Source organism: Myotis myotis, unplaced genomic scaffold, assembly GCF_014108235.1.
Source record: "Myotis myotis isolate mMyoMyo1 unplaced genomic scaffold, mMyoMyo1.p scaffold_m19_p_3, whole genome shotgun sequence".
NCBI classification, from domain to species: Eukaryota; Metazoa; Chordata; class Mammalia; order Chiroptera; family Vespertilionidae; genus Myotis; species Myotis myotis.
In genome coordinates this window covers 207025570-207163751 of record NW_023416335.1, presented here as the reverse complement: position 1 = coordinate 207163751, position 138182 = coordinate 207025570, and the positions used below count along the sequence as shown (strand labels likewise).

General features: G+C 55.6%; 6 protein-coding genes across 15 annotated transcripts in view; 2 read left to right on the top strand and 4 right to left on the bottom strand.

Moving 5' to 3' along the window:
- Nucleotides 1–25376: 25376 nt before the first annotated feature.
- Nucleotides 25377–50064, bottom strand: LOC118650756. Its single transcript, XM_036299051.1, has 5 exons — nt 49910–50064; nt 48310–48394; nt 47636–47801; nt 27939–28009; nt 25377–25730 (listed from the first exon to the last, which is right to left on the bottom strand). The coding sequence occupies exons 1-5, from the start codon at nt 50062–50064 to the stop codon at nt 25377–25379; spliced, it is 831 nt and encodes a 276-aa protein (XP_036154944.1).
- On the top strand, nt 49302–60563 carry SOX10 (SRY-box transcription factor 10). The gene is made up of 4 exons (XM_036301020.1): nt 49302–49507; nt 49985–50490; nt 54814–55082; nt 57345–60563. The coding sequence occupies exons 2-4, from the start codon at nt 50063–50065 to the stop codon at nt 58046–58048; spliced, it is 1401 nt and encodes a 466-aa protein (XP_036156913.1). The 5' UTR covers nt 49302–49507; nt 49985–50062; the 3' UTR covers nt 58049–60563.
- A 2094-nt stretch (nt 60564–62657) lies between these two features.
- Nucleotides 62658–72271, bottom strand: POLR2F (RNA polymerase II, I and III subunit F). 2 transcript variants are annotated; one of them, XM_036296690.1, is made up of 5 exons: nt 72116–72271; nt 70468–70537; nt 67234–67364; nt 63331–63402; nt 62658–62908 (listed from the first exon to the last, which is right to left on the bottom strand). In XM_036296690.1, the coding sequence occupies exons 1-5, from the start codon at nt 72133–72135 to the stop codon at nt 62770–62772; spliced, it is 432 nt and encodes a 143-aa protein (XP_036152583.1). In that variant the 5' UTR covers nt 72136–72271; the 3' UTR covers nt 62658–62769. The 2 variants fall into 2 exon arrangements, with proteins under 2 accessions (XP_036152583.1, XP_036152584.1); XM_036296691.1 differs by having other exon boundaries at nt 62658–62837; nt 72116–72270.
- Nucleotides 72272–72314: 43 nt separating this feature from the next.
- CUNH22orf23 (chromosome unknown C22orf23 homolog) lies at nt 72315–79475 on the top strand. 2 transcript variants are annotated; one of them, XM_036296689.1, is made up of 7 exons: nt 72315–72466; nt 72841–72952; nt 74025–74087; nt 77375–77557; nt 78239–78370; nt 78584–78684; nt 78856–79475. In XM_036296689.1, the coding sequence occupies exons 2-7, from the start codon at nt 72850–72852 to the stop codon at nt 78925–78927; spliced, it is 654 nt and encodes a 217-aa protein (XP_036152582.1). In that variant the 5' UTR covers nt 72315–72466; nt 72841–72849; the 3' UTR covers nt 78928–79475. The 2 variants fall into 2 exon arrangements, with proteins under 2 accessions (XP_036152582.1, XP_036152580.1); XM_036296687.1 differs by having other exon boundaries at nt 72315–72525.
- Nucleotides 79476–80233: 758 nt separating this feature from the next.
- MICALL1 (MICAL like 1) lies at nt 80234–106952 on the bottom strand. Of its 7 annotated transcripts, none has more exons than XM_036296686.1 (17): nt 106525–106650; nt 103896–104041; nt 102438–102486; nt 101921–102062; nt 97475–97554; nt 96600–96742; nt 93752–94206; nt 91918–91975; nt 90721–91115; nt 89017–89432; nt 86798–86932; nt 85841–85967; nt 85642–85732; nt 85415–85488; nt 82899–83013; nt 82664–82710; nt 80234–81735 (listed from the first exon to the last, which is right to left on the bottom strand). In XM_036296686.1, the coding sequence occupies exons 4-17, from the start codon at nt 102003–102005 to the stop codon at nt 81614–81616; spliced, it is 2343 nt and encodes a 780-aa protein (XP_036152579.1). In that variant the 5' UTR covers nt 102006–102062; nt 102438–102486; nt 103896–104041; nt 106525–106650; the 3' UTR covers nt 80234–81613. The 7 variants fall into 7 exon arrangements, 4 of the variants coding, with proteins under 4 accessions (XP_036152579.1, XP_036152578.1, XP_036152577.1 ...); XM_036296685.1 differs by lacking the exon at nt 106525–106650 and adding an exon at nt 104129–104196; XM_036296684.1 differs by lacking the exon at nt 103896–104041 and having other exon boundaries at nt 89023–89432; nt 106525–106947.
- Nucleotides 106953–119681: 12729 nt separating this feature from the next.
- The window catches only part of EIF3L (eukaryotic translation initiation factor 3 subunit L), a 24045-nt gene continuing 5544 nt past the window's right edge, over nt 119682–138182 (bottom strand). For both annotated transcript variants that reach the window (XM_036298883.1, XM_036298881.1), the window contains 9 exons: nt 135762–135823; nt 132824–132893; nt 132011–132084; nt 129971–130142; nt 127740–127894; nt 126913–127083; nt 125596–126093; nt 120735–120815; nt 119682–119902 (listed from right to left, as the gene is read on the bottom strand). In XM_036298883.1, the coding sequence (XP_036154776.1) occupies nt 119864–119902; nt 120735–120815; nt 125596–126093; nt 126913–127083; nt 127740–127894; nt 129971–130142; nt 132011–132084; nt 132824–132893; nt 135762–135823 (1322 nt within the window). In that variant the 3' untranslated portion in view covers nt 119682–119863. The remainder of the gene's footprint in view (nt 119903–120734; nt 120816–125595; nt 126094–126912; nt 127084–127739; nt 127895–129970; nt 130143–132010; nt 132085–132823; nt 132894–135761; nt 135824–138182) is intronic.

Genomic DNA, 138182 nt, shown 5'->3' with positions numbered 1-138182 from the left:
CCACTCCAGCTTGGATGGAGCCATGGACCCATTGCCCTTGGGGTACAGGGCAGCTCTCCGCTCTTCTCAACCGCCTCTGGGTCGCCTCTGGCCAGAGGGGGGATGTGGGCTTCCACGGGGCCCCAGTCCCCCCAACCACCCCCAAAACAGCTCTATTCCTGGCTTTGCTTGGCATGTAATGGGCTGACCCTTAACCTCCCCTCCCCCTCACCTAGCTCTCTGCCCCTGGGTGAGGTCAGTGATGAAAGCTGGTGGGAGCCTGGGGCGGGTGGGGGTGGGGGCTGTGGGGGGCGGGGGGACGGGGAGAGACGGGGGTGGAGGAGAGGAACAGGGCCCGATTGTTCAGTCTAGCAGCGTGCTGTCTGCACAGTAACTGGCTCTCTGCTCTCTAGTTCTTTCTCTCCCTTCTCTGCTCTCACTCTCCATCATCCTCCCTCTTTCTCGCTGTCTGGTCCGGAGTTCTCCAACTCAGGTGGGACCGCAGTGACCATGCAGAGGCCAGGGCACCTGAGAGGAGGAACCAGACACGGGCTGGGAAGAGCCAGGCCCAGAGCCGGAGCCCTTGGGCCTCTCCGGCCTCTCGCCTCCCCCAGCTGTGGAATGGTCTCGGGGTGCCAGCCCCACGGGAAATTCCACGGGATGCAGATGTGACTGTCTTCTCCCTTTTTTGCCTCTGATCTGCCCCGACCCCGCCCTCAACATCCATCGTGTCAGGTTCTCTGTTTTGCCCCCCATCTGGCTGCCCCCTGGACCGGTAACCACCACACAGAGCTTTATGACTAGCTCTGCTATTGGGGGGCGATGCCCCCCCTTCTCAGGAGCTTCAACTGTTCCTAGTGCTCTTAGAATCATCTTGACAAACTTCACCAAAAGCCTATGGGGGGGGGGGGGCATTGATCAAGACCAAATGCAATCTAGACATTAATTGAGAGCTGAGTTCTTTAAGAGATTGAATCTCCCTCTGCAAGCTAAAGGCTGACCCTCCTCATTTATCGTCTCTTTTTTCGTTTATGAGGGAGCTTTTCGAATGTACAGTATTAGAGAGAAGAGGTTTCTACCCAACACCCAGCCTCGCCACTGACCGTGGCCACTCCACGGTCAGCCGTGGCCGTCTCTCCCTGCCCCTCCTCCGGCTCCAGCGCTCATCCCTTCCAAGCAAATCTTTGGGATCGTCTTTAATATCGTCCAGTAATGTTTCTTGTCTTACTTTTTGTTTTCAAATGATTATCGATTGACAGGAAGTTGCAACAATAGGCCCTCCGGTGGTGACGTCTCACATCACCAAGTGCTTTCCCCAAACCAGGAAGTTGACATTGGCACCTTCTGCAGACCTGGTGCAGACTGCGCCGTGTGACATGCATTCGTGTGTGTGTGTGTGTGTGTGTGTGTGTGTGTGTGCGCGCGCGCGCGCGCGCGCATTTCATCAGCCGTGTGGATTCCCCACGATCAAGACACAGAACTGCCCCCACCACGACCCCTGACTGTCAGTTCCTCACGGACAGCGACACCCGTCTCCTTTCCCTCTCTCCTCTGCAACTTAGTTCCTTTCGTGTTGAGGGGCTTCTGGTGGTCTGCATGTGCTAAGCTTTTTAACTAGTCATGCTTTGAAGGGCAGCTAGGCAGGTTCCGATTTTTTACTATTACAAATAAAGCCTCTATGCACAATCCTGTACATATTTCCATGCGAATGCCTAGTGTTTCTCTGTAATAAATGCCCAGTCACCTGGCACGCGGATGTTTCCTTTTCTTTCTTTTTAAATCCTCACCTGAGGCTATTTTCCCATTGCTTTTTCTAGAGAGAGTGGAAGAGGGAGGGAAAGACAGAGAAACACCAATGTGAGAGAAACACGCTGATTGGTTGCCTCCTGCACGAGCCCTGACCAGGACTGGGCCGGGGATGAGCCTGCAGCCGAGGTACGTGCCCTTGACCGGAATCGAACCCGGGACCCTTTGGTCCGTAGGCTGATGCTCTATCCACTGAGCCAAACCGGCCAGGACAGATGTTTCCTTTTCTAAGAAACTGCCAAACTATCTTCCGGAGAGTCTGTACCTCAGGAACATTGTATGTTTTTCTCTGTAACTATTTCATCAGATCTAATTTTTGTTTTGGTAAAGGAGGATTTTTTTTTTAATGTAACTTTATTGCTCTGTTTATAAATGCATTTTTTTTTAAATCCTCACCCAAAGATACGGTTTTTTGAAATTGATTTTTAGAGAGAGGAAGGGAGGGGAGGGGCGAATAAGAAACATCGATAGGTTGCCTCCCATACGCGTCCTGACCGGGGATAGAACTTGAAACCTGGGTGTGTGCCCTGACTTGGAATCAAACCCGCGCCCTTTCTGATGTACAGAACGACGTTCCAACCAGCTGAGCCACCTGGCCAGAGCCTATAGACGCAATTTTTATTGAGGTATCATTTACACACCAGAAAATTCGTCATGCTTAAGGGTGCATGCAGTTCAGTCGTTTTTAGCACATTGACAAGGCCGTACCACCATCGCCACAACCTAATTCCAAAACTTTCTCATCCCGCTGAAAAGAAACCTTCCCCATTAGCAGTCACTCCCCGTCCCCCGGGTCTGTGGCCCCTGGCCACTGTTAACTCGCTTTCTGTCTCTGCGGAGTTACCTGTTCTACGTTTTTCCTACAAATGGAGTCACGTAACATGGGGCCTTTTGTGCCTGATTTCTTTAGCATGATATTTCCACGGTTCATTCACACGTCGTAGCTGCAATTCGTTTTTTATATCGATTTGACATGTGAATACCCTACATCCCTCTCTGCTGAATTTTTTCACAGCTCCAACGATTGTACATTATTTGGGGTTTTCCATGTAGACAATCGGATCATCTGCACATAATGCCAGTTTTGCTTCTTCCATTCCAATCCTTATAGCTTGTTGCTGTTTTTCACGTCTCACTGCCCCAGCTTGGGTCCCAGGACAATATCAATGAGATGCATGGACGAGGGCAGACTCACCTGGTCCCTGATTTTAAGGAATGTGTCCGCTGCCCCTTTAAGCACCACGTTTGTGCTGGTTCTTGTAGATAATTTTGATCAGTTTAAGGAAGTTTCTTTCTATTCCAAGTTCGCTGGGACATTTTTATCATAAGAAGGTGTTGAAATGTATTGCCAGTGCCGAGATGATCATATGACTTTTCTCCTTTAACCTACAGACATGATAAATCGCGTTCACAGATTTCCAAATGCAAAAATACATTTCTAGGATAAACCCAACTCTGCCCTGATGTCTGTGTCCCTTTTGTTCATTGCTGGGCTTGTTTAGTTAATGTTGTAGTTGGGGTTCCTGCATCGAGTTTCACAAATGGGAGTGGCCCATGTGAACTTACTGCGAGAATGGACCTGAGGTGCCTCTGTGCATACCTCTCCCTGCCTCCCTCGGGCGCCCTCACCCTCCGGACACACTGCTCTGGCCGGAGGGGTGCTCCTGTGGGTGGCAGAGGCTGGAGGCACCGCAGGCCCCGAGCAGCTTCCGAGGATGGGAGCTGGGGAACAGGGACCCTGGGCTTTGGAAGGGCCCCCAGAGCTGTGGCCTCGCTGCTAGGCCCCTCACTGAAGAGGGAGACTTAACAGAAATCTTCCCCTCCCTTCTCCTTGGGGGTGGGGGTGGGGTGGGGGGAGCCCTCCAAAGGAAGTGGCTCAAAGGGGGCAGGGGCAGGGGTTAATGACCCCATTGTGCAGGGGCTGACGGATGGCCTGCCTGTCTGGCATTGCAGAGCATTCGCTGCCCCGGGCGAGCCCTGCCCCCTCCCAGCCTTTGATGACCAAGGGGGGGGGGGGGCGAGGGGGCGGGGGGGGGCCCGCCCTGCTGTGGGGACGCCAGGCCAGCCTCTTCAGTGGGGTCTGGTCTGCTGTGGCCCAGATGCAACCCCCACTTCCTCTGTACCACGTCCCCCCTGTTCCCTCCCACAGGGGCTCAGGCTGGCTTGGCTGCCCCATGGGTCCTGCCCGCCTTGTGGGCGACTAGGTCCTCAGAGATGACCCCACGAAGCCCAGCTCTCCCGCATTTCGGCCGGGAAACGGTATGACTTGGTCACGGCTCTCCTCAGGGGCAGGGGCGAGTCAGGTCCCGGGACTTCCCGCCCACGTGTCCCCACGGGGGCCAGCTCCACACTGAGGCGAATGGATGCCGCCCTCCCTCGAGGGTCTCGCAGGCTGTGAACAGAACAGTCTGACCAAGCGCCATGCATTCAATAGGCACCGAGTGCTACGGGTGTCAGAGAGGATCCCCTAGACCAGCCGGTGGGCCAGGGGGGCTTCCAGAGGGAGGTGACGCTGGGGCTCATTCTAAACAAGTGAGTAGAAGTGAGACCAAAGCAGGCGGGGCAGCAAGGAAAGGCCTTCCTGGAAGAGGGAACAGCATACGCGGAGGCACAGAGTAAAACGGGCGCCGCTTTGAGATGCGAACGTGTTTACTGTAGGAATGTGGAAATACCATAAAATACAAAGCACCAAAAAGGTTTAAAACCACTCAAAGTCCCACCACCTGAATATGTAACTAAGGTTGGCATTTTTGTATTTTCTTTGTGAATTTTTCCCCTATATTTTTTTAAGAATGTATTTTATTGAGTTTTTTACAGAGAGGAAGGGAGAGGGATAGAGAGTTAGAAACATCGATCAGCCGCCTTCTGCACACTCCCCACTGGGGATGTGCCCGCAACCAAGGTACATGCCCTTGGCCGGAATCGAACCTGGGACCCTTCAGTCCGCAGGCCGACGCTCTATCCACTGAGCCAAACCGGTCAGGGCCCCTACAGATGTTAGATGACGTGGAACTCACAGCATGTCGTTTGTATTAAAGTGGCTTGTATGCATGTATCACTTTATGTCCGGGTTTTTCTTAAGCATAAATATACCCAACACCGTTCCTATGTCATTAAAGCCTCATGACGCCATTTTCAGTGGCCGTGTCGTATTCGGCCCTGGGACCGGGCTAGGATCCGTTTGTCCGGTTCCCTACAAGGTGGCCTGTTGTTCACTGTTTGACATGTTGCCGCGATCCACGTGTCTGCGCACAGCCGTGTGTTCACACCTGGTGGGCGGTGACAGAGTCGGACGAGTGTGGCCTCCCTTTGTACCAAGTCACTGCAGCAGCAGCTGAGCCGGGAGAGCGGCATCCGGGTCCTTTGATCAGCAGCCCCCGTGGTGCCCAGGGGCTCCTGTGGTCACGTGCTGGCTGTGTCCTCCCGGGAAAGCAACATCGTCAACAAGACCCACGGAGCAACTCTGTCTGTGTCTGTCTTGTGACAAGAATACTTAACAGAAGACTGACCTCTTGCAAATGTTTAAGTTTTTTAAAAAACCTATTTGTATTGATTTCAGAGAGGAGGGGGGGGAGAGAGAGACATCAATGATGAGAGAGAACCATCAACGGCCGCCTCCTGCGCGCCCCACACTGGGGATCGAGCCCAAAACGTGGGCATGTGCCCCGACCGGGAATCGAACCATGACCTCCCGGTTCATAGGTTGACGCTCAACCACTGAGCCAGGCAACTCAGTATATTCACGGAGCTGTACAACGATCACCCCAATCATTTTAGAACATTGTTATCACCCGGAAAGAAACCTAACGCTTTAGCCATCCCCTCTAGCCTCCACCCCCACATCCCCCTAGGCCCGTGGTCAGCAAACTGCGGCTCGCGAGCCACATGCGGCTCTTTGGCCCCTTGGGTGTGGCTCTTCCTAAGCCTTAGGAGTACCCTAATTAAGTTAATAACAATGTACCTACCTATATAGTTTAAGTTTAAAAAATGTGGCTCTCAAAAGAAATTTCAGTCGTTGTGCTGTTGGTATTTGGCTCTGTTGACTAATGAGTGTGCCGACCACTGGCCTAGGCAACCACTAATCTACTTCCTGTCTCCACAGAGGGGCTATTCTGGAACTCCAGACTCAACTTCTCTCGCCTGAGTCTCCAACCTGGGGGTGCCAATGCTGCGCCTGGAGGGGTTTGCGGGGAGGGTCAGATACGTTCACGCGGGGCTTAGGCGGGTGTCGGGCACAGGCTACGCCATGTGGTGTCAGCTGTCATGATCACCGGGCCGTCTCCAGCGGCTGGGGCTCCTCACCTGCCCCCACGCCTTCCACTTGCCCTGTGAACCCATTTCTCCCTCGTCCACGCCCCCAGCCCAGACCCCTCTCCTGGACGCCAGACCCCCGGGCATCTCGGTCCCGTGTCTGTCCTCCCAGGCTGCCTGCCCGGCCCTCCTTCCTCACCCTCTCGCTGGGCAGTGAGCTCCCAGGGCCCCCTGTCTTGCAGCACATGGCTCTCTACTGACTTGTCTCTCCTCCCGGACTGTGGCTCCTCTCTTTACTGGGAGTAAATTTCCCTCTTCCCCGCCCCTCCAGCCCTCATCCCATCATCACCAAGTCCGTGGATTTTGCCTCTTCTCCCTGCAGCTCTAAGGCCCCGTCCCAGCACGTGGTCACGGTGAGCGCACCCTGTGAGCGCCACGCGGGCCCCGTGAGCAGGGGCTGTACTCCTCTCCCAAGCCCCTCCTCAGGGCTCCCTGGCTCCTGTGATGCCACAGGAGGGGCTGCAGCTGCTGTGAGCGCCCACGTCCCTGCCCAGGATGCCGGCCTGGCAAGAGGTGGTGGGCCTCAGTTTCCTGACCTGGAAAATGGCCTTATCAGCCCGTCCCTGCCTGCCTTGCAGGGCTGTTGGGAGGGGACCGGGGAGGGGACAGTGGTCAGAGACTGTCTTCCCAGAGAGCAGACCTTTTGATAGCTCACTGGCTTCCTAACACACCCAGCTCAGACACAGTCTGTTTTCAAAACCTTCCAGTAAATTGGGGTTGGGACTTTGGCTGGAGACTCGGGCCCATTTGTGCGTTCCCACGGGCCTGGGCATATTCCGAGGGCTCGTTTTTGGGAGGAGTTTGGGGGAGAAGCACAGGGCTCGGCCCAGCTGCAGCCCCGCTCACTGAGCCACGGGGACAGACACTTACCCCTGAGCCTCAGTCTCCACCTCCAGGAAATGGGCGTCACTCCCACCTCAGCTGACAGAGGGAGATGGTGGTGGGAAGGCGCCCGCCCCGTCTGGTCTCAGGGCAGGGAGGCGCCTGGTGGGGGCTGGGGGCAGGGAGGGCCCCTCGCCCAGAGGACAGGACGTCACGCTGAGCCCCAGCACCCCATGTGTCCCTCTCACAGAAGCTGGGGACTCTGGCATGGCCGCTCTCAAGATGGCCGTGGCCGCCAGGCCCATCCGCGCCCAGGGCGCCTGCGAGGTGAGGGCGCCACGGCCAGGCCACGGTCACTCCTCGCAGCCCAGGGGTGCAGCGGGCGGGAGGGAGGCCGGGAGGGGAGGGGGTGGGTGGGGGGCCGGGAAGAGCAGAGAGAGGGGCAGGGAGGGAACAAAGGCGCCTTTGTGGCGGGCAGGGGAAGAGCAGCGTTACCCAATGCCCGGGAGCCATGTTGGTAACAAGAGAGCCATTCTCTGCCGGCTCGGAAAACAACGTGGAGAGCGGAGAGAGGGAGGCTTAACCCCATGGGCGCGGGCGGGAGCCCCGGGCCACGGTGGGAGCTGGGGAAGGGGCGAGGGCGCGAGGGCCGGCCCGGAGCTGGGTGACTCCCTGTCTCCCAGGTGAATCCGCGGATGGGACCGAGTCCCAGCGTGGCCGTGGCCGTGGCCATGGTCGCGTGGCTGAGGAGCCGTGGCCTCTACCCCCCACCCTCCAGGCCTGGTCAGAGGGCGAGCCGCTGGCTTCAGGCCCTGGGGCGGCACCAGCCTCAGGCACCTCCCCGAAGCTTCCACCTCTGGCCTCAGGGCGGTGGGCCCCAGGGCCAGGCCGGGGCCACCCAGCCTCCGCGTGCCTCCTCCCGCTGACGGTGTATTTCCTCCCGAGGAATCCCTTTCTTCGTTGTAGTTTCGTTTGTTACAAAGCTTTTCCTGAAATTTAACTAAATCCCTTCCCTCCCCACCCGGCTTTTCCCCAGCCCCACCGTCTGCCAGCAGCCCTGGTCCGGGCCCCGGAGACACATCTGATAACCAGCAAACGACACGGAGGGAGTCCCTCCAGGCCTCCCTGCTGGGCCTCCGCTCCTGCTCCCGTGCCGGCTGTCCCTCCAGTCCCGCCTGTCCTCCCCTTGTCCGAAAACCACCCCCCCAGGGCCACCGGGAGCCGCTCCATGAATGAAAGGGTAGACGGCTCTCAGCAGCAGAAGACAGAGACCCTTCCCCTCCCCTCTCCTCCCTCCCTTCCTTCCTTCCTTCCTTCCTTCCTTCCTTCCTTCCTTCCTTCCCACCTTCCTCTTCCTCCCTCCCTCCCTCCCTCCTTCCCTCCCTCCTTCCCTCCCTCCCTCCTTCCCTCCCTCCCTCCTTCCCTCCCTCCCTCCTTCCCTCCCTCCCTCCTTCCCTCCCTCCCTCCTTCCCTCCCTCCCTCCTTCCCTCCCTCCTCCCTCCTTCCCTTCCTTCCTTCCTTCCCTCCCTCCTCCCTCCTCTTCCCTTCCTTCCTTCCTTCCCTCCCCCCTCCCTCCCTCCCTCCTTCCCTCCCTCCTTCCCTTCCTCCCTCCCTCCTCCCTCCAACATTCCCTCCCTCCCTCCTCCCTCCTTCCTTCTTTCCCTCCCTCCCTCCCTCCTCCCTCCCTCCCTCCCTCCTCCTCCCTCTCTCCCTCCCTCCCTCCTTCCTCCCTTCCTTCCTTGCACAAATGCGTGTTGAGCACTGGTCACTCCTGCCCTCAGGGAGCGGAGGATCTTGTCAGGGACATGGACATAAATATACTAACGAATGGCAGGGGCCACCCTGCATGGTGGCCAGCAGGCAGGGCACAGGGAGAGAGGGAGGGAGGGTGACAGTGGCCGGGAAGGCCCCGAGGGCAGGGCATTTGACAAAGATCTGGATGAAGAGAGGAAGACTGCCCGGGGCAAGAATGATCCACAACGTGGAAGCCGCTCAGGCAAAGCCCTGAGAGGGGGTGTGCCGGGAGGGGGCCAGAGTGGCTGCAGCAGAGCGAGGGAGGGAGCAAAGGGGAGGGGCTCAGGCCTCGTGGGAAAGCTGGAGGAGCCTGGGGTGAGGGGCCGTGGGAGCTGGGAGCAGGGGAGGGTGTGGTCTGAACCCCATTTCAATAAGGGCTCTGGCTGTCGTGGGGGAATGAACTGTAGGAGGTCAAAGGTGAACGCTGGAGACCTACCAGGACCTCTGAACACGGCATGCCCCACCCCTCGCAGCCACTGGCCACAGGACGCCCAGCCTCTAGCCCTACAGCCCAATCCTTCCTTGAATACAATTGACTGCACCCCCCACTGTGTGCTAAAAATGGGGCCCGTTCCCTTAGGACAGGCAGGTTCCTAAGGAGAGGAAGGTAGGGATGGTTCCAGGGAGCCTCAGATGGCCTACAGGCCTGAGGGTAGGAGCGGGAGGAGCCTCAGGTGGCCCTGGGGCCAGGGGGTAGGAGAGGGAGGAGCCTCTGATGGCCCTGGGGCCAGGGGGTAGGAGAGGGAGGAGCCTCAGGTGGCCCTGGGGCCAGGGGGTAGGAGAGGGAGGAGCCTCTGATGGCCCTGGGGCCAGGGGGTAGGAGAGGGAGGAGCCTCTGATGGCCCTGGGGCCAGGGGGTAGGAGAGGGAGGAGCCTCTGATGGCCCTGGGGCCAGGGGGTAGGAGAGGGAGGAGCCTCTGATGGCCTAAGGGCCAGGGGATAGGAGAGGGAGGAGCCTCTGATGGCCTAAGGGCCATGGGGTAGGAGAGAGAGGCCTCGAGGCTCAGAGGGACACAAGCAAGACAGGCTCAGGGCTTCCAACTGAACAGAAAGGAAACGCGCCCTCGCTGGCCCCAGACCTGGGTGGGTGAGAGAGACCCCTGTGTGCCTGTCTGCCCGCCACTGACGTGCTGTGGGCCCTCCGGCAGCCCCTGGCCTCTCTGGCCTCTGCCTGCTCCTCTGTCACAGGAGGCCCCAACCCTTCTAGCTCCTCAGGGTGGTGGTGAGCCCAGGCGAGGGGGAAGGTGTGCGGGCCCTGGGTGGGTGGGAAGCCTGCAGGAGGCTGCTCTCGGCAGTGGTCAACGTGTGGTCACTGGGCTCCTGCTGGGTTCCAGGCCTGTGATCCGTGTACAACGTGATCCTACGGAGGGATTTGGGCAGCAGACAGCAAGGCAAAGAGGAGGAAATGAGAGCAGGAGGGGAAGGGGGAGGAGGAGGGAAGTGGGGAGAGCTGGCTGTGCCCGGGCAGGGCTTTGGTGCATTAGGTGAGGGGCAGGGTGTGCAGAGGCCACAGGAGCAGGAGGCTTGTAGGCAGGACCAGCACCAGGAAAGGCACAGCGGAGGGAACCAGGGGGAGAGGAGGAAAGGTGACATCAGTCCCTGGCGGGGGAGGTGGGGAGACTAGAGTGGGAGCCTGGAAAGCCCCCAAGTCCCACCTCCACGCCCCAGCCTCAGGCGTAAATTCCTGGTTCCCACCTCCAGCCTCTGCCAGCCCTGCCCGCCCCCGCCCCCTTCCCCAGCACCTTCCCAGTGTCCGTGCTGGCTGATTCCGTCTGAGCTGTGCCCCACACCCCCTCCAGGAGCCCTCTCTGGACCCCAGACCGGTTGGGAGTCCTCCCCGGAGTAGTTAACCCTGTCCCGAGAGGAGGCCCTGTTATTATGCCCATTTTACAGAGGAGAAACCGAGGCTCAGAGAAATGTCAGGATGCACAGCTGGTGCCACAGCGGAGGCTCCCACTCGGAGAGGGGCCTGGCTTGTTGGAGCTCTTCCCTTAGCGCCCCCTGCACCCCCACCCCCACCCCCACCCACTCTGTGCCAGACGCCTCCGTCTCCTTAGACCCAGCGCTGGGAGGTCGCTGATTCCGTTACTATCACCCCCACTTCACGGAGGGGGACGCTGTGGCCCAGAGAAGGCCCGGAGTCACCTGCCTCACGCAGCCAGGAGGGGCCGGCAGATTCTGAAGCCGGGAGTGGCCGACGCACTCCTGCTGGTCTGAGAAGCACAAAGGCCAGAGGCCGGGACCTGGACGGCAGGAGAGATCACCAGTGGGGATGGGAGCCCAGCCTGGCAGGCCCGGGAGGTCAGGGATGGATGGCCTGCGGGTGGCGAGGCAGCAGCCCGAATGGTGGTGGGAGGAGGAAAGCTGGGAGGGGCAGCGGGAGAGGTGGGCAGGGAGCTGGGAGAACGGGGGTCCCTGGGTCTCAGGCCACCCGGGTGCTGCCCTGGGCCTGTGCCGGGAGTGGGGGCCAGGCGGCGGCCGCAGGCGCTGGGCCGATGGAAAGCGCCCTGGGCACAGCGCCGGTCACGCGGGACGTCACCCAGCGCGGGCCCTGTGCCCGGCCGCGTCACACACTCTGGGGAGCGAAGGACGGAAGCCTCGAGGCCTTTCCACGAGACAGTCGTCAGGCAGGGGAGTCACATGGAGGGCGGGCAGCCAGGCCGCAGCGCCTTCCGGTGGCCGCCCCGCCCCGCCCGCCCGCCCCGCCGGATCCTGCTCGGCTCTTGGAAAACAACCGAGGAAATCAAGTGGAAACACAAATCCGCCACCCAGTCCTCCCTCTACCCGCCCCCGCCCTCAGGCCAGAGCCCCCACCCAGGGCACCGGAGGGGGCTCAGCACAGAGCGCCTTGGCCAGGCCCATGGGCATGCTTGTAGGACCTGTCACCCCATCCGGCCCCACAGGGCCAGCCCCTCCCCAAGAAGACGTGGGGTGCAGAGCGGGAGCCCTCCCTCCCGCCCTCCCCCTGCAGCCTCGAGACTCCGGGTCCAGGCCAGGGAAATTCCGGGCTCCGCCAAGACCAGCCGCCCACTTTCCCCTCTGCGGGCTCAGCTTCCTCGCCTGTAAAATGGGACTCCAGGGCCTGCCCATTCCCACCTCGCAGCCGGGGGACAGGAACGGGAGGTCGGCACCAGCCGGTGGACGGTGCTGGGCCCACGGTGATCACGCTGCGTTTACAGAGGAAGCCTCCGGGCTGGGAGCCGGCTCCGTTCAGGGGACGCGAATTACAGCAGCAATAGGGGGCCCCTAAGATTGCTCACCTCTGGGGGGCCGCCCCCAGCCTTCCCAGCCCATGGCCAAGTCCACAGACAGGCTGCTTCTCCTCCCGAAAGGTGCCCAACAGAACTCCTCAGCCTTCGAGGCCCAGCTCCACGGCCTCGCTCCGATTCGGGAGGCTGAGCAGCACCCAGCACCGTGTCCGGTCCACAGCACAGATGACAGGTGTGCGCCACTACCCACCGCCCTCCCCCAGGGCGTGTGCGAGCCCCGCGCAGGCCTGTGTCTGAATCCTCCCGGGGCCCTGCCTGTCACAGGGCCAGAGCTCGGCCCGTGCGCCTGAGCAGAGGTGTATGAACTTCCATGAACTGTATGAACGTGCCAGTGTGAGCGTGAGTGTGTGAGTATGAGCGTGAGTGTGAGCGTGAGTGTGAGCATGAGTGTGAGGCTGGAGGAGCTAGCCTTGGAGGAGCTGGCCTAGGAGATGCCCACAGCAACGTGGGCAGAGTCCAAGTTTATGGTGGTGCTCCCCCATACTCCTCTCAGGATCCCTTCCTCCCCACGCCCGGGACCCCGTCTTTCCTGGGCCCACTCAGCCTGACGGGGCACCTGGCTCCTTGCTCACAGGTTCGAGGACAGCGACTGCCAGGCAGGAACATATGGTGGCATTTCAGTCGCTGCTGGGCAATGGCCGGGATGGTGGGGAGGGGACACGGCCAGTTAGAAAGGGGACAAAATCAACCAGACTCCAGACAGAGGGGACTAGAACCCCAGGGAGGGGACAGCGGAAGTGAGCAACGTTTTAAAGGACAAACTGTCGCTGCCGAGGATGAGCGGTGGGGGGATCAAGGGGCGAATGACTCAAAAATGACTCAAAAATGACTCTGAGGCCTCTCGCCTGGGCCGAGGGAGAACAGTGGAGCCATTGATGGGCAGGGAAGCCGGTGGGGCTGCTCTGCGGGCAGGAGGGCGACTCGGGTGGGGGCACAGACTCACAGCGTTTTTGGCTACCGGGGACCCCAGAGATCATCTGGGTCGCACGTGAGGAAACAGGGCGCCATCAGGAGCAGCCACATGTCAGGGCTGGGACTGGGGTCCTGGCCAGGGCCGGTCCCTCACCTAAAGCTCGCCGCGAGGCTTGGGCTGGGGCGGCTCTGGGGTCCCCACCCTCAGGGTCTCACTGGCCGGTGGGAGACAGACAGCGGCCGTAGTTACAACCGGGGGCGGGGTTCCACAAGGCGTGGCAGGACGCCGAGGGCCAGCCCGACCTTGGGGAGGCAGGAGGAGTAACCCAGGAATAACAATCCCCAAGTCACCAGAAGCGGCCCCTGTGCCAAGTGCATTTCATGGAATCCTTGCAACCACAGTCCCCATTTTACAGATGAGGCTGAGAAAGACGAAGCGGATTGTCCGGGGCCTCACAGTCCTGATGACGCCCAACATCCAGGGGGAGGTGTGCTGGAGCTGAGGCCTGACCAATGACTCCGAGTTTTCCAAGCGACAGGGCGGGTGGCACCAGGCAGAGGGACCAATATGTACCAAGGCCCAGAAATCCACCATCGGCAGGGCTTGGGCATTGGTGATGTCGCCCAGGGCCTCCCGTGTGGCATTCCCTGCCCCCTACCCTGTCCCCAGACCCCTCACTTCACAGGACCCTGCCTGCGCCACCCCCTACGGGTGACCTGATGGCTTTTCAGACAAATGAGCTGGGTGAGGTCTGTCCCATCCCCCAGGCCTTCCCACCCCATCCTGCCCCCGCCCCTGTCTTCCCCACTGTGCCATCTTCTCATGCCAGCGGTGGTCCTGTGAGCAGTGAGCCCAGAGGAGTGAGGGGTTGGCCGGCGCCCCCCAGCCCGTGAGCGGCTGAGCCAGGCTCAGACCCACAGGCCCGGGGGTCTCAGACATGGCAGAGCCCGGAGCTTGGGCCACAGAGTGGGTCGTCCTCGTGCTGCTCCATCCCTAGGCCCCGTGTCCAGGTCACCTTGGGAGGGAACCGGGAGGGAAGGAGGCTGAGCACGGGGAACGACATTCAGTTTGTAACCCACGGTCTGGAGTCAGCTCAGACCAGCTCGTGAGAGCCCATTGTTAAATTCTCTGGAATTTTCCAAGCTTGTTGATGTCACCTTGGAAGCTTGAGACTGGCCCTGATAGGAGTTTTTACACTGTGAACATTGCCCCCCACCTCCTGTCCCCTCTCGGCCCCCTGTCCCCACTCCTGGCTCCCCTGGAGGCTCTGGGTTCAGGTCTTGGGCTCTCAGGGGAGTTGCTCTTGCTCAAAATCCATTAGCATCTCTCCTGCTCGCCACAGATTAAAGCCAACCTTTCCCCTGGCCGGCCAGCCCAGCCTCAGCCAGTCCCCCAGCTGCACCTTGAACTGCTCCCTTTGTGCCCGCCCACTAGCCACAGAATAGATGATGGCTGTGGAAGAGGCCCTTGCTGTCCAGCAGTCACACCTTTGCGCATGCTGTTCCCTCCTCCTGAATGCCCTTCCCTCAGCTCCACATCTTGCAGTTCTTCCTACCCTGTAAGGCTTATTCATAATAAATGTTCTCGGACTGAATGGAAGGGCGTTGAATTGAGGCCCTGCAACCAGGACTAAGGCTGGGGCCCTGGGAAACCCTGAACCCATCCCCCTGACTCAGGACAGAAATATACGAAACCTCCCCACCAGCCCAGCCTGCCGTCTCCGGGGGAACGGGGTGTCCGTGGAGGATGGGCTGGTGGCTGCCCTCAGGGGTGGCAGCAACAGGCACCAACTCAAACCACCCAGGTTCCTTGGAAACAAAGCCCCTCCTTCCCTGTTCAGCCTTTTGAACTCCTCTTCATCCTTCAAAGCCCAATCCAGATGCTGCATCTGACAATAGGCCTTGCCCAGATAATCCCCTCCCCCCTCCGCCTGGTACGTGCTGTGGTGGCCATACCCATGGTACTGGGTAGTGGGTATCTGTCTGTGTGTGTGCCCCTTGCCGCACAAGACCACGGCCCGCAAGGCCGGCGGCCCCTTGTTTAAGGCCGAGTCCTCAGCTGCTGCTGCCCTACAGGCTAAGGAGCTGCTGGCTGAATTGACCTGAATGGATTCCGTCACTGTTGTGGACACGTCATCCCCTCTCCCTAGGCCTCAGTTTCCCCTTCTACCTCTCAAGGTCTAGGATTCTGTGAATGTGCACCCCTCCTTCTCCCCCCGCAGTCTCTAACCTTCAAGCCTCCATCCCTAATCTCCCAGCCCTCAGTGGGCCACACCCCTTCCTCATCTGCCTTTACCCCCTGCTCCCCCCCCACACACACACACACACAGCCGACCACACGGTCCAGCCCCGGATCCCCAAACTCCATTTCCCTGGGTGCACTTTCCTCCCGGACTGTCGGCTCCTCTGAAAGGGCAGAGGCCTTCCCATGCACCCCTGGCCCTGCCCACAAGCCGGGCACACAGTCACCCCCATTAATGCCCATCAGAGGCTGTGAGGGAGCCACGGGCGTGCGGCTTGCGGGGCCCTGGGGGAGGCCCTGCTCAGACAGGCCTGCGCTGCCTGCCATCACAGTGGCCCCCAGGCCCCGGGACTAACAGCCACACCCAGGTCTCTGCCTGCTCATCCCCAGGCTCCCAGGGAGTAGGGCAGACGCTGCCCCTTCCTCCCGGGACACACGGAGGACGCAGGGGCGGTGGGGCCGCGTCCTCCCTCAGCCTCTGCCTTCTCTTCCTTCTCCCAAGCACACGTGCACAGGATGCCACACGCGGCACACTCACACGGATGCATGAGTGCACACACACGTGCACCCGGAGGACCCTGAGCCCCGCCTCAGTCACCCTGCGCCGACATTGGGAGCACAGGGAGGTGTCCTGCCGTCGGGTGTGCTGAGCGCAAGGGGACCATGCGTGTGGGATTGTTAGAAGGGCCCTGACCTCCTGCAACTCAGCCTCAGCATCTCACTCGCGGGGCGGGGGGGGGGGGGGGGGGCAGAGCCAGGGCCCAGGGATGGGAGGGACCGAGCAAACTGCTGGGCGAAGAGGCCGGTGTGGGCCTGCCCGTCCCAGGAGGCTCCGGGGCGCAGGGGGCTCTGGGCGATGCAGACGTGATGGCTTCGAGCCCAGACCCTGGTGCCTCCTCCCCTGGAAGCTGGAGGATCTTTAGCAAAACCTCTCGTGACTCAGTTTCCCTCCGCAGAACAGCGGCAGGCGATACGCCCACCTGGTAAAGCTGTGCCAACTGAGTGTGATCCCAGGGCCGCCCGCGGCGTCTGGCCAGCGGCAGTGCTCAGCAACCATTAGCGATGCTGCTGTGAGGACGGAGGAGGGAGGTCCAGCCCACCTGCCTCCTTTCCTGAGCTCGGAGTCTGTGCACTCACCCCGTCCTCGGTGCTGGAAAGACACCCGAGGTCCCTGCCCTCCGTGCCCTCCATGCCCTCCGTGCCCTCCCTGCCCTCCTGAAGATGGGGAGGGTGCGAACTGGGAGAGAAGCCCGCAGCCCTCCGCGCGTGCCCACTGCCCACGTGCATCTGTCTCTGGGTTGCCAGGGGAGACAGGCGAGGGACAGTGAGGGACCAAGCCTGATGAGGGAAGAGGGGGAGCTTGGAGAGGTCCCCAAAAAGGGAGGTGTGGGCTCAGAAGAGGGAAGAGTAAGAGGAGCGCGTCCCAGGCAAAGGAGCAGCCTCAGCAATGCCACTGCTCCGGGACCCTAGCGAGGGAAGCTGCTCTCAGCCCCGTCCCCTCATCATGCTCAAGGCGCCCCCCCCCCCCCCCCCAACGCAGGGCGAGGGCTATGCCCCTGCTTCTCACTCTGCACCTTTGCTCATGCAGCCCCGCCCACAGGTGTCCGTGGGCTCACCAACTCTAAGTCCATGAACTTAGCGCGCTTTACTAAGGTCACCAGCGCCTCTGTCCCCCCAGGATACAAGTGCCCTGAGACCTGCACAGGGTGGGAACTCAGTAGAGAGGAATGAAGGAATGAGCGAGTGAATGAATGGAGCGACGGCCTCATCGCCCGCTGCCCCCGGACACTGGTGATTCACCTGATGACTGACACCATCCGTACCCGTGACCACACTGTACAACCCGCAGGAACTGTCTGACACACACCCAGCCAGGCCGTCACCACGTGGATGGCTGCTTTCGCTCCCTGCCTGCCCCCTCCCCGTCCCCCTCCCACCCACGCACACTTTCCCTCTGCCTGGGGCAGCTGGTGGGAGGGTGGGGGCTGGGGCGGGGCAAGGCCAGAGGGGGTTGGGGGAGGCTGGGAAAGTCCAGGCCGTCTCTCCTGGGGGGCGGGGGGCCGTGTGTGTGGGGGGCGATAGCAGGGATGAGAGAGGGAGGAGGGTCGTCGGCCGTACAGCTGCGGGCCCCTCCCCAGCAGCCCGCCTGGGTGCAGAAAGGCCTCTTTGTTCTCTGCCTTTAAAGGGTAAGAGAAACACTTATGCATGGCAAATTAGCCCAAAAATGTATTTCTCTAAAACACCCAATTGTCTCACCAGGCCTGCAGCTGCAGGGAAGTTCCAGGGAGCCGGGGAGGGGGCGGCTTTGGGGTGACCCTGGGGGACAGAGAGAGGCGGCGGGGAGAGAGGGGCCATCTCGCCTTCCCGCCTCTGCTCTCGGCATCTGACAGTCACAGGAGGGCACAGCTGGCGAGGGCCCTAGGGTCAGGGAGACCCATGACTTGGTGTTACGGACAGGGAAACTGAGGCCCAGAGAGGTGGACAGGATGCCCGAGGTCCCTGAGGACTGCAGCAGGATGGGTGCTGCTGGCAGCAGAGAAATGGCTGGTGTCCGTCTCCTGGACTCTCCCCGGTGCCCACTGCCTGGTCCCTGCTGGAAGGGAAGGGACCCTGGCTCCCCAAGGCCAGCCGAGCCAGCTGCCCGAGACATGGCGGTGACAGGAGGAGGTTGGGTGGCTCTGCTCATAGCGCCCACTCAGGGGGTCTGAGCCCAGGAGGAGGGACAAGGCCTCACCTGCTCCCTAACCTGGGGCAGCCGAAGGCCAGCCTGCTGGGGGGCTGGGGGAGCAGGCCGGACACACCTCCTCCAGAGTGGGGCCAAGTGCACACACGGAGGAGTCAGGGTGCCCCATGCCGCTGCCTTTCACACTGGCCAGGAGCCCGCTGTGTGGGCCCGGGAGCACCGCTGGGCCCCCGAAGGTGAGTCAGAGGCAGCCCAGTCCCCACGGAGTGCCTTGTCCCACAGGAAGACAGATGAGTAAACAAGCAATGACCAGAAGGTTCCCACGGAGAGGTGAGGTCCACACGGAGAACAGGGTCCTCCGGGGGGTCCTGACCACAGCCCCAGAGCTGGGCCCTGAGGGTGAGTCTCAGAGCAGGACGGGGCGGGGGGGCATTCCAGGCAGAGGGAACAGCACGAGGACACGGCCGGGGCTTCTGAGACCACCTCTTCAAAGACCATCGGAATTCAAAGTCGTCGGTTTACAGGGGTGGGCAAACTTTTTGACTCGAGGGCCACAATGGGTTCTTAAACTGGACCGGAGGGCCGGAACAAAAGCATGGATGGAGTGTTTGTGTGAACTAATATAAATTCAAAGTAAACATCATTACATAAAAGGGTACGGTCTTTTTTTTTTTAGTTTTATTCATTTCAAACGGGCTGGATCCGGCCCGGGGGCCGCAGTTTGCCCATGGCTGGTTTAAGAGAACCTATTGAGCATCATCAGAGTTCCGGCCCAGGAGGGAGACAGAAGGGAAGGAGCAAGCCCGGTCCTGACCTGGGGGTCGTGCCAACTTGACGAAGCGAGTGTATGACAGAAACAACACTGACCTGGCCGTACAATGTGCCAAAAGGACGGTGCAGAGTTAGGCCCTGGCACCCTGCGCTCAGGTCCTGGCCCCACCAGCTCTTGTGAGACCGTCAGCTCCCCAGGCTCAGTGTGTGCATCTGTACAATGGGCTGATAATATCAGGAGAAGACAGGGAAAGAGCCAAACCCAGTGGCTGTCACCACATAGGTTCTTGGTAAGTGTTCGTTCTGGCCTCCCAGTGAAGTCTGGAAATGAGAGACATGGGAGAAGGTGGGGCGGGGAGACTGGGTGTGAGAAAGGGAGTGAGTGTGATTGCATGCATGTGCACGTGCATGTGACAGAGGAGGTGTTGTGTGTGCAGGCATGCACGAGTGGGTTGAGTTGTGCACGTGTAAGAGTGTGTGCTGTGGTTGTGTACGTGTGTGTCTGTGTGAGTGTGGATAACTAAGTGAACGTGTGAGGACGTGAGTGTGCATGCCCGTGTGTCTGCAGTGACGGGGTCACCTGTGGCCTGCCTCCTGGGAGAGGACTGAGCTAAGCCTTGAAATGTCAAATGCACGAAGGGGCCAAGCGGCTGGAGGATGACCCCTCGAGGTGGCTGGAGGGACCAGGAAGGGGACCAGTCCCCTGGAGACACCAAGGAAGAGGGAGACACCTGCTTCGGGGGGAAGCCTCATCACCCAGCCTCCTCCGGGTCAAGGTGGCCCCAGCGGCTGAGCCAGACCCTGGGGAGGAGCAGGCCTGACGGAGGCCCCTCCCACATTATCCAAGACTCCGCATGGCTTCCTCTCTGCAGCGTGAGCCACACTCTCCACGGCCCGGTGTCTGCCCGCTCTCCCTGCTTCTCTCCCTGCCAGTCTCCTCCGCACCCCACTCGCCAGCCACATCCAACCACCTTCTCAGACACACCACCTTCCCCCACCCTCCGCCTGTGCCTTCCCGCCGGGTCTGCCCGGGCAATCCTGGGGCAGCCACGGGAGCCGGTCTCCCCCATTTGTCCCTGTCCCTGCTTTCCTGCATCCCCATGACGGCCTGTGCTCCCACATTCATCTATGACAGTCCTCATGCTGTGCTGTCATTTACAAAACTGTGGTCACTAGACCCAGGGCGATGGGAAAAGTCAAAGAATTCTCTCCACAAAAGCCACCAGGATTCAAGAGCAGGGACTCAGACAGGTGTTCACAGCAGCACGATTCACAGCAGCCCAAAGGTGGAAGCAACCCAGTGCCCGTGGACAGATGAACAGATAAACAGAATGCGGTGCATACGTGCAATGAAATATGACTCAGCCGTAAGAGGGGGGGACCCTGACATGCTACATGGGTGATCCCGGGAGACATGATGCTGAGTGAAAAAAGCCAGAACAAAAGGAAAAGCAGGGTATGGTTCCACCTCCGTGAGGTCCCTGGAGGAGTCAAATCATGGAGACAGAGAGGACAGTGGGGGCAGGGAAAGGGGGGGAGGCTGGGGAGTTAGGGGCTAATGGGGACAGAGTTTCAGTTTGGGAAGATGGAAAGTTCTGGAGATGGATGGTGGTGATGGCTGCAAAAATGTGAATGGCCTTAATGGCACTAAACTGTACATGAAAAATGGTTAGAATGGTAAATTTTATGTTATGGATAGCTTACCACTGGGGGGGCGGGGGGGCACCAAGCACAGTTTTTCAAGGAAGTTCTTGTTAGATGTGAAGGAACAGTTTTCTTTCTGTGTAACCTGTTGTGAATAATAAAAAAGGCAGACAGAGGGCCCTGCTCGCTCCCTGGGGGCGATGTCCTATCTGCTCCTCCTGGGAGCCCCAGGCCGGGCATGGCGTGGGGGGGGGGGTGAGGTGGGGGGAGGACAGATGCACAGTGAAGTACCCGGATAGCGATGGCTTCAGGACTAGGATCCCGCAGTCCTCAGGATGACCTCTGGCACCCCTTCTCCCCTCAGCACCCCCACCCCAGCCTAGGAATCTTCTGAGTGGGGCAGGGCACCCCAAGGGAAACACAAAATGACCCAGTGGGGTGCAGAAAAAAATGTTAGCTTTCTTCCCACTTTTATTTTTACTCTCATTATTTTGAAACGTCTGCGTTGTGTGTATGTAATACAGCAGTACATGTCTAGCATTTGTAAATAAATAGACATATGCCTGGAGATCTGACTTGGGAACAGGCTAAATCTGGGAATTCTTTTTTATATCTTTCACTTCGCCCAGCGCAGGCACCAGACACATTTTAAGAATGGCCTCAGTGAGCGGCCCTGGCATCTGATTCTTGCCGTGCAAACTCGAGAGCCAACCCAATTCTGAGAGTGAGGAACAGCTGCGCGCACGCCAGGACTCTGCACACGTCCTTGATCTCGGCCACAGACTGGACACTGATCCTGACTCCAAAAATGAGCGCTTTCCCGGGTCACAGCCTAAATCCCGACCCCAGACTAAGCCACCATCCTAACGTCCCGACACTGTCTATACGCTGAGCCCCACCCCCGTTTTCCTGAGCAGGGCGCCCGATCAAAAAAGTCAGAGGCAGCTGCTGACCGTTCGAGGGGGACGTTCTTCCCACTGAAGAGGCGGGAGAAGTGAGACTGTCACGTTCACATTCCCCCTGCAGACAGAATCCACTCCCCCTTTTACAGATGATGGAACCGGGGCGCAGAGCGGCTCATTCGCTTCTCCACGGTTACAGGGCTAGAAAGCCTCAGAGCCGAGACTCAACCCTCCTGGGTCTGACCCAAAAATGGACCGTTTCTACCGGACTCCCTCTTGCCAAACCACGAGGAAGCGCTTGGCAAAGGCAGCCCAGGGGCCCGGTCCCCTCTTTGTCAGCAAGTTCTGGGCCTCTCCCCCCAGCACACGTCCATACACACCGGCTGGCCAGTCCTCCTCACGCACACAACTCAGGCCCAGGTCGCCTTCCCCAGCCGGGCACCCCTGGTCTGTCCATCCCCGTTGGCCGTCTTTCCCTCCCGCAGCAGCAGGGCCCCTGAGGACCCTCCTCTGGGCCTGGGTGCCGGCGGGCCTCGCGCAGCAGCGCTCAGGGGATGGTTGGAAGTGAGGGGCAGTGACGGGCACAGAGGACCCTCACCCTCAGCCACACTTCCAGGGGTGGGACTTGGTCCCTTCTGGTGCTGACACCCTGCAATGACCCTGACCCCAAGGTCAGTGAACGTGCACCGACCCTCAGACCAGAAAGCAACCACAGGTCTGGGGGAAGGGGAGAGAACTGAGAAAGAAGAGAGGAAAACAGAGAGGACAAGGGCGTCTCCCACTCCCCGAGCCACTGGATGGCGACCACAGAAAAGAGCCAAGAAAACAGAGGCAATGGGGCAGGGAGCAGGCGGCCTTCAGGTCCCAGGCGACCCACCTGAAAGGCCACAGAAGCCAGGCCAGTGTGGCTCAGTGATTGAGTGTCCACCTATGAACCAGGAGGTCAAGGCTCGATTCCCGGCCAGGGCACATAACCAGGTTGTGGGCTCAATCCCCTGTGGGGGCATGCAGGAGGCAGCCGATAAATGATTCTCTCTCATTGATGTTTCTATCTCTCTCCCTCTCCCTTCCTCTCTGAAATCAAATATATATATATATATATATATATATATATATATATATATATATATATATATTTAAAGGCCACAGAAGACCTGGGCTGCAGTGCTGTACCCCCATATTTGAAAAGGATGGCATCTTCCTCCCGACCATGGCCTGACCTCAGCTGTGCCCCGATCTGCGCCCTCCGTCGCCCCACCTGGGACCAGGGTCTTGGCCTTGGGCCAGTGTACCTCCCTCCGTAGGCAGGTTCAGTGGATGCTGCCATTTGTAGGCTGCACCTGGGCAATCTGGGAGGAAAGGTGTGTGTGGCTTGGGGGTTGTGACCATGGCCCCTACCCTGAGAGTCTGGCGTCCCCCCTGCCTCCTGAGGGCATTCTTGGCGAGGCCACAGGCCGCTCCCCAGAGGGTGCTCCTGGGTGTCTCCTGCTGCCAGGCAGCGGGTCATGAGCTCTCAGCTGATGGGTCATCCAGGGTTCAGATGCCAGTCATGTGAGGATGGCAGGACCCCGGGGGCTGAAGGAGAGGCACCAGCTGCCTGGGGATGAAAGGATGGAGAGCGTGGAGGATGGTGTCATCTTAGCCTCATCCTGCCCCTGTCCGTGTACCCCAACCACCCCAAGAATCTGTTCTCACGCCTTAGAGAGGCAGGACTCCACCTGCCCTGGCCCTGCTGGCCCTCCAGATGCGTACCCTCCCCGGTGTCTGACTTCCAGCCTCCCGTCTCACACATCTCATACCCGGCCTCCTCCCCAGGCTGCCCTCCCGCTCCATCTCCTCCCCAGACCGCCCTCCCGCTCCATCTCCTCCTGCTTCGTCTCCTCCTGCTGCGTCTCCCCGCACACCCTCGTGCTGCTGGCTGTGGTGACCACTTCTGGGAATTGGGGTCTGCCTTGGAGAACCCTGGTGAGCTGCGCCATTAGGGGGCAAGACGCAAAAAACACACATTCATGCCCTAACCGGTTTGGCTCAGTGGATAGAGCGTCGGCCTGTGGACTGAAAGGTCCCAGGTTTGATTCCGGTCAAGGGCATGTACCTTGGTTGCGGGCACATCCCCGGTAGGGAGTGTGCAGGAGGCAGCTGATCGATGTTTCTCTCTCATTGATGTTTCTAACTCTCTATCTCTCTCCCTTCCTCTCTGTAAAACATCAATAAAATATATTAAAAATAAACAAACACACATTCAGTTCAGCCCCAACCTAGGTCTCCTAATAATCAGACACGGCCTCAAACCCAGTCCTGACCCACGTCACTCTGAGCCCTGACGGCAGCCCAGCCACAGACGGAGGCTTGACTCCAGAGAGACACTGTCCGTCAACCTGGGTGACTGTCTGACCCTGACCCCAGCCTGGACCTAAGGCCTGGCCCTGACCCTGACCCCAGCCTGGGGTTGGCCCTGAACCCAAATGAATGCTTCTAAGCCTTGATCTTGGCCACAGATTGGACACTGATCCTGACTCCAAAAATGAGCACTTTCCCGGGTCACAGCCTAAATCCTGACCCCAGACTAAGCCATCATCCTATCTCCAGAATAAACCATCTCTGACACTGTCTATACGCTGAGCCCTACCCCAAATCCTAGACAGTCTTGATCCTGACCCCAGACGGAACCCTGATCCTGGCCCAAGCTTGAGGCCTGATCTTGACCCCAGCCACGGCCCTGACCCGAAGCCAACCCTCTCAGAAAACAGTGCCTTTATTCACGAGGACTGGTCCTCACCCACGGACAGGCCCTCGCTGGCGCCTGGGAAGGGCTGGGTCCACAGGACCCACGGGATCCACAGGACAGCCTCTGCCACGCGGCAGAAGAGCAGGGACCAGCGTGCCATCTCACAGGTGAGGAAACCGATTCTCAGGGCGGCTTAACGCGTTTCCCGTGGTTGCAATAAATAGAACTGAACCAAAGAAGCAGAAGCCATAGGGAGACAGTTTTCGGGAAAACCTCCCCAAAGTCGGCAGGGCGAGGACAGAACAGGCCTGGCGCAGAGTAGGAGCTCCGCGTGGCTGGAGGCGAGCCAGCAGAGGCGGTGACTGGCCCGGTGCTGCAGAGAGGCCTCGGGAAGTGGCGGGAGGGCCCTGGCCTCAGTGGGCCCGCCGGCCCCAAGATGGCCAGGGCCTTCGTGCCTCATTCAGGTGCCCTGAGCTCTTCCCCCAGCCCAGCAGCCAGACCTGCAAGGGCCCTGAGTCCAGCCACCTGAAGCAGGAGAGGCCCAGCCCAGCCAGTGGGGCCAGAGCTCCGCCCGCCTGCTCGGGCCCCTCTCCCCCCTCCGCATTGTGGGGACCAGGCCTAGATGGGAGAGGAAGCCACCTTGCCAAACTGGCATTCGGCCGTCTCTCTGGGGCGGTGCTGGGCTCGCTGTCCCAGGGCGAGTCCTCACTCTGCCCCAGGCTCGGATGCACAGACCCCGGCCTGGGGAGGACTCGCCACCATTGCCCAAATGCCTTCCTCCCCCAGCACCCCCTTTTTCAGACCTGGGACACCAAGACCCAGAGAGGCTGAGAGGCCTGCCTTGGGTGGCACAGCCAGGCTGGGGCCCATCAGGATGCAGACCCCAGACCCCGGCACCTGCCCCGCTCTGGCACAGCCCCACATCTGCCCCAGGAGGGCTGGAGGGTGGCGGGGGGACCTGGTGCCAGGCGGCAGAGGCTGGGGTGGGAGACTGGAGGGCCCCTTGCACCACCAACCCCCCAGGCTCCCCAGCCTGGCTCCATCCACCCGGCTGCCCAGCTGCCGGCACATCCGCCCAGGCCCAGACATCAATCCACACCAGGGCCCTGGCTCCCTCTTTCTTTGCTGCCCTCCTCTTCCCTCCCCAGCTCGAGCCTTTTTTTCCTTCTTCTTCTCCTCTCTCTCTTCCAACATGTCATTACAGTAGAAACAAAAAGCGCGGGGACAATGCGGGCATTGATGGCAGCCCCCTCCCGGCCCCCTCCCCCCGCGGTGCGTGCCAGCACTCTTTCCACCCGCCCAGGGCTGGAACCGCTGCCAAAGGAGCCGTGCTAATAAACAAGAGGAACCAGATAAACCAGGAACACAATAGAGGGATTTGTTGCACTTAGAATGGTGGGAACAATGTCAACGTCGCGCGCAGCTGCTTCTGAGCCCCCACCCCCCCAAGCCCTGCCAAGCAGCCCCTCGCCCCCAGCCCCTCTGATTTATGAAAGGTCAGAGGGCATCATGGCTAAAGGGCCCCTTCCTTGCATCCCTCCTTAACCCTTCGGACACAATGGTGCCTTCTCCGGCGAGTGGGGGCGGGTGTGAGCGCAGCACTTCCTGGAGCATCCTGGGGTCGCTGATGGGGGCGCAGAGGGAGGAGTGGGCTCCCAGATGCCTCGGGCCAGCGGCTGCCTCTGGATCCAGGGCCTCCTTGCAGGTGGCACCTCCTTAAAGGCTCCCACGGGTGCGGCCGGAGCCCATGCTGGGTGGACGCAGGCTGCTGCCCAAGCTTTGCGTTCGGGCCAGACAGTCGCTGGTGCCCTGGGGGGTGCTGAGTCCCTTGTGGGTGCTGGGGTGCGAGGATGAGCCAGACGCGGTCCTGAATTCGGGGGAGCACAGGCAACGGGTGTGTGGGAGCCCCGGGCAGGGGGCCTGACACTGCTGGTCTGGGCAGGTACAGGGAACTGCCCAGGGCGGGTTCTGGGAGGAGGTGATACTTGGGCTGAAGCAGCAGCAGCAAAAGCAGGAAAGTTCCCAGCAGAGGTCAGAGGGCAGATGTCCCCTTTCCTGCCGCTTCTCCTTCAGTAAAATGAGGAAATAACAGTACCTGTCTCGCCTGCCCCGTTCGGCCTGCGGACTGAAGGGTCCCAGGTTCGACTCGCTCAGGCACATGCCCGGGTGCTGGGCTCGATCCCCAATAGGGGCGGGCAGGAGGCAGCCAATCAGTGATTCTCTCTCATCTATCGATGTTTCTATCTCTCTCTCCCTCTCCCTTCCTCACTGAAATCAATAAAAATATTTTTAAAAATGAATAATAATAAAATAAAAGTTCCTGTCTCACGGGGGACTTGGGGAGATTAAATGATACAAATAGGTACTCAGTGCAGAGCCTGGCGCATGGCGAGGTTCACAGGTGTGCCCGTTGCTATTGTTGTTGTGATGCTCACAACCACCCTGGGGGGCTGGGCTGGGTCTCCCCCGGGGTCACACAGCCAGGATGCCCACCCAGGCTCCATACCCCAAATCCAGGAATATTTCCTGCCTCCTCCATTGCTTTGGGATGGACACCCAAAATAAGCAATCTGGGGTTGAGGGTCAGAGGAGTGCTAAATGACCTAATCCAAAAATAAATCAATCAATAAATCGCACGTCTTTAGTCCTTTCACGGTTACGCCCAAAGTAGCAGAAGAAAAATGCTAGTAAGTCTCCAGTTCACCTAGCTCTCACCTCTGCTGAGCAGGGACCTCTTGACAACACCCTGACCACTCCCGCCAACCCCACTGGGGTGAGGTCCCTTCTGTGGGCACCAACTCTTTCTCCAACAGAGAGAAATAATAATAATCGCTAAACTCCAATCCTTTAGGAATTCCTATTAGCTTTATCTTCCAAAGAGATCCAGAATGTGCAATCTCACTTCTATTCAACATTGTAATAAGGCAAGAAAATAAAAGGTATACAAATTGTAAAGGAAGAAAATAAAACTATCTTTATTCACAGGCAACATAATCATCTCTACAGAAAATCCTAAATAATCTACAAAAAATCTACTAAAAAAAGAAGTGAGCTTAGAAAGGTTGTAACAAAAACAATCAGAAAATTTTACATATCATTTAAAATAAGACCATAAAATATGAAATATTTAGGGTAAATGTAAATAACAAATGTATGACATACTAGTAAAGACACTAAATCCCTGCCCAGTGTGGCTCAGTTGGTTGGCGCATTAGCCCGTACACCAAAAAGTGGCGGGTTCGATTCCCAGTAGGGCACATACCCAGGTTTTAGATTTGATCCCCAGTCGGGGTGCATGCAGGAGGCAGACGATTGATGGTTCTCTCTCTCTCTCTCTCTCTCTCTCTCTCTCTCTCTCTCTCTCTCTCTCTCTCCCTTTTTCTCCCTAAAATCAATTTTAAAAAGAAAGGTTTTAAAGGCACTAAAATGGGTGGAGAAGAAATGACCTGACCCAAATAACTTCACACATGATGTTTTTACCTGATATTATAATGCTAAAGACAAAAACAATCGCACAAATACTGTACGCTGGGTGGTAAACTGGTTTCTCATAAGGCATAGCTTAGCAATTTCAAGACTACTTTACATGTACACTCAGTTTGGACAAATAGGTAAATATACTATTGATAACAAGAGCCAGGCTTCTCACTGTCAGAGAAAGAAATGACCAATATGCAATGGGGAACGTCTAGCATAAACCCTGTGGTGCTGGAGGTGGAGCTTAATTTCCCTCTCCTCTGCGAGCTAGGCTCAGTGATTCACTTCTGACAGAGAAGAAAAAAGGAAAATGGAATCTTGACAGTGGAGGATGTGGCCAACACCGCCTTAACCCAGTGACCAAGGTTGACATCACCACTGATCACTCCTGACATCACCACTATCACAGTGACATCATCAATGTCACTATTATGTATCCCCTAACATGATGCAAAGAGTAGGAGAACCCCCCAAAGCCCATACCTTCAGTCTAATACTGAGAAAATATGAGAAAAACGCACATTGGGGGATATTCTACAAAATGCCTGACAAGTGCTCTTCAAAAATGTCAAGGTCATGAAACACAAGGAAAGATTACCTGAGGAACTGTCACAGGGGGAGGAGACGGAGACAGGACAACGAAAAGCAATGTGGTATCTGGCTTGGATCCTGGAAAAAGCAAAGGACATTAGAGGAAGCCGGGTGAAGGGTATACAGGACTCTTTGTGCTGTCTGTACAGCTCTTCTGTAGGTCCAAAGTCATTTCAAACTAAAAAGTAAAGAGAAAGCCTATCAATTAATATAGCAAATACTTTGGAATAAATTGGACAAAAGATAAAACATTACTGAGAGGAAGTAACAATACAGATAAATGGAGAGATATACCACATTCATGGATTGAAAACTCAATATTGTTAAGATATCAATTCTCTCCAAATGGTTCTATGGATTTAATCCAACCCCAATAAGAACCCTGGAAAGCTCTTTTGGAGAAACTGACAAGCTGACTCTAAAATGTATGTGGAAATGCAAAGGATCTCAAATAGCCAAAATAATTTTGAAAAGGTACAAAGCTGGAGGGATGATATTGCCTGATCTCGAGACTTACTATCAGGATACAATAACCAAGACAGCATGGTGTAGCCCTAGCCGGTTTGGCTCAGTGGATAGAGTGTTGGTCTGCAGACTGAAGGGTCCCAGGTTCAATTCCAATAAAGGCATGTACCTCGGTTGTAGGCTTGATTCCAAGCCCTGGTCGAGATGTGTTTGATGGCAACCAATCGATGCGTTAACTCACATCGATGTTTCTCTCTCTCTCTCTCTCTCTCTCTCTCTCTCTCTCATCTCCCTTCCACTCTCTGTAAAAATCAATGGATTAGCCAAAAAAAAAAAAAAAAAAGACAGTATGGTATTAGCATAAAGAAAGACATATTGATCAATGGGAAAAAGAGAGACTAAGGATAGACCCATACATATGTCAACTGATTTTCAACAAAGGTGCAAAAGACGTCAACAGGGAAAGAAATCTTTTCAACAAATAGTTCTCAAACAATTGAATAATCACATGCAAAAAGAAACAAACAAAAAAACTTGACTCTTATCTCACACAATATACAAAAAAAAAAAAAAAAAAAGGCTCCAAAGCAGATCAAAGACCTGAATGTAAAATATAAAACTTTTATTTATTTATTTATTTATGTATTTAAAATATATTTTATTGAGTTTTTACAGAGAGGAAAGGAGAGAGATAGAGAGCTAGAAACATCGATGAGAGAGAAACATCGACCAGCTGCCCCCCGCACACTCCCCACTGGGGATGTGCCCGCAACCCAGGCACATGCCCTTGACCGGAATCGAACCTGGGACCTTTCAGTGCGCAGGCCGACGCTCTATCCACCGAGCCAAACCGGTTTCGGCGTAAAATATAAAACTTTTAAAAGAAAATATAGGATAAAATCTTTGGGACCTTGGGGCAGAGATTTCCTAGCTATAACACTAAATGCACAACCTATAAAATAAAAAATTGATAAATTGGACCTCATCAAAATTTTCCAATTTTGCTCTTCGAAAAACATCATTAAAGAGCATGAAAAAAAAAAAAGCCAAAGACTGAGGGAAAAATATTTTAAAATTGCGTATCTAAGTAAAGGGCTGTAATCAGAATATATGAAGAGTCCTCAAAACTCAATAATGAGAAAACAAACAACCCAGCTTTCTAAATGGGCATAAGATTGGAAGAGGCCCTTCACCAAAGAAGGTGCACAGACGGCAAATAAGCACACGCAGAGATGCTCAGGGTGACTGTCCTCAGGGAGATGCAGACTGAAACCACTTCACCTGAGACGCTGCACCTCAGACGATAAAGTTCAAGACTGTCCAGTGGGGCCCTAATCGGTTTGGCTCAGTGGATAGAGCGTCAGCCTGCAGCCTGAAGGGTCCCAGGTTCGATTCCAGTCAAGGGCATGTACCTTGGTTGCAGGCACATCACCAGCGGGAGGTGTGCAGGAGGCAGCTGATCGATGTTTCTCTCTCATCGATGTTTCTGACTCTCTCTATCTCTCTCCCTTCCTCTCTGTAAAAAATCAATAAAATATATTTAACAACAACAAAAAAGACTGTCCAGTGGGGGAGGCGGAACCTCAGACACCGCTGGTGGGGACGCACGTGGTGCACCACTTCGGCAATCAGTTTGAGAGTTTTTTTGAAAGTTAAATACATGTCCACCTACCGTACCATCCAGCTATCCCTCTTCCAGGTACTTGCCTACTGAACCACATCTTCCAACAACGGGAATGATGGCCCTTCCGGGTCCCCCACCACCCTCCCACCCCCGCCCCGTGCGCCCTCCGCCTTGGTCTAAAGGGATGTGGGGAGTAGAAGAGCTCATCAAACGCAAATGGCTTCATTACAAAGGGGTGGGGGTGTCCGGGGGGAGCTGAGCACAGGACTCTAAGGGGACCTTAGAGGCCCCGGCAGCCCGAGAGCGCCTGTAACCCACAATGTCCTCGGGACAGAAGTCCCCGCTCTCTGTCACTCAGGCATTCATTTATTCACCGTCCATTATTCAGCGAGCACTTACGGGGCGCCTGCTGCATGCGCCCCCATGCCAGGCTGGTAGGGAACGGGCGCCTTGGACACCTTCTTGAGACCAGATGCCCCTGGCGTTGGCTCTGCCATTTGCCCTCCATTAGGCCCACCGGGAGGGATTTCCTGCCCCCCCCCGGACCTGGCTTGCAGACCTGGAAGGGGCAGGGGTCTGGGTGGCATGGGGGCTGCTCCCCTTGGGCCCCCCTCCCTTCTGTGCTCCCGAGCTGCCTGCTGCCGGGGCCCCTACGGCCCCCACCTCCTCTGAGCAGGGCCTTCCTCTCCCTGCTCATCCTCACAAGTCAGGACTCTCGTCCCTGCAGCTGGATGCCCTGTCCTGCCCACCAGCCACCCCACTGCTGCCGCCCTTCCAGCCCCTGGGGTCGGCACTGTCACCAGCCTGCTCGCCCTCTGCCTGCTGCCCTCCAGGAGCTGCCCCCCCAAGTGCATCCTGGGCGGGTGCTGTCAGGAGGCGCAGTGAGGAAGGGGCGGGGTGCAGAGAGACGTCCCTGCCGCCCAGGTGCCCGCATGCTCCCTGCAGGTGCCCGGGGCCAGTGCCCAGTGCTGTGTCCGTGCCTTAGACCTCAAGTCTGGAGTCAGGCTCACGCCCCCTCTGTGGCTCACCTCCGGTGACCTTGGGCACATCCCTGGCCCTCTTTGGGCCTCTTGGCTCTATTCACTGAGGAAATGGAGCTCTTGTAACTAGGAAATCCAATTCCTTCTGAATGTCACCAGGCTGTGGTTTCCCAGAACAACTGGAGAAGGAGCAGGGCGCGCCCCGGGAACTGGGACAGGGACCCCGAGTTGGCCCACTGCCCCCTCCAGAGCGCTTTACAATCAGGTGTCTCTTTCCACCTGGGCTCTGCCAGGGAGGACAGAGGCCCCCAGGGGCCCCCTCGTGCAGAAGAGGAAGCTGGAGGTCGGGGAGGTGCGGACCTCCCCGGGACCACAGCATGAAGAGAAGTGACAGCGCTGGGACCACAGCTACACCCGCCTGGGATCTGTCCCCTGCCTTCCTCCAGCCCTGCCTGAGCCAGGCCCTTTCTGGGGCTCTGTGTGGGGCGGGCAATGGGCCCGGCAGGATGGAGAAGCTGCTCCTCGCTCCCCTCCCGGCCCTCCCCAGAGCCTAGCTGACCCCCGACATTTGGACTGGAGTGAGAGGGTGTCTGCTCTGGGTGGACAAGGCCAGGCCGGCTTCGCTGTCGTCTGTAGTCTCGCCTGGGCCAGGGTGCCCGTCCTGACCCTGTGCTGCCTACTCTGTGCTGAGAGGACAGCAGGGGGAGGGTCACTCTGGCCCTGTGACCCCCAGGTCCCCTGGGTGGGTGCACGGCGTCCAGCCCCTGCCTTCTCTCCCAGCAGCTGTCCATCTAGACCAGCACCTCTCAGCCCACTGGTGTCAGGGCAGGAGGAACTTTTCTGAAAACCAACCCTTTGGGGACTAATACTTTTGTACAACACAATAAACACTAATGCCTAAAAACTGACCATGCTCAGGGGAATTGCAGCGATGTCGATCTGTTACACAATTTCTCAGGTCTGCACTTGACTATAGCCTGTACGTATTCCTCCAGGGAAGGTACCGGTCTGCAGGCGCCTCCCATCCCCTCTGCCTGACAACCCTCACCGGCCACCTACACAGACCAAGCGGTCACCCATTCCATCCTAGTGTCTCCTGGATGGGGCCCCTCCTCTGGGCTCCCAGGTGTCCGGCCTGGCCCTGTCATCAGCTCCGCATACGAATGGACGGACTCTCACAGCAAGTGGCTCAGAAATCCTTCCATCTGCCCTGCGGACAGTGGTTCTCGCCTCTAGAGACCTTTAATTTTTAATGCAAGACTTTCCTCCCTTCACCATGGCCACCTATGAAGCTGCTGTCAGCCTCGTTTGTCAAAAATGGAGATTTCAAATACTTGGGGACTCGCCCACGGTCACGCGGCCAGCGAGTGTCAGGTCAGGGTTCCAGCCAGTTCTGCGGCCGCTGGGGCTCTGATTACTCGTATTTGCTTGCGGATGGCGACGGCCTACCAAGCAGGCGATCATGACCTGACAAGGTTAAATCTCTAACAAAAGCAATAAAGGTGGTGAAGAAGTGGAACTGTAAAGCTAAACGCTAACCATAACGAAAGTATAAAAATATATTTATGCACCAAATAACAGCATCAACAACCATAAAGCAGACACTACAGGAGATTCAGGGAGAAAATGAGCACATTGGGAACTTCAACCTGCTTCTCTCAGTCCTGACAGATCGAGTTCGCAACAGTAAGAAAGTTTGCTGGAAGTTTGCTGATTGAGGTGTAAACCCCAATACTCATGTGTGCACGTGCTCAGATGCGCCCCAAACATCCGCCCATCCTCCATCTAGAGACGAACTGGGCTGCTGTGCACCTGGACGGCAGGGACGTCTCTCTGCACCCCGCCCCTTCCTCATTGCATCTCCTGATAGCACCCTCCCAGGGTGCATTTGGGGGGGCAGCTCCTGGAGGGCAGCAGGCAGAGGGCGAGCAGACTGGTGACGGTGCCGACCCCAGGGGCTGGAAGGGCTGCAGGTTACAGACAGACACGTTCAGATGGACAGGGAGCTGCACACAGTTAGGGGTAAAGGTGTGAAAACATTTACACCAAACTTACCGCCTCCTGGACAATGGGGTTGGGAGCTTTACTTTCTTCCGTTTGTTTCTCTATATTTTCTAACTTGTCTACAAAACTGAATGTAGCTCACGTGGGTTTTTTTGTTTTTCTGACATTGTTTTGTAGGTACAGGGCACATGGGGTTCTGGTTGGCTGAAGGTGCTAGTGTATGTAACACAGACCTCAGTGAGCCGCCTCCCGCCTCTCCACGGGGGAAGCTGGGAGGATACAGTAAGAAGATACATCACAGACAGCTCCAGGCGCACCGGGAGCCCTGGGAACGTAGGGGCTGGCATTGCCACCAGCTTCTGGCATCTCTCACTCCAGCCGCTGCCCGATGAGTTCCCAGATCTCTCCTCCTCTTCACTCCCCTCCTCGGCCCTGTCCCAGCGCAGGTCCCCATCATCTTGCCCAGGATTAACACCTCGGCCCCCTAACCGCCTCCCAGCCTGTCTCTTCCAGCGCCTCCCCATCCTCCCCGCCAAGCATGCCTCTCCCCTGATGCTTTGAGAGTGAACTTAAAAAAAAAAAGTCTGGGTGACAGAAGATGATTTGACTGTGGGTGGCGGGCACAGTGCGATACACAGATCTTGTAACAGAATCTCACCTGAAACCTATAAGGTCCTAGTAACCAATGTCGCCCCAATACATTTTAATTAAAAAAAAAAGTCTGTCCATGTCACCACCCCCCTCTCCTTCTTAAAATTTCTCCAAGGCTCCCCATTGTCCTCATGATGAAATCCCCTGCCACCCTTTCTAGTGTCACTGTGGCCCCTCCCTTGTTCTCCGGACTCTAAGTCCAAATATTGTGCATCTCCCAAATCCTCCCTATGCTGTCCTTTTTCTGTGCCTTCGCTCATGTATCTCCTTTAACTTTAATTACCATTAGGCTGCTTTTCTCTCTGTTCAAACCCTTCTTCCTCTTTAAGGTTTGGCCCAAATGTCACCTCCACTGGGAAGCCTTCCTTGATTGCCCCAGACACAGCTCCTGTTACTGAGCACCCTCGGCTGCTGTCTCGCAGAATCATTTCAGAAGACCCTGCAGGTCTCAGGCAGACCCCACTTCATACTGAGCATATGAAAATGCGCCCTCGTCACATACTAAATATACTCATTTGGCTAAAAACAAATTTTAAAGGGCTTTTGTGATTTTTCATTTGGAAATTTTGATTAATTTCTATTCTGCTTTTTTCATCACATACTTTGAAACTGGTGCTTTTTTCTTTAGTTCTCAAATTATTTTGTGGCCAATAAAAAGCCTCTAGGCCCTGAGGCTCCCCTGCCAGAGGTTAAGAAGATCCGCCTGGTGTGTGGCCACCCGACGCTGACCACGCTGGGTGCAGAGAATCAGGCGTTTATCTACCCGTCTCCTCCTCAGGACCACGAACCTCAAGGTCAAGGGGAAGCGCCTGGTCCTCTCTACGTCTCTGGTGGCAGCAGACGCCGGCATGGAGTAGGCGCTCGGCACCGACCATGGGATAAATACATTCACAAATTCCTCTAAAATCTGTCTTTCGCCTCCATGATTCAAATACATCACCACGCGGATTTATTTCGGTGTGTGTCACTGCGTCTCTAGAAAACATTTCTGTAATTTGTATCTGTTCTCTACAGAGAGCTGTGTCGTGTCTCCTGTTGGAGTGGCTGGCGTGTGTGCCGTCGAGAGCCCGCTGTGCGCCCATGCGTGACCTGCCCTGAGCCTCATGACAACTCCATGACGCAGATCCCAGTATCCCTGTGGACAGAGAAGGCAGCAGAGGCTCAGAGCAGGGAACTAGCTTGCAAATAAGAGGTTGCAAAGTAAGGGGTGAACTCAGAACTGTCCGACTCCCAGTCCTCTGGCCTCCCTCGCAGCCTCCCCGCCGCCATAGCCCCCGTCAGCCGTCGCTCCTCACTCCCCTTGTCCAGGCCTCTGCTTCCAGGCAAGACACAGACCTCACCTCCACCCACACCCTCATCCCTCAGCAGCGGGGCTGTCTCAGCACCATCACTCCGTTCAGTCCCCGACGTGTTCCAGAGCGCCTGCTATTGCGGAGCACTATGCTGGGACCGAGAGCTGAAATAATGAATGCCACGGTCGCCAGGCTATGAGCTCCTCGCGATCAGAGACCCAGCGCAGAGTAGAGAGACGGTGAGACCTCGCCCCTCACCCTTCACTTCGATCATGTTGGAGAATGTCACATTCAAACACCCACCATCGGGACACCCTGGGCTGCCCTACCTCTTACCCACAGTGAGTCTGTCCCTCTGGGCTCGGGGCACCAGCCACCCTAGACCCCTACACGGGGTGTGGAGAAGAGCACGGGACAGGCCTGGCCCACCTGCCTTCCTCCTCCCGGGGTCTCAAGGTCAGAGGGTCAACACGCTCATGGGAGGTGAGATCCCAAGGTGACCCTCCTACTAAACCCCCATATTTGTAGAGCAACTCGATGGTTTGCAAAAGGCTCCAGCTCCTTTCTTTCGATAGATCCTCCCCATCCCCGCTCAGGACAAGGAATTCTCCAGTCCACTCCGCTCCTAGAGGTGGAGTTGGGGCCAGGCCCCGGGCCAGCACCCAGGAGTCCAGACTCCAGCCACGCAGAGGGGCCTGCAGGCTCAGCCCGCCTCTCACGGCCTCAGATGAGCCCCTCTTTCGAAGCCTCCGCTCCCTGTCTGGGCCATAAGGTCCCGCCAAGGCCTCAACATGCCCAGGACGACCCTGGTGAGGAAGGCTGGCTGGGCTGCCGAGGAAACGGAGGCCGGAGCTTGCAGAGCTCCCCAGCGGCCGCCCTCTCCCCACCCTGCGCTGTCAGGGAAGACACCCCGTCCCAGCAGGGCCAGCAGGAGTCACCAGGCATGGAGATGGGCACCAGGGAGTGTCTGGGCCAGGACACTCACCCCCGCTGACACCGCGGCCCAGGAGGAGTGACAGGTTCCTCCAACGGCCCTGGAGGGCAGGCTGCCAGGCCAGACTCCATCCCACAGTCAAAGGTGCACAGGGTGCCTCCAGCCCAAGGGCCCTGGAAGCCACCCAGACCTCCCATCATATTAACAATCACAATAAAAATAACAGCAGCGCCCGGTGGTCAGCCAGTATGTCAGGGCCTCACACCTGTGACCTCACAACCAGCTGCCGGGGCTGGATGACCCCGTCTTACAGACAAGGCCCCAGGGGCTCAGAGACACTGGGAGCCCTGCCCCGGCCGCACAGGCCGCGGAGTCTCCACCCTTTGCATCCAGGGCTCTCGCCCCATGCGGTCCAGAACCTTTCATTTTGGTTCAGAGGCCAAGCCGGTGCCTGGGAGGCCTCCCGCGGGCAGCGTCCTGGCAGTGGGCTGAGAGGCACATGGCTGATGGGTAGGTGGGTCCCCTCTGGGGCCTCAGCCTGCTCGTCCTGAAAACCAGGAATTTGACCTCGAGTTTCTCCAAGGCCCTTCCTTAGGCCGGGACGTTCACCATGTCTCCAGAAGCCCGCGGGACTCGTGCCCACGCCACGGCCTGGCTGAGCTCACGGTGGCTGCGTGCCCCAGTGCCCCCCACCTGCAGGCAGCAGGCAGTGCCTGTGTCCTCTGGCAGGAATGTCTCAGCTCACCTGGAACCAGGCCACTGGACTGGGGACAGAGGGCACCCCTCGGGAACCCAGCTGGCCCTCCACAGCGCCAGCCTCAAGGCCGTTCCCACAGGGAACGCTAAGGACCCCAGGCAAAGATGGGGGCAGATGGGGGGTGCCCAGGAGAGCAGGCCAGGGGCCCGCCCTGACAGGCCCACAGCCTGGGCCGGGCTCCAGGCCTCGGGGGAGACAGGTACACGGGAGTGGCAGTTGCAGACATCCTGGGGAAGAGGGAAGACGGAGGGAGGAGACCTTGGTGAGGCAGTGACAGGAGAGGGGTCTCCGTCCTGAGTGGGGACAGGGCCACGCTGGTGATGAAAAGCAGGACTCCCGTACCGGGCCGTGGGCCCACCGGCCCGGGCAGGCTCCTGTTACCCGCAGGACCCCGTGCCCTTCCTTTGACATCTCTGCCTCAGGCCTCTCCCTGCACACTCCCCCCCCCCCCCCCCACTCTCCCTCTCGCTCCCTCTCTCGTGCATTCCTCTGGGAGCTGATCAGGGCTTGAATGACACCCCAGATGACTCTTTGCTATTAATTCCCACACACAGAATGGGGCCCTTGTTCTCCACTCCCGGAGGGATAGCCGTGGCCAAAGCCATCCCAAGAGTTCCTGACTTAACCCTTCTCCTGGCTGCTCCCTGCATGTCCCCGCGGGGTCCAGAACTATCGTAGACTACAGTACAGTACAGTGTAGCCACAGGGTAAGGGGCCCGCAGTGCGTGGGCGCAGAGAGGGGCCTGGAAGAAGCAGGCTCTTCCCGCCCCGAGCTCCCCGGATAACGTCCCCAGGTGGGCGAGCAGGGCCACCCGACCTCCCTGGACAGCAGGGCCGGCTCCTCACCTGAGGCCCTGTGGCCAGAAGAGCGGGAGGCCCAGGGCCAGCGGGACACCCCTGGACCCCAGGCAGGCTCCTTCCAAAGGGAGCCCTTGACCCTGCCCTGGCCCGAAAGGGTTAATAGGACTGGAGGCCCAACCACTGGCCCTGGCAGGTCACCCAGGAAAGACAAGAGGTGATTCTCTGAGACTGGAGGACAGAGGAGGCGCTGGTCTGTTGGTCTCCTTCGCCCCCTGTCCCCACCGCTGTCCCCACCCGACACAGAGCCATGGAACACAGCGAGAGGGGCCTCAGAAGCAGCGGCAGTTACGCTGGGGATGGGGTGGGCTGCAGGGCACAGGCTGAGACAGCAGCAGGGGGACCGGGCATGGCTGTGGCCCAGACCAGGTGGCCTGAGGAGAAGCAAGCTGCAGCCTGGGCTGGAGCCAGTGGGCGGCCCTGACGGTGGGGACAGAGGCGCAGCGCCCTCAGCCCTGGGAGCCGGCCTGCGATCCTTTGATCCTTTGCACAGACCTTGGTTTCTCCAAATTGTCCCCTCTCCCCATCCCCATGGCTCTCATTGTCCCAGGACCACCACCACCCGCAGCCGGCCCACATTTCCAGGTTGACAGGGCCAGGGCAGGGGAGGGATGGGGGGGCACAGAGACACAGCAATGCAGGGTGGGGAGGGCAGGGTCAGGGGCTAGAGAGGAAGGGAGAGCAGGAGGGAGAGAGGGCCAGAAAGGGCAGGACAAACACTGCAGGGTGAAGACTGCCAAGCCTCCCAGAGAGAGGGGGCTGCGGGCACTAGGAGAGGAAGAGGAAGCCATGGCGAAAGAGAAGGATATCAAAGCAGAGAGGAAAGCAAGGCCCAGGGCAAGAGGCAGCGACAGAAGTGGGAAAGAGAGAAAGCGGAGGCCAAAGGGAGAGGAAGAGGAGGAGGAGGAGGGAGGAGGAAGGGGCAGCCCTGGCTGCACTTTCAGGGCCCCTCTGAGTCCTCTGGGTGCTGGCAGTTCCTGCAGCCCCACACAGCTCCCTGCTCCCCACACAGCTCCCTGCTCCCCGCACAGCTCCCTGCTCCCCGCACAGCTCCCTGCTCAGGACACAGCCACAGCTCCCTGCTCCCCGCACAGCTCCCTGCTCAGGACACAGCCGTGAGGAGGGCACCCGCCCCAGAGGTGGGGAGTTTGAGTTTGGGGAGGGGGCCTAGAGACCATCTATCTATTCCAATAGTTCCTACGCCAGCTGCAGCACCATCTCAGCGGAGCTTTTAAAAACAGATTCCCACCCAAATGGAAGACGAGGAATGGGACTGGGAGCGAGTGTTTACAGCGAGCTCCCCAGTGAGCAGCAGCCACACCGGGTTGGGGTCACACTGGCATGTGAGGGGGACGCTGGTGGCCACCTAAGGTCACATGACAATCCCCTGCAGAGCTGGACTCCCAGTGAGGCCTCCCAGGAACCAGCCCAGGGCAGCGTGGGTCAGCCCAGTGCCAGGCAAACAGGAAGGGCTTCAGTGGCAGCGCCCTCTCCCTTTCTCTCCATCCCTCAGCCTCGGGCCCAGCTCTCCAGGGGCTGCCAGGGCCATCGCCATCCTGAGGCCAACAAATCACATCAGGGAGAAGAAGGCATTGAGCCAGGATGGGATTTCTGTCCCCGTTCCCGCCCCCGTCCCCCTAGTGCCAAGGCCTGGGGCTGCAAGCTCCAGCCAGAGATGGGGGTGGAGGGTGAGGCCGGAGGGAGGAGGGGAAGACCGGGATGCTTCCTGTCCCCCCCCATCCCACCCTGCCCTTTCCCTGCAGCCTCCTGGGGCTCAGGGCTGGGCCCCCTGAGGGCGGGAGGGGGGGGGGCAGTGGTATCTGAAGCTGACAGATCTGCCCGTCCTTCCTGCCTGCTGGAGGAAGAGGTGGAGCTGGCCGGGGAGCTGGCTCAGATCCCCCAACCCCTCCTCCCCCTGCCCCAGGTCCTCAGGTGCCTGGTGTCCTACTAAACCCAGCCTGTCCCTCCAGGGCCCCCAGTTCCAAAAGAAGGAAGAGCATGAGAATCAAGATGCTGCCTCCATCACATGAGACCCGGACAAGTCCCCAGCCTCTCAGGGCAGCCTCCCTGCCGGCTCTCATCACCTCTCCAGGCCCCACCGCCCTCCCCACCCAGCCCCCCACCGGCGACACTTACTCATGCATTCATTCATCCGCCAGCTCTGCTGTGCCAGGCACTCAGCTCATCACCAAGGACTCATGAACATGACATCCTTGCGGGAAGACAGACCATGAATTTCACAGTAACATATGTATATATAATACATCGTGTATATAAAATGTGTAATATGTATATAGTATCTATTCTATAATTTTATAATATAGCATACTTATGTGTAAGTGTATAAATGTAATATATAATATGTGTTTATCGTATACTTCAGTACAGTACAGTATAACGAATAACCTCACAATAAGTCTGTAATCACAAATGGCAGTGAAGCAAAGGCCGGGGTGCTTCCGAGAATAACTAATTCTGGAGGCCTGGGAGGTGTCTCTGTAGCCGTGACCTTTAGGCTGAGCCCAAAAGAGGAGCCAAGGAGCCGAGATGGAGGAGAGCAGGGGAGGGAGCATTGCGGAGGCCGGGAGGCCGGAAGGCGCTGCCTGGGTTTAAGGAGCTGGAAGGCAGACACTCTGGCTGCAGGCCCGGCTGAGCGGGCCGGGTCGGGTCGTGCCGAGCCCATCTGAGGACCGGGGACAGCCATGAGAAGAAGCTTGCAGGGGATCCGCCTGTGACGGGGAGTTTTCTTTCCCACATGCGCGTGTCTGGGTATCTGTGTCCCTACAACAAACGGTGAAGGGCTGACTGCGGGGCGTGAACATGTAGGTCCTGACCCCAAAGAGCCCGATCCAGGCCAGGGACAGGCTCTCTGGGCAGAGAAGTGGGCAGGGCTCTCAGTGGGTTCCCGCCCTGGTCAATGGGGTTCAACAAGCACTTAGGGGCACCTGCTGTGTGCTCACAGGGCCAGCACTGAGCAGCTGCCTCAGGGAGACAAGGCCAGATGTGCGCCTTTCCTATAGCCCTGAGCCGAGAGTAAAAGACGCCCCAGGCGCTGGGTGAAAAAGGCGAAGGGAAGTACAAACTGGTAGTTACAAAACAGTCACAGGGTGAGGTACAGGCTGGGGACCGTAGCCAATAACATTGTACTGACTGTGCATGGAGCCAGGTGAGTGCTCAGTACTCGAACTATGGGGCGGGGGCGGGGTCACCTTGTAAAGCATATGATTGTCTAACCACTATGCGGTACACCTGAAACAAATACAAAATCATACTGAATGTCAACTACAATTGAAAAGTGAAATTCAAAAATAAAGAACCCCATCTGGGGAGAGGTCAGGAGTGGGGCTGAGGAGGTCAATGGGGGCAGGGGTCGGGGAGGGAGGGAGACATCTGTAATACTTTCAAAGATAAACATAAATAAATAAAGAACACCCAGAGGTCTCAGAAGCCAACTCCCTCACAGATGAAGGAATGAGCGAGCCCAGAGAGGGTGGCTGACTTCCCCAAGGCCACACAGCAAGAACTTGGCGGAGTCAGGAGCAGCTCTTCCACTGCACCTGCCAAAGCCAGGACTTCCCCTCCAGGTTCTAGCCCCAAACAGGAGACATTCAAACTTGGATGTCTCCACTTGCCACCTGCTCGGGCGGCAAGACAATGCCCACGCCTGGCAGCACACGGTATATTACACGTCCTGCTTGCACCCAAGCACCCAGACCTGTGAGCACACCCAGGCCCGTGCTGAGTCCTTGCTCTTGTCCAAGTCAGTACAACTCTTCCCCCTGGAAGGGAAGAGCTTTCCCCGGGTGCTGTCATATCCAAGGCATTATTATGCCGATAGGGAGGCCACCTACCTGGACAACGCTGGACATCGACCTGCAGTTGGAATGGCTGAGAGAGGCAATGGCTATGTCTGCCTTTTGTCCCAGGCCCTGTGCTAAGTACTTACTATTTCTTGGGGGTTGGGGGGGGGAGGGGGCAGGAGTTTCCATCTTTGTGCCATTCCTACAAGATAGGATTGTTATCCCCGTTTTAAAAACGAGAAAATTGAAGCGCAGGAAAATTACACGCTGGCCCAATCCCAGCCCTGGCTCCTGGGGTGGAGGCTGGGTTTGAACCCTCGTCTCTCTGGCTCCAGATTTCAGGCTGGTCATCACTCTTCTCCCTTTTTCATTATAAAGTGATGCCCATTGAAGATAAGGTCACCTTACTATGGGGCAGCCCCTCCGAGCTTGGAAAATACTAAAACCCCACAGGATCACCCATTCTCACTTGGAGGGGACAGAGGTAGCCTTGGGACAGCAGTGCACCCACAACGCCAACTTCAAATGGGCGTCTGGTCATGCCCAGCCAGGCCCCTGCCCTGCCCTCGGCATCCCCAACCCTAGGCTGCCAGCTGCCTTCTCGTGACAGAAGGACACAGGCCTCTCCTTAGCCACACACAGCCACCCTGCACCCACAGGAGCAGCCCACGCAAGTCCCACCTGATAAAGGCCACCTCAGCCCTTCCCAGCCTTTCTTTCCTCCACCTGCCCCACCCTCTTCATCCTCACACATGTCCTGTACCATGTGGCCTGTGAAGTGTGTGGGAATGTAGGAATAATGAACGAACGGACCAGCTCCCAGCTGGTGGACAAGCTTCCTGAAGACACGGTGAGTGTTCACCCCTCTTCATTAACCCCCAGACAGCAGCGCTTGCCTACGGTGGGTCCTCAAAAAACCTGGGTGCAAACAGCTGTGGCAGAGAACTCCGGTCCATGACTAAACAGTCGACCCCAGTCCACCCTTTCCCCTTCTGCTTTAGTTCAATGGTCCTGCCCCGGCCCTGCCGGCCCCAGGGTCACTGGGAGCCGCTGGGAGAGCATCCATGCTGGCACTTGGGCGGGATCAGACGCAATGACTCCTATCAAAGCCAAGGTCAGCCGACAGCCACCCTCTGCGGGCAGGTCCCCGTTCTGTGCGCAGCACAGCCGTGTTCACACACATTATCTGGTCTAGTCCTCACCACCCCTGGGAGGAAACTGAGGCTCAGCGACGCTAGGTCACTTGCCAGGAACACGCCGCTAGTAAGGCGGGTGCCGGGATGCAAACCTGAAGCTGCCTCACTCGAGAGCACCACCCTCGCAGCCTGTGGATTCATCCATTCGAGTCACTGTGCACCTGTGTGCCAGGCAACATGGCGGAAGTGGCACAGACCCAGTTCACAGGTACGAACCCCAGTGGGAGTGACGTCCGGCTGGGAAGGTGAGCGAGGCCAAGGGCAGGGAGGGCTCCCAGCCTCGGCCAACAGGCAAGGTGTCCTGTGGACAGGGCTGGGCCTGCTGGGCTCGGCCACACCTCGGCAGTGGGGAGAGCCACCGTGGCTGCAGCTTAGGTCAAGGCTGGGTATGGGAGGTGGAGCTCCGTGCTGGGATTGTGGAAGATGAGGAATTGAGGACAGTGTCCTAAGGGACTCCCAGGCCCTCCTGGGGTCAGAGCTCCTAAAGGGAACACCCCACCTTCTTTGACTCTTGGGAGAGAGGAAGGTGGAGACAAAGGGACCAGAATGGGAGGAGGAAGAAGAGGAAGAAGAGGAGGCAGAGGAGGAGGGGAAGGATAGGGAGGAGGGCGAGGGGGAGGAGGGGATAAGGATTTTAAACAGATCCATTTTGTAACTGCAGCCCCTAGAGCAGCGATTCTCAACCTGTGGGTCGCGACCCCTTTGGGGGTAAAGCCACCCTTTCACAGGGGTCGCCTAAGACCATCGGAAAACACATATATAATTACATATTGTTTTTGTGATTAATCACTATGCTTTAATTATGTTCAATTTGTCACCATGAAAATACATCCTGCATATCGGATATTTACATGACGATTCATAACAGTAGCAAAATTACAGTTATGAAGTAGCAACAAAAAGAATTTTATGGTTGGGTCACAACATGAGGAACCGTATTGAAGGGTCGCGGCATTAGGAAGGTTGAGAACCACTTCCCTAGAGCCTTGAACACTGTAGCAGGCCCTGCATCTCTGAGAAGAGGAAGGGAAAGCAGTTTCCTAAGCATATTTGCCCATAACTCTGTCTTCTCAAGAAAAGCGACCCAGGTCTGGGGAGCCCAGGGCCTGAGGTACCACCTTGGAAACACTGGGCCAGGCATTGGCCTCCTGTTGTGACAGGTCCACGGGCAATCAAAGCTGGACCCGCCGTTAGAGATAACCTGGGCTGTTCCTCATTTACAGGTGGAAACGGCAGCCTAGAGAGAGAAGGCAGCCCAGGCTGCACAGGGCCTCCGGAGCCCAGCTGGACTTGACCCCAGCCCGTGGGCTCCAGCCGCCGTTCAGCCGTGAGGGCCTCGGCTGTGCCAGGGTCCTGGGCTTTCACGCAGGTGTCTCCCCTGGAACCCAGCTCCAGGCCAGGCTCTGGCCTCCATCAGCCCCACCCCGGCTCCTGGCCCAGAGCTCTGCACGGACGGTACGTTCACAAAAGTTCGCCACCGCTTGAGCCATCCAGGGGAGACGCCAGGAAGACTTCCCGGCAGCTGGGTCTGGGTGACAGGAACCAGCAGTGCCCTTCTCGGAGGGCTTCTAAGAAGAGGGCAGAGGCCGCAGCCCCAGGCAGCTCTGGGCACCAGCCCCAGCTCCCTTGTTCCTGGAAAGGGCGGGGCTGGGAGGGGAAGGAAGACTCAGGCCCCAGGAGCTGCCTTTGTGGCCCAGGTCCAGGACCCTCAGCTTGGACCAGAAACAGGGACAGGCGAGAGCCCCCGTTGGGACAGGCCCTAGAATGCTGTCCTCCCTGAGCTCTCGGCCCTCCACCTCCAGGAAGCCACGCCTGCCTGCTCCAGTCTCTCTGATCTCTTCATCCTGGGAACTCGGACCGTAACTCAGCTCAGGGAAGACTCCCTGAGGGCATGCTGGGCCCGAGGGGCTGAGACCAGAGGAAGGCATGGCCCTGCCCTCAGGGGGCGCCCAGCAAGTGGAGACCCAGCCTGGACGCCAGGCTGTGCGAGGAGGTGAGGCTCCCACCTCACCCCCGTGGGAAGGTGATACAGGAAAAGAATTCCAGCCCTGGCCGGTCTGGCTCAGTGGATAGAGTTTCAGCCTGCGGACTGAAGGGTCCTGGTTTCAATTCCGGTCAAGGGCACAGGCCAGGGTTGCAGACTTGATCCCCAGTGAGGGGTGTGCAGGAGGCAGCCAATCAATGATTCTCTCCCATTGTTGATGTTTCTCTCTCTCTCCTTTTCCTTTCCTCTCTGAAATCAACAAAAATATTTATATATTTTAAAGAATTCCAACCAGGAGTGCATCTCTGAAGGGAGGGCCTCTGAGCTGGGCTGAAAGCAGTGACCTGGAGGAAGCGGTGGGCAGAGCAGGTGGGAAGGCCTGGGGACAGGGAGGAGGAGAAGACGGGCCCTCCGTCTAGTGGCTGTGGAGCTCAGTGGTCAGAGCCTGGGAGGTACCGCGGGTGCAGGTCCACACCCTCCCATCATGAGCTGGGTGAGCTCAAGCCTGTCCTGAACCTCTCAGTGCCTCAGTTTCCCTCCTAGAAGGAATCTAATAGCAGCACCTACTCATAGGGTTGTTGAGAAGACGGAATGAGTCAGTGACAGGAGTGCTCAGAGCTGGGCCCGTCCACGGGGAGGCCTAGAAGTAAGGGGTGCAGGCTGGGAGGCCCACCCACAAGGAACGTGTCGCACCCCACCCAGGTCTGATGTTGGGAGCAACATTCAGATGAGAAACTCCGAAGGCAGGCCCAGGTGGCTGCTCGGTAAACACGTGTGCACGCAAAGTATCTCCCCTCTCAGGACTAAACTGCCTTTTCTAGCCAACAGGTGTTGAATACTTAATGCACCAAGCACTAAACTAGGAGCATACGTGTGCGTTCTTATTTAGGTCTCCCACGTGTATAATATATAACATACACAACACCAGCATTCCACACGCGCAAAGCCTCACAGCATAACCTGCCCGAGGCCCTGTGCACACCCACAGCAGCGTTTCCTCATCCAGGCCCAGCTCTTCCTGCACCCAAACCAAGAAGGACACGGCCATGCCCTGACTAGTTTGGCTCAGTGAATAGAGCGTCAGCCTGCAGACTGAAGGGTCCCAGGTTCGATTCTGGTCAAGGGCATCAAAAAAAAAAAAAAAAAGAAGAAGGACACGGCCTGTGCAGAGGGGGTGGGGGTGGCCGAGGAAACATCAGGAGCCCCCCATGTCCCATACACTCACCCGGACTAAGTGTGTCCTGGTCCCTGCTGTAGCCTGACCCCTGGGTCCTCAGTCCTCTCCTCCCCAGCGCACAGCCTCCCTGCCACACCCCAGCCCTGGGTAACTGCATGTGGAGCCTCCAGCCCTGGGGTCCAGAGCCCCACCCCTCCCGTCCCTGGCGATTTGGGGTCCTCAGGGCTCAGAGAGCCAAGTGAGGTGAGCAAGATCCCATGGGAGCTTCGCGAAGTAACCAGGCCTGGACCCCGTCCTCAGTCCGTCAGAATTCGCCTGTTTGCCATGGGATTCAGGTTTCAGGATTTTTTAAAAACTCCACCCGATTCTAAAGTGCAACTAGCATTATTAGGGCCAGTGCCCGAGGCAGCTACACAGAAGTTGGTCACAAACACGAAACCTCAGGCCCCACCTGGACCCAAAGAATGGGAGCCGGCGACACACCGTTACATGGAGAGGCGCTGCCGCGGCCAACCCTGTCCCACAGCCAGAGTGGGGGTGAGTGTCCCTCGGGGGCCAGCGGGGCTGGTGCGCCTTTGAGGTGCTGGGAGGGGCACAGGCCTGCGGGAACCAGGGAGAGGACAGCCTGGGCCCCAGGTCTCACCCACATGTGCCTGAGATGGGAGAGCGCTCTCCCCGTGTCCCCCATCTGGCCCTCAGCCCTGGCCTCTGAAGGGCTGCGAAGAGTGTCAGCCCACCTGGGAAAACATGCAGGAGCAGAGACACGAGTGACCAGCACCCCACCCCTGCACAGCCCCTGGCTCTGCGAACAGATTGCCCGCTTCCTCTGTGTCCGGGGAGGCAGGATGGCAGGAGGGTGATCAGTGCCCCAGGTGGCAGAGGAGGGTCCAGGCCCAGAGCAGGGAAGGAGGACGAGGGCGGAGCCTTCCACAGCATGACCAGGGCCCTGGGAAGAGGGCTCAGGGAGCTAAGGGGTTAAGGGTCACTGCTGACCAAGCAGCTCTGCCAGGTGGGGCCATCAGTGGCTTGACCTTTGATGGACAGAACTCCATTCCTTCCCCTCCTTTCAGGGGCTGACTGGGTGAGTCTGGGACCAGGATCAGTAGCACCCAGGCTGGGCTCCAGGCAAATACTGCCGCCCCTGAAGGGCCTCTCCACCAGGAAGGGACACCTGAGTCCCCACCTCTCTGCTGGGGAGAGAGGGCCGGCCAGAGCCCACTTCTCCCCACAGCTCCCCCAGGACGGCCAGAGTAGACAGGGTGCTGAGGGGAGAGTCCTGGCCAGCATCCTTGGGGAAGGGTCAGGAATGAGGGAGAAGGGACCCCTCCCACCGGTGCAGGGAAGGGAGCAGGAGGTGGTACTGGCCCACCTGGTGATTCTGCCAAGGGCAGAGGCCCAGGGTCTTAATCCAGGACCCTGCCCCCCTCTCCAAACCCCCTGCTCTCCATGGGCCTTTCCCTCCCCTGCTGGAGAAAGCTGGGTCCCCGGGGCCTGGGGTGGGAAGGAGAGGATCATGGTTGCCAGCATGGTGGGTGGATGGAGGAAAATGTTCACAGCAGGGGGTCCCCACCCCCACAGCCTTGGGCATCTGACAACCCTTCCCCCACACCCCCTCTTCGGGCGCCCTCTGCCTCAGCCAGCACCTCTCAGCAGAAAGCACAGCACCGAGGACACAGGAGGAGAGGGAGAGACAGAAGGAAGGGAAAAGAGAGGCCCCCTCTGTGCACCATGGCTTCTCTGCAGACCCAGAGCGTGCACTGCCACCCCCACCCCCATCCTGGCACAGCTGGGAGGAGGAGGGGGGAGGCGCAGAGGGAGCTGTGGGACCCCACACCCAGCTTCCGACCCTGGGCCCTCGCCCTCCACAGCCACCCCTCCCTGCCCTGGGGGGTCTCAGGACCGGTTCACAGACACGGCAGGGGCAGGGAGGCCCTGCCCTCGAAGAGGAGGAACCAAGGGTGGAAGGATGAATGGGGACCCACCGGGAGGATCAAGAGATGCCAGGCAGGCGGGCAGCGGACGGGCAGCCTCGGCGTCGGAGACTGCTGGGCAGCCGGACGACCAGCTGGATGCTCGGCCCTCAGCCCTCTGTCCATCCAGGGCGGCTCCTCTGGGCGGTTCTGAGGCCGGGCGGGCGCTGTTAAAAAGCTTTTTATGTGTGTGTGTGTTAATCACATGATTGCCGTTCACCTGTATTTCGAACAAAGACAGCTCACTGTTTCAAGGCCCCGAACAAGAGTCTGGGCACAGGGAAGAGAAGGGAGGCGGGGGGAGGAGGGTTGGCAGCGCCGGGGGTGGCGTCGAGGAAAACTGGGGGGAGATTGTCCAAGGCCGGCAAGGGAGAGAAAGAGAAAACCCTTATCAAACTCCTAATTCACTGGGCTCCGAGGCCCCAGACACACTGGCCCGATTGTCTGGCTGGTTGTGTGTGCGAGCATGTGTGTGTGTGTGTGTTCCAATGTCCGCTCCCCCCACCCCCAACATGCCTTCGCCTCGTGTGACTACCTCATTGTGTCCCACTGCCCACCCCTCCACCCCCGTGGCCTTTCCCAAGCAGGAGGCCTTGCCTAGACCCCCTTTCCAGCCCCACTCCAGACAGGACTCCCTTGGGGTGGCCTGGGCCCCTGCCCAGCTGCTGAGGAGCTCAGAACCATACCTGGTCGCCGGTGCGGGCCCGGCTCCATCGGCCCCTCCACGCACACCCACGGAGAAGAGACAGGGATGTGCTTCGGAAGAGAGGCCTAGGACAGAGGAGAGAAAAGGGAGCCATGAGTGGTGGGCAAGACAGAACAATGGAGGGTCACCCAGCTGGGCTGAGGGGAGCAGTGGGCAAAGAGGAGGAAGAGAGGGGCTGGGAGGGGGAGGGGGACTTCATGATAACCAGGGACTGGTGCACTAGAGAGGGTGAGCCAGTGTGAAGGGACTGGGGCCCAGAGGCCTTTCAGACCTGCTTGAAGAGGCCCCTCAGCCCCGAGCCCAGCCCACTGGGAACTTTAGTCCTCTGTCCACCTGGAGCCCCACAGTTACGTGCCTGGGTGTCCGATGAGAAGGGCCCAGGGGTCAAGCCGGGCCATCTGCACTGGCAGGTGTGGAGCTGCCCACGGCCTCCTAAGTACCGACCCGGGTCTCTGGAAGTTGGGGCAGAGAGGGCGGCCAGGTGGGGCTGAGGCGGAGACAGCTGGGAAGCAGGCCTGCCCACAGGTGCTCCGGAAGATGTCCTCCCAGAAGCAGCACCAGCCAGCCACCTCACACAGCAACAGAATCCTCCCTGCCTCGCATCCCTCCCCAATTTTTTGCTCCTTGCCCATCCTACCACCTGAGGCCCCAAGACTGGGGGTGGGGGGGTCATAGTCGGGCCACTCTTCCTCCAAGCAACAGGTTCCGACCCCGCCCATGAGCATCCCTTGACTTTCCTGGCCTGACTACCCCCACGCCTACACCTCCCCACCCGAGCTCTGACCCCAAGGTGGGCCTGGGGCAGCAGCGCAGGCAGCTGGGGTGGGGGGGCCTGGCGGAGGAGCCCTGAGTGTTGGGGATGAAGGAAAGCGCTGGAGGCTCCACCTTCTGCCCTTCCCTCCCTCCCCCCTCCCCCTCCCCCTCTCCCCCTCCTTCCTTCCCCAGCCCTCGGCAGCAGCTCAGTGCTCAGTCAGTCTCGGGCTGTCCGGCCAGGGTGGTTGGTGGTGAGGATTCAGGCTCCGACCCGACGAGGCCGTGGCCTGAGGCTCAGGGCGCCCCAGCCCCTCCCTCCCAGCCCACCAGCGTCCACCCCCAGCTCCGAGCTGGACCGCACACCTTGGGACACGGTGTTCCACTTCCTGAGGACGAGCCCCAGGCTGGAGGACAGGTCCGAGGAGGTGAGTGTGTGCGCAGCCCGCTCCTCCCTCCCCGGCCAGGCCTGGGCCCCTGCAGTGAGGTCTGGGGGGAGAGGGGCTGCCCCCCCCTGCCCCCACCCTGCTCCTGGGGACTCCGTCGGGGCGGGCGCGGGCGGAGGGAAGAAGGAAAGGTGAGAGAAAAGGTGGGAAATTCCAGGAGCCGGGATTAGAGCCGAATAAAGAGTCCGTTTTTCTTCCTTTCCATCAACAAACCTCCACCCAAAAGGAGGTTTTGAAAAATCCCAAACCCACCCACACCGGGAGAGAGACGGTTGGGACCAGGTGGCGGGGAGACGTGGAGGCAGGAGCGAGGAGGCCGAGCGGGTCTGGCATGTGCGCGCGCCCGGGGCTGCCGTGGGTTTAGGGGAGCAGGGCGGGCGCCACCTCGGGCTGCGCGCGTCGCGTCCCGGCCGTCGGGGCTGCGCGCGGCCGCTCCATCGCGCACTCCCTCCCGTCCAGGTGAGCGTGGGACTCTTCGCGAGGACGCCGGCGGCGGGCCCCGGGGAGGCGGCCGAGGCGGCGGCGGCCGGGGGCGACATGGCGGAGGAGCAGGACCTCTCCGAGGTGGAGCTGAGCCCCGTGGGCTCCGAGGAGCCCCGCTGCCTGTCCCCGGGCAGCGCGCCCTCGCTGGGACCCGACGGCGGCGGCGGGGGAGCGGGCCTGCGAGCCAGCCCGGGGCCGGGAGAGCTGGGCAAGGTCAAGAAGGAGCAGCAGGACGGCGAGGCGGACGACGACAAGTTCCCCGTGTGCATCCGCGAGGCCGTCAGCCAGGTGCTGAGCGGCTACGACTGGACGCTGGTGCCCATGCCCGTGCGCGTCAACGGCGCCAGCAAGAGCAAGCCGCACGTCAAGCGGCCCATGAACGCCTTCATGGTGTGGGCGCAGGCGGCGCGCAGGAAGCTGGCCGACCAGTACCCGCACCTGCACAACGCCGAGCTCAGCAAGACGCTGGGCAAGCTCTGGAGGTGAGCGGCGCTGCCCGCCCGCTGCGGGGGGTTCAGGCCCCACGGTGCTCCTCAGACCCTTCTCCGGAGGTAGCCATCTCCTGGTGGGGCTGGGGGGCCCCCCACAAGTGCCCCCTTGGGGTGGTGCTGGCTCCCCAGCCGGGGCAGCGGGCAGAAAGGCGCCCCCTCGTGGTTGGAATTCTGTCGGTGGCAGGCGGTAGGGCCTCGGCTTCGTCCTGGCGGGTGGGGGGCAGGGAAGGCTGGAGGGAGGGAGGATGGCGGAGGGCTCCCACGGAGCCCGGAGGCCGTCACGAACCGCTTCCCCACGGGCAGCGCTCTCAGGGGAGCCACTGCCACCGGGTTAGTGGCGGGGATGCTGGGGAAACGTTTGGCAAAGAATTGAGGGCCTGCCTGGAGAGGCAGGGGAACTGAGGCAGCCATGCAGAAGAGGTGAAAGTTCAGGGAAGCAAGGGGTCGGACAGGAGCCTTTGGAAGAGGGAGGAATGGAGAAATCTGCGGCCAGGATCCTGGCCCGTCCCAGCGGCCCTCCCTATGCCTTCCGGGCCCCACCCTCCTTCAGGCTGGGGGTCCTTCCTCCGGGAAGGGGACACACAGAAAGCAGCGCCTCCCACCCCGTCCCAAAGCTGCCAGGCTTGTCTCCCTCTCCCAGTTCGGCGCCATCTTCCTTTCCAGGGCCCCACCCAGCGATGAGTAACCTCCTGCCCCTCCACCCCGAGGCTGGAGCTGCGAGCCTGGCCCGGAGGAAACCTTGGCCCCTTCCCGCCCGGGTCCCTCAGACTCCCAGGCTCCCAGGGATCAACCAAACCTCTGTGGGGACAGCATCCCCCCAAGGAGGAAGTCCGCCAACCCCCACCCCCACACACCCCAGTCCTGGGAGCTCACAGAGAGAACAGGGGCTCCGGAGGTGCGAGCCTGAGCCTGCGGAGGTCACCTGGTTTCCCACTAGACTGCCCACGAGATAGCCCCGAAAGGCAAAGGACCACAAAGGCCACCTAACAGCTAGGGGCAGAGCCCAGGAGCCAGGGCCAGAACCACGGCTGCTGACTCTCCGCCCAGTGGTCTTCCCCACACGGACCCTGGTGACAGGGGGGTCACCCTGTCACTCTGAGGTGTGCTCAGGAGGGTGTGGGGTAGGGCAGAGGAGAGCAGTGGTTTGGGCTTTGTCGGAGGAACTGCTGCCTTCCTGCTGCTGTGCCCCTGGCTTGCCCCTTGCCCAGTGGAGACCAGGTCCCAAAGGCCACAGGCTTAGGTGGTGGAAGAAGCAGGAGGGCCTCCCAGAGGGATTCACATCTGGCCCGGCCCTGTCCTTGGCTGTGTGTTTGCTGATGGCCTGGTGCTCCCTGACCCCTCTCAGCCCAAGGTCCACCCACACCCATGGAGGGCTCAGCCCAGGCCAGGACCGTCGGTGCCAGGGGACGGAAAAGAGCCAGTGAGAGACAGACAAGCAGGAGGGAGACAGACAGGCAGACGGAGCAGGCTGTGGGGACGGTGAACAGACCACAGTGAGGGCATTGGAGCAAGAATGGCCCCCACTGCTCCAAGCACTCCACCACCAAGGGTTTAAGACGGGGCCTCCATTGCCCTGTCCCTGCTCCCCAGCCCAGAATCCGGGCTTAGGCTCCCTCAAGAGGACCCATTCCTGGCCACCACTCAGTGTGCGCACCGGGGCCCAGGGTGCCCCCAAGCGCCAGCCTGGGGTGGGGCAATCAGGAAAACAGGCGCTCCTTGCTCAGGACCCAGGCCCGGGGGTAGGAGGGGGCAGGACAGTGGCAAAGAGAAAGACTCTGCCAACATGTGGGCGGGCTACCTGTACCTGGGTGGGATCTTAAGGGACGTTCTGGGATCCTGGAACTTGGACTAGGCTGGCTCTCGCCACGGGCTCCTCCTGAGGTCCCCGCCCCAGATTCATGACTCCCAGACCAGCAGGCAGCAGGAAGGGGGGTGATTAGGGAGGCAAAACTGGAGGGCAGGGGCCCTAACCCTGAAGAGAGAGAGACACAGACAGACAACTATACTGGGTGCTGAAAGGGAGCTGGGGTAGACACACCAGCATCCAGGACCTGGCTCCTAAGTAGCTCTGACAATCATGCTAACCATGCCCCCCTGGGAAAGGACATGAGATGCAGTCACGTGGTGCTGGCTGTATGTAGCTGACCTGCCCAGAGAGAATATCTAGAGACAAGAGACTAAAAGGGGGTCACAGGCTGGCCCCCCAGGCCCTTTCCCTGCCAGGAGGAGCAATTGGAGCAGCAGCCAGTGTCCCACCTTGGGAGCCCCCCAGGTGGGGGTTTCCGGTTTGGGGAGGGAGCAGCTTGGAGACCCAGAGGACAGAGGTGAAGTGAAGGTGCAGAGGAGATGGGGTTCACCGTTAAGGGCTGTGGGCCATGGGGGAGGGCAGGGAGGGTTTTACGTGGTGGGGCAGGAGGGGCTTGGGGTCAGGAGAGAGCCTGCCTAAACAGAGCGAGGTCTGGGCGAGGCTGGGGTGGGCCTGGAGGTGGTGACAGAATGGGCTGGTGTCTGGTGGGCTCAAGGTTAGGTTTCTATCAAGGTTAGGGTGCTGGGAGGAACTAGGGAAGGACACTGGAATGCAGTGTTGGGATCTTCCCTCTCTTCTGGCTGGTGCCCTCCCTCCGAACCCCCTGCCATTTCCTTACTGATTCACACCCCACTGACCACTGGGCAGAGGGCACAGGGAAGGTTTGAGCTCAGTGTCCCCAACCATCCAGGGAGCCTCTGTGCTGGGGGAGCCGGCTCTTCACCCTCAAAAGCAGTTCTATCCCCACCCCAAACCTGCACCTGCCCCAAGCCACACACACCTTCAGGGCCCGCCCACCCACTCCCCTGGCCCAGCCTTCCAGAGGCCGAAGGCATCCCACTCCTTGAACCCTGCGGCCCTGATCTGGAGTCCCTGTCGCATCTCTCACCAGAGGGACCCTTGGAGCAAGCTGGGCTAGGGCCGGGCTCAGGGCCTCGCGGGGAGGGGGCGAGGGAGGGGGGCAGGGGGAGGCTAAGCTGCAGAGGAATGCTGCTGCCGGCTGGAGGCGCCTGGTATGACCACCCCCTCCCATCCCGGGTGGGAGGGCTCAGCCTTCTGCTGACTAGGGGAAGAGGGCGCCCATTGGGGGTGGGGTGGGGGCTGAGAGAGCATCTTTGGGCAGAGAACAGAGCTGCTCCCGCAGTCCCTTATGACTAGGACTCCCCTCAGCACCCTCTGCAGGGTACCCCATCCTGCCCTCCTCCCTCTGAGGCTGAAGTCAGGTGGGTAGGGGCGGTGCCTTCGGGGCCTCCACTGGTTGGTCTCAGCCTGCGGAGAGGGTGTCTGCCCCTGTCCCAGGTCTGGGAAGAGCAGCTGCTCCCTCTACCCTCTGTCACCCTGGCTGAGGAGACAGGGTCTCCCCCAGGAGGCAGGGAAGGGCTCACATCCTGCCCTCGCCCCAGCCACTGCAATGAGCAGTCAGTGTTCCAGAGCTGAGCCGGGCCTCCCCAGGGCCTGTCCAGCCCCCCACAAGCAGCATCAGGGCAGCACCTATTTCTCAAGCGCCAGCCCCACCCCAGGCCTGGTGCCAAGCGCTTCGCATCCGTGATCTTGGCCAGCCCCACACCTGGTGAAGTGGGCACTGTCACCTGGTTCTGTTGGTGAGGAAACGAAGGCTCAGGCAGTGACCTGCCCCCGTCTCACAGCTAGTAAGCAGCAGAGGCCGGGCTCCTCCCCCTCACACGCTGCTCCTCAGCTTGTGCACCTCTAGTCCCAGGGAGCTCCCCCCTGACGAAGTAGCAAACCCCACTTGGACAGCTTTTTGAAAAAATATTTATTTTTATTGATTTCAGAGAGGAAGGGAGAAGGAGAGAGAGATAGAAACATCAGCGATGAGAGGGAATCATCGATCAGCTGCCTCCTGCACGCTCCCCACTGGGGATGGATCCTGCAACCCGGGCATGTGCCCTGACCGGGAATCGAACCATGACCTCCTGGTTCATAGGTCGATGCTCAACCACTGAGCCACACCGGCCGGGCTAGACAGCTTTAATGGGAGAAAGTCTTTCCTTTCCTTGAACTGATGTCTGCCCCTCCTAAGCTCTATTCCTACTTCTGACTCCATCCCAAGGGCTACCAGGAGCAGCAGGCTGACCGCTCTTATACCCCAACCTCTTGAGAGATTTGGGGGTGAGGTCACCACCCTCTGAGCCTGGGGTTCCTTGGGCCTCACATCTTCCAGTCTGTAAATCAAAGGGCAAGCTCCCACGCTGGGCGCCCGGGCCTCAGTTCTTCCAGGGAAGACACTCACAGTGGCCCCTCTGCTGTCTCCCCACGGCCCACCCCAGGCTGCTGAATGAGAGTGACAAGCGCCCCTTCATCGAGGAGGCCGAGCGGCTCCGGATGCAGCACAAGAAGGACCACCCGGACTACAAGTACCAGCCGAGGAGACGGAAGAACGGGAAGGCGGCGCAGGGGGAGTCAGAGTGCCCCGGCGGGGAGGCCGAGCAGGGCGGGGCGGCCGCCATCCAGGCCCACTACAAGAGCGCCCACCTGGACCACCGGCACCCGGGAGAGGGCTCTCCGATGTCGGACGGGAACCCTGAGCACCCCTCAGGTGAACACTGGGCTGGGGGCTAGGGTGGGGTGTGATGCTAAGCTGTGGGTGGGGAGCTGGGTGTGGGGAGAGGTGAAGGCTGGATGGGTGGCGTGAGACCCTGACACTCCATGACAGCCCTGTGCCCTGGGCAGGGCTTGCCAGGCTGTGTGGTCACTCCGGCTGGGTGCAGGGACCCAGGTGCCAGGGAAGGCAGTGGGTAAGATGGCTCTGCGGATGGAGGGGGCACTGCTGCTGAGGGAAGGGCCAGTTAAGGGGCCCTGGGGTGAGCTACAACAAGAAAAGGCGGGACCGGATGGTTTGAGAACCGGGAGAGCAGATAGAAAAGAGAGCGTTGCCTCTCCCACCTCCTGGTCTGATGGGGAGACAGACAACAGGGCCTGTGACACTGAGCGCATGCCATGCAAGGGCCCGTCAGGCCATCTTGTTTCATTCTCATTAATGATAACACTAACATTAACTGAGCACCTATGGTGTGCCAGGCTCTGTGCCAACTGCCTTGTGTGTCTGCTCATTCGATCATTCTAAACGGGGAGGCTCAGACCTCAGCTGAGGCTCATTATACTCCCTGGAAGGTGAGAAAGCTGAGGTGATGGGCCACACGGCTGAGGTCTGAGCCCAGGCTCTCTGGCTCCGGGGCCTCTGCCGGCACCACGGCTGCCTCATTTGGGCGCACAGGAAGTCAGAGCTCTGCTCTGAGAAGCTATGTCCCAAGTCCCCATTTGATCCAGGCCTGGGAGCAGACACTCAGGAACCAGAGTGTAGGACAGTGATGGCGAACCTATGACACGCGTGTCAGAGGTGACACGTGAACTCATTTTTTTGGTTGATTTTTCTTTGTTAGATGGCATTTAAATATGTAAAACAAGTACCAAAAATATAAGTCTTTGTTTTACTATGGTTGCAAATATAAAAAAATTTCTATATGTGACACGGCACCAGAGTGAAGTTAGGGTTTTTCAAAATGCTGACACGCCGAGCCCAAAAGGTTCGCCATCACTGGCCTAGGAGGAGCAGGAGCATACATGCCTTAGGTATAGGAAGCAGCAAGTGCATGCAAAGCCGCCCAAGACGCAGCGGGGCATGACCCCTAGGGAGGGGTCACCCACCATCCACTCAGTCGGGTCTCCAGAAGCATCGAGACCCCGGGCCAGGAAGGCTTCAGGATGGAGGCCGGGCTTTACTGATAAGGAAACTGGTTAGGAGAAGACAGGGGTCTGCCCAGGGTCACATGGCAAGTGACCCAGCCCTCCCTCTGGTCTGATGAACGGGGCACAGGCCTGCCCTGCAGGAGCTCTGATCTCTCTGTGATGGGATCTCCCGTCCCGTCATCCTCCCACACACGTACACCAAACACACACACACACACACACACCCCCAGAAAGAAGACCCTGGGCCGTGAGAACCACCACCTCAGAATGTAACTGGGGCTTGGGCTTTTTCTCAGCCTTCAAGGCCCATCTCAGCTCCTTCCCCTCAGTGAGACCTTCACCAGATCCCCAGGGCAGGGTGAGTGGCTGCCACTGGCCCGAGCCCCTGCGGGCCCGTCAGCACGGCACTTCTGCAGCTGCCACGTGTGGGTCTCGGGATCTCCCCAAGCCTCTGAGCTGGTGAAGACAGCGACCCATTTTACTGATGCTTGTGTCCCCTCTTCCTGGCACAGTGCCCCTAAGTGTTTGCCGAATGGACATGTGAATGTGAAATGGACAAAGGAACAGGGTGGAGAAAGTCTGGAGACATTGCCAGGGGGACTGGCTCAGCGGGAAGGTTTCCCGGAGGAAGGGGTTGGAGGGAACACTGCTGTCTGGGGAGGAGGCACAGGCCAGCCAGCAAACGTGACAGGGAGTCAGGAGCGAGGCGGCGGAGGAGGTCAGCGAGGACAGCAGCCGGCAGGCGGCTGAATGGAGGGCAGGGCCCCCCTGGGCTCAGCAGCTAAGGAGCCGAGGGCCAGGAAGGCAGCCACCTCAGCTGATGGGAGGAAACTTTCCAACGGGAAAGGTCTTTCAAAAGGAGGCAGCCTTTCCAGGAGGGAGGCAGGGAGGCACGACCCACCTGTAAGGCTGGGCGACTTCAGGAACCGCTAGAGAGCAACCCAAGACCGTGACATAAATCAGTGCCAACCCAGACTGCCCAGGCCTGTAAGACGTACAAGGCACGCAGGGTCGGCCCTCAGGTCCCGGAGACCCCTTCTCTGAGGGTGAACTACCAGCATCTAGAAGCCTCTGACCTGGTTTCCTGCTTCTCTGTCTTCCTCCCACTCAGGCCAGAGCCATGGCCCCCCCACCCCTCCGACCACCCCAAAGACAGAGCTGCAGTCGGGGAAGGCAGACCCCAAGCGGGACGGGCGCTCCATGGGGGAGGGCGGAAAGCCTCACATCGACTTCGGCAACGTAGACATCGGGGAGATCAGCCACGAGGTAATGTCCAACATGGAAACCTTCGATGTGGCTGAGTTGGACCAGTATCTGCCACCCAACGGGCACCCGGGCCACGTGGGCAGCTACTCAGCAGCTGGCTATGGGCTGGGCAGCGCCCTGGCTGTGGCCAGTGGACACTCCGCCTGGATCTCCAAGCCGCCAGGCGTGGCTCTGCCCACGGTCTCGCCACCTGGTGTGGATACCAAAGCCCAGGTGAAGACGGAGACCGCAGGGCCCCAGGGGCCCCCGCACTACAGCGACCAGCCGTCCACCTCGCAGATCGCCTACACCTCCCTCAGCCTGCCCCACTACGGCTCCGCCTTCCCCTCCATCTCCCGCCCCCAGTTTGACTACTCTGACCATCAGCCCTCAGGACCCTACTACGGCCATTCAGGCCAGGCCTCTGGCCTCTACTCGGCCTTCTCCTACATGGGGCCCTCACAGCGGCCCCTCTACACGGCCATCTCTGATCCCAGCCCCTCAGGGCCCCAATCCCACAGCCCCACACACTGGGAGCAGCCAGTATATACGACGCTGTCCCGACCTTAAAGGGGCCCTGTCACATCCCCCCAGCCCCTGGCTAGTATGCCCTTCCCAAGCCCTCGCACCCAGTTCCTGGCCCATCTTTGTCCTGGTGGTGGCTGGGGAGGAGGCGGCAGAGGCTGACAGCTGAGGGGAGGCTTTCTGTCGGGCTCACTGCCTTTGATGACCCCACCCCATCCTGTCCAGGCTCAGCCCAGGCAAAGCCCTAGACTTCTAGGCTGGGCAGAGGAGGAGGAGGTTGGTTTTTGCCCCTAGACTGGACCATGAGGGGCTGCACCTTCCCCCCAGGATGACCCTCCATCCCAGGACCTGAGAAGGACCCGCTCACCCTCTGGGAGGGGGAAGCACCCAGGGTCGGATGGGAATCAGAGGCCTTGCCATTCCTGTGACTGTGTTTCCTCTTTCGTGGAGAACGAGAGGTCTGACATAACCCATGCCACCTGTGCCACGTGCCTAAGGTCAAGGCCATCCCTGCATCAGTGCCTGGAGTGGGCTATGTCTGCCCCTTGGGGGCTGGGGACAGCTTTGAACAGCCTCTGAGAGTGTGGAGGTGGGTGGGGGCTCAGTGGGAGGTATCCCCGCCAGTCCCCCCTTCCCTCCTGAACACAGAAAGGAATCAACTTAGAGACCCCAGATCCAGTTCTATGCCAACAGCCTGATTTTTCGTCTAATCCGAAAGAGGGCCCTAGGGCCTCCTCCACTACAGCCTCCCAGACCTTGAGGCACATCCCGAAGGTGAGGAAAGGATTGGAGACAATGCACAGAGCCTTCCTCCTGGCTCTCCGCCAGCTCCCTCCCCTCACCAGGCTCTCGGCCCCTGCTCTCGGCCCCACTCCTGGGCTCCCTGAGAGCTATGCTGCTCGTGCCCAAACCCTTGGCTCCAGGAGGACAAGGGGCCCAGCACCAGGTTGCTAGCAGCAGCTGAAGACACTAAACTCCTGCCATGTACATTCTGCCCTGGCCTCTGCCCTTTGCTTCCCAGTGGTATCTGAATAAAGTATGTAGCTCTGTCTGCCCCTATGTTCCTGTTCTGCAGCCCCCACAATCCACATGTAACTCATTACTACCCCCTCTTATTTATCTCAGTAGCTCCTCCTCCCCTCCCCCCGCTCCTAGGTTCTCCAGCTCCTATTAACTCTGCATTAAGTATTCCCCGTAATAAAAGTAAAGGTTCCAGCTACCTGCTTGGTGGGCCTGACCCGGCCTGTCTCTTGGTCTCTTCTCCCTGCACCTGTGCTTCCTCACACTTCCTGGAAGTAGCTAGGGGTGGAATGCAAAGGACAGCTAACCCAAAGGTCTCCTCTCTGCCTAGAAAGAGGGGGCCTCGCAGTGGGTCAGTGTGCTCAGGGGCTGGGGCCTCAGATGGGAGCTCTTCCCCCCGGCCAGCTGTGCCCACCCTACAGATGGGCCCCTCCCTGGCTCAAGCTGGAACTCAGCCCAAGCGCCTTCCCAGCAGCCCCTCTGCTTGCCCAGCAGAGGAGAGGGAGCTTGCATAGAATTCAAGAGACAGGTACTTGAGAGGTGGGCCAGGCCTGATTTCCTGGTGTCTGGCTGCCCAGTCCTTTAGGATGTGATGCTGGGCCTTCTCTCTGCGCGCGCACACACACACACACACACACCCGCATATACACACACACAAACACACACTGGCCCAATCCAGGATCTAGCCAACCTTCACGGCAGCTGCCTGTGTCTGAGTGTAAAGCCAGGATGGCAGACGTGCAATCGAACCCTTCAGTGCTTCCTCCTCAGCTGAATTCCAAGCTGTGCTGGGGCAGGAGCCACTCCACCTCAGGAGCAGGGGAAACCCTTTCACCACATGCTCCACTGATGGCTGGCTCCAATGGCTGAAGTCTTCCTTATTCCCAGCTAATAAATACAGTAATAGCTACCTACTACTTACGGAGTGCTCCCTGGCCAAGTGCTTTATGCCATTCAAGCCTATGAGGGAGGAGATCCAGTCTTTGTCCCCATTTTCCAGATGGGCAAACTGAAGCTTTGAGGTTCATGCTAAGAAGTGCTGATGCTCTGACTCCCTCATTGCGCTCTTAACTGTCATCTCTTCCATCTGCCCAGCATCTACAGGCCCTGCTTCCACTTTTAATCTGAAGTGATGCTTTTTCCACTGCTCCAGACCGGCCACCTCAGCTCCCTTATCCACCTCTCACCTCCTAGTGAGGACCTGGGGTGGGGTGGGGTGGGTAGGGGTGGGGTAGAGCATGCCAAGACCTAGCCCAGTCCTCCAGGGTGGCCAGACTCCCACCCGGAAACTGCATCATGTGAGCTCTTAGGCAACCTCACCAAAACTGCTGGCTCCGTGAAGCTTGGTAGCTGCGAACCCCTGTTCTCATGAACAGTATCTGCTGCCAAGTCAGATCGCCCCAAACTGTATGTGAGATGTCTCCTGGTGTTCTGTTGTTGTAGATAAAAGCAGGATTTTATACTGATCTTTAACAGATTTCATCTTGTTGGAATTGACCATTTCCCACCTACATTAAACCTTTTGGAATCCTGAATACAACTTACTAGCTCTCCTTCTGTATCTGCAAATCTGAATATCCTATTCAAGTCATTAATAAAAAAGGTTGAAATGAAGAGAAGCAGGCCCTGTGAATCCACTAAATCCTTCATTAGTTCTGTCACTACACTCTTAAGGAAAGACTGGCAATCGATTCTGAATCTATTATCACCACGAAGTCCACACTTCATCACAGTACAGACCGCCTGATGCCTTGCTATAACAAGATTTGCTGTAGCCTCCGACCTTCCAGACCAGCCACCACTGAAAACATTTGGTAATATTCTGAGACACCCTATGCTAGCCCCGGGATCTCTTCATGGCCTAAGTGTTTTCCAATATGCAATAACCGATTCTAGATATGTGTCCGGGATCAATCGGTGCTAACCTTACATGCTCGTAATTTTTACAACCCGCCCTTTCACCTCTATTGGAAAACAGGGTATTAGGCCATTTCCAGTCTGTTCACGGCTCCTGCTCTCGGCAGGACTCTGCATCTCATGCGATCGACTGGGAAGTCACTGGGGACTCGGGAAGAGGGAAAACGGACAAATGATCCCAGAGAAGTCGGCAGACCTGGCTTGTTTCATCCCTTAGACTCAAGGTTCCGGATGTGCTGGGGCCTCAGTCAGGGAGTGACCACATGTAAAGAGAGGAGCCAGGTGAAGAGATTATGCCCAGCCCTGGCCAGCTGAGTAGCCAGGGACTGACTCCCTGAAAGAGGAGCAGAGTGGAAAGGGGGAGGAAAAACACCCCCTTCTCCATCTCTCCTACACCCTATTCCCTAAGGGTTAACCCCCCACTCCCTTCTCTCCTCCCCCACCCAAACCCCATCTCCCTTTAATCACATCTGATACTGAGCGGCCCAGCAGGAACAAAGAGACCATTTAGAGAAACGGGGCCGAGAAAGTGACCCCCGCACTCTAGGGCGGCCGCCTGGATGCCAGCACAAAGGCGGCATTTCAGAGCTGAAATTTCAGCACCCAACTTGATTAAAGGATTCCACAGGCTTGGGGAGGGTGGAGGGGGTGCGAAGTCCCCTGCTCCCTGAATTAACCCTCTTCCAAGGCAGCAAACACCCCTCCTGGAACTGACCGCTCATCACTCCCACCCTGTCCAGCCAGGGTGCACCCACCCCGGGGCCATGCCCGCTCCTCCTCTTCCGGGAAGGGGAGCTGACAGTAGAAGGGAGGTTAAGGCTGGTATATTCTATTCAGGGAGTCCATTTTCCCTTCTATCTCTGTTGGGGTCAATATAAACCCTCTCCCTGTCCCCCGCCCCCCAGGGAGGGAAGATCCAATGTGATTGGTCTTACCGCGTGTCAGGTAAGCAAGGTGAAGAGAATAGGACCCATTAGAACCTAGGACAGAAGGTGCGCTCCAGTCCTGATTTAAAGCCACGCCTTGAGCCCAGGAGTCCTGCTCCCCTGCCCACTATGATCCCAGCACCCATCCCAGTCAGGGCCTCAGAGGGTCACAGGCCCACACGGAACAGGAAGGACATCTCCCAGAGGCTGGGAAGGAGAGGGTATGGGTGTGGCAGACCGGGAGGCGGGCCATGGAGGACACCGTGTGGGCAGTGGCCTGAGGAGTGGGGACAAGGGGGGCAGGTGCTGGGTCCTTGCTCCAGCTGACTTGCCCAGCAGGGCTCTGCCCGGGGAGGGCGGAGATCACTGCGTCCCCAAGCTTCCTGCTGGGGCACTGCTCCTGAAAGGGGATCCGAGCCCATGATAAGAGGCTCGAGGCAGGTCCTTAGGAAACAATGGGTGGCTTGATGAGACCTGCTCTGTGATACTCCTGAGAAGGGAGAAGCCCCTGCAGCCAGTCCCCACTGGAAAGGAAATTGGGAGTTTCCATGGCAACCAGCTCCCTGGGCACAAAGGCTGGTCTGTCTGCTGGGAAGGCAGCTGAGGTGTCTCCCTGCAGCAGCCTTTGCTCTGGTGAAGGGGAGATGGAGGGAGGGATGCGGGGTAGCCACAGGGGTAAAGGCCCCTGGTGCTTCTTAAAGAGCTGACCTTCACGGGACCACTGGGATGGGTGCAGCCTCCAGACAGCGGGGCAAAGGCTGGTGGGCACAGCAGATAGCCGGAGGCAGGGGTGGGAAGGTTGGAGAGTTTATTATTTACACGTGTAAAGGATGTGGGAACAGGAGCTGGGGTGAGGCGCAGCTGGGAAGATGACTCCAGCTCAGTCCGTGATGATGAGCTCGTCTACCCCCCAGTCTTCATAGCTCCCGTCAGGCAGGTAGCGCCGAATGATGATGGGGATCTTTCGGGCCCTGTGGCGGGGAGAAGGCACATGCACGTGAGGGCTGGAGATGCCAGTTCTGCAGCAGGAGGGGCAGACTGTCTGCAGAATGCGAGGAAAGAGAAGTCAGGGAGCCTCTTCCTGGGGCTGAGTGGACTTTGCAGGAAAAGAACTACAATAAAAAGAACGTTCCTGCATCCCCGAGTGTGGGACAGTGGTCTGGAGGGGCCTGCCATCCCACGTCTGAGGGAGGAGGAGGAAGATGGGGGCTGGGAAGGCAGGCTGCAGCAGGAACAGGGAACTCTGAGGGGCAGGAGAGGTGCTGTCTCCTCAGTGGCCTCCCCTTTGCCTGCCCCTCCTCCCTCTCCCTCCTCCTTCCTGGTGCGCTGACTCCTGAACAAGCTAAGACCCACAGGAACCATCACCGCTTCCCCAGGCAGGGAGGTGGGGTCGGGGTGCAGCAGAGAATCCAGAGGATGCCTGCCCGGGCTCTGGAGCAGCAAACCCCAATCTGGGCAACTTACTTGAGCTCTTTCATGGCGATAAGCAGGGGATCTGTCTCCCCCTCCAGCTCCACCATCACGGGGGCACACATCCTGTGGGCACAGGGACAGGTGTTGGGGAGACGGCAAACGCAGGGAGAAAGGTCCAACAGGAAACTGGGAGTGGGGGTGGGGCTTAGTTCACAGACAGGATTGGATGGGCACCCCCGCCCTCACCTAGAAAGGTCACCTCCCTTTTTTCTAAGAAAGGTCACCTTCTAGGCCGACAGGCATGGCAGGTGGGGAGCAGTGGTTCAGGGGCACTGACAGAGTATGCGAGTGGGAGCCAGCAGACCCGGTTTAAATTTTGCCTCCAAAGACACTGAATTTCTCTCTAAACTTCAGCATCCTCATGTGAAAATGAAGACAAAAAGCCCTGCCTCGCCTACAATGACGCTAGGACACTACTGGCTAACAGGCAGCGACTCACTGAGTGTCTCACCTGCTCTCAGTTCTCTGCACAGACTGTTATTTGAGGTGAGTATTCTATTTTACTGATGAGGAAACTGAGGCACAGAGAGGTCAGAACCAAGATGTGAACCCCACATGCTCCTATCCACTGGGCTGTAACACCTCCCATTTATAAGCTGAGGATCCACAAACTTAAAAACAAGGGTATTGTGAACGGGATGAGAGTAAGTTACCCACAAGGCCTCTCTCAGGATCTTCCCCAGGGCCTCTGGCAGAGTTCCCGGCACAGAGAAATGGCATGAGCAAAGGCTCCCCTTCGGATGGCCCTAACCCACCGCCCCCCCAGGCCCTGCCTCAGGGCCCAGCTCCCATTTTCCTTCTCTATCTTGGCATCACCCCTCAGAAGTCCTGCTCCTCCAGCCTCCTGCTCACCTTTCTAGCACATCTCATGCTACTTGCCTGTGTTCACCCCATGTTCCCACCACACCAAACTCCTGAGGCTCCCGACAGACACTGTGTTACCTTGTGTCCTCTGACCGCTCTTCCTCTCCCTATGGGCCTTGGAGAGACTCAAATGCCTCCACTCTGGGGATCATGAGCTGGACCCTCAGTGCCCGGCTCACTTACACAGGCTTCTCTTGGCACCAAACCCCCTGGACTCTGACTCCTTGTTTGTTTTTGTTTTTTTTAATATATTCTATTGATTTTCCACAGAGAGGAAGGGAGAGAGATAGAGAGCTAGAAACATCGATGAGAGAGAAACACCAACCAGCTGCCTCCCGCACACCCCCCACTGGGGATGTGCCCGCAACGCAGGCACATGCCCTTGACCGGAACTGAACCTGGGACCCTTCAGTCCACAGGCCGACGCTCCATCCACTGAGCCAAACCGGTTTCGGCCTGACTCCTTGTTTGAAGTTTTCCACATTAGACCATGATGAGCACCTGTGGCCCAGGACACGCCCTGGCACAATGCCTGACCCACAGCACAACTGGGTGGGGTGCCAGTTCCCGGCCCACCTCCTCCAGGAAGCCACCTAATGATTCTAGCTCAGGTTTACCCTAATAGATCCGAAACCTGATCATCAGAGTTACCAGGAGAATGCACTAAAGTCAGGGTCCCAGGACCCTTTTCCAGACCCTTGGAATAGACTCTCTAGTGAGGGGGCCTGAGAACCTGCATTTACAAAGCTCCCTGCTGACTCTGGTAACCAGCCAATGCGAGAGCCACCAGTTTACACCAGATAATTTACTAATTGTATTACTAAATACTTTATTACTCCCAAAAGCCTGAAAATTTCCCAAGGGCAGAGACCAAGTGTTTAACTTGCCCTATATCCTCTCTCAGTAAGTGTTAAAGCTTTACAGAATGCGGCATATGCCTTCTTTTTTCCAGATATGAATAATTAAAGAGCATTCATTCATCCAGCCCTGCTGTGTGCGTGCAATGTGCTAAGCGTGAGAGTGTGTCCTTAGGTAATTTGTCTGCACCAGAGACACCATGAAAGAACACGGCAATGATTCTTAGGAAGTGGCTGTAGTTCACGTCGCCACTAGGTGGTGCTAAGGAAAGGCGTGCGAGTTCATCCAAAAACTATCCGAGAAATGTCCGTTCAGCACCTCACTGCAGGGTGGCATGCCTGGTGCTAGGGATAAGCTACAGCCCTGCTGTCCACCACTCACAGCAGCAGGGAACCGCCGGACAGCGCCTACCCCTCCATTGGAAGGAGCACTACAGACCCAGCTTCGTGGGACCATGCCTTGTTCCGAAGAAAAGCAGGTCCTGGGACTCATGCTCTGAAAGTCTGTCTCCACACTTTTTAGTGCTTCCCACTGCCCACCACCGCACACCCATCTTCTGCTCAAGGCTCCGTGACATCTTTTCCAGTCTTGTGTCCCAAGCCACTGGCCATTCCCCACCACAAGCCAAACTTGCCTGCCTCCACGTGGACCCTGCCTCATGCTGTTTCTGTTCCCAGGGACACCGTCCTTTCCTGTCCCCGCCTGAACTCTCACCTCCTCTGCAGTTTACTCCCTCCTCCCCTTTTCTGTGCCTCTTACAAAGCTCCACACCTGCCTGCCTTGGGTTCTGGGTATTTGTGAAGGGGTCACCTCCCCCCACGCTATAAACACCTGGAAGACAGGAGGGTTCTGTCTAATTATCTTCACACCCCAACAGGTGCAAGCACAGTATCTTATTCAATGTTTGAAAGACTTAACTTACTTGAAAAATAATTTATGCATTATTCTTCTTGCCGGGTCATTTTTAGCAGAGATGAGCACTAGAGCAGCAATAAATTGCTTTGCAGCAATGGAAATGTCTTCTATCTGCACTACCCATTATGGAAACCACAGCCACAGGTGACTACTGAATATTATAACGTGGCTGTTGAAATCAAACGGCTGAACTTTCCATTTTACTTTATTTAAAATTAAATGTTCACATGTAGATAGCAGCTACCATAACTGATGGTGGCCTAGAGGATCCGGACCCAAAGACCCCAAAATGGCCATATGGATCGCGGCTCTGATTTCTCCCAGACCAGCGAGGTCTACTGCTGTGGAGCGGAGGAGGAGCAATGTTGCCCGACCATAAAGCCCTTTATCGAGGTGGACACGGTGGCCATCTTCACCCCTGGAGGAGATCAAGTCCCAAGCTGATTGAAAACTAGGAAGGGGACACGTGCTCCTCCAGCACACCACACTCCACACGCTGGCCCCAGCTTCCTTTCTGCCCTAGTGTCCAACACTCCCTACTTGAAGCAGCCCAACTGCCAGAAATACTTGCACACAGGCTCATAAGAAGTCTGGGGAGGGCTCCTTTAGGAGACCTTCATGAGAGCAACAGTCCCAACCTGCCCTCTCTGTCCCCCGGCTTACTCCTCCCCAGGAAGGAGGAGTGACTCATCTGTCAGGGAACCTGAGGGGGGAACACAGGCATCTGTGGCCTAGCTTTTGGGGGAGTCTCTGCTCTCTGAAAGCCACCTGCCTGCAGAGAGGGGGCCTTGCAACCTTTGAAGGCGGGCTTGCCCCTGCAGACACAGCCGCGGAGGCCGGCACTGTCGGAGCAGGCACTCCTCAGACATTTTCATCACCTCCTATCCAGTGGCTATCTCCTGAATCTTGTTATTCTTCAACTGGTTTCAGACTTGGAAGATAAAGGCAAGCCTGCTAATTTCAAATCCCCAGAACCCCATCACTGTTCTGTGTTCACATCTCTAGCATGGCCTCTACATGGAGGGTTCTCCTACTCCTCCGGGCTGGCCATGGTCAAGAACCACCAAAAGCCCAATGGGGGTGCCACAGCCCCCCCACTAACTGGCCCACAGTGGTCTAGGGCTCTCTAAACCCACACTTTTAGCATGTGGAAGCAGGGAGAGTCTGTTTCTAGATGCCAGGCTGGGCCATATCAACGGCTCAGAGGCTCACTGTGGCCTGACGGATGGAAAAGACAGGAAAGGGGCACACACTCACGCGATCTGGAGGGCTCGGGTGCCCAGCACGCGGGCTCGCTCATACTTGGTCATATATGGTGTGGTGATCCGCTTCTGGTTGGCCTGCGGTCGCTCTCCAGAGGGGAGGATCTCAACGTTCTCCTGGCCTTCCTGGACACCACAGCAGAAAGAGGGAAAGTCTCAGGGCGCCTTACTGAGTGAGGGAGGGATGACAATGCCAACGATGATAGCCACCACCACCGCCACTGCTTGTCACTCCCCAGCAACCGTGCAGCTGCCTTACTGACACGTCATTTAATCCTACAACAACCTCATGAGGTAGGGATTACAGTGCCATTTTAGAAGCTTGGAGAGTCAGCGAACTAGCCAAAGTCTCAGACCTAGTAAGAGAGAAGAATCATGATCAGGATTCCAAGCCAGCTGCTTCATCCAGAGGAGAGAAGCAGAGGGTCCAGAGATGGGGCTGTCCCGGAACCGTGGCCCCATACAAAGAAGCCCTGAGCACAGACGACAAATCACCCTAAGCAGGAAGCGAGGAGCAAGCATCCCATCTTCAGGTAGGATAACGGAGTGAATGGGTCAAGGAGCTAAAAAGTCAGTGAAGGCAGAAACTAGCAAACATTTTTCCATATATATACATATATTCAACAATTACTTATTAAGCATTTGTCACATGCCAGACATAATAGGTGCTGAGACAGAAAGCTAAGAGTGTCTGCTCTCAAAGAATTCACAGTCTGGGAAGGAGAAAGAGTAAACAGAACAGCAGTGCTTTGAAGGTATGCAGCAAAGTTAAGCAGGTGAGGGTCATCTGACTCATGCGGGGGTTAGGAAGACAGTCCAGAGATGAGACTGGAACTAGTGTAGAAGAATTCATTGGAGTCCCCAAGCCAACGGAAGGGAAAGACATGGAGACAGGTTGAAATGCATGTCCAAAGGACAGAGGAGGGAGAGAAGGCACTAGGTTTAGACAGCTAATTGTGGAGTATGATTAGAGCAAAGGAGCACATAGGGTCGTAGGTGGGAGAATAAATTCTATAATAAAGAATTAAGTCAACAAATATTTACTGAGTGTTTACTACATATCAGGCAGTGTTCTAAGTTCTCGGGACAGAGCAGGAAGACATAAAAATTGTTCCCCTACATAGAGACTTAAAATGGCAGCAGAGTGAGTGGATGCTGCACGGACATGCTCCCAGGAACAAACTGGAAATGCACTAAAATACAGAAAAACTTCCTGAATAATCAACAGAAGACTCACTGGAGAGAACCCTGATACGCTAGGACTGAAAGTGGAGACCACATGGAGACTGTGTACACATTTTAACAGTCTAAGGACCCTGGACATCCTTTAGCTCAAATGGCCCATTTTCCAGACAGAACAGGGACAGAAAGTTATCTGCTCAAAGACGCGAAGCTATCAGCGACAGAGTAAACACAAACGCCAGCTCTTGATGTGGCACAAAATGGAAGAGAGAATCATTTCGCCCCATATGATTTATATGTCTGGTTAAATCCGTACTGAAATTTCTCAAATAAAATGTCATAAATGGAAACACTGATGAAAGTATTTGACCATAAATTTACTGACAGGTGTTTCTACAAAATAAAATGTGTTATGATTAAAAAAAAAAAAATTCTCCCCCTATGGAGCTTATGTTATAATGAGAAGGGATAATAAAATTAATAAGTAAAGTGTACAGTATGACAACAGAGAAAAAAGACAGGAAGTGCCAGGGCAGTGATGTGGAAGGAAGGGGAGGATGCTGCAAGTTCAATAGGATGGTCACAGAGGCCTCAGTGAGATGACCTGGACAGACCTGAAGGAGGCGAGAAGCAGGTCATGGGGATATCTTAGGGAAAAGTGTTCCTGGAAGAGGGAACAGCATGATCAAAGTCCTAAGCAGGAATCTGCCTGGCATGACAGGGGCAGCAAGAAGAGATAAGGTCACAGAGGGAGCGAGTGGCCAGGTCATGGAGAACCTTGGACATCTTTTTGGCATTTACTGTGAATGGATGGGAAACCACTGGATGAGGGTTCTGAGCAGAAGAGAGAGACAATCTGACTTAACATTTAAAATGACCACTCTGGATACTCAGTTGAGAATATTCTGAGGGGCAAGGGCAGAAGCAAAGAGACCATTTTAAGGGAGACCAATAGTAATCAATCAGGTAAGAAAGACGACTGGCAGCAGAAAGGCAATCAGGGCAGAATGAAGGCAGGAAAACCAGGAACACAATCTCTGCAGTAATGATGGTGAAAAACAATAAAGATCTAAACCAGGCTGAGCCCTGGGTATGTAGAAAGGGACGAGAGCTAATCCACAGGTAGGAGGCAAAGCCGACAGGACAGGAATGGAAGGGGACCGGAAGGGTGGGGAAGGAGGTGTCTGACACAGTGAACAGGTACCTGGGGGAGAAAATTCAAAGAGGGGCTTCAGCTTCCAAGCCTAAGAAAGTCAAGGGACCACTCTGTCCAGGAGACATAAAGCACCTCTTCCTGCATCAGTCATGCAAGAGGGAGAGCCCTATTCTATTCACGAAGCCAGTCACCCATCCACCTAGCCGCTCAAGCCAGACACCTAGGAGTCATCCTTGTCATCTCCCACTTTCTCAGTCCATAGCCAATCCACCAAAATATCTTTCATCTGTTTCTCATCACTGACACCAGCAGTGCCCAAGTCCAAGCTACAGGCCTCTCCCCGGAGGTCTATGAGAGCTTCCTAGTTGGTCTCTCTCTTTTACTCTTGTTCCTCCCCAATTCGCTCCTTACTCTGAGGCCAGAATGCTCTTTCTAAAGTGCAAACCGGATCATGCCACTCCCTTGCTCAAAACTCCTCAGTGGCTTCCCGCTATCTTGAGGCTATGAAATCTGCCTGATCTGGGCCCTTCTCTTCCAGCTTTATCCCAGGTCACCCCTCCCCCCCCTTGCTCCTATGTGCCCCCACCCTGCAGAGCACCTGGTGCATAATAAACATTCAACACCTTTGTTGAATGAATGAAGGTAACATTTCACCTATCAGTGAACTAACAGTCCCAGAAGCCATGGGCTGTGATCCAAATGGACAAAAGCCTTGGGACCCACCCTGTAGAGCTTCTCCACCACACCCAGGACTAGAACTCTGCTCACTCTAACTGGGGGTGCTTGTGGCAGGGGCACAAACAGGAGGCAGGTGCATTCGGGGAGTTATCACTGGCCAGGCCATCTGGCAGCCTGGGCTGCAGAAGAGAGAGCCCAGGGTTAACTACTGACCTCCTCAGCATTCTCCAAGTCATCTAGTCCTTCATCCTCCTCCACATCATCAAAGTCGTCGCCATCAAAACTGTACAAGAAGAGACCAGTTAGTTAGAGCATCACTTAATCGAATCGAAGAGGGCATGGGGTGTCTCAGCCAACATTGAGGGGGCGCTCGATAAATATCTACTTAATGAGTGAATCACACTTGTGTTCAAACCTACTCCCATCAGCCCCCCAAAGTGTGCCGGGACTCATGCATCCTCACTGTTTCTTTCCTCTCTCTACTGGATCATTCCCATCAGCATGTAAACATGTAGCTACTGCCCCACCTTAAAAAACAAACAAAACTTCTCTATGCTCTCCCCATGGAGCCCATTTCCATGCTCCCCTTGGGAACAAAATTAATGGAAGAGTTGTCCAACGCCATGGGTTCCCATCCTTCTCTTCTCCTTCTGTCGTAATCTCACTCCAAGAAGATGCCCACCTCCATAACTCCCTCAAAACCACTGCTTCTTTCGAGCGTCTTAATGACGTCCGTGTTGCTAAATCCAATGGACTGTTCATGTTCTCATTGAGCTTGGCCTCCCAGTTGGCACCCTAGGCCACTCCCTCTCCCTCAATACCCTCTCTCACTCTCTTGGTGTGTCCCCGCCTCACTGGCTGCTCCTTCCCAGTCTCCTCGGCAGGTTTCCCCTCTTTTCCCCCCAAGCACCCCTCCTGGGATGCTGGGATGCTCTAACTGCTGATGGGGGCCCAGCGAGCAGGAAGGGCGGGAGCCAAAAGCATCGCCCGAGGGTGGGCACAGAAAGGCTCAGGCCCAGGGTCCAGCAGGCACCTCCTCTTCTCCACGGACACTCCTCTGATGACCTCACCTGCTTCTTCGTTTGGAATAATATGCTTATGCTGACCAAGCCCCTATTTTCATCTTCAGAACAGACCTCTCCTTGGACACCCCCCTCCCACACACACACACATCAGAACATCATTCGGGCCTTCGCTTCAAAATAAATCCGGAACTCAAGCCGCCGCTCACGACCTCTACTACCTCTACTCCTATTGCCCTCGTACACGCCACCGCCTTCTCAGCCAGGCGACGGCACCTGCAGGCCTTCCTCACCCCTGCGGTGCTTCTGCAGAGCAGGTCCTCACTTAACATCGTGGACAGCTCCTGCGACTTGAAGCAGAACAACGTGCGGAAACCCATGCTACTACCATCGGCTGATACAAGCAGGAGTGCCGCTCCTACAGCATCTCACCGACGCTGAAACAAAACTTTATTCGAGGCCCTGCCTCAGCTCACAGGATGCTGTTGCATCTGTCCATGGGCCGTCCCCTCTTCTAGAAAGGGAGCACGTGGGGATCGGGGACTATGCCTAATGCACCGAAATGGCCCCAACCAAGGCACAGCGCCCGGCTCGGCGGAAGTCTGCTGAAGGCGCCTGTGCACGGATCCTCTCTGGACCCTCGAGCCCGAGCCTTCCTGTGCCCAACCTCGGGCTATGCTCTCCGCCCTCGCGGCTCCAGCACCGCGGGCCCCCTCGGCAGCCCAGGTCCCCTCAGATTCTGATCCTCGACTCCTGGCTCCCCAGCCTCCCTCGACCCAGGTTCCCGCTTCACCCGCCCCTGCCGAGGATCCGCCAAAGCATTTCGCTCTCGCACTCACTTGTCCTCGTTGTCTGACATGACGCCCGCGCCGCAGCGACCCGGATCCGCGCCCCGCACCCGCGCGCGGAGCCCCACAAACCGCACGCCCCCGCCTCGCTCAGCGCCACGCGTTCTCTGCGCCTGCGCGGTAACCCGGAAGCGATCACTACCAGAAGGCGGGCCCGTGCTGTAGGTGTGTGCGCATGCGCCGAATAGCTGGCGCGCTCGTTACCATGGTAGCCAGAGCGTCTAGCGGCCCGCTTGGTGCACCAGGATCTCAGAGTATTTCCGCTGGGCCTGCGCGTGGTGCCGCGGTAGAGCCGTGATTACGGTCTTTGGTTCTCGGAGCCCAGCCACCGCTGGGGACGGGGTGGGTCCCAGCCGTCGCTGTCTGCGTGGGGCCCCACCCAACCGGCGTCTTACTTTAGGGTGAGGTTTCAATTTGGGCGTAACACCTAAGGCACTGTCGTGAGCACGGCTATCGGAGGCCCCCTGCCTAGGGCATTCCTGCCACAGACACCTGGTCAAGATGAGGTCTCTGTTCACGTGTGTGCATCTGCCTGCGTATCTGCTCGGGTGGAAGGATAGGGCACTGTCGCAATAGTGGAGAGCGGCGTCACAATTCTAATGGGACTGGACTGCTCCCAGACTTTCCTGGTGTTGGGCTAGGGGCGGGCTGGGGGGGGCTGGAGTAGAGATTGGACCTGGGAGACGGCTGTGTCACCGCGCTTTTATCCTCCGCAGAGCCCTCCCATGGCTTCCCAGGATAGGGTAAAGGCAGTGACCAAAGGAACGGGCTTCTGTCGCTGCCCCAAGCAGACCACTTACACCCTTGGAACCTGCGAGCTCCTCAGAGGTGAGTACTACGCTTAAAGGACAGGGTAAGAGCGGTAGCAGTTATCCTCTGAAACTCAGGTCTCCCCTACGTGACCTGTGGCTTCGTCATTGCTATTTTCATTTTACAGAGGAGAAGCCTTGGGTTCAGGAAGGTTCAGGTCCTACAACTTACTTGCAAGTGGCTAAAAGTCAAAGAATAAATGATTTCAGAGTAGATCATTCTTGTGCATTTCTTAGATGGAACATTCTGCTTCCTCCCAGGGAAGCCTTATCTCCTCCCCCCGCAGCCCCACCCCCAACAACAACTGTTATGTGCCCTCACCTTACCAAATACCTTTTCTTCATTGGACTCAGCATAACCTGTAGTCAGATATTCAACGTGTCTCATTGGATCAGTATCCTACACCCCTAGCCCGGGAACTCCATCAGGGTATGGTTGTTCCTGTTTTGGCTCCCTAGTGTAGCTCCAGTGCCTGGCACATGCTTTGTGAATACTTGCTCATTCATTCATGCATGCATTCCTTCACTCAATGAAAAACATTTAAAAGCCCACCATGTGCCGATACCGGTTTGGCTCAGTGGATAGAGCGTCGGCCTGCGGACTGAAAGGTCCCAGGTTCGATTCCGGTCAAGGGCATGTACCTGGGTGGCGGGCATATCCCCAGTAGGAGATGTGCAGGAGGCAGCTGATCGATGTTTCTCTCTCATCGATGTTTCTAACTCTCTATCTCTCTCCCTTCCTCTCTGTAAAAAATCAATAAAATATATTTAAAAAAATAAATAAATAAAAAAATAAAAGCCCACCATGTGCTTTGTTCTAGGTGGTGAGGATACAGCATTAAAAAAAAAGAAGAAGAAAAAAAACAGCAAAAATTTTTGCTCTCATGGAGCAAATATTTTAGTGGGAGGGTAACAAAATCTATAGAGCTATGGTGACGAGTGCTACAGGAAAAAGTAAAGCAGGAGAGTAAGAGAGGGAGTGCTTGGGTGCAGAATGGTGGGAGGAGGTGACAATTTTGCATTTCAGTGGTGAGAGATGAAGGCTTCTGCCCGCAGCCCAGGTGGCCTGACTCAAGTGCTTTCTCTTGCAGTGATGATGAAGGAATCCAAACTGACTAAGTTCCAACAGCGACACATCATGGACACCATGAAAAGTAAGGGTCAGTCCACAGAGGCTTGCTGGACAGAGGGGTTCTGGGCCACCTTTTTAGTGCTCTTCCATCTTAAGGAGTAGTGGGCATCCTTTTCAAAGACCAAAACAGTACAGCGCGGTATTTTTTATCTTGCCCCTGGGGAATTGACCTTGAGGGGCTTTTGTTACTCCCTCCTGACATTCATCCTGGCACAACCAGCTTCCTGCAGTCCCGCTCTAGCCAGCCTCCCCAGGAGATCATAGAGCAACTAGAACTTCTTGCCCAGCCAAAATCGTCTCAAAACTGTCATGTCTGCAGTCTGTTCCTCCCTGTTACACACATGCCGTATGAGCTCCCCAGAGGAGAGAACTGTGTATGTATGTGTCTTGTTGTTTTATCCATTCATAGCTTAGCTAGCAGAAACAAGAAAATGGGCAGAATTCCAACGTGGGAAGACTATGCAAAGCCTTTGCACTGCTCACCTCTGACCCCAAATTGTAGTATTTGGCGGGGGGGCGGGCACTAAGATCTTGTAAGCAACCTCACTTTCTGAGATTCAACTGAATCAACATTTAATGGATCAAACAGTGTCCTGGAAAGTTCCCTTTAAGAGACAGAATGCCAGCCCTGGCTGGTGTGGCTCACTTGGTTGGAACGGCATCTGGTACCAAAAGGTGGCAGGTTCGATCCCCAGTCAGGATCATCCATTGATAGTTCTCTCTCCCTTTCTCTCTCTCAAATCAATAAGAGAGAGAGAGAGAGAGAGAGAGAGAGAGAGAGAGAGAGAGAGAGAGAGTAAGCTTGACCATTTTACTTGATTCTATCAAAAGCTATCGCCTTCTCTGAAGAAAGAATGTGTGTATCGGGAGGGCATCTGATTAACCACAGAAGCATAGGGAAGGGAGAGTCAGGGAGGCAGATAAAGGCAGCATCTGTTCAGCACCGGCTGGGGAGGGAGGGAGGATCCATCAGGCCAGGTCATGGGTCAGATGTCCTTCCTTATTGTGGGCAAGGGCAACTCAGGCTGCCAGAGCCGAGTGCCATAGCACATCTGAGTCATAACTGAGTCTCCACAGTCAGCAGCATACTAATAAATGGTGTCCCCTGTCACACAACTACAGAGACTGTCCTAGAATGCCACTAAAAGTCAATGCCAGAAGACCAAGGATTACGTCTGCCTTGTTCACTGGGGTAGCCCCAGCACCCAGGTGCTCAATATTTATTGAAGGATTAGTGGTTAGGCCAACACAAGTAACTGGCTCACCTGGCAGTGTTATTCCCCTTAGAGGTTTGGGTTTTTTAATTGCCCCAAGCATTGCTGTTGAATCTGCTTTCTTCTGGACTCTCTTTACTTCTCTCCTCTTATTCAAATCCTACTGTTGTTCTGAGCCTTGTTCCAAATTCTGTTGCAAGCCACAAATTTCTCTCCTTTACCTGAACTCCCAGAATTACTCGGGCCATAATTATTTGCTGAGAATCGACCAGAGGAAGAGGGAGCATCTGGCACTGGACAGGCAGAAATAGGGAGTGGAGGGAGCAGGGGGACATTCTAGGAGGCACAGCATCACTTTATTAAATCACTTTTTTAAATATGTTTTATTGATTTTTTTTTTTTTACAGAGAGGCAGGGAGAGGGATAGAGAGCCAGAAACATCAATGAGAGAGAAACATCGTCTACCAGCTGCCTCCTGCACACTCCCCGCCAGGGATGTGCCCGCAACCCAGGTACATGCCCTTGACCGGAATCGAACCTGGGACCCTTCAGTCCACAGGCGGACGCTCTATCCACTGAGCCAAACCGTTTAGGGCCACAGCATCACTTTAGAAGAGAGACGCAGAGCGCCGTGTGAAGGGAAGGTCAATGCGAAACACTGGCAGCTCCGTCCTTCCAGACCCCTCCTGACCCATCAGCCAGCCCATCGCTTGACCTTCAGCCCATATCCTGACCGCCTCTGCCCTTGGCCCCCAACACTGTATTATATTTTCAACAGCACCAAGAGGATCATGTCATTCCTCTGCTCAGAGCCCTCCGATGGCTTCCAACCTCACACAAAGTAAGAGCCAGTCTTTCCAGAGGCCTACGGGGCCCTGTCCTTCTCGTGTCTCCCATGACCTCTGACCTCTACTCCCACCACACCCCCCTTGCTCACGGCTTTCCTGGCACCCCGCCTCCTGGCTGTTCTCAGACATTCCAGGCACATTCCCACCTCAGGGCCTTTGCTCTCGCTGCTCCCCTGCCTCCAGTGCCCTTCCCTCACCACGGCCGGGTCTTTTCTCTTCCCGAGGGCGTCCCTGGCCACCCTCCTTAAATTGTGAGTCCTGCTGTCACACACTGTACGCTCCGCCACCTAACATACTACGTATTTTATTTTCCCTTACTCCACACCCCAGATGCAGGCGCCTCGAAGGCAGGACTTTGTCTCTCTTACCACTTCCCCCCAGTGGTCTGGCCTGGCACAGAGTAGATGCTCATTACGTATTTGCCGGGTGGATGATAGAAGAAGGTGGAATAGGTAGACGGGCCAGATCCAAACAGGGCCGGCCTAGCGGAGGAGCCCCCAGGTCTGGGCCGGGGCAGTGAGACAGATTCGTGTCTATTACCATCCAAACCATCCCTCCTTCCCTGTGGACCAAGCAGGTTTTAGGAATCCATCTATCGAAATAAAAGCACCATACGAAGGCTTGGTGTGCGAGAATGTTTATTGCAGTGTTGTTTGAAGTAGTAAAAATAAAATAAAGACAGCCTGAATTTCTGAAATGCGGAGACTAGTTGAATATATGATGTAGCCATCGTAAGGACTAGTATGCAGCTGTAAAAAATAAGTTACATAGCCCTGACGGGTTTGGCTCAGTGGATAGAGCGTCGCCTGCGGACTAAAGGGTCCCAGGTTCGATTCCAGTCAAGGGCATGTACCTTGGTTTCGGGCATATCCCCAGTGTGGGTGTGCAGGAGGCAGCTGATCGATGTTTCTAGCTCTCTATCCTTCTCCCTTCCTCTCTGTAAAAAATCAATAAAAATATATTTAAAAAAATAAGCTACATGTAAATGGAGTGATCTGGAAAGAGATCCGTGATACACTGTTAAGTGAAGAGTGTTATGGAATGTAGCGCAGTGTGGTCCATTGTATGAGCATGTTTATATAGGATCATACAGAACGGACGAGACCGCCAAATTGCTGCCATTGCAGAGGGGGGCCGGGAGGGGAGGAGGGAAGACTCTTCTGCACTGTTAGCCTCATTATAAACGGTGCCAATTTACAAATTGATACGAATCCAGGGGACCCCCACCCCAACCTTTTCCTCCCCAGAAGGAGAAGCTCTGCCCCTGTACTGCAGCCCGACATCCAGCCAGAGGGTCTTGCCTGCCAAGCAGCCGGCCTCAGCCGTCTGCCTGCCTCCCATCCTGGCGGCCCGGTCCCAGCTCCGGCCTGCCAGCATGTGCCAGGCCAATGGGGCCTACAGCCGGGAGCAGTTCAAGCCTCGAGCCACCCGTAAGTGAGAGGGCCTGGACCAGAGCCCCTCTGTACCCCCGTCCACGAGGGACAGGGGGTTGCGGGGAGATGAGCAGGGCAGGTGAGCACGAATCTACTCAGATTCCCCCGCTGTTGGCGCCAATGCTCTTGAGCCTTGGCACGTTAGCCGGGGAGCGTTCAGGGCGCAGCAGAAAACAGGTTGTCCTTTTTCAAAAATTTTCCAGAATTCTCTTCAACAATTAACTGGATTCTCTCCATCTCTGATGAGTGGCTGGCCGTCAGACCTCATGGCCATGGCTCTCTCAGGCTGACACGGTGCCTCAAATCCAGCTCTCTGCACCCCAGCCTGCTCCAGGGAGCCCTCATCCCCTTCCTCCGTGGCACGTCACAGAACTCTGGGCCCAGACCCCGCTGCACTGCACACAGGCCGCCATGCGGCGATCACTGAGTTTTCTTACCTTGTTCTGCACCAAAGCCGCGTGTGGGTTCGGACGAAGCTCTCTTCTTGGTTCTTCCCATCCCTTTCCCTGCCTATCTGGACAAGGCAGGCTCAGGAGCGCGTGGCTAGACGGTGCCGGGATTGCAGAAGCCGCCTCCATGTTCCCGGGGCACCTTGGAGCGAGCATGCCCAGTTGGGAACACCGGCCATGAACCGGGGTGCCCTCCGTGCCTTAACTAGGCCTTTTCTGGGCCTTACAGGAGATCTGGAGAAGGAGAAGCGAAGACTCCAGGACATCTTTGCCGCCGGGAAGGACAAGGAGGAACGGAAAAGGAAGCCCCGTGCTGTGCAGCGGAAGGACCCAGCCCCCGAGCCGGACCGGTTTGAAGAACGTGAGCCCCGATGGGCCACTTGGCGCTGGGGAGGGGAGGGAGGGGCCCAGAACCGGGAAGGGTTGACCCCTGAGGGCTAACTAAGCGAGACACGATGTGACTACAGAACTGCTTCCTCCCCCAAGAGGCAGTCCCTGCCCCCCTCCCCCACCCCTCCCAGGAGCCTGACGGCCCCCATCACCCTGAGCGATGACCACCCTTCTCTCTGTCCAGTGGTCAAGGAGATCCAGGAGAGGAAAGACTTCCTGGCTGAGATGGAGGCCCTGGGCCGGGCCAGACAGTACCGAGGGCTCATCCTCACAGAGATCTCCCAGGTAGGACAGGAGCAGGCGGCGGCGGGGACGTGGCACCATGAGAAGTATGAGGTCCGTGTAGAAAGGAAGGGCCGGCTGTGGCTGAGGCTGGCAGAGTCCAGCTCTGGCCTCGTCTGTGTTGGCGCCTGGAGCTCCTGCCCTGATGCCCAGCTTTCCCTGCTGCCCTTGCAGAAACTACGGGAAATGGAGGACATCGACCACCAGAGGAGCAAGGAACTCAGGAAGGCTCTGGCCACTGCCTAGTCCGTCTCCAGGGGCGGAGCAGCCCAGCCTTGACCACTGGGGCCCACCCCGTTGCCAAGCAGGGTCATGCCCAGGTCAGCCCACCCACTCAGGCCTCCAGCCATGTCAGATGGTCATACAGCACTGCCCTGGCCTAGGGTGCAGGCTACCCAGGCATACACAGCACCCTATAAAATGGACGTCAGAGAATGATTCTTCCCAAGACTGCACCCAGGGGTCCTGGGTCAGCTGTGCCTCTTGAGATCCAGTTTCTCTCTCTCTCTCTCTCTCTCTCTCTCTCTCTCTCTCTCTCTCTCTCTCTCTCACACACACACACACACACACACACACACACACACCTCGTGGACAGAGGTCTGAGGGCAGCCACAGGCCCGTACCCCACCACCTGCCTCGCTGCGCCCCCATGGTTAGTCTTCTGAACTCGGGAATGAACATGGCTCCTTTCTTCCTTCCTGTCTTAGGGCCTGCTTCTTTGACTTCTTACAGCCTTAGGCAAATGTTTAACCACTACGATGAATTGGCCAATAAAACACATTTAACGCAGGTCATGACACATTACACACACCGTTTTGTTTCCAGAGGGATAAGGCTTATTTGTTCAAGGAGTTAGACTTTTTCAAGCATGTTTCCAGCTGTTTGCATATTTCAAGTGGAAATGGCAACGAACCTCTTGAGCGCCCCCTAGCGGGCACTGTGGCAGGTGCTGGATTCCTCTCGCAGTCATTCTCTCCGTACCCCGCCCCCCACAAAGGTTCGTCATCCCGCCGTGAAAACGGAGGCTCAAAACGCTGCAAAAACCAAGGTCACGTCGCTAGCAAGCAGCCGACTCGGTTAAGTCAGCTTTGCGTCTTTCCACCAAACCCACGGTTCCGGCCCCGGCCTCAGCTCCGACCCTCACCTGCGAGGCCCAGCCTCAAAGGAGGCGTCTGCCCAGCACGGCAGCCGGCGGGCACACTGCGCGCCCCCCACGGCTTTGGCAATCACCAGCCCTCCGGTCCCCGGCAGTCTGTCATTTCCCATCTCCGTGAATCAAAATATTTTGGAAATGTCCAGCAGCCCTCCCACCCGGGAGTCATATAACCCTGCAGGCCACATGACCCAAGTTTGGGTTGGTAAACTCCACCTGCAGCCTCAAACAGATCAGGGAGGGGGGCCAGATCAAGGGCTGGTTCTGGAATATTCCACGGGAAGCCTGTGTCCAACCGCACTCCGGAACCTGAGGCCAGAGGGCGCAACATGACAAGACCCATCCTCCCCCACAGCGGCCCCACCGCATGGCCCCAAGGCAGCAAACTGGAACCCAGGATACATTCAGCCTGCCCTCGATTTAATTTCAGATTAGTTGCCAACATTACAAATTACACACACACACACACAATCTGGATTTCTAGCTTCTTTTGAAAAATGGAAAGATCTGACGACACTGGGCACATGGCCACGGTAGTCCCCACCACCCGAGTCTCCTGACACTGAGGCACCCCAGCCCGGTTCCTGCATCCTGGCCCCCGAAAGGCCCTGGAGTCGGTGACCCAGCCCCAGGGCAACAGGCACATGAGGAAGGGGACTGCAGGGCTACGAGGGCGGGCAGTGAGGGCCAGAGCCCCTACACGCCTCCTGGGCCACCAGTGAGGCCAGACACCGGAGGCACCCGGGAAAGAAGGCAGACCTGGCCAAGGGCACAGCGCCCGAGGCTGCAGGGCACGGCAATCTTGGTTTCCATTCATTGTTGGAGTGAATACAGTGAGATCTTCCCCAAGGCGTGCTGAGGGAAGGGGCCTGGAGGTCCCAGAACTAGCTGATAGCCACAGTGCTTCGACCAGAGCTGCTGGCACAGTCCCTGGGGAAAGGCCTGGTCCCCATTGCTCCTCCCAGTGGGGAGAGTGGCGGTCAGCCCTTTGGTGGGAATCAGTCGGGGAGAACAAGCAACAGGAGTGTGAGGACAGACTGGTGGTGACCACGCGCAGGAACAGGCCCTCCCCCCGGGGGGCAGGTGAGCCTCAGTGGGGCCTCAGACGACAGTGTGTTAGAGACCGGGATTAGCACCTACACCAAGCAGACCCCTCAGCGATCAGGGAGCTGCCTCGAGGCCCTTGTGGGGAGACTCAGCTGCGGCCCCCAGGTCCCCAGTGCAGCCATCACAGCCCGTCCTGTGAGGTTCCTACAGAGCAAGGAACGAGGGAAGCGCCTCCTGGAACTCAGAGACGGAGGGAGGGTTTCGTCCATCAGCCCCACTCATAGCTAAGGACACAGTCACTGAGCAACACGGAGACTTCATAAATAGAGCTCCCGGGGAGGAGAAGCAGACTCGGGCCACCTGCCCGGCGAGGAAGACAGGAACTGGGCCGGGCCGGGCCGGGCAGGAAGCAGCCAGCGCAGCCAAGCCCGGCTCTGCCTGCGAGGAGCAGAGCCCTAGAGGCAGGAGGCCGGACGCACACCTCGTGGGGGAAGGACCCTCAGGTCCGAACTTTAACAGCGAAGAATCCCGTCTGGACGTGACCCAGAAGGAAGGACCCAGGAGCTGCCGTCACATCCGGGCTGGGCGGGACGAGGCAGGTGTGTGCGGCTGCTGCCGCTCCCTGGACCCAGGACCCTGGACCCTGCTTGCTCCTTGGGTCTGACCAGCATCAGAGTCATCGGAACCAGCCCGGATAGGGCTGAGCCAGCGGGGGTGGCAGTCCCCTCGCTGTTAGCTCTTGTCCCCGGGGGACTTGCTCTTGGCGTCACGCTTATTTCCCAGCAGCTTCAGCACCTTCACCTTCTTGAACTTGCCCTTCTTGCTGCCCTCGGATTCAGCCTCCTTCTGGAACTCTGCAGGAGAGAGGGGGGAGGGTTGTGGCAGAGGCCGGCACCTCCTCCCGGGAGCCCTGGGCACGTCACTTCGCCCTCAGCCTCTGGTTCTTTGCCTACAGGATGGGAACCATATTCTCTCCCAGGGCTTTGGCAAGGATCCGGGATAAAGGAATGTGCGATGTCTGAAGTATGGCATACGTTTATCTTTAAAAGGCTGATTCACTAGGCCGGTGCTCACAGCTCTGTGGGTTACAACACAAACTCTGACTCAGAGCTGGAAGGAACCTCAGAAATCATCTCTCCGTGCCCCGACTTTATAGACAGACGAGAAAATGTGGGTTTACAATGGACGAGCACCAACTAAGCTCTCTGTAGATGCCAGGCCCTGGCAAAGTGCTCCCACACATTTCCCAGTATCCTCAGCGCACACCTGGGAAGCGGGGCCTCGCAGGCCAGGAGAGTCAGGCTCAAGTCCCCTGCTAATACGCACCAGAGCGGCTGGAAGCCAGCAGTCTGACTGGAGTCCAGACGCAGCCGCAAGGCCACAACATGAGTCACAGTGGAATTAAGATTAAACCCAGGTCTCCTGACTGCCCACTCAGTGCTCCCTTCACCGCTGCAGGCCCTGCCTTATTGCTGGAAGGTCCTGCTATTGGAGCCCACAGACTTCTAAGACCAGCTGCAGCTCTCCAGGAGGAAGGCAGAGCTCGGTAAACCACGCTGGGAAAATGCTCACAGCACATCGGTGCTCCCTGTGGGCACCGGGCAGCCACACCCACCCTCCAAGCCCAGGCCGGCCTTCCTGGCCACAGGCCGCCTGCCTCGCCACACACGGCCTTCCCAACAAAACAGAACTGGGAGTTGGCACACCCATCGCTGTAGTGCCCACTCCACCCCTCTGTTCAACCTGGAGTTCAAAGGGGCCGGGGCCGTGGGGGGGCCTCACCTTTCTTCTTAATCATGGCTTCCAACATCTTATCTTCCTCTTCCTCCCTGAAACCAGAAAGGGAAGCTGAGTGTCCCACAGGAGGAAGGGCCAGAAAATCCCAGTCCCTTCCAGCCTCCGACTCCCCCAGGGTGAACAAGGGTGCCCTGGGGTCGCTGCAGTGAGGGCAGGGCTGGCCCGCCTGCTCTGAGCCCTTCCCCCAGGAGCCCCTGGGAGCCCTGACCAGCCTGGTCACCTCTGCCGGTCCTCATCCAGGCAGTTGACAATGGCATTGCGCTGCTCGATGAGGGTCACCATCTCCTGCATCAGCACCTTCTCCCGGCCCCGGTCTTCCTCTGTCCAGTCCTTTTCTGCCCAAGGAGAAAAGCTGGGGGTGTGAGTGGTAGGAAACCCTCCTGCCTTCCCAGGAAGCCAGGCAGCAACCCCTAAGTGCCGAGTTCGGGCCAGCCCTGTGCCAGAGGCCAGGATGCAGGAGCAGATGGGTGGGGAGTCCACGTGTTGGGAAAGATGAAGGTCATTATAGAGGAGACCAAGGTTACTGGGCTGCCTACCAGAAACACCACCCGTGGGGCTCAGGAGGCAGCACAGCACCTGCTCTAAGCAGAGGCCAGAGACCAGCGCATGCAGGTGGCCTCCTGCTTCCGCGCATTCGTTCGTTCACAAATGCTCACGGTGGTTTCTCGGAGGAGGCGGGATGGGGCTGGGCCTCTGAGAACCTCCCACGGCGGCTGGCCAGGGGAGCAGGGGTGGAGAAAGAACAGGGAATCCCAGGGGTCTTCGTGCAGGAGAAGCCCGGTGGCCAACGTGGCTTATTGGAACATCAATGCCATGAAGGAGGGCAGACTAGAGGGGACCCTGGGGCAGGGGGCCCAGCCATGCACCTGCTGCTCCTCCAGTCTCCTCTCAAGAACCCTCACGGACCAACTCAGGGGCCCACAGGCCCCGGGGATGGGTGCCCCGTGGGCCTTCCCTCCACACCTGCCACCACAGGACTCCCAGCCATGCCCAGCCCCTTCCACTTCACCTCGCACAAGGCAAGAGCAGGTGGCCCTCACAGTTCTGGGGACAGCTCGGGCTTCAAGTTCCCCAGTTCAAGTCCTACTCTGCCACTTCCCAGATCTGAGCCCGGGTAAATTATGTCACCGATCTCCATGTGGGGAAGCTGAGGTTCAGGGAAGTCAAGTCCGTGATCAGTGTCACACCGCAAGGATGGAGCCCGTATTTGAACCTGGGCGACCTGACACCATCTGCAGCCCTTATGGTATCTATGGGGCTCCAACCCACTTGGGGCCTTATAAACCAGTCCCACCTGCCAAAGCAACCTTGGGGACAGGTGACAAAGCTAGGATGTGCTGTCACCATGCAGAGGGCTGGAGAAGCAACACAGTAAGGCCAGAGCCAGGCTGGCCGGGCATACAGGTGCTGTGCCCACTCTGGCCACAGGGTGTCGCTGTGGCTCCATCCAGGGTGGCCACGCCTCAGCCTTCCCTGAGGTTTGCGAGTGACTCCCAGGGACGCTCTGGCCTCCGGGCCTCATCCCACCTCCCAACGTCCCCAGTCAATGGAGAGGCAGCACCGACCCGCTGGCAGGAAGGGCTGTGTCTACAGAGTCGGGCCCAGGTCCACCATCCCTGGGCAAGACTCCACCTCTGGCTCACCTGTTGGTGGAAATGACGGTGCCCACCTGGGCCACAGGAAGTGGTCAGAGCCCTGGCTCCCGCTCTAAACACCACAGTCCCTGGGCCTCTGGGCCTGCCGCTGCGGCTCCCGTGTCACAGCCACGGACCCCAGCTCAGCCACTTAACAACCATCATTTCCGCCCTTCAGGGGCCACAGAGTATTTCCACACCCACTGTCACCTGGCCCCATGGACACCCTGTGAGGTAGGTACCCTCATCCTGTCTGACACCCAAAGCCACTGAGGCCCAGGGAGGCCCCGCCCCCAGGACATTAGCAGCAAAACACAGGATGGTCTGCCTCCTCCCCGACCCTCCAGCTGCCCCTCCACCATCCTGAGCCGGTCCTGCCCCCCTCCCAGTCATCCTGAGTCACGCTGTGCGGGGGATCCCTCCACCTTCCCCCCAGTGCGGGCAGTCCTGCTGTGCTCTAGCCCAGGCAAGCAGCCGAGAGTTTGACATGCTTGCTCTAGCCCCGTGATGGCGAACCTTTTGAGCTCGGCGTGTCAGCATTTTGAAAATCCCTAACTTGACTCTGGTGCCGTGTCACATATAGAAATTTTTTGATATTTGCAACCATAATAAAACAAAGATTTATATTTTTGATATTTATTTTATATATTTAAATGCCGTTTAACAAGTCAACCAAAAAAATGAGTTCGCGTGTCACCTCTGACACGTGTGTCATAGGTTCGCCATCACTGCTCTAGCCTGAGGGCATGAGCCCAGAGCTGCTGTCATCCACTCATCAGAGCAGCCCTGGGCTCTGGAGCCTGAGCCCCGCCCCCGGGGAATCCACCCACCCACAGGTCCCAGGAGGGGGGCAGCCACAGTCTGTTCCTGAGCTTGGTGCTCTGTGGGCCAGTCATCTCCGACACATGTGTCCACACTCCCCTGCTGGCCACGCCTGTTTATAACCTGATGCAACCCAGACGGCGCCTCCCAGCCCTCTCCCCGGCCCTGTTCCCAGAGTTGGTGTGTCCCCATCAGGGCGCTGTCCGTCCACTGCCCAGCCTGGAGGGGAAGGACGGGTCCCAGGCCTGGGTGGTGCCCGAGGGCACGAGGCTGCACTCACCTGGCTTGTTGAGGAGGCACCTGAGCTCATACTCCACGTCGGCCTGGCGCTGCTCCAGGTTCTGCTGCTTGAAGCTGGAGGGTGGGAATAAGACGACTGTTACTTCGGCCCCACGCAAGGCGGCCTGGCCTGCGCTGTCAGTGGCGCGGGAGGAGGGCGGGGAGTGCCTCCCTTCCCAGCTGTACGGTCCCGGGGCGGGAGCGGGGGCCGAGGGCGGGAGGACTCACACGTAGATGAGCTCGGACTCCCGCCGCACCAGCAGGTGCTTCTCGTGGATGAGCTTGAACCAGTCCACCAGCATGTCGTCCTCACGGCCCTCTGCAACCAGGTGCACACTGAGGCCGGGGCTGGCAGCAGGGCCCGCCCGCAGTGAGAGCGGCACCCGCCACCCCCACCCCCGCCCCGGCCCTCCCGCAGCTCTCGCACCATTCACCCCGCCTCGCAGCTTCTCCTCCAGCAGCACCCCACGGAGCTCCAGGGCGTCCAGCTGGCGCTCGATGGTGTCCACCTCTCGGTGGATGTCCTCCTCGGGGATGTACTGGTCAGCCTGGACCTGCCCGACAGCACCCCGGTCACCTGAGGAACAGCCACCCGCCCCTGCCTGCTGCCAGGAGCTTCACGTTCTCCGGCCGGCACTGGCCGCCACAGGCCCAGGGCCCGGGCGCCATCCCACGCCCTGTGCGGCACCCAGGGTGGGGAAGGGTTGCTGTGGGCACAGACACAGCTGCTCCATGCCCCTGGCCCCGGCACCAATGGGCACATGCAGAGGGAGGCACAGCTTCCCGCCTCTCGTGGCAGCCCTGCCCCTCCTCTGCCGCTCCCTAGGCCATATCCCAGTGTGGGTGGCCTTGCTATAGAGCAGTGATGGCGAACCTTTTGAGCTCGGCGTGTCAGCATTTTGAAAAACCCTAACTTAACTCTGGTGCCGTGTCACATAGAGAAATTTTTTGATCTTTGCAACCATATTAAAAAAAACACCATATTTTTGATATTTTATATATTTAAATGCCATTTAACAAAAATCAACCAAAAAAATGAGTTTGTGTGTCACCTCTGACATGCGTGTCAGAGGTTCGCCATCACTGCTATGGAGGTACACTGGAGAACACGGGTCCATCTTACTGAAGAGTCACGTGAGTGCTTTGATCCTTGAGCTACTCTTAGTAACGAGCTAGAGGCACCACCCATTGCTCCTGCTTGCAAACAGCTGATTTGCTAAAAATCTCCCTGGTCAAGTTAACCTTCCAGCTGGACCACCCACACACCCCTCTCCAACATCTGGGCGCAGCTGCCCAGGCAGCCCATCCTCCCCACGTGCCCCATGGGGAGCCTGTGGCTGCCACGGAAGGCTGGGCCCGGCAGCCTGGAGCTCCCAGCTGGTACCTTGCGCTTGATGAGCGGGAAGCCGTGTCCCGGGGCAGGTGGCCTCGCTGGCTTGGGTCCTTTGGTGGCTTTCTTTGGGGCTGGGGACGCTGTGGGCGACGCCTTCCGGTTAAAAGGATTCTCCTTGCAGGAAGACTAAAGGCAGGTGACACGACAGAGGGTAAGTCTGGGAAGGGAGCAGTGGGACTTTGGAAAGCAGGCTGGCCCCGGGGCAGGAGAGGGGGCCCCCCCGCAGAGAGGCACCTCCCAGCATTCAGTCTCTGAGGCCCTCAGTCATCCAACACACCTCCCATTCCCCACCGCCCAGTGCGGCTGCTGCCCTGGAACTCGTACATATGCTTTCACAGTGGGTATTGTGATGCCCCCTTTACAGCTAAAACTCAAGGTCAGAGTGGTTGAGTAATAGGCTCAAAGTCATGCACTTCCCAGGGGCCCCAGCCGGGCTGAGCATGTGTCAGGGCAGGGCGGGCAGCCATCCAGCCCTGGGGCAGTGGTCAGGTCTTGGGAGATTAAGGCCAACAGAGCTGTCGTAGCTCATTCGGGCCTCATAACCGCCCCTTCCCCAGCGAGGACCCCCAGGCTCAGAGAGGCACTGCTCCCTGCCCAGCGTGGCCCCAGTTGGGAAGTAGGAAAGCAGGGGATCCTACCCCCCCCCCTTGCATCTGGCCAGCAGGTGGCGGAGAGCACTCCCGCCTGCCCAGGAAAGAACCCTCTCCCCACTGGCCCCTTCGTGCACCAGAGCGTGTCTCTCTCTGTCTCTCTGTCTCTCTCTCTCTCTCTCTCCCAGCACAGCCAGCAGCCCTAGCACCTCCAACCACTTCCCCAGCCCCTGGAAACAGAGGGGTCATCAGGGCCCCATGGAGAGGCCTCACGGGCTGTGGCGTGTTCCCCGAGTGTTTCCCCAGCAGCTGGGGAGGCCGGGGCCCTGCTCACCCCCTGTGCAGCCCGGGGAGAGGTTCCCTTGGGGTAGCTGCTCTGAGTCCAGGCATGGCAGGGAGGCAGGTACGGTTCCCGCAAGGCAGCACCCACCAAGACCCCCACTTCTGCCCACAGTGCCTCTGCCATCCTCCCCTACCCTTGGGGTTAGGGTGTGGGGATGCCTCAAAAGGAAGCCAGCCCACTTGGGACTCTACCTCCTCTCTCCGCAGTCGCACCCCGAGGGGCTCAGCAGTGCCAAACAGCCCGAAACCCCAGCCCCTCGGGGGTCCTCAGCCTTTTCTGACACAATTCCTTCACACCAAGAGGGTGTTTAAAGGGAGCGGCCTCAAGTCACCCCCTCCCCCACCTCCCACCGAGGAACCCTGCAGCTTCTCAGAGCCGCTGAGGCCTAGAGAAGGGGCGGGGCCAGAGAAGGGGCGGGGCCAGAGAAGGGGCAGGGCGGCCTTCTCCAGGGTCAGCAGGTGGGTGGCAGAGCTAGACCGGCAGCCTTGGCGGAGGTCAGGGAAGGTTAAATGCCTGAGAGGCACATGGGCAGAGACTGGACCAATAGGTCAGCTGCCTCCCCAGCCTTGTCCTGTCGGGTCAGACCAGGACCACAGCTGCCCCATAGGAGCCGTCCTGCCACTTCCCCGGGGGCTGGACCAGCCTTGGCCTTCAGAGAGCTCAGAGTGTGGGGCGAAAGTGGACGATCAGAACCTGGTGGCCCAGAGGGGCTGTGGCTGCAAGAGAGGCCCCTCAGGAACTAGGTGCCCAGAGGAATGTCCTGACCCCTGGTCACCCCCCGTTCTTGGCGTGGGAGTGAAACAAGTGTGCAGACAGCCCACAAAGGTCCTGAGTTCCCTGGGATGGTCACCTCATGCCCACGCCACCCCCGAAAGGAGACGGAGTGCAGGATGGGCCTGGGAGGGCCTCTGGCATAAATAGGGCCTCAGGGAGCAGAAGGGTGGACAGGAGGACGTGCGGATGGATGGTGGCTGGGTGAGTGGATCCCAAAGGGAGAAGTGCATGGATAGGCAGGTAAGCAGGTGCCTGAATGCATCAATGCCTACAGGCCAGGCGGGTGGACAGGTGAAGAAATGGACGGGAGGTCTGGCCGATGGACGAAAGACAGACAGATGGATCTGTGCCTCAGCGAATGGGGTGACGAATGGGTAAATAGACACGGCAAGGTCAGTCAAGAAGTAAGAGGCCAGCAAAGATGGACGCCCCGGACATTCCTGTCCTGAGACCAGACCCCATTCACTGACAGGCCAGCTTCTGGGTGAGGGTGAGGCACTCACCTTTACCTGGAGCTGCGGGGAGGAGGTGCCAGGCAAAGGCACGGGGACCTTGTCTCCCACCAACAAGAGCGGGGTGGGGGCAGCGCCACTGCAGGGCTTGGCTGGCTGGGCACCCGAGCTGCCCCTCGTATTGGGGGCGAGGCCAGGGCTGGCTTGAGGCGTCCGGTCCGGGGTGGGCTGTGCCAGCTCGCCAGAGGAGGACAGGGAGGAGCCGGCAGAGAGGCTGGCAGAGGTCCCGGGGGTGCCCGGAGCGTGGACAGCAGGCTCTGAGGAGCTCTTGGGCACAACCGGCGGCTCCAGGAGGTCCCCACCGGCGGGCTGGCTGGCGCCCTCGGACGACAGGCTCTCCACACTGAGGGCCGGCGACGGGGTGGCCGAGGGCGGCTCGGAGTGTGAGAGGCGGGAGGCGTGGAGAGCTGTGCAAACAGAGGAGCAAGTGGGCGCCAGGTCTGCGGGTGGCCTCGGCCACCATGTCCTTCCACGTCCACATGGAGCCCGGCCCGAGGACCCGCCTCTCACGTTCTGACCCAGCACGGCTACCACCTCCACTTCCCCTCCCATATCTGAGCCAACCCAGGCCAAGTTTAAAAGGCAAATCTGAAAACAAACAAAAATAAAATAAACAGGGGAAAAAAATAAATAAAAATTTTAGCCTTAAAAAAAAGGCAAACCTGCCAGGGGAGGGGAGGCACAGACAAAACGGAAAGCAAGGCTCCCACCAGGAGAGGGGAGGGAGGGAGGCAGCAGGAGCGGAGGAGCCGCAGCCTCGCAGCGGCCAGCTCTGGGCCAGGCTCTGCCTGCACCACTGAAATACGCTTCAGTGTCGTCATCTGCATATCAGGCAGCAGGCGCAGCTCGAAGGCACTGCCGGGCAACAGCTGGGGTGAACCCCGTGAGTCTGCCTCAGAGCTCGTCTCGTTGTCTGCGTCCCACGCCGCCCACCACCTCCACTTGGCTCAGTTAGAGGGTCTCAGGGCTCCAGCAGGGCCAGAGTGGGGACCCCAGACCACCTGCCTTTGATCATCTCCAACCCGCTCCAGGCCCCCCAGTCTGAGGGGCTCCCCTGAGGTCTGGCAGGCAGCCGGCCCCCTGCCATGGTGGAAGGTGACTGGGCCCAGGGCTAAGAAGACTGCCGGCCGGCCGGTGCCTGGAGGGGCGGGAGCGCTGGCAGAGGGCACACGCCCACCACTACCCGTTCCCAGATGAGCAAACGAGGACAGACACAGGGAAGGAACTGCTCAAAGTCACAAGGGCCGAGTCACACGGCCAGGTCAGAGCCCGAGGCTGTCAGCGGCGCCGGGAGGGGAGTGACTGGCGAGGCTGTCACTGGAGAGGCCAGCTAAGCCCTGCCATGCGCTTTCCCGGGAGCCAAGGCTGTGCTCAACGCTGCACCGGAGAACTCTCACAGCAGACCTGCGAGGGGGCCACAGAGCTAAACGCAGAGTCTAGGGCCTGGATTCAAATCTTGCCTCGCTGCTTAAATGCTGTGAGGACCTGGGCAAATCACTTACCCTCTCTGTGCCTCGGTTTCCCCACCTGCGAATGGGGGTAGGGTACCTCTCTCACAGGTTAGCTCCAGGATAAATGAGGGGACACAGGTGAACCACCTGGCACCTGGCCGAGAGGGATCCTGCTGAACCACGCCCGCTCCCAGCCCTGACCCGAGTTCCGACTGTCAGGACAGCTTCCAGGGACCGCACTCACCGAGCGGGGATGCGCTGGGCGCCCGGGGGGCAGGGCGCTTCTTGGTCTTGGGGCTGCTGGTGGGGGTGATGCCGTACCAGGGGTGCAGGGACTTGGGTGTGGACTCCGGCTGGGCCTGGGCAGGGCTGGTGGCCAGACTGGGTGCAGCAGGGGGCTCCTCCGCCTCCTCTGCCTCATCCTCCTCAAAGGGGTTGTAGGGCTTGGGCTCCAGGCCAGCCGCCGCAGGGCTCCTGGGGGCCACCTCCTCGCCTCCATTCTCCACCCGCCTGCTGTCCCGGCTCGGCGGCCGGGGGCTGCTGCTCGGCGGCAGAGGGGCCGGCTTCTTCTTTGGCTCTGCCTGGACCAGTGCGATCCAGGGAGGGTCCTTCCTGGGGGCGGGCGTCCTGTCGGGCGTCCTGTCGGGCAGGAGGCAGGAACCCTCAGGAGGGAAGGGGCAGCACCCCCCTCTCTCTGCACAGCGCGGAGTCCATCTCCAAGGGGACGGATGAGAAACAGCGCTTCCTCCCCTCCCGCCCCCAGCATGGTGAGGCCAGTCTGGGCTGCAGGCTGACACGGACTATGACGGTCACATCCCCCTGTACCCCTAGAGGCCAGACGGGGTGAACCTTCAGGCCACACAGCCCAGCCCAGGAAAGACCCACAGGGGCTCCCTCCGTGACACAGAAGGTCACCTGGCCTCTGCACCACCTCCCACCGGGACAAGGGACAGCAGGGAGCCTCCCCCACAGGTCACGGGACGGGTCCAGCGGGCACCGCACTGGCCCGCAGCAAGTGCTTGCCGAGTCTTAGCTACTCTTGTGGTGGCCACACCACAGGGGACGTCCCGATGTCCTCACCCGGGATGCAGGGTCCCCGGTGGAAGGGCTGAGCCAGGTGCATGGCTGCGCTGTGCTGGCCTTTCCTACACCTGCCTGCCAATCCTCCCAGCTCAGCGAGCCGGCCCAGGACCCCGTCACAAAGGCAGCAGAGGCGAGGGGACTGCAGAGGTGGGTGACTCCACCTGGCACCGCTGCCCACAGGTCAGGGGTCCCCGGGGAGCCTCGGGGGAAGGGATGTGGGCACAGCACTCCTTCCCCACCCAGAGATGAACCCTGCCCATGCTTGGGGGGTATACAGTAGGTCCTGTGCCTCCCCAGAGGTCCCAGGAGCCCCCCATTCCCACCACCAGGGCCCCAGAGCCATCCAGGGCCGGCGTACCTCTCTGACAGCTTGGGCGTTCCTCTCGGCTTGGGGACGGGGGGCTCGTGCAGCCTTCCTAGATGGGAAAGGAGGGTGAGACAGGCCTTCATGGCCGCTGTGGACTGGGCAGCGCAGTGGGGCAGCCGGGTCGCCAGCCAGAGTGACCGCCTCACCACGGAGTGCCCTTCCTTCCTACCTGGCAGGTCACGGGCTCCAGGTGGCCATGGCAACCTCACCCCACACTCGCACCTCCCACCCCAGGGCTCAGGGAGATTAGATAAGCCCCAGAAGGGACGGGCAGAGTAGGTCGAAGGGAAAGGACAGGGCAGCTGAAACCCCTTTGCATTTCAGTTGGGAAGGGGCACCCAGTGCCCTCAGACACTGCCCCTGTGTGCACGGGAAACGTCGCCACGCACCCAGCACCACCTCCTCCTGGACGCCTCCTGAACCCACGCAGCCCCGCTGCCCCTCCTAACAGACTTCAGGCTCTACTGAACCCGCCTGTGCCCGGTCCCCCCGGAGACTGGCTACACCACAAAGGCACACACAGGTGAACACCATCTCTGTCCCCGTGCCCAGCTCAGAACAGAACCGAACAGCCAGAGGGAGCCTCTGCCCCAGACCCACGGGCCCTCCTCGCCTGACCGCCTTCCCTGAGCAGGTGAGAGGGTTGCCCAGCACATCAGAGGCGCCCAGGAGCCCTGCCTGCGTGAGCTCACAGCGCCAGGCAGGTCATCTGGGAAAGTCCTGCCATCAGGGCCTTGAACAGAGCCCCCCGGGGGACCACCTGACCAGGGACACACCCGGGCCTGTCCCCGCCCCTGAGCACTCCCCGGTCAGACATCGGACAGGACATGGGCTGGGCGTGAGAGGGAGATCACCCGAGGGAGTATGTAAACTGGCCGGGCACACAGAGTCCCGGATGCAGTCGGGACACAGGCACACACCGTGCGCACTTGCTCGACACCCCGAAACTGAAGCACACGAGACTCACAGAAGAACACAAACACCCCAACACACACAGCATGGGCAGCCTGAGGCACCATCTGTATGCATCTGCTTTGTTCGAGCTGTGCCCGCGGCCTCAGTCACTGTTTGTGGCATGAATGACCTTGGAAACCAGTCACCCACACCCACACACACACACACAGACACACACACACAGACACACACATATACACACACACAGTCACCCACACACACAGACACACACACACAGACACACACAGACACACACAGACACACACACAGTCACACACACACACACAGTCACACACACACACACACACAGACACACAGACACACACACAGTCACACACACACACACAGAGACACACACACACACACAGACATACACACAGACACAGTCACCCCCACACACACAGACACACACAGAGACACACACAGACACACACAGACACACACACAGACACAGTCACCCCCACACACACAGACACACACACAGTCACACACACAGACACACACACAGTCACCCCCAAACACACACACACACACACACAGTCACACACACACACACACACACACACACACAGTGACACACACAGACACACACACACACACACAGAGTCACACACACACACACAGACACACAGACACACACACAGACACAGACACAGTGACACATAGACACACACAGACACACACACAAAGTCACACACACACAGACACACACACACAGACACACACACAGTGACACACACAGACACACACAGACACACACACACAGACACACACAGTCACACACACACAGACACAGGCCCCAGCAACACGCCCAGGGCACGTGTCCACTGAAACACCACACACTCCCAGCGAGCACCGTCCCGCTGCTCACCGTTCACCAGGCTGCCGCCTCCCTGCTCCACGGAGTTCTCAGGCTGCAGGCTGGACCGGGGCCGGGGCGTCGGGGGCACAGCGGGCGTCGGGGGCACGGAGGGCGCCGGGGCTGTGCTCTCCAAGGTCTTCCTGGGGGTGGGCATGGGGCGGCCGGCCTGGGGGCTGGCCAGATCCTGTGGTTTGTCCAGAAGGCAGGGCTTGGTGGGGATCTGGGGCCGGACCTCGGCCCCTGCAGCCGCCCTAGGGCTGGGGCCGCCTCCCTCCACATCCTTGGCTTCTTCTGCGGCTTCCTTTCCTTCTTCTGGCTGTCGCTTTGGCTGTGGTGGGGACCGGGGCTTGGCCCCCCGCCCACCCGGGCCCAGCCTGGGACAGTGCTCCGCACACACGAAGGTGCCCTCCTCAGGCCCAGCCCGGTAGGCACCCGGGATCAGGGTGCTGGAGCACTGCCGACACCTGCAGGGAGAAGGGGATGGGTGTTAAACTGGACCAGGCAGCCCGGTCCAGCGAGCGGCCGCCCTCCTCCAGCACCAAGGCCCTTCCCTCCGCCTCCTCCCAAATGCCAGACGGATCCTGTCTCAATGCCCTGGACTTCCCAGAGGAAAAGGAAAATGGTAACTGTCAGGATCGCAGCAGAATAAAACCACGTGAAATCAGCAACAGGAATTGTGAAACACATTCAGTTTGTGCTGCAAGAGGAAGCAACGTTTCCCCCAGAGGGACCGTCCAGTGAGCACGTCCGCCATTAGGGCTCAGGACGGACTCCGTTGTTCTCAGCCAGCAGGCTGTTTGTTTTGTTGTGTGTGGGTTTTTTTTGTTTTGTGTTTTTTCAAATATATTTTATTGATTTTTTACAGAGAGGAAGGGAGAGAGATAGAGAGTTAGAAACATCGATGAGAGAGAAACATCGATCAGCTGCCTCCCGCACACCCCCTACTGGGGATGTGCCCGCAACCCAGGCACATGCCCTTGACCGGAATCGAACTTGGGACCCTTCAGTCCGCAGGCCGACGCTCTATCCACTGAGCCAAACCGGTCAGGGCTGTTTTGTTGTTTTATGGATAGAAGAAAACGGGCCGAAACCGGTTTGGCTCAGTGGATAGAGCGTCGGCCTGTGGACTGAAAGGTCCCAGGTTCGATTCCGGTCAAGGGCATGTACCTGGGTTGCGGGCACTTCCCCAGTGGGGGATGTGCAGGAGGCAGCTGATCGGTGTTTCTCTCTCATCGATGTTTCTAACTCTCTATCCCTCTCCCTTCCTCTCTGTAAAAAATCAATAAAATATTTTAAAAAAAAGAAAAGAAAAGAAAACGGCACCAAATACATGTCAGAGCGGGTCGCACTTGACTCTTATTCCAGTTGTGCCTCTACTTATACAAGCTTTACTTCAGGTATGTGTTCACACCTGGTCACAATGTCAAGTGGACTTCTTACTGAGGGGGGTGGGGGGAGGAAGGGGCGCTGTAAACAGTTTATAAACACTGCCCTGACATGGGTGTGATGGCTCCCCGAGTGTTCCCCCCATGACCCTCAGTCCTGCTGTCAGGTCCCAGGTTCCAGGTGCAGCCGCCACACACACCATACACACACACTCCACACACACACTCCACACACACACACACCACACACACATACACACCACACAGACACACACCACACACACACACACACCACACACACACACAATACACACACACACCCCATACACACACACCACACACACACATGTGCGTGCACACACACACACCACACACACATACACACCACAGACACACAGACACACACCACACACACACACCATACACACACACACACCCCATACACACACACCACACACACACATGCGCGTGCACACACACACACCACACACACACACCATACACACACACCACACACACACATGCGCGTGCACATACCACACCACACAGACACACACACACCACACACACCGCACACCCATCTCACGCACACACACACAGAGCATTCGGCAACTGTCAATCACCAGCTCCCTTGACTCTTCAATTTCCTTTTCTGATTTCTCTCTTGTATCATATATTTTCTAAATTATTTGTATTTTCCTTGCCTCTTATTCCATTCTCTTTAAACCTGGCTTCCACTGGGAGCGGTACACAGAAAGCAAGTTTTTATTGTGATATTTTAAAACCCTTTCTCCCCAGTGGTCTTAAAGCAGATTATGCTCCTAAAACAGTGGTCGGCAAACTCATTAGTCAACAGAGCCAAATACCAACAGTACAACAATTGAAATTTCTTTTGAGAGCCAAATTTTTTAAACTTAAACTATCTAGATAGGTACATTGTTATTAACTTCATTAGGGTACTCCTAAGCTGGCCTTTGCTAAAAACGTCCTCAATCTGATTGAGGTGCGTTCGCTGAGGTCGACCCCTTCCAACTCTCCCATCCACACTCGTCTTGCACACTTGTTTAGTCCATCTCCTTTCCAAAAACCAACTTCTGCGCATGGGCCACGAAGTTTCAATCGCACCGTACGTGCGCGCCCGCACATGGTATTTTGTGGAAGAGCCACACTCAAGGGGCTAAAGAGCCGCATGTGGCTCGCGAGCCGCGGTTTGCCGACCACTGTCCTAAAACATCATGGGCGGTTCACCTCCGAGAGCGCCGCCCGGGGCAGAGCCCGCTCCGGCCTCTAATGACGCGATGAGCAGGTCTCCCCTCGGAGGCCTTAGTTGCTCCCCAGGAAATGGAGACAAGCAGGATGCTCCGTAAGGAGAGCCCACCAAGGTGCCCCCCACGGTGGTGCTGAACCACGGAAGTTCCCTCCCTGCTACTGGGGTGCTGGGGTCGAGGCCCGGCCAGGCCCCCGCCACTCACCGGAAGCAGTGCCGGTGGTACAGCTTGCCCTCGGCCAGGTACCGCTGCACCAGGTGCACGTGCTGCCCGCAGGCTGCGCACACGCTGCTGGGGGGCCGGTGGGCGCTCTGCTCCGACAGGTGACCTGAGGCGAGCTCCTCGCCCTGCGGGGAACAGGGCGGGCAGATTGGGGGTCGGGGCACGGTCACCAGCCATCCTAGTCCCTCTAATGGCCGCTGCCCCCCACGTGCACTGCGGACACCTGCTGAGTGCTAACGAGCTTCGGCAGAGCCCTGGAGGGGGACAGGGTGCAAGGAAACTGCAGCCCAGAGAGGGCGAAAGGTCCCTGGGTCAGGATGGAGACATGCTCGTCCCGACGTCCAGAGCCTGGGCTCCCCCACCAGAACGGCGGCTCCTGCTGTCTGACCCCTCCCCTCGGCGGCTCTTACCCTGCAGGCTGGCCCTGGGGTGACTGCCCTGGCCTGTCTTCCCTGCCTCCCTCCCTGCCTCCCTCCGAGAGCCCCAGCAGACTTAACTCCCAGTTTCTGTCCTTCTAAGCTCTGTGACCTTGAGCAAGCCTGTCTGAGCCTCGGTTTTCTCATCTGTATATCAGGACACATTACAGCCACCTCCAGGGTTGTTAGAGGGTTAAACAGAACCATCAGGGCGCTGAAAAGCTGTCTCGCCAGTGCCAGCGAGTGTATTAAATCCCCGTCAGGCCCAACGTGGCGGTCAGTGCTGTGGGCTGCCCTGTGCCCCCTCCCAGGCCTGGCCTGTGAGGCTCCACTCCCAAAGCCAGTGGGAAAGGTCCAAGTGTCCTCTGAACCTGCAATGCCCGCTGTCCCTGCCCACCGACCCTCTCACCCGCCCACCCGCCCACCCAGACATCTGCCTACCTGAGCCCTCTCTTCTGGTTCCACTGGAGTGGATGGCGGGGAGGAGGGTGACAGGCCCTTTCCGGGTGGTGAGACACCGGCTGCAAAGGGACGGAAACAGACCTGAGGCAGGTGGCGACGCTGGGCTTCCAGGCGGCCGCAACCTGGCCGAAGGTTTGAGCTCCGCAGACATCACCTTCGGTCCCAGTGCAGCGGGACCAGAGCAGGCTCCCCCTTCACACCGACCAGCGGACACGGACACCTCCACATCCAAGCTAAGTCCTGAATGCAAGCTGCTCGCCCGGGGGCCGTGTGCACAGAGGCAGCCGCACAATCACAGAACTAACAGTGCCCAGCCCATGGGAGGACGGAGAGCTCCCTCCCGCTCCCCGGGGCACTGGGGAAAGAAGGGAACCGCACTGTGCTGGCCGATCGGGAACAGGGCTGGCTCCCTGGGGCCAGCAAGGAGCTGCCCTACCGACGCCCCGGCGGGCAGCCGCACCCCAGAACCTGCCTGCTGTCCCTCACACCAGAGAAACCCACCCACCCCACCCAGCCTCCTCCAACATCCTCCTCCTTCATTCCTGCAGCAAATATTCACTAAGCACCCACTTTGTACCCAGGGATTGACATAAACACCCCCAATTCAGAGAACTGTATTAAAAAGTCCATTTTACTGTATGACAATTTAAAAAATAAGACCCAAGCTCCTTACTGTGGTCTAAGATGACCAAACTTCAGGTCACCGTCCATTAATGGACCCTGAAATCAATTCTGTGGACTGCAACGAGCACATTTCAAAGACGAAACAGCCTGGCTGGTGTGGCTCAATGAGTGTCGACCTATGAACCAGAGGTCAGGGTTCGATTCCCTGGATTTCGGGCTTGATCCCCAGTGTGGGGCATGTGGGAGGCAGCCGATGGATGATTCTCTCTCATCATTGATGTTTCTGTATCTCTCTCCCCCTCTCTTCCTCTCTGAAATCAATAAAAGTATATATAAAAAAACCCTAACCAGTTTGGCTCAGTGGATCAAGCATTGGCCTGTGGACCGAAGGGTCCCGGGTTCAATTCCAGTCAAGGGCACGTACCTCGGTCGCAGGCTAGTGCAGGAGGCAACCAAAGGGTGTGTGTTCCTCTCACATCGATGTTTCTCTCTGTCTTTCCCTCTCTCTCCCACTCTCCCTAAAAATCAATGGAAAAATATCCTCTGGTGAAGATTAACAACAACAACAAAGAAGATGAAACAGAATAGAAAGTATCTCTGTGCATCACATGTGTAGGGGGAAGAATCGTTTCCTGAAACTTGTTTCAGTTACATATGTGTGCATGAACTCAGGCTGTGATGGGAACTGTATTTCTTTTTTTTTTTTTTTTTTTTTAAATATATTTTATTGATTTTTTACAGAGAGGAAGGGAGAGAGATAGAGAGTTAGAAACATCGATGAGAGAGAAACATCGATCAGCTGCCTCCTGCACACCTCCTACTGGGGATGTGCCCGCAACCCAGGTACATGCCCTTGACCGGAATCGAACCTGGGACCTTTCAGTCCGCAGGCCGATGCTCTATCCACTGAGCCAAACCGGTTTCGGCTAGGGAACTGTATTTCTTACCATGAATCGTGGTAAAAAATTTTGGAAGCCTGTGCCCTCCTGCCTGGAACATTCCTCCCCAGAGCTTCACATGGCCTCCTTCTCCTCCTTGTTCAAGGCTTACTCAAATGTCACCTCGTCCGAGAGGGCCTCCCTGACCACTTCCTATTCCCATCGCTTTCATCCCATTACCTTACTTTGTTTTCTTATTGGACTCTCCTAACATTATGTCACTTATTACCTCTCTCTCTCTCCCCTCTCACCCGCCCCTCATCCATTAGACTGCAAGCTCTGTGAGTCTGTTTCATTCTCAGCTCTCTCCCTAGCACAGTGCCTGGCACACAGCGGGCACTCCATAGATATGTTACACGGAAAGTGCTGGAGCTCTACGGCTGTGAACAGAGACGGTCTGCAGGGGACAGAGAGGAGTCGTCGCGATATTGTGGCCACAGTCTTGTGCTGAACAGGGGGCGGGGAGACGCGAGCACCTGGAGTAGGTAGAGCCGCGCAGGCTGCTCAGAGGCAGAATGCGAAGATTAGAGGATCCGTCGGAAAGCGCGTGCTGGGGTGGAAGAAATGGAACAGACAATGGAGTTTGGGGCGGGAGGATCACCACGAAGAAAGACTTAGCAGCACAAGGCGTGATGTGTGCAGGCTGGTGTGGCTCAGGGCTGGGCGCTGACCCATGAACCAGGAGGTCACCGGTTCCATTCCCGGTCAGGACACATGCCCCAGTTTCGGCTCGGTGTGCAGGAGGCAGCCGATCGACGGTGTTTCTCTCTCTATCCCTCTCCCCTTCTCTCTCTCTCATGAGTCAATAAAAACATTAAAAAACAAAAAGAACGTGAGGTGTTCAAGAAGCACAAGAGGCTGGGGCAGCGAGTGGCTCAGGCTAAGCGTGGGGAGGACCTCAGGGCCCACTAAGAAGCTGGACTTTCTCCTGATGACCTGCCCTTGCCACCCTGTGGGCTGGAACCCCTCCTCCGACTTCCCAGACGCTGGGCGTCCTGGACTCATATGCTGGCTCCAGACCAGGCTGTGGCTCCTGGAGGTCAGGGGGCAGCTGATGTGCCCAGGGTCACTGGCACCCACAGAGCCTGGCACAAGCTGAGCACTCAGCACGGCACTTCAGTGTCTCAGCCAGGGCCGGGTTCAAGGTTGCCCAGCCCGGTGAGAGTCCAGTCCAGTCAAAAGCAGCGTTGAAATCGCCCCCGTTCGCCCAGAAAGTACAGAACGGGCCCATCTGGGGGAGTCTGACAGCCAGCTTTGCCTCCAGGGTTGGCACACATCGCTGGGTTTCCTCTGGTTGAGCAGCAGGTGGGATAAAAATGGTTTGCATTTAGGGGCCAAGTTATAGGAAAAGTACAAGCTGTGCTTTTAGCAACAAGCATCCCCGCAGGCCCAGGCACAGCTCGGGGAGCTGGGCCCGCGGGGCGCCCTCACCCCCGGATGCCCGGTGAGGGCCCAGGACCAAATCAACAGCAGGATCGACGGCCCCCCACCACCCCACCCACCCCACAGCTCCCCAGAAGAAGAGCTCAGAAGAGCGAGCCTGGGGGTTTCGACAGGAAACCCTCCAGAACACAGGACCAAGTTGTGATTCTAGGTAAGTAAGCTAAATTCTAACCAACGGAACAGAGACGTCATAATGACGCTGACCTTGAGTCTAAATAAGAGCCGCACGCGCGTTTACGTTTCCTCGCTTACTCCTCACACCAACCCTGCGAGGTGGGCGCTATTCTTACCTCCATCGCCAGGGGAAACTGAGGCAGAGAGGTGCCCGTGGGGGCCCACTGTCGCCCAGAGAGCAAATGGCAGCTAAAACGTTTGGAGTCCACGCTCTTAATTTCCACCCTATTTGCCTCTCACCGACGACTCCGTGGTGAAGAAATCTATTTAATTTGATTTCTACTAAAATACACACCATGCTATTTGTTCAAGTATAATATTAATCCCTAGCAATATCTCGGGAAGGGGAGATATTATTTTAATTTTGATGTCCTTTTCTGTGTCCTGACTTGTCTACAATAAACATGCTTTACTTTTAAAAAGGAAAAAAAAAGACCTGACTTTACAGACACTTCCTTAACGATGGGCTGGGATTGTCCACATGGACAGCAGACAGGAGGCAGGGCTGAAAGCGGGCAGGGGATGGGCAAGGCGCCACCCCCTCCCAGACTCAGGACCCAGAAGTGACCCAGAGCAGGAGTCCGGACACCTGTATTCTCCACCCAGCCTCTCTGCTTTCCTGCTGTGTGACCTTGGGCTCCTTGCTTCCCCTCTCTGGGCCAGTTGCCACAGGAGATTCCTGCATGGGGATTTTCCAGGCAGGAGGCTCTGTCGCCGGCGCAGTGACCTGACTCAGAGCAGAGAAGTACCCTGTACCCCGGGGAACCCCCAACTCCCCAGCCTCCCAGTTCTCAGGCCCTGAAGGTCACTTCTGGGGAAGATGCTGCACAATAGCCCACAGGGTCACTTCCCTGCTGCAGGAAAAACCCCAGGGAAGTGTCTGCTAACAGGAAGTGGGGTGGGTGCAGAGAGGTGAACTCAGACAGCGGGAAGCCCCCCCCAACCCCCCACCCCCCCACCCACTTTGTCTCCTCTCATATTATTTTGCTCAGTTATGGGTTGCTGTGTTTGTTATCTGTCCCCGCCACCAGACTGGGCACTCCGGGGGACAGAGACCTGGTCACAGCTATACCCCAGCACATGCTGTTTCACCCAGAAAAGGGCATTTCAATGAGTGAACGAACGATCCAGTGAATGGATGATGGGCTGCCTCCCCAGCTGCCTGTTTGCAGTGCAGAAAACTACCACCCGTCCGCAGCCCCAGCCCCAGCCCCAGGGCCAGTCTCCGAGGGCTGCCCCCTCTCACCTTGGCCATGGCTGGCGAAGTGGTTGTAATACTGGGACACGTAGGTCATGATGCTGAGGCAGTCGGGGACCCTCATGGAGACCATGTCATTGGGGTCCAGTAGAGCAGGGATGCCCAGCTCCTTCTCGGCCACTTCAAAGGCCTGGGTGGGAACAGGTGCAGGGGTGGGGGAGGAGGCAGGGTTAGTGGGCGCCCGTCAGTGGGACCAGGGCAGGGTGGGCATGGGCTCCCCTCAGCTCTGAACCCACATGATGGCCTGGTGCTCCAGGGACAAGCGGGCCAGAGGGAAGCAGGGGTGGGGAAAGGAGCAGCCAGGGCCCCAGTGCAAGGCAGCCCCTCCCACAGCTCCTGCCCTAAGACCCTTACCCACCCCCACCCCAGCCCACCCCAGCCCAGCCCCACCCCAGCCCCACCCCAGCCCAGCCCCACCCCACCCCAGCCTCACCCCAGCCCCACCCCAGCCCCACCCCAGCCCAGCCCCACAGCCTCTTGTGCTTTCATCTGTCTGAGGACTCACCAAACGGTTATTCTCGAAGACATTGTCCTTGGAAAGTGAATCAAAATCTCTGCAAGAGGCAAAGGGGAAGAGGAGCACTGACGAGGTGACTGGACAAAGGGAGGGGCAGGCGGGGTGACCTCATCCCAAGGGGCGGGGTCTGTGGACTGGCCAGGAGGAAACTGAGGCAACAGCACATGCCGGTAGGACTGGGCCTTCCGGTGGGGGCACAGGCTGAGCTCCTGGCACCCAAGCGGAGGACGCAAATCACTCGAAGGGGTAGGGCTCAAGTGCAAGCTTCCAGGTTGAAGATCCCTGACCTCACTGCGAATCAGGATGCCCTTCCCCAGGAAGCCACATCCTGGTCAGCCCAGGACAAATACTTGTAAAAACAGGGACATCCGTGGATCGAGGACCTCGCGCCAGTGCTGTGCGGAGCTCCTGTCTTGAATTTACATTGTTTTCAACTCTGCCTGGCTGGCGTTTACCCCGTTTCAGATGAGACCACTGAGGCCCGCAGAGGGGAAACCAGCCAGCCCCGGAAATCCACATTCCTGGTCCTTGTACTGCACGTCTCAAACCTGGAGAAGCTACACCAACATGCTGAATCCCAGCCCAGCCCGAGGATGGCGGCTTCATCATGGGGCCAGGACCAGAACAAGCCTGAACTGGACTGGAAACAGAACAGCCTCCAGAGCGGCTGGCAGGCACTGACCGGCTGGCTGCGTGCTGGGCCACTCCGGGGCCGCCTCCTGGGGGAGTGGCGAAGGCTTTCCCAGTTTCTAAGCTGAGACAGGTGAGAGGCAGCAGAGCTGGCCTGGGGGACCCTGGAGGGGACAGCTGGCCAGCCTGCCGGCTTTATCTATCCCCCTCGCCCCCTCCCGGCTGCTAGAGTGGCTGAAACCGGTGGAGGCAGCCCAGCCTTCTTGCTGGCACCCTCCTGGGTGCACCGCCCAAGTCGCTGCCCTTCTATGGCTGAAAACTGCAGCCTGACTGCCTGATGCAGGGGTCAGAGGCTGGAGCAGGCAGCACGTCCTCCCCGGGGCTCTGCTCCTCCAGACTGGCGGAGAGGACTGGCGGAGGCTGCGCTGGGTGAAGGGAAGGCCTCACAGACAAGGGAGAGGGCAAGCACGCCCCTCCCCCAGCCCTCCGACCCCTAGCCTCTCCAGGCAGAATCCAGGTACAGTAAGCTGAGAACCCCGGAAGGGAGGTGCCCCAAGGTTGGATGGACTAGACAGAGGGGAGGTGGCTGTATATGAGCTTCAGCCCCCTTTGTCACCCCCTGGCCAGGCTACTTCCTTCTCCCCTCAGCTGGGTCCCTAACTCCCCTAGCTTTGACCTAAGAGCATGACCTTTAGCAAGCAATGTGACCTCCGAACCCTCAGCCTCCTGGTCTGTGATGCTGTGAAGGGAATGAGGGGGCACCAGCAGAAGCCCCCAAGACAAAGGCTTGTTCCTGGACCCAATGAGGCAAAGCACCTTGTCTCGGCCACTTCTTCCAGTCTCCCCAGCAGTGTTCTTAGGAAGGTGGGCTTTTATTCACCCTGTGTCGCCAACACTCCACCTGGTACATAGGTCCCGGTACTTAGTAGGCACTCAATAAATGTTTGTTGAATGAAGATATCCTGGAAGCAGCGTAAAAACTGTAAAGGCCCGCAAGACACTACAGTTCTTCCTCCAGCCTCCCCCTACCCCCATCTCTGTCTAATCACCATCTGCGCTTGGGTAACAGATTTTCTGCGACTTTCAAAGGCCGGGGAAGTTGTATTTGGCTCTGGGAGAGATGAAGGGCACAGAAATGAAACCCACATGGTGTCTGCCCTCAAGGGAGCTTAAAGGTGCCTGGATTGGAGGAAGAGAGAATGAACATGGCAGCAGAGCCCGCCCCCCTCAGAGGCAGGACCCACGGCGCCAGGAGCTACTTCAGATGCTGCTTGCCAGGCCCTACTCTCACGGAGATCCTCCCCTCCGCACCGCTGAGGTCCTCTCTGTGCCTTAGGTGGGACTGGGCCTCAGTTTTTGTCCTGTGCAATGGGCTGGCAGCCCCAACACTGGCCTGCCTTGCAAGTGAACGCCTGGGTGAGATCCTAGATCTCTTCTCAGGAGGGAGCCGCTCTCCATTCCACACCAACTCCAGCCACATCCCTCCCCTGCTGAAAACCACCATGGCTCCCATGGCCCTGTGCACCCTCCTTAGGCAGCCAGAGGCCCTAAGCACTCCGGCCCAGCCACTCCCCGGGCCCGCCCACCATGCGCCATGGGCCCTGGCAGCGCTGCCTGTGCCTCCTCTGCTGGCGGGGGCGGGGGGGGGGGGTGTCCCCTCTGCCCAGAACGCCCTGACCTGGCCCCTGCTGTCTCCTTGGAAACGATGTGACATCTGGGAGGCCTTCCCATCCCTGAGAGAGCACTTCCCACGGGGAATGATCACCCCTGCGTCCGCATCTGTTACTCCCGGAGACGTGGGAGACTGTGCGGGGTTTGTCTCTTTGTTAGTTGGTTGCTATCTCCACTACCAGGCACAGTGCCCAGCACGGAGTAGTAACTCTGTCACTACTTGTTGAATAAATGAAGAACAAGACACTTTCATCATCATCCCCGAACCGCCTAATAACACTACTTATAATTACTGTTCATTGAATGCTCATTTCCTCATTTAATCCTCACAACCACCCTGTGAGGTCAGTCTTATTATCAACCCCACTTTACAGATGAGGGAGCTGATGCCTGAGGGCGGGCGGAGGGGTTGTGACTTACCCAAGGGACACCTGGGACATGGCACTGAGCACAGACCGAGCAGCCTGCCCCGTGTGATACCCAAGTCCCTTCACACCTGGCCCTGGCCCCTGCCTCCTGCCTCCCCAGCTGCCCCCCAGCCAAAACAGGAGACCCCTCCCAGCCCTCCCCTCCCTTCTGGGTGCCCTTCTCCGTCCTTCAAGCCCCCTCTCCTGAGCACCCAACCTCTATTCGTGCAGTTGTCACGCGCCCCCCAGCCGGCAGGGCCCACCTACGTCTGTCTCCACCTCACCTTGTTCACTTCTGCATCCACACCCCCAGAGCCGTCTCCTCCAGGCCCGACCCACCACCCACAGACACTGTACCGCGTGGAACAGAGTAAACTAAGTGCATGCGCCAGCCCAGGGATCCTTGAGGCACCCTTCCTCCCTCCCCTCCTCCCTCAAAGCCCTCTCAGGTGCTGTCCTCGGGGACACAGGTCTGGGGGTGAAGCGGACACAGAGACTCTGGACCCTGCCAGGCTCAGCACCCTTGGTGGGGGGCGCTGTCAGCACCAGAAATGGCAGGCACCAGATCAACTTTACTCAGTGTTTTATAAATGAATAAATGAATGAACGAACGAACGAACGAACGAATGAATGAATGGAAGAGTTTACAGGCCCAAGGAAGAGGGAGCTGAGACAGAAGCCCCAAGTCCACTGCTCGGGGAGGGGGGACCTGAATACATGTTCCCATGAGAACCTCGCGGGGCAGCTGGGGACAAGGAGGAAGGAGACATTTCATACCCCGGTGGCTGCCAGTCAGACTCTGCGTCTCCACGTGTCGTCGTCCCCCCCCCCCTGAGGTCAGCAGGACCTTGGGGCGCACGCACGCTCGGAGGCAGGTCTGTGTCCTGGGGGGGGGGGCCTTTCTCCATTCACCCAGCCCTGTGCCCTAGGGTCTCCTCCCTCCATGCCGGGGGGGAGTCAGAGAAGTGAGGTTCACTGCACTCAGAGCTAGGGAGTCCCCCCAAGAGGGAAAAGGCCTCCATGCCGCACAGGGAGGGGTGCCAGTGCAGGAAAGGCAGGGTCCCCAAAGAGGGCTCGGTGCCCCCTTTAAAGAGTTGAGACCTGGGGGTGGGGGAGTCGCTGAGGCGGAAATCAGTGCCTGGTGGGCGGGGCCACCCTCCCCACCCCCAACGCCCGCCGCGGAGGCAACCGAGCGCCGGTGGGGGTGCCCAGGGGCGGGGTCCGAGGCCCCGGGGGGCCGGGCAGGGGTCTCGGGGACCCCACGGGCGTCGCGGCCCGTCGGTGGGGTCGGGGTCTGGGTCTCTGTGGGCGGCGCCTGCCCCTGCCCCCCGCGGCCGCGTCACAGAGGGGGGTCCCCGCGCACTCACAGCAGGTCGGGCCGGTGCCGGTGCAGGATGGCGCAGAAGGCCAGGCCGTCCCGGAAGGAGCCGCTCAGGTCGCGGACGTCCACGCCGCGGTAGCCCTCGCACTGGCGGCGGCACCAGGCCAGCAGCGCGCCCCGCGGCCCCGCCATGCGCCGCGCCGGCTCGGCCCGGCCCCGGGAGCCGCGATCTGGCTTCGCCGCGGACCGAGGACCGAGGACCGAGGACCGAGGACCGGCGGCGGCGCGGCCCTGCCCGGCGCGGCTCCGAACTCCGGCGCGACCGGCGGGCGCGGGGCGGGGGAGGAGGCGGGGCCGGGCCTGCTGTCCTCGCTCGGCTCCGGCGCGGTCCCGGCTCGGCTCCGGCTCCCCGCCCGGACCTGCCCGGACCAGCCCGGCCGGCCGCCGCCTACTCGCCGCCGCTCCCCGCGCGGTGGGCCGGCCTGGGTCCCCGCCCGCCGCCCGGAGCGGCGAGGGGGCGGTGGCCTGGCGCCCCACCCAGCGCCGGCTCCGCCCCCAAACGCGGACCCCCACCCCCACCCCCAGCAGACACCCACCGCCCCTCCCCGCAGCGATCCCGACAGACACCCCTCCCACTCGGGCCGCCCTGCACGCCTCGCCCACCGCAGACGAGCCCTTCCCCCCAGCGCACCCCCTCCACCGCGCAGCCCACCGGGAGCGCTCCTCTTCCTCCATCCGAGTCCCTCCCACTCCTGGGCCTCAGCACCTACAATCCCCCTCGCTGACGTCTAAACCCACTGAGCTACCTGGTCTGAGGCTTCTCCCCGGGAGCAGTTCCCTGTAGCCTCCAGAGCCCCCCAGATGGCCGCCTCCACCCTGTCTCACCCCCCGAAACACCCTGCAGGAGGCTCCATGCTCCCGCCACACCAGTCCAGGTGTCCTCCCGGGGCTGGACGGAGCCTGGCCACCTGCCCTGAACAATTCTGACCCTGGTGTAGGCTCCGGGTCGCCCCCTCCCCACCGGGCCCCCTCTCCTGCCCTGAGGAGGGCGGTGGTGGGCTGGGCTCCGAGGGGAAGCAGGCCCTTGTCTGGCAGGGCATTAGGTGCCTGGCCTGGAACCATTCTCCTGCCCCCCCTCCAAGACCTGGGAAGCGACCCCTCCCCAAGGCCTCTCCTCCACGAGATGAATCAGCCTTCCACTGGCTGGCTGCCCGGCCATGGCCGTGATGTCACTCTGACCAGCGCACTGCTTAGCGAGGATAGGTCTGTGGCTACACCACCCCACCCAAGGGTCTTAGTCATCTCTGTCACCCCTCAGCCCTGGGGGGGGCGGGGGGCGTGGAAAGAACAGGGATTTGGGAGTCATATTGATCCAGCCTCAAATCCTGGCTTTTCCCACTCACCCAGCCATGTGATCTTGAGCCGTCCTGAACCCCTCAATTTCTATATCTTAAAAATGGGGATAATTTCTTTTTTGGGGGGGGGGATAATTTCTTTACAAGGTGGCAGAGAGGATTAAGATGAGCCTGACCCTTTAGTCATCACGCATAAATGCTAGCTATTGATACCTGGTACCTGGTAAATGTGGTAAAATGGATCGAAAGCATTGCATACCCAGCTTGTCACCTGAGCCTTGAATAAATTATCGAGCAGGGAGGTGGACTTAGGGAATCCCCCTCCTGAAAGGTCCACTGAGTCCCAGCCCTGGGTACAATGATGACCCAGGGCAGGGGACCCCAACTTGCCAACCTGGGCCAGGCTCACACCCTGGATCTGTCTGAGGTTGGAAGGCCACCTAGGCCCAGAGCGTGGACCCTCGGGCTACCTAGGAAGGGGCTGCCATGGGCAGGCTGCCTGGCCAGCCCTCCTGGCCCTTCACCACCTGTGCTGCCACCTCCTACCTGCCCTGTCCTCTCTGGGCAAGCAACTCCAAGAAAGGAGGGTTCCAGGTGCCCTCATTACATGGGAGGCTTGGCCTCAGGACCCTGATACCAGCACCCACCTTGGCCTTCAGAGTCCACCAGGACTCGCATTAAAACCCTGTCCTCACCAGCTTAAGGTCCCTGAAGGCAGCTCCAGGTCTGACCTTGACCCCATTGCCCTATGGCTTACATGGCAGAGCCCTCTGGGCTCCCACTAGCCATTTCTTTGTGGGTTTTGTAAACTCGTATTTGAGTCAGCTCATCATGATAGGAAGCAAGAACCTGCATGACCACAGCTGTGTGACCACAGGCCAGACAACTCACCCCTACACACCCCCATCTCCCCCCCCCCCCCCCGCCCCGTAGAATCAGGATAATGATCTTTGTTTTGCCTGTGTCCCAGGGTTGTGGGTAATCAGGTGAGATAATGGATGGAAAAATGCTGTGCAGACTGTAAATCCGGGTCCTGGCGGGAGGGGAGACTATGTTTACAGGTGAGGTCAGAAGCCACAGGCAGCTGGACAAGTCATGTCACAGGCCCAAAGTGAGGCCATCATTTCAGGATTAGGACAAAGGGCTTTGGGCCCTTCCTTCTGTGCTTTTCTTTACTTTTAAACTATCAATTAGAAGTGAATACATTCTTATAAAATTATTAAAGTAAAATAAGGCTAAAGTTCCTGCTTGACTGTCTCCCTCAATCCCAGCCCCTTCTAAGAAGTAGCCACGGTTGTCAGCTTGAACCTTAGCCTTCCAGACCTCTGCAGCATTTACATTCAAACATGGATTCAACCAGCACTGAGCATCTGAGCCCAGAGGAGGTGGGGGTGAACAAGACAGGGCTCCTGTCCTCAGGGAATTCGCATTCTAGTTGGGAAGAAGAGCAGTAAACAAGTAAATCAGGTCTGGCCGGTGTGGTTCAGTGGTTGAGCATCAATCTATGAACCAGATCACAGTTCCATTCCCAGCCGGGGCACATGCCCAGGTTGCGGGTTCGATCCCAGTGTGGGGCATGCAGGAGGCAGCCAATCAATGATGGTGGGAGGTGCTCAGAAGAAAAAAAGCAAGGTGCTGTGGTGGCGACCATGGGAACAAACAGGGTGGCCTTCATAACAGCTGCAGGTCTCCCAGTAACGGGGCAGGATCCTGGCAGGGAAGTGCTGGCTAGTCAGGTGAGCGAGACAGACTCCTCGAGGCTTTTTGTCCAGCATGATAAGGGGACAAGGAAAAAGGAAGCCCAAGGATCAACAGGCATCCAGAGGAGGCCCCTGACTAGTTTGGATCAAGGTGCCATGCTTTCCACGCACCATGCTCCCTGCCAACCTGCTTTGTAGGAGAGCTGTGAGGAGGGAGGTGCAGAAGCTGGATGAAAACACACAGAACCACGGGGTGGGAGAAGTTAACCCAGAATGAGCGCTGGGAATGAATGAGTGAATGAATAACCACGGCCTGCGACCTACGGTTTACATTTTTTCCCCACACAGATCTCAAGGTAAGGTAGGGAGCGGGCCCACCATGGAGGGGACCTGGAGGGGCTGTGGGGGGAATGAATTTCCTCATTGCCCTGAGAACCTCGGGCTGTGAGTCCACCTGATTCTGCACCTGTTCAGCGGCCGGTGGACTTGGTGCGTCCACGTGGGCATGTGTGCTCCTGGGGGTGGGAGGCAATGCCTGGCGGGCCGTGTTCCACCCACCACCTACTCTCTGTGCCACTGACTTGAAGACCCTGCATGAGGATGTCACCTGTCCAAGGTTTGATGTTAACGTCTAGATAAGGTAGGGATTTGCCCACCCTTGCCTGCAGCAGGCCTGTCTCTAGTATTTCTGTCCTCCAGAAATACTATCTCGGGGCCCTGAGATGTATATACAAAGATGTTCATTGTTCACAGCAAAGCACTGGGAACAGCCTCAATGTTCATCAGTACGGGACCGGGTGATTCAGTTTCAGCACAGCTGGACAACAGAAAAACCCGCAGCCATTAAAAGAATGTCATGCAAATACATTCTTAAGAGAAGTGGAAAAGCAAGCTGCAGAATAACAAGTATAATGGGATCCCACTGTTGCAAAACAATATTACATCTCTATAGGTCATATATTTATGCATCTCAACATTTACAGGTGCATGTACCTGGCATTTCAATTCATCGGGAAGAAAGGATACTTGCCCAAACGCAGGCAGTGGTTAGCTGTGGGTTGAGATTGATGGGTATGGCTGACTCACTTTTTACAAGTCACTATGGTTTGAATTTATAACAACAGATAACTCTTTAAAATAATTCACACAGCATAAAATTCACTCTTCTAAAGTATACGGTTAAGTGGTTTTTAGTATATTCACAGAGCTGTGCAACCGTCGCCACTATTTCACTTAGAACATTTCCATTGCCCCCAAAACTCTGTACCCATTGGCACTCTCTCCCAATTTCCCCCCCTTCACCCCCCACCCCCAGCCCCTGGCAACCACCAATCTACTTTCTGTCTCTGAGTATTAAGGCTACTCTAGGTGCCGCATACAAGGAAACAGTATCGGTTGCTAATTAATCATTAATATCTTGCTCTGTCATTCTGTTAACCGGACACTTGAAAAAAGTCATTTTCACGTTCTCATACCAACACACATTGTTTGTGGTTCAATGCTGCTAGAAGCAAATCAGGCTGTAGGGCAGGGGTCCTCAAACCTTTTAAACAGGGGCCCAGTTCACTGTCCCTCAGACCATTGGAGAGCCGGACTATAGTTTACAAAAAACTATGAACAAATTCCTATGCACACTGCACATATCTTATTTTGAAGTGAAAAAACAAAACGGGAACAAATACAATATTTGTATTTGCATGTGGCCCGCAGGCCGTAGTTTGAGGACCCCTGCTGTAGGGTGTTTTATTTTTCATTATTATTTTTCATTTTGGGAGAGAGAGAAGGGAGAGAGAGAGAGAGAAACATCTCCTTACACCCCCGACCAGGTATTGAATCTGCAACCTAGATATGTGCCCTGACCAGGAATGGAATGCACAACCTTTTGGTATACGGGACAACACTAACCAAGGCCAGGCTCTGGTTTTAAAACAAAACACCACCACCACCACCCAAAATAAAAAATAAAAACAGTCCCAAATGAACAAGAGAAAATTTGTCCGTACAGCAGTAGGGCCATGGGCAGTTGACTGCAAGATGAGAATAAGACCCATGAAGCAAGTAGAACTTTATAATGAAAGAAAGAAGAGATGAGGGAGGGAGACTTTGTGAACTGGGCCATCCCTGCAGGCCAGGCAGCCTGGAGCCTCAGCACCTGCGGTCTTCTAACTCTAGGACTTGGCTTTTCTAAGCTTTCCTGACCGCCAGATTCTGGGACTCTCCACGTTCCGTGTGGGTCTGCCCACTGTGCCCTAGGATTCAGGGCCTTGTTCAGGCCCTGGGCTCTGAGCTGCTCCCTGGGGGGCAGCGCAGCAGAGCTGTGGACAAGAGCAGCATTGTGGGACCTCAAGAGTGGGGGCTTGGGGCAGCAGGAGGCCTGTGGGAGGCTTGAGTGCAGGAGTAGCAGCTGCTTCGCAGCTCTCCTCTGTCCTCGCTGGGCCAGAGTCGCGCCCTGAGCGTGCCAGGACATCCTAGCCCCAGCCTGCCTAGATGAGGCCTGGTCCCTTGGAATCCCAGCTATGCCTGCGGATAGCTCCACTACCTCAAGCCTTTCTCCTCAGGCCCTGCCGCTGCCCACATATACATACAGACACGTTCTGGAAAATCCACCAGGGACTGGGCAGGTGGGCTTGCTTACCCCCAAACCAAACAACCCTTCCAGAACAGAGAGGACCACATGCTACCGGAGAGGGGAGACTGGAGCCCCAGGAGGGGATGTGTTTGCCCGAGGTGGTAGAGGGGGAGCTGGGAGTAAACTTCATCCCCCTGACACCCACACTCTGTGCTACAGATTAGGTCTCAACCTGCCACACTGTCCCTTGCCCCTTTTGACTGCCTCTGAAACGCTTATCACTGCTGTTCTAAATCCTACACAGGCTTCAAGGCCCAGCTCAGCCATCACCTCCTCCCTGAAGCCTTCACTGATAAGCCCAGACAAAAGCCAAAACTGCAGGTCTGAATTAAGATTAGAATTAAGTGGGACCCAGAGGGGATATCCTTGTTGATTTCAGACATGAGTTTCCAGATGTCCACCCTGGGGGGACTGGCAGATCAGTGTGTGAGACAAATACAGAAACAGCAATAAACAGTCACATAAAGACAAGATAAGGGATGTGATGGAGAGATACGCAAAGTGCAACAGGGCTTCCAGAAGGAGCCTCTCATCTTCCACCTGAGGGTACATCCCTGAAGGCTGCATGGAGGAGGTGGCATTTGAACAGCTGCCCATATTTTGAGGCATTTATTTGTACATATGTCTCTCCCCACTTGACTGTGAGATCCTCAATAATACTGAGAGCTCACCTTTATGAGCATTAACCATATGGCAGACATTGTGTGTGTGTGCTGTTAATTACACTACATCTTTGATTATTTTTTTAAAATATATTTTATTGATTTTTTACAGAGTGGAAGGGAGAGGGATAGAGAGCCAGAAACATTGATGAGAGAAACATCGATCAGCTGCCTCCTGCACACTCCCTACTGGGGATGTGCCCTCAACCAAGGTACATGCCCTTGACTGGAATCGAACCTGGGACCCTTCAGTCCGCAGGCCGACGCTCTATCCACCGAGCCAAACCGGTCAGAGCTGATTATTTTTTTTAAATATATGTTTTTTTATTTCACAGAGGAAGGGAAAGGGAGAGATAGAAACATCAATTATGAGAGAGAATCACTGATTGGCTGCCTCTTGCATGCACCACACTGGTGATTGAGCCCAAAACCTGGGCATGTGCCCTGACCGGGAGTTGAACCGGGACCTCCTGGTTCATAGATTGACGCTCAACCACTGAGCCACACCAGCTAGGCCTCTTTGACTCTTCACAACTCTATCACATTATCCCCGTGTACTGATGAGGATAAGGCTGTGAGAGGGCAGAGCCTGCTTGAAGCCACACAGCTGCAGTCAGGAAGGACTCATCTATCACTTCACAAAAAACTCCCCCGCAAAGATGTGTCCCTGGGGTACTGAGGCAGGCATTGTTCCAGTTCACTGAACACCTAGTTTTCACTGTAAATTCATTCACGGTTATGTAGCTATGAGCCTGGTGAGCAAGAACCCTCCCAGGAACCCCAGCTCCACAGTCCCAGAGGCCCACCCACAATGCTCCCATCTCACTTCCAACTGCAATAAACATGCTGGTTCTGGGGTTCCCCCAGCAGACTAGCAGGCGGGTGCTGCGGGCTGATCTAGTATTCAAGACACTAATAGTTGAGCTCCTGTTGCTAAACAGGAGGCTCAGGGGCAGAGATCGGCAGGAAGGACAGGAGGGAGGCTGGAGGGAGACAGGAAATGATTTCTGAGCCTCCTGACACCTCTCCTCTGAGGCCCGAGTGACCAGGAAGGGCTGTCAGGCTGGAGGGATTGCAGTCAGCCAAGTCAGACCACGTGACAGCCCGTCAGACACTAGAAAAGGACGTGAGTGTGCACACCGAGCCGAGAGCAAGGCGGCGCTTCCTGTCTGAAACAGAAAGTGAGACTCGTCTGTGGAAGTTCTAAGCGCGAGTTGCTTTTTCCTCCAAGTAGCAAAGAGGTTAGAGAGGGCACACCTCCTCTCCAGGTAACAACACACCAGGACGGATGTGAGTCACATCATCTTATCACACCCTACAGCTTTATATGCTGAGACTAGCCGAGCCCGGCACCTGGGGGAGGTTACTGATGAGGAAGCAGAGGCTGAGAAGGTAAGCAACGTGCCTGAAATCTCCCAGCTTCTAAGGGCGCAGCAGCAGGGTGAACCTAAGTTCCCTGCCACTTCCCCACCGTGACCAGAGAGCAAAGTCCACACTCGCGTGTCCACTGGCCCCAGGGAAAGATATGGGGGTGAGCGGGAGGGTAGGAGGGAGGTACCTTGACCTTGATCAAGTCGTTGGAGAGGAACAGGGTGGGGCCAGAAGTAAGAAAAGGCTGCGATTCTCAGCTGCAGGCTTGACAAGAATGTGGAGCCACAGGAACCCGATGATTTGCTGCTTCCCATGCCCTCCTCCTTCCGGAAAACTTCAGGAAACTGCAGGTCAGGCTGTGGATCTTCAAACTGCAGCCCCTGCCTCCCTCTCAGCCTCTTCCTGATGCCCTCCCACTCCCCCGGCCCCTCTCCGCCGAACGGGAGGCGGGTTCCTGACCCCCAGCTCCTGACCCCCAGCACAGCATACTCCAGCCCCTCTCCATGTGCAGGGCAGGCTGGGCGGTGAGCTGATGAAGGGCCGCTATTAGGAAGAGCACTGATAGCATAGCCGGTTTTCATTTGCTAAGAGACTGCTGGACAGTGCATACCTTCATCATTTATTCATTCTACACCTCTATGTTCTAGAAAGGATTTAAGGCACACTTCATCACTTATTCATACAGTAAATCCTCACTTAACGTTGTCAACAGGTTCTTGGAAACTGCAACTTTAAGTGAAATGATGTATAATGGAACCAGTTTTACTTACTATCGGCTAATTGAAACAACAGTTAAGTTCCTATAGCCTATTTCGGGTCACAGAAACATCACCAAACTTCTAAACAAGTCCCCCCAACACTGCTAATATTAAACATTTAAACAAATGTAAGCTATCCATCCATTGAAGAAAGATTAATAAAAACAACTAAGAGGCCCTGACTGGTTTGGCTCAGTGGATAGAGCGTCGGCCTGGGGACTGAAGGGTCCCAGGTTCGATTCCGGTCAAGGGCATGGGCCTTAGTTGCAGGCACATCCCCAGTGGGGGGTGCTGTGCAGGAGGCAGCTGATTGATGCTTCTCTCTCATCGATGTTTCTGACTCTATCCCTCTCCCTTCCTCTCTGTAAAAAATCAACAAAATATATTTTTTAAAAAATAAATAAAAACAACTAAGAGGATTATTTTCTAACCCCCTTATTCCAATTCAGAGTCACCGGTGGCCTCTCCCAGCCACTCAAGGACCCACTCACCCTGAACAAGACGCCCTTCCCTGGCAGGGAGCACTCACCACACCTCCACTCACCCGGATCAGGACCCCGTGAACCCCCAACCCCCGTCGCGTGCTCATCGTTGGGATGTGGGAGGAAGCGGTCCCTGAAGAAAACCTGCAGACATGCGAGAACGTGCAAACTCCAAAGGAGTGACCTCGCTGGGAACTGATTCCCCCCCCCCCCCCCCCCCCCCCGCATCAACTTTGTAACAAAACAATGTTATTCAGGCCCTGCTGTGCCCTTACATTGTTTCACTCAGCCCTGGTTCACTCACTTCCTCGTGCATCATGTACTCACTCTGCAGTCTTTTCACTGCAAAGACCATTGATCCCACGTGCTGCCTCTTCTCAGGTGCTCCCGGGGCGCCTGGCCCAATTCTGGATGTAACCCAGAATTCAAGAACTGCAGGGCAAGCCCTTGGACAACAGCTGCCTCATTCTGCAGAGGAGAAGGTGGTCAGCAACCACCTAAGGTCAAGGCCATACTGGAAAGAGAAACCCCATCTTGGGCTTGTAGTTCAGGGTCTGAGGAAGCCAGAGAGAGACACTGTGAAAGGAAGCCCAGGCCCCCAGAGGCCGGTCTATGTGGCGAGGAACCTGCTCTTAGCTTTGGGGTCTGAGTTGGGATCAACCAGGGTTTCAGCCCCAGCTGTTCACTGGCTCTGCCCAAATGCTTACACCCTGGGCATCTCCACCAGGATGTCTCATAAGCACCTCAAACTCATGTGTAACCTCAGTTCTCTACCCACCTGCATAGGCCTCCTGTTCCAAACCTGCTCCATCCACCCCATCTCGGAGTGGCTCCACTACCTCCCCAGCTTCGAATGCCAGAGGTCTGGGCATCTCCCTCCCCACCACCCCCACCTGACCAACTGCCAAGTCCTGTCCTCTAACATCCCAAGTTGCTCTTGAAGTCCCTGCCCCTCCCCATGCCCGCTGCCTGCTGTGGGAGCCAGCTCCTCTGCCACTGGACTACACTGGACAAGTGCCGCAGCCTCTCCGTGGACCGGACTCTGCATCGTCTCGACAGGGGCTGCCCTTGGTCCCTAGAGGAACAGAGATCCCCATGTGGGCGAGTCTGGAGGCTGCCCCAGCTCTACCATGAAGTAGCCATGCAGATCCACACATGACCTTTCTGTCTCTATCACCTGTGACTGATCTCTCAGGTCGCAGACAACTAATAATAATGACCTTCATTCCCTAATCACACCCTAAGGCCAGGTGCTGTGCTGGTACTTTATATTATTTAACCAACAGAACCACCCTGAGGCTGGCACTACCCCCATTTTATAGGCGAGGAAAGTGAGGCATTGAGAAGATACATAACTTGGCCCCTGATTACACAGCCAGTACGTGGAGTCAGGATTCAAACCCAGGTCTGACCAAGCCCAAGTCCACACCCCGCGGGTGCGGGAACTTTAGGGCGCTGGGAGCACCCAGAGCTCCCCACTCCTCAATTGATAGTACCCTCACTCCTTTCATGCATGGGAGGGTTATGAACCTACTTCCTCCCTCTGGGCAGCAAGAATAAAAACCCTGCAAGTTGGCTGCAGCTGCTGAATGCCCTGCATTCCTAGCACAGTAAGTACCAGGCAGAGTTCAGCTGTGCCTGTCCCCTCACAAGGGCTGCTGGCTGGCCAGCACTGCCACTGGACCTGAACCAAGCCACTGGGAAATGGCCCCAAAATGGGCCCGTACACAGTGTCCGTGACCTTGGGCTTCTGAAATGGCCCATCTCCCAGCAAGGTGAGAGGAGTGCTGAGAGGCTGGGTCAGCACACCTTGATCTGGCTTAATTTCCACAATGGGGACAGGAGACTCTGGTGTTGAATTCAAAGCGTTAACCCTGGGGCTGCTCAGGTGGATCTGAATGCCTGTGAGCCACCACAGCTAAATGTCAGGACCGATAGTGGGGACAGGAGAAGAGATGGTACTGGACAGGCCGTCCTTTAGGCCAGGGAACCAGGGAAGAAGGCACTGGGGGGGTAAGGAGGCCTGGCTATCAAAATGCTTGGCAGGATCCCAACTCTGCACTGTTGGGATCCAGTAAGGTAAGAAATGGAGTGCTTGGAAAGCTACCAAGAGCACCATGAATGTTTGGACTTATTACTTATTCCGAGGCCGCTTGTGTTTTTTCTTCCTTTGGGAGGGGGGCCGAGTTGTAGGATGGATCCCAGGACAGTGCAGGCTTTAGAACTGCGCTGACCCCGTTTGATCCTGGCTCTTTAGCTCTGGGAACCTGGACCAAGCTCTGTAACCTCCCTGAAGAATGGCTTCCCCTACACATGACCGGGAGTGTCACCTCACCCTCCCTTCTCCTTTGCTCACTGTTCCAGCTGACCTTTTCACTGCCTTCTCTCAACACACAAAATGTGGGCCTCTGCACTCGGCGTCCCTGGGTATATGCAACTTCACGCATCTGCCCAAAAGACGCCAATCAATGTGTTGTTTTCGGACTATCCTATTCCAAAGGCAACTCCTGCCCTTGATTTTCCTCCGGAACATGTATCCCCATCCAACACACAAAATATGGCTTGTCACCTGTCTCCACCCATTAAAATGTAAACCCAGGAGGACAGGGATTTTGTTTTGGGTTTTGTTGTTTTTTTAAAAAATATATTTTGTTGATTTTTTACAGAGAGGAAGGGAGAGGGATAGAGAGTTAGAAACATCGATGAGAGAAAAACATCGATCAGCTGCCTCCTGCTGGGGATGTGCCCGCAACCCAGGTACATGCCCTTGGCCGGAATCGAACCTGGGACCTTTGAGTCCGCAGGCCGACGCTCTATCCACTGAGCCAAACCGGTTAGGGCTGGGTTTTTTTTAAATCCTCACCTGAGGAAGATGTGTTTTCTTTGTTGATTTTAGAGAAAGTATGGTGGCAGGGGTTGGGGGAGGGGCGGGGCAGTGAGAGGAAGAGAGAGAAGTATCAATATGAGAAACGATCAGTTGCCTCCCACACTGACCAGAGCTTTTTTTTTTAATTAAAAAATTTTTAAATGTCATTTGTTTTTAGGGATTTTGTCTTTTATGCACTTCCATTTCCCCCTTGCCTAACAGTGCCTTACAGGCTCACCTGGAGGAAAAGGATCCAACCTCTGCATAAAATCCTAAAGCGTGCCCGGCACAGTAGGTTCCTAGGGCTGCTGTAACAAATTACATGAACTCGGTGGCTTAAAGCAGGAACGTATTCTCAGTCCTGGAGGCCAAAAGCCCCAAATCAAGGTGTCAGCTCTCAGGGAGGACCCTTCTTTGCCTCTCCCAGCTTTGGTGGTTGCAGGCTGCATAACTCCAATCTCTGCCTGTCTTCACGTGGCCTTCTCCTGTGTGTGTGTGTCTTACAATGGCATGTGTCAGTGGGCTGAGGGGCCACCTGGCTAGTCTAGGACGATCTTATCTTGAGAGCCTTAACTTACAAATGTGAAGACCTCTTTCTAAACGTCACATTGACAGGATCCAGGGGTTAGGATCTGGAATATCTTTTTGGGGACCAGCATTCAACCCACTATAGTATTCAATAGTATTTATCACATGAGTGGGTTTCCAGTGGGAAGAAACATAAGACCTGGCCAGAGAAGACAGTAGAAAAATGTAGTCATTTGGAGCCAACTCTTGCTTTTATATAACTATGTGAGCTTGATTGAGTCACTTAACTCGCTGAGTCTGTTTCCTCATCAATAAAATGGGCAACTACTGCTAAACCTGAGCTGTAAGGTTAAGCAATGTACATGGATTCCTCTTAGGACAGTTCCTGGCAGTAGGAGGTGTTCTGTGGCACTTCCACTAACTTGCATGCTCAGAGGATTCTCGTGAGGTGCAAAGAAGATATTGAAAGTGAAAATGCCCTATAGACTGTATGGTACTTTATGAATACAGGGATTAAATAATTCAATTTAAACACTAATAACTGCCCAGCCAGTATGGCTCAGTGGTTGAGCATTGACCTATGAACCAGGAGGTAACAGTTTGATTCCCCGGTTAGGGCACATGCCTGGATTGCAGGTTCAATCCCCCGTGGATCTCTCATCATTGATGTTTCTATAGCTCTCTTCCTCTCCCTTCCTCTCTGATATCAATAAAAACATATGTTTTTTAAAAAAAGAAGAGACTTAAAAAACAAACAAACACACCAATAACTGATGCATCGCGACACATGGGAAATTACCTATTGTTGCCCTCATCCACAAACGCTCCCCAACAATAATGAGATGACAAATCTGGCTCCAAAGAAGATCTTTTACTGAAACCTACTGAAAACATTTCAGTCCTTGACTCAAATAAACTTCAACTCGGTTGACAGGCTGACGACTGAGCTAGGTAAAAGCTCCACCATGGCAAGATCACTCCCCACCGACGACGACATCAAAATAAGTTCATGACTAATGCGAGTGTGAATGTACTCAGGGTCTCTGTCCCATCTTCTTCAGAGTTCGATTGAGCTAGAAGAGAAAAAGGAGAGATAAGCCTTGTCCTACGGCGTGTGTGATCACCAGGGCAAAGGCTTCCAGGCCGGCCCTCTGAAGTCAGGGAGGGGGAATCTGATGTGAGTGTGGGCAGCTACTCTGTGGAAAGGCCCAGAGAGGTCCTCCACCGGACATTCACGGGACCTCTCACAATTCTTTCACACTGTTCTCCTCCTTGCCCTTCACACTCAACAGACACACCCCTTCCCTACACTGTTCTGCCCATTTTATACACAGGAAAGCAATTCAGTGGCTAGACTTGCCAGGGCTGTATTACTACCCTGCAGGAGCCTGGTGGCATGGACCACAGCAGAGCAGTGACCTCTGCTGGCGACTCAAAGCACCAGGACAAAAAGAGACCCAATACCCTCGCAGTGTTTGGCCTGACCCACAAGACCTCTCCTTGGGCAAGACATGGAATGCATCAAGTCTGTCAAAACAGAGCTGCTCCCTGTCCTCTGCCTGCGGAACTGGCCAGACCTGTCTAAGTTGCAAAATAACTGCCAAATGGGGAGGGATGGTGAGAGCAGGCAGTGAATCCACCCATATTAGGAAATACTACGGGAGGGAAACAGGGCTGCTGGCCACCCGCAGAGGGAGATCTTGGAAAGAGATGCTCCAGAGAAGGCTGACACAGCAACTCCTACAGGCCCAGCCCAGTCCTCACACCCTAAGCAGCAGCCAGTCTAGCTCAGAAACTTCAAGGGTCAGTTTGGGGCTTTCTTGAAAATAAAAAGAAAAAGATTAAAACTCCCACCTAGTTCCTAACTTCTGTCCCCAGCCCAGACACCTCTCTCAGACTTCTCACCTCCTCAAATTTATGAATCTGCCGGATGAAAAAATCCCCATAGCGTCTGGCAACTTTGGTGTCTGCAATGTGGATCATGTCCTGTGGGAAAAGCAAAGTCAGATCAAAGCGGTGCGGCGGAACCACTTACATACTTGCCGATAAGCACAATGCTAATTGCTAGATAAACCCAGAAAGTGCTTTTCCCGTTCATAGCAGCTCTTTGTAGATGACTGATTTTTATTTTCTTCTTGCTAACTCATTATTTTTATTTTGTAGTCTTCTTCAATGAACACGAATCTTTTGGCAATTAAAAACATTTAAAACAGCATTTCATCCTCATACACGGGTTGCAAGTTAGCCAAGATTTTACATTTTGTTCTTAAGCTCAAAATATTTTGTCGAACACCACTTTCCCTGTAAGTTCCTACATAATCCAAGTTAAGACCTAAGAACTTTCTGAATCTTTGACAGTATTTTTTTAAGTCAGGAATGAGAAAAAGTACCCCCACCCTCCTGCCCCAAAAGCAGCATTTTGCCAGACAAACCTGAACCAGGAAGAGAAACAATAAAAACAAAACATGCAGTTAAAACCTTTTCCATTTGGGACTGACTCATATTATAATTTAACCTAAATCTCATAGCAAAATCTTATTAATTATAACCAAGTTGCTAATTCTTGGGAGAAGTGTTTTATTGAAGACTACCCAGATATTTGGGACTAGTTCATCGGGTCACTAAGATATTACACAGGTATGCAGCAGGTTACTGATATTACCAAAGAATGTGTATATGTAAGCCACTGGGAATCAACTGAAAAAGAACTTTAGGTAGTTGATGTGATACCACAAGGGACCAACAATTTTGTTTGATTTTTAAAAGCAGGATTTAAAACACATTGAAACAATAACAACAACAAAAGAAGAAGAAAACACATTGAAAAACTTTCCACTGCTGATGTGTTTCTTCTTCTGGTGAGTCTGTTCATGTCAAGGACAGCTAAATTCTGACAAACACCACGTCTTCCAAAAGCCACAAACTCTAAATGAGAGGATTATGTTTAACAAGATGAGCTTCCAAAAACAAACTACCAGTCCAGCTGGTGTGGCTCAGTGGATGAGCGTCAACCTATGAACCAAGAGGTTATAGGCTGGATCTTACAGGAGGCAGCTGATCGATGATTCTCTCTCATCACTAATGTTTCTCTCTCTCTCTCTCTCTCTCTCCCTCTTCCTTCTACTCTGAAATCAATAAAAATATTAAAACAAAACAAAACAAAACAAAACACTCTCTACCCAAACTGACCTGGCAACCAGGTACATACAAAGAGTATGTTCACACAAAAACGTGTATGCAAATATTCATAACAGTGTTATCCACAATAGACAAAAAGTGAAAACTCAATTATTCATCAAATAATTAATCAACAAAATATGATTCAGCCATAAAAGGAATAAAGTACTGATCCATGCTACAACCTGGACGAAACTTAAAAATATGCTCAATGAAAGAAGCCAAACACAAAAGGTAACATGGTTTGTGATTCCATTTATATGAAATCTTAGGAAGAGACAAATCCAGAGACAGAGCAGATTCCTGGTTTAGGTGAACTGGGAATGACTGCAGGGAGTTTCTTTTTGGAGGTAATGGAAATAGTGCGGAATTAGTGATGATGGTTACACAACATTGTAAATATGTTAATAGTCATCTAAAACACTGTCAAAAAATTAATGATGTTTAAATCAACACACTTCTTAAAACAACTAAAAATGCAGAATAAATTAAATCTCCTTAAAGCATCACAGAGTTGAAAAGAGAATGAAGAACTATTCCGTAAGCAAAGCATAGAAGCCCCATCTGTGCGGAGGGCATTTGCTAACCCTAGAAAATTTGGACAGAGATAAACCAAGGCCAGGGCCAGCCTAACAGAAGACCCTCCTTATAATGCTGGGATCCTAAAGGGCTGCATCCTCAAGCTAAAAATAAACCAGAAGAGACCTGCCATCCCACTCCTGACACCAAGCAATGCTCTCCAAGGGTAGAGAGGTGAATAAAGGAAGAAGACCCATCCCCGAGACATTAGAGACACAGGTGATTCTTCTGATAATCTGCAGCCTAAGCTGCCACCGTTCTGATCCAGGGAACCACAGTCTTGTAAGCTCAGTCTATGTTGATTCCAGACCAGTAACATCTCTAGGCAACTTTAAGAGGAAAAAACAAATAAGCTCTAGAGAAATGAATATTCACCCTAGCCTTCAAAGAATGTCAACAAATAGTTTTTCAAGGTCAAATGAACCCTCTATAGTAGTGGTTCTCAACCTTTTGGCCCTTTAAATACAGTTCCTCATGTTGTGACCCAACCATAAAATTATTTTCGTTGCTACTTCATAACTGTAATGTTGCTACTGTTATGAATCAGAATGTAAATATCTGATATGCAGGATGTGAAAGGGTCGTTCGACAGCCAAAGGGGTTGCGACCCACAGGTTGAGAACCGCTGCTCTATAGTAAAAAATACTCAAGCACATAAGGACACACTGCACCATGAGCATGAAAGAATTACAGAAAGCAAGAAATAGAGCTGAAGAGATTAATTAGGATAGAATGATCAGTCAAAACAAAGTTATCCAGAATAAAGGAAACAAGAAGATGGAAGAAGGGTTTAAGAGACATAGAGAACAGAGTGAGGTCTATATACATAGACCAAAAAAAAAAAAAAAAAAAGAGCAAAAAACAGAAAAAGGAAAGGAAAACAAGAACATTTTCTTAACTTGTGAGTATATACATACGGGGGAAGTAAAGGGGGGAGGGGTATTTTATAGAAAAATACAATTCTAGGAATCTAGCATATTTTAAGTCTGGGGGAAAAACTCAAGAAAATAAAACAATTTACTTCTTTAAAAAACCTAACTAGGACATTAAAATGTCCAACTTGAACTTAAATCCCAACAGGGAAAACCAATACTGTTCCTCAACCCTCCTCTCCTCCAGAGAGGAAACCATCGCAATACTGCTTGTGCACACACAAGCATAAGGAAGGCTTAAAAACCAAAAACCAAAAACCTAAATGGGCCATTGACAGCTACCCCAAAAAGCCACATGTGCACTTTTTGCAATAGCCAAAACCACCCAAATATCCATTAGCAGCAAGAATGAAAAAAAAAAAAAGGCAGTCAAAAATTAAGGTAGATATTGAATAGAGCGATGAACATGAATGAACTATTGCTACACACAACACTGGATGCGATTCTCTCAAATATAACGTTGAACAAAAGAGGCTAAACACAAAAAGAGCACATACTGGCCCTAGCCAATTTGGCTCAGTGGATAGAACGTTGGCCAGTGGACTGAAGGGTCCCAGGTTCAGTTCTGGCAAGGGCACACAAGGGCACATACCTGTTGCAGGCTCAATCCCTGGCCCTGCAATCCTTGGTGGGGGGTGTATGAGAGGCAACCAATCAATGTGTCTCTCTCACATGGCTGTTTCTCTGTCTATCCTCCTCCCTTCCACTCTCTAAAAACCAATGGGAAAATACCTCTAGTGAGGATTTACCACAGAAAGAGCACATACACTGTGCTCTATCTACCACATAAAGCCCTAATATGCAGATAGACCTAATGGAGGAACAACCAAACAACCAGTCGCTATGACGTGCGCTGACCACCAGGGGTCAGGCATCGGCAGCAGGTGGTAGAGTGCAGAACACGGCAGGTGTTGGCCGCAGCGGGATGGTGGAGGTCAGCGGGGGCACCAGACGAAGGCAGGGTGCTGATCACTGTCATCAGGGTGAGCCTCTGGTGGTTACTGAAAATTCTTTGCTCCCGCAATACCGCCTGGTGCTCGCACCCACTACCAGCGTCACCACTCACACCTGCTGCCGCCAGCACCCGGCGCTGGCTCCAATCACACAGCGCCATCAGCGGGTGCAAGCCATGGCTGCCAGCCCCAATCGCCCCTGAGGGCTTCTCCACCTCCCCCTGCTCCTGAGGGGCGATCGGTGCCAGCAGCCGCCACTCGCACCCACTGCCGGCACTGACCCCAATCGCTCCACGCCATCAGCGGGTGTGAGCGGGGCCAGCGCTGTCAGCACACGGGAGCAGTGGCAGTGGGAGCGGAGCAGACAGAGGACCGGGAGCCATGGTGGGAAGGGCTAGATGGGGGTGGGGAGGATGGGCCGAGACCCACCCCTGTGTCTACCACAGCCTCTCGGCCCACAGGTCCTTTCAAGGTGCACGAATTCATGCACTGGGCTCCTAGTTCCATTATAAGAAGTTCAGGCTCCCTCAGCCTGAAATGCTTTTCAATCAAATATTTGCTTGGCTAATTTCCTCACCTCCTTCAAGTCTTAACTTCAATTTCACTTTCTCTACAAAGCTTATCCTGAGCACCTTATTTAATACTGCAACTGTGCCGCCTTCTTCTTCTTTTTTTTTTTAGAATTTACCCCCCCCCCCCATTTATTTATTGATTTTAGACACAGGAGAGACAGTGAGAGAAACATCAATTTGTTGTTCCACTTATTTATGCATTCATTGGTTGATTCTTGTATCAACCAGGGATTGAACCCACAACCTTGGCATATTGGAACAATGCTAACCAACTGAGCTACCCAGCCAAGCTGCAACCCATGCTTTCCACCACCACTACCCTGACTCCATAGCACTTGGCAACTTCTAATTTTTCATTAATTACAATGTTTACTGTCTATTCTTTAAAATTAGAATGTTAGCAAAAGTGCAGAAATCTTTGTTGATTTTGTTCACTAATGTATCCCAAATGCCCAGAACCGTGACTGGAAGACAGTGGTAGCTCAATAAATATTTATTGCTAATGCATGAACAGAAAGTGCCCCCGAGAACCTAGCCCAAGGGGCGACCATACCTTATCGATGTAGAAGTCAACCTCAGAGGCTGACTGAAATTCGCCGTCTAGGGCAGAGATGCCGCTGGTCCACACCAGGTTCTTCATTTTGTGCTTGAAGACAAGAAGCTGGATGCGGAACTCCTGCTCTGTGAGGTCGAGGAAGCCGGCCAGCTTGGCCACAGGCATAGTGGTGTAGAGCTTGAGGAAGCTACGAATGGTTGAGAGCTGGGCCTGCTGCTGCACTTCATCAGAAAACACCTTCAGCTGCTGCAAGAAGGGTTCCTTGTGGTAGTTGGGGTGCACATTGTCGTAGTTGGGAACTACAGGAGACAGGAATTTGGGGCAGGAATAGCTGAAAAGCTCCTCGTAGACCTGTGGGTCACCCTTCTGCATGCGTAGCATCTTATCCCCGTATTTCTCCCGCAGCTGGAGGTGAATGCTCTCATCGATACGCATAGGGTACATGGTGAGGGCGATGGCCAGCAGCGCATGCATCTGCTCATTCTGCTTGTTGATCTGGGGGTGAGGGTGAGATTGGAGTAGGGTCAAAAGAAATGGACTTTCCGAGGTCCCCACCATTCTCCCCAGCGCACTTCACAGATCCTTGACTTCCCCCCTTGTCTTGCACCACTCAGTTAACTTTCCCAATGTCTTCCCCAAGCCTTCCTCTAGCTCTACTCAATTCCGGCCTACTTCCGGGTCCTCCTTAGTTGTCTCCTGGATTCTGTCCTGGTAATTCTCAGTCTCTCCGTCTGCCACACTCATTACTAGCAGGTCAAGCCTCCACACCAGTTATGATCAATTCACCCAGAAACCTTTGATGGTATCTCCACGCCTAAGGTACAAAGACTAAACACTTCAGCTGGGTAATGAAGGTTTCCCCAGAATCTAACACCCAATTTGACTACTTTCTGCTCTCTAGCCAAAATGCTTTACTGTGCTGCTGCATCACCATACACTTCCAAGTCTCCACAGCTCTGCTCTGCCTGAAAGCTCCTCCCAATTCTATGCACGTCCTTGGACCCGTCCACCCCCATGGCAAACTGCCTGAGCACAATACCCTCATCATCTAACTCATTTTTAAACACCCACAGCCCAGAGAACACTCAGCAAATTGTTGCTGAATAAATAAGTGTAGGCACTGATGGGGATAAACTGGGGTTAAAAGGCACTGTCCTTACCAAAGCGTTCATGATCGGAGTTAACAGACATAACAAAAAACTCCTAAGATTAGGAGAGTAGACCAGCCATAAAGAAATCATTGTGCTGAAAAAGTATATTAAAATAACAAAAGTTTGGATGGCATTTACCAAAAGCAGTCAGAAGCCCCCTTACCATCTCATACTTGTATGTGGTCCTCTGGAACATGCTCTTGGTCCTCTGGATGTAAAGGAGAATGTTGGCAAAGACCCGGATGGCATCCTGGTAGCGACGCATCATCAGATATGCAAAACCAACATAATAGTATGTGGTGACCTGGCACTCGGGCACCCGGGAGTACATGCTCTGTGGAAGGAAATGGAAGTAGCACCCATGAGGCCCAAACCCAGTTCATCCCAGACAGGATCTGAAAGTGAATGGGCCCAGTGTCAGCTGGAGTCAGAGGCTCCGAGCATTGTATTCACCATTCACCAATTCGTTATGTGACCTGAGGTCTCCATTTTCTTAGCTTTAACAAAGGGACTGGACCGAGGAACCCCAAAATCTTTCAGCTCTAAACATTCTACACCTCAATTTTGCATTCTTCCTTGCTTTCTACTCCTTGCTTTTGTAAGTAAGCCCCATAAAGGAACAGATAAATTAGAAGACAGACACATAAGTCAAACAAAAAGGTATCGATTTTTATGTGGCTAGGCAAAACAACCATAACTAATCATATTATTATTTATACCACCTTAGAACTAAGTCTTTTGTGAATTAAGACTAGTGAAACTTGAATAGTAAATACCTGGCATTATCATTCTGTTTTGGAAACAGAATCAAAAGACAACTGAATATTTTAAGTAAACACCAAAGAGAAACCACCTTGTCCAGGTTCAGATTTTCACTGCAGTGGTTTCCCGGTTCTCAATTTTCAACTGGTCTAGGGAACAGGAGTCCTCTTTCCCCTCCCTTGTATTTGCCCTAACAGATGCAGACAGGCTGAGGAAACAGTTAATTACCTTCTTGTTCAGTTCGATATTCTCCAGCACCTTGATGGCCTGGTAGTAATCCCCCAGCAGGGAGTGCAGACGCAGAAGCCCCACCAGGCTGAAGTAGCCAAGCATCTTGTAGAGGGAGTGCCGTCCATACTCCCCGGCCACACTCTCGGGGTCACCTGCGAGAGACAGACACTAACGCTGCAGCAGGGAGAGGTAAGGAAGGCAGGCTTGAGCGTTGAATGTCACTCAGTAAATTCTTCACTCACTGCCGGCCTCTACAGCTTCCTGCCACAGGGAATAACTCTGCCTTCGAAGGAATATCAGGAAATAGCATGCCTGGCCTTAGGCTAATCTTAAATCTACCTACAGTTGGGTGGAGGGTAGCAGTTCTTTTATTTTTTACTTTTTGGTCCCAACACACCTGAGAATATGAGGCTCCCTCTCACCAAGACCTCCCTTCCCTTTTCAGGAAGCTCACAAGGTCAAAGCTATTTTCTTAATAACACTAAGATGCTATTTGCCTTTACCACTGAGTTGAAGTTTACACCAATGATGCAAAAACAATGCCAGGTAAAACTACTGACAACTTGGCATAAATCAGGCAATGGCACCAAACTGTACCCAGTCATTGTATTCTTTGCCACCACACCCTTGCAGTAAAAATAAATAATTAAATAATTAAATAATTAAAAATAAAAGAATAGCAGATTTTCCACAAAACACCATTTTTACTTGGGAAAAAAAAATGAGACACACAAAAACTATGGACATTTAGATTTAGGCATTTAGCAGCCATTTTCTCAAAAATGAATGAAGCCAGGCTGCTACACTTCCATGAAAGCAACTGACAGTGTTTGCTGCCAAAGAAAAATTTGAGCTTTTAAGCAAAAATTAGACTTTTATAAAATTTGTATCTTAAAACAAAACAAAAAACTTCTATCTGCCACTACGAGCTCAACAACTTCCAAATAAAGGCTTATCTGATGAGGCTGACAGGAAAAATAAGTGATTTTTAAAAAATTGTCTCACAAAAAAAATGTCTAACCAAGTATGTTAACATTTGGAAAGTTTTACAACTCAATGAACCAATATTTTACAAAATCATGCATGTGCAAAAGACCCATTCAAGCTGGAGAAACCAGCGAAATTTTTTTTTTAACCTCATCTGAGGATATTTTTCCATTGATTTTTTTTTTTTTTTTTTTTTGAGAGCAAGAAGAAAGATTGATGTAAGAGAAACACATCGATTGGTTGCCTCCTGCACAAGCTGGGCCGGGGAGGAGCCTGCAACCAAGGTTCATGCCCTTAACCAGAATTGAACCGGGATCTTTGGTCCACAGGCCAACGCTCTATCCACTGAGCCAAACTGGCTAGGGCAACCAGTAAATTTTAATGTGCCAAAGTAAAAGTTCACTGATACAGTTTCAGATTCCTCATGCAGCTAACCTGTAAGACACTGCTTGTCAAGTTTCACTGTGGTATCAAAGCACATCCATACCACCTGGAAAGGCTGCTAAAAACTTCTTTCTTTCCCAACTAATTACCTTTGTGAGGCCAGATTCCCCTCAATGTACTTCAACCAAAACAGCACATTGCAGCAGACGGAAACCAGGAGTAGAAATGAGAGCCCATCTCTTCTAGAAGCCAGACACCACAGAGATTTGTGAAAATGCCTCTCTGCTCAATGAAAAAACACCAACCAACCAACCAAAAACTTACATGTTAACTATGATCTTCTCAATCTATTAAGAGTGAAAAGCGGCCGAAACCGGTTTGGCTCAGTGGATAGAGCGTCGGCCTGTGGACTGAAAGGTCCCAGGTTCGATTCCGGTCAAGGGCATGTACCTGGGTTGCGGGCACATCCCCACTGGGGGGTGTGCAGGAGTCAGCTGATCGATGTTTCTCTCTCATCGATGTTTCTAACTCTCTATCTCTCTCCCTTTCTCTCTGTAAAAAATCAATAAAATATATTTAAAAAAAAAAAAAAGAGTGAAAAGCGGTCCTGACACCAAAACGTTAGAAAAGTGTGCCATCTTAACAAAGGCCCTGGAGAAACAGGAATGTTTATAAATGCACATCGCAGAAGTGCTGGTTCAGGCTGTCAGCCAACCGCCAGGCCCAGTAGCCCAACTCTGGCACTCGGTTACCATTCACAACCAAAGAGGAGCAACAGCCCATCCCTAGGAGGCGGTGACTCCTCCGCACTCCCTGCGGCCTCTGTTCACGTGGAACAGACGGCAAGCAGCACTCACCTCCGCTTGTGTACACCTCCAACTGCCGGTTGATGTTGGACTTGTCTACCAGGGAGTGAAGGACATTGAGGACACTGTGAACATTCCAGATTTTGGGATTGGAACGAAGGAAGTCAATCTCCTCCTCTGACTTCTTGGCGGTCTTACAGCGGTACTGGCTAAATGACTGGAACTGTTGGGAAAGGAGGGAAAGATGCAGCAGTGGCATAAACTCCAAGGTGACAGCCCAAGTGCACGATGCAGAGGGCGAGGCGATGCCCAGGACTACGGACTGGGGAAAGGTGAGGGTGAGAATACTCCTACTCATGCTACACCTCTCTGCACACTATTTGCTTTTTCAGAGCCATCTTTGATTAGCTGTGGATTTTGTTCATTGCCAAATGTTAGTTGTTCTAAAGTTAAGTAAAAATCTCTAAGATTAGAGGTAGTTTGTGAAAAAACAAAAAAAAACAAAGACACAACATTCATTTTGGAGTCAAACACAGCCTAAAGTTAGACCTGAGCTCCACAATGCAGTTAATCTGACCACCAGAATGAGGTGGTTTGTAACAGATTTCTATTCATATGTGGCTTTGCATATGAATGATGATGTGGTGGAAAGGGGGTAGATATCTGTTATGTGTGTGTCATCCAATCTGAGTCATCTCTGTACCAAAGACAAGATTTGGAGCAGTGGTTCTATCAGATCAGCACGGGGCTGGCTCCAAGGATCACCCAGAGAATAATAGCATAAGAGACCATCTGCTCAATCATAATTTTCAAAAAGCACCCTGGTTGATTCTGGTGCACACTCTGGTTTGGAAACCAGTGACCTAGAAAGGCTATAAGTCCTAGATGACCTAAGATTGTTCTTCAACTCTAAAGTAATATCTTCGTCTAAGAGTAAAGACAGTCATAAATTAATAAAAACAAGATAATCCTATATAATAAAGAGCTAATATGCTAATCTGGACGACATTCCAGACAACCGGAAACCAACCTGTGGACCTTCCCGATGAAGCCGGGGCTGTGAGGGGCTACAAGGGCCGGCCGAGTTACGAGGGCCGAGCCCCTTGCACGAATTTCATGCATCGCGCCTCTAGTCTAATAGAAAAATAGGCAAAGGATACTGATGACCATCTCAAGGAAAAAGAGGATTGGTCTATTAAAAGGGAAAATGCCAATCTCTTTAGTTGTCAGATAAATGTAAATTATGAAAATGAGATTTTTGTTCATTTTCCATCAAATTGATAAAAATTACACAGAAAAATTAACACCCAATATAGAAAGCGTGCTCCCCAAAGCTGCTGGTAGTCATATAATTTGATACAGCCTTTTGAGAGGGCAATGTATTACTATTTACTAAAATTCAAAGTGACTGAAATGTTATTGGTACATTTATTGTATGTCGATTATGCCTCTATAAAATTGATTTTTAAAAATTTAAAAAGCACCCTGGTCGGTGTGGCTGTTGGTAGGAGTGTCGTCCCATACACCGAGAGGCAACCAATCGATGTTTCTCTCTCATATAGATCTCTGTCGTCTCCCTTCCCCCCCTTTCTCTACAAATCAATGAAATGTCCTCAGATGAGGAGATTTTATATATATATATATATATATATATATATATATATATATATATATATCTTTGGGTTTGGCTCAGTGGATAGAGCGTCGTTGGCCTGCGGACTGAAGGGTCCTTCAATTCCAGTCAAGAGCATATGCCCAGAATGCAGGCGCGATCCCCAGTAGGGGGCATGTAGGAGGCAGCCGATCAATGATTCTCTCTCATCATTGATGTTTCTATCTCTTTCCCTTCTCCCTTGCTCTCTGAAATCAATAAAAATATATTTTAAAAATAATAAAATAAGATAAAAACATATCATTAGGTGAGAATTTAACAAACAAAAAACAACAACAGAGGAATCCACCGCCATGGGATATTTCAGTTTAGACTACAATGGGCATATTTTTATACCATGCACCTTTTTAATAACACAAGCAATGGCAGTAACAGCTAAAATCAGTTATTTAAAACGAGGCTAAGGGCTGACCAGATACCTGATAGATGAACTCATCAATGATATCCCAGAGCCACTGGTTGGGTAGTTCAAGGGGAGCAGGACCATCAGCATCTGCACAGAAGATCACAGAAAAGTCAGGCTAGAAGCAAGGACTTTGCCCACTTGGTAAGGCTGCAGAGCACATTTTACAATTTCTCTCTTAAAAAGACGGTAAGTCATGCCCTAGCGGTGTGGCTTAGTTGGTTGGGCCTTGTCCCATGCACAGAAAGATCGCCAGTTTGATTCCCAGTCAGGGCACATGCCCAGACTGTGGGCTCAATGCCTGGTAGGGGGATGTGAAGGAGGCAGCAGATCAACGTTTTGCTCTTACGTCAATGTCTCTCTCGCTCCCTCACTTCCTCTAAAACCAATAAAAACATATCCTTGGGTAAAAAAAAAACTAAAAAGGTTGTGAGTTTCCATACTTCCTTGAAACCCTGTCTAGCATCTCTTTTTTTTTTTTTTTTTAAGATATTTTTTCATTGATTTTGAGAGAAAGAGAAATATCAATGTGGGAGCCAAACATCCATCATCTTCCTCCTACAGGACCCCTACTGGGGACTGAGCCCGAAACCCGGGCATCGGGCATATGATCCACCGGGAATTGAACCGGAAACCATTCAGTGCACAGGATGGGCCCAACCAACTGAGCCACACTAGCCAGGGCTAAAAAAATCTTTAAAAAACTGTGTATCATAAGGCATTATCCCCTCTCCACCTGCACATTAAATCCTGTTAAAAAGAGCTGGGGGTCAACATTAGGCCTCATCACACCCTCTCCCTCCCTCACTTGCCCAAACCCCAGACTCACTAAGAATGTAGTTGAAGAGATTGCAGTAGTTATAATAGGATTCAAACCTCTGTTCCAAGGAAGGTCCCCCCTGTAAAGAGAGCAGAGACATCAGGACACAGATCATTAATTTCAATGTGTTACTAGTGGTGTCCATGAAAGCTGACAACAAATACAGAATTGATATCTGCTCTCTCCTTCTTAATATGCAAAGAGCACTCCAGCAAGAGGGAAGACAAAAAGTGCTGAGTTCCAAGAGACACTGAGTACCAGACCACAATGGTCAGGTTTTTGTTTTTATTATTATTTTTAAAGAAAGGAAGGAAGAGGGGGAGAGAAGAGAGAGAAACACTGATGCAAGAGAGCAAAGCATCAATCAGCTACATCACTACACGCCCCCTTACTGGGGATCAAGCCTGAAACCCAGGCATGTGCCAGACTGGGAATTGAACGAATCATCTTTCAGTGCACAGGACGAGGCCCAACCAACTGAGCCACCCTAGCCAGGGCCACAATAATCAGCTTTTATGGTAACAACCTTAACCAAACATTAGGCAACAGGCATGCACATCCTGCAAAGCAGAAGAAGAAAGATGTTCAGCAAACACAGTACTAACAAAGGCAAAAAGGTAAAACTGTGGGACTGTAAGGTAAGAAGAGACAATGCTACACTGGACTACACTGGGCCAGGAATGAAGAGGTCTTTAAGGTCCAAACAAAAACCTAGAAAACAAAATCTAGGCCAGGAGGTCAGCAAATCCACCATCACCTGTTTTAATAAAGTTTTATTGGAATGCAGCCATGACCACTCCTTGCCTACAGCACAGTTGAATAAATTCGAGAGATCATTATGACCGGTAAAGTCTAAAATACTATCTGGGCCCTGGCCAGTTTGGCTCAGTGGACGGAGCGTCGGCCCGCAGTCTGGAGGGTCCCAGATGATTCCGTCAAGGGCATCTACCCCGGTTGCAGGATCGATTTCCTAGTTGGGGTTGGGTGTGAGGCAACCAATTGAAGTGTCTCTCTTATATCAGTGTTTCTCTCTGTTTCTCCCTCTCCTTTCCACTCTCTCTAAAAATCAGTGCAAAAACTTGGGTGAGAATTAACAACAACAAAAAAACTTAAGTGGACAAGAGTGGAAACCGAAACCAGCTGAGCAACTACTCAGTAGTTCAGGTATGAGATAATGCCTTCAACTATCAGCAGTGGTAAAAGTAGTGGTTTCAAATAGTATGTTGAAGGTACAGCTGAACAAGATTTGCTGCAAGCTTGATGTCAAATGAGAGAAAAGTCAGGATTGATACCAATGCCCGGCTGGTGTGGCTCAGAATTGAGCATTGACCTATGAACCAGGAGGTCAGGGTTTGTTTCCTGGTTGGGGGATGTGCTCTGGTTGTGGGCTTGATCCCTGGTAGGGGGCGTGCAGAGGCAGCTGATCAATGATTCTCCCTCATCAGTGATGTTTTTTTCTTTCTCTCTCCCTCTCCATTCCTCTCTGAAATCAATAAAAATGTATTTTAAAAAAAAGAATGATACCAAGGTGTTCAGTCCAAGCAACTGGGTGACTGGTGGTATCATTTATTGATAATGAACATGGGTTAAACAGGCTGAGAGAGAAAATAAGAGTTCAATTTGAAGCGTGTTAAACTTTAGATGACTGTTAGACAGCCAAGTGGAGGTGTTGAACAGTAGAGTAAAATCTGGATCTGGAGAGACTGGAGCCTAAGAGATTTGTAAGTCACTGGTGTATATAAATACTGCAGATGCTTTTTTTGTTTTGTTTTGTTGTTGTTAATACTCACCCAAGGATATTTTTTCCATTGATCTTTAGAGAGTGGAAGGGAGGGAGACAGATGGGAAGAGAGAAAAAGAGAAACATCGATGTGAGAAACACATCGATTGGCTGCCTCCTACACACACCCCAAGTGGGGCCAAGGATTGAACCTGCAACCCAGGTATGTGCCCTTGACTGGCAATCAAACCTGTGACCCTGCATTACACGGGCCAACACTCTAACCACTGAGAAAACCGTCCAGGGCAGTGCAGATTGTATTTTAAGAGGCTCAGGCACTCTAAAATTTATAAATTAGGAAGAAAAGAATTAAGCAAGTGCCCAAAGTTGAGGTAATGTGGTAAAAAGAACCCTGGTGTCACAATAAGACAGATCTGGGTTCAAATTTATCAACTAACTGTAGGAATTAGAGAAAAAGCAACCTCTTTGCACCTCAGTTTGCCTATTTTGCAGGATCACTGTGGGAGTAGACACGTGGATGTATTCCAAGAGCCCAGCACTGTGCCTGGCAAACAGTGACAGTTTTATTTATGTTTCAGAGAGAAGAAGGCTCCGTGGCAATGCACAAGGGAAAAAAGGACATTCCAAGGAGAGGCAGCACAAGGTGCTTGGAACACACTATTAGGATGGCAGCCTAAACCAGTGCACCGTGATGAGTGCCCAGCCAAGGAGAACTGGGGATGGAAAAACTAAAAAGGATGGACAGGCCATGCAGTGTTATAGCTTGTCTGGAATAGATACCCAACTTTCTAGACTCAATTCTCCCACTGCCATTTCTTAAAACATGCCAACCATTCTTGGGCACTGTGTTCTGGGGACTGTGTTCTGAGGACAAAATGGCAGAAAGTTAAAAAAACTGCCAGCAGCCCGGCTGGTGTAGCTCAGCGGTTGAGCATTGAGCCAGGAACCAAGGGGCCACTGGTTCGATTCCCAGTCAGGGCACATGCCTGGGTTGCGGACTTGATACCCTGTGGGGGGCGTGCAGGAGGCAGCCCATCAATGATGTTCCCCTCTCATCATGGATGTTTCTATCTCTCTACCCCTCTCCCTTCCTCTGTCTCTAAAATAAATAAATAAATAAATAAATAAATAAATAAATAAATAAATAAAATATCTTTTAAAAACAAACAAACAAACAAAACCTGCCAGCAACGTTTAGATACTCACACTGACTTTAGCATATATGTGCCTGTAGTATAATTCTTTGTACAAAATCAGGAAGACAGCATCTGAAAGAGATGGCAAAGGGGTACTTTAGTAATCCACAAAACAACTAGGGAATTCTGGCAGTTTTAGCTCCTTGGGGTCAGTAAAGGGATAAACGTGATTTCAGAGACTGAACAGCTAAACTCTAACACTTACACCTAAAAATACACCCAACAAGAAAATTTGTTTCTTGAGGGAAAGAAACTAGACGTGGGGTATGAGCACAAAATACACTAGACAGATGTATTATAAAGCTGTGCACCTGAAATTTATATAATGTTACTAACCAATGTTACTCCAATAAATTTAATTAAAAAAGAAAATTCATTTCTCATTTTACTCTTTCAACCTCATCAATTTAATTCAGGCCCATTCCTGTTCACCATTTAGAGACTTTCGCCATACAGTTGCTTAAATAAACCAGCACATAAGTAAATGGTAACTCCATGAAAATCAACATGATGCTACCTATCAAATTGCAAATACATGGGTATCACTGACTTAGTTGGAACTTGGCTAGCACCTGGGAACCTCGATTTCAGAAGGGCTCCCCCCACTGTGCCTAAACTGTTCCAACCATATGGTTTATTCTCAACACTGACTTTTCCTTCTGGGAGTCTGGAATGTTGGGACATGTTAGGCAGAGTGTGTGCCTACATGACCAGGCCAGATAACATCCCTAGACACCAAGCCTGTAATGAGCTTCTCTGGCACTCCATCCACTCGTCCTCCAATCCCGTTTGAGGAGTTAAGTGTGCCTGTGTGACTGCACGGGATGGACTGTTGGAAACTTGCGCCTGGTTTCCTCTGGACTTCAGCACATGCACCTTTTCCCTTTGCTGACTTTGCTCTGAATCCTTTTGCTATAAACCTGATAGCTGTGGGGACAACTACACACTGAGTACTGAGTCCTCCCAGCAAATCATCAAACTTGGAGGTGGCCTTAGGAATGCTGAAGATGCAGAATATGTACTCTCCAAAAATATAATGAATTTTTTTAAAATGGAAAGGGACATTTAGTTTATATGAAAAGGGAACAAAAGAGCTACAGTTAAGCCTTGAATAACACAGTTTGAACTGTGCAAGTCCACTTATACATGGAATTTTTTCAGTAAATACCTGTACTATTTTTTTATTGTGGTCAGGAGACTGTAGATGAAAAGGACCAACTATATGCATTGATCTGTGCCATTTGACATAAAGGAAACAAAGGTTTCTGAGGAATCAAAAGTTATATGCAGATTTGACTGTGTGGGGGTTCGGCACCCCTAAACCCTACGTTGTTCCAAAAGTCAACTGTGGTGGTACATCTATACAATGGAATACTACGCCGCTATAAAAAAGAAGGAACTTTTACCATTTGCAACAGCATGGATGGAACTGGAGAGTATTACACTAAGTGAAATAAGCCAGTCAGAGAAAGATAAGCATCACATGATCTCACTCATATGTGGGATATAATGATCAATATAATTTGATGAACAAGAATAGATCCAGAGACAAATGGCAGGGGAGGGGGGTTTGGAGAGCAACCAAAGGACTTGTATGCATGCATATTAGCATAACCAATGGACACAGACACTGGGGTGGTAGGGGCTTGCCCAGGGTGGGAATGGCTGGGGGAGGGGGAGGGTCAATTGGGGAAAAAGGAGACATATGTAAAAGTTTAGACAGTAAATAAATTTAAAAACAAAAACAAAATACAGCCCTAGCCAGTTTGGCTCAGTGGATAGAGCGTCGGCCTGCAAACTGAAAGGTCCCAGGTTCAATTCCGGTCAAGGGCACATGCCTGGGTTGTGGGCTCAATCCCCAGTGGGGGACTTGCAGGAGGCAGCCGACCCATGATTCTCTCTCATCATGGATGTTTCTATCTCTCTCTCCCTCTTCCTTCCTCTCTGAAATCAATAATAAAAAAATTTTTTTAAAAAGTGAACCGTATTCCTATTTGCATATGTATGCATAGACTATCATGAGAAAGATAAACAAAAAAATATAACACTAGATGGCCCCAGAGAGATAAACTGAAGACTTAGGGACAGAAGTGGAAGGGGAATTTTTATACCAAATCTCCTTTTATACCCTGGTGTACAGTGAAGCTTTACCTGTTTAAAAGTACATTATGAAACTCCTAATGTTCTTAATATAATAATATTACGTTCTTTATAGGCAAATAGGCTCTATAATATAGGCTCTATATTATATAGAGTATAAGGTCTGAACAACATGAAAATAACATTTTTTTCAGAGTGAGTTCTAAACCTGTGTAACAATGATGATACTAATAGTAAGTTAAAAAAAACGTTAGGAAAAAAGTGCAAGATGTATACATTGAAAACTATAAAACGTTGCTAAAAGAAATTAAAGACCTCAATACATGGAAAG

Excerpts from the sequence above, each read along its gene's own strand:
- POLR2F (XM_036296690.1), bottom strand. The coding sequence starts at position 72,135 with ATGTCAGACAACGAGGACAA. Across the intron at positions 63,403-67,233 it reads ACCCGAGCCCTCCAGATCGC|GATGTGTGCCCCCGTGATGG; the intron begins GTGAGTGTGTGC and ends CTGTGCCCACAG. Across the intron at positions 62,909-63,330 it reads ATCGCCATGAAAGAGCTCAA|ACAGTCTGCCCCTCCTGCTG; the intron begins GTAAGTTGCCCA and ends CGCATTCTGCAG.
- MICALL1 (XM_036296683.1), bottom strand. The coding sequence starts at position 106,670 with ATGGCGGGGCCGCGGGGCGCGCTGCTGGCCTGGTGCCGCCGCCAGTGC. Across the intron at positions 85,968-86,797 it reads TCCCGCTCATCAAGCGCAAG|GTCCAGGCTGACCAGTACAT; the intron begins GTACCAGCTGGG and ends GCTGTCGGGCAG. Across the intron at positions 82,711-82,898 it reads CTGGATGAGGACCGGCAGAG|GGAGGAAGAGGAAGATAAGA; the intron begins GTGACCAGGCTG and ends TTCTGGTTTCAG.
- LOC118650756 (XM_036299051.1), bottom strand. The coding sequence starts at position 50,064 with ATGTCGCCCCCGGCCGCCGCCGCCTCGGCCGCCTCCCCGGGGCCCGCC. Across the intron at positions 48,395-49,909 it reads CGCGACGCGCGCAGCCCGAG|GCCTCTCTTCCGAAGCACAT; the intron begins GTGGCGCCCGCC and ends CCTCTGTCCTAG. Across the intron at positions 28,010-47,635 it reads GGCATCTCTTGATCCTCCCG|GATCCAAGCCAGATACCACA; the intron begins GTGGGTCCCCAT and ends TGCTTTTTCCAG.
- SOX10 (XM_036301020.1), top strand. The coding sequence starts at position 50,063 with ATGGCGGAGGAGCAGGACCTCTCCGAGGTGGAGCTGAGCCCCGTGGGC. Across the intron at positions 50,491-54,813 it reads ACGCTGGGCAAGCTCTGGAG|GCTGCTGAATGAGAGTGACA; the intron begins GTGAGCGGCGCT and ends GGCCCACCCCAG. Across the intron at positions 55,083-57,344 it reads GAACCCTGAGCACCCCTCAG|GCCAGAGCCATGGCCCCCCC; the intron begins GTGAACACTGGG and ends CCTCCCACTCAG.
- CUNH22orf23 (XM_036296689.1), top strand. The coding sequence starts at position 72,850 with ATGGCTTCCCAGGATAGGGTAAAGGCAGTGACCAAAGGAACGGGCTTC. Across the intron at positions 72,953-74,024 it reads AACCTGCGAGCTCCTCAGAG|TGATGATGAAGGAATCCAAA; the intron begins GTGAGTACTACG and ends TTTCTCTTGCAG. Across the intron at positions 78,685-78,855 it reads TCCTCACAGAGATCTCCCAG|AAACTACGGGAAATGGAGGA; the intron begins GTAGGACAGGAG and ends CTGCCCTTGCAG.